This window comes from Acomys minous, assembly GCF_964271855.1.
Source record: "Acomys minous genome assembly, chromosome: 19".
NCBI lineage: Eukaryota > Metazoa > Chordata > Mammalia > Rodentia > Muridae > Acomys > Acomys minous.
The window spans coordinates 53,691,153-53,835,331 of NC_140499.1; the positions used below are offsets into that span (position 1 = coordinate 53,691,153).

Consider the following 144,179-nt stretch of genomic DNA (forward strand, 5'->3'; position numbering starts at 1 on the left):
ATACCTGAGAGATCCTATTCCTTTACACAAATAGCTTAGGTCTTGTTCATGTTCGTTGGCCAATATGCTTTATATTGTGGTCTGTTTTGCAGTGACTTTGATATTTAGCATATAAAATTCCCACACTGTTGTTTGCAGTATGGCCTTCCTTTATTAGTGGGAGTTATGTTTTATTCAACTCATCAGTTTGGACTCACACAGACTCTCAGCAAAATAAGGTATTTACACAATTATTGATTTAAAAATTATTTGAGGTGTAGCATGTAAGATTTGAGAAATTAAAAAAAATATTTAAAAGTGTAATATCTGTATTTTATATCCTTAAAATAATTTGAAACAAATGAAATTCAAATAGAATTTAGGAGCTTCTTCAATATTCTTGCTGGTGAAGGACACAATAAATTATAGATGTGTATGTGATATACACATAAATACCTATGGAGAAAAATGTATAAAAATATAAGGATCTAGTTTGTGCACATATCAGCACTAGGAACAGATGTAACCTTAACTTTGACTTGCATATAGTTCTCATTAATGTTCATCACACAAATATCTTAAAATGTTCCTATTCCTTTGGTGATGAGGCTGACATTTTCTAAGAGTTTGATTTTACTCCTGAGAAGGTTAAGATCATGTTTCTTGTAAAACAAAGAAAGCTAATGAATGCAAAATCATTGTTATACTGCATAAATATGCAATCAATTTGATAATATAATTTGAATAACCCTTACGCTCTAAAGCAAAGTAATGCTAAACATGAATGTATTTAATAAAGGTTATAGAAAAAGGTAGCAAGTTATTTGTCTTCTTAGGCCTGGTTGCTTAAATTTCACACCCATATACATATGAATGGAAATCTTCAGTAATATAAATAATGATAAATTGAGTGGTTTTTAAAGCAGCTTATTTTGAGCACTGCACTCCCTGAGGAAAATATTTTAACTTTGCTATTCACCAGGGAGGAAATTGTATGACGGAAACACAGTTACTTCTGAATGAAATACATATGACTTGAAAGGAGTGTTTGCAGACATGACATCCAAGGCTAGTCTACTTAAAAGAGACAGAACATTAAATTAACCTTTTCCCTAAAATTGGATGCCTGAATTTAACACTTCATTTAAGTCTAAACATGAGAGAAAATGGTTAAAATCAATTTGGTTGCATATTAAGGTATAAATAACTTTATGATAATTATATAAAGGAATGTTTTGTTTAGTTCACTGAGGCCCAACACAAGGCATTAAGTATATTTTAATGGATAGTGCCATAATCACTTTTAAAAAATATTTTATTTATGTATAGGTGCACATAATTTCCACATGGGTGGCTTGCAGAGGCCAGAAGAGGGTCAGATTCTTTGTAGCATGGGTTGGAGGTGTTACAAGCAGTTGTGGGCTGCTGCCCATGGATGCTAAGAACTGAGCAAGGATCCTCTTGCGAGATCAGCAAGCATTCTCAGCCACTAGCCACCTCTCCAGGCCCCAATAATGTTAAAAAAAAAACAAAAACAAATTGATGTCATGGCAATTAAATGATTGGTTCATGAAAGAAAGTAACAGAAAATAGAGAGGCAGCTTTAAGATTTAATAATTTTATCAATGCTAATTAACTGATGTGGACTTATCCTATCATTGTGGTCATGAAATGAAAGGTCCTTGCAACTTGGGAGACACATGCTAAAGTTTTATAGTTTAGAAGACATCATATCTACCCCTTAAAGTTTTAAAAAGCAGCTTCTGTGCACACAGAGTGATGGGAGAAAAATGTAGCACGCCTGAGAAAGGAGGAATATTTGGAGACTTTGGGTCAAGGATACACACAAATTCTTTGTAATTTTTCAAGTTTTTTGGAACATTCTGAAAAGCTGTCAAGTTAGAAAAAATAAAGAGATCTAGGACAACAACACTGTGAAAGCATGAGCCAGTCATAGTAAAAAAAATATGCATAAGTATCTTTTAGCAGAATCAGGAGGAAATATGCCAGAGTTTTAAATGTCTCAGTTTTTCAAGTCAGCAACTTGACTTTGGCATCCATCTCACATAAACAGGCACATCCATACATAAATAACTATTATAATATTAATTTGTATTAGGAAAAATAATTTCCATTTTTCTATATCCCAAGAGTAAGAGGAGGCAGAATTGAGATACATGAATTTAAGTATGTTATGTAATGTGAAAACTTCAAATAATGTTAGGTTAAATACCATTTATTCAATAAACTTTTATGTTAAATTATTTTTCATAATAAAATGTCAGACCGAAGTGAGAAATGCCTAATATCAGGTCTGCTTTGGTATCCCACCAAATGGAACTCTGGGAAGGGCAAGAAGAGACAAAGACATAAGGATGGCAATGCCAGGTGCAGATGTGTCCGGTTTAGAAACAATCTACATATTTAGCTCAAAACAAGTAGTGGAAAGAGACTGTAGATCAAGGATGTGGTCTGATATTAAAGTTATTATGTTTTATCACATGAAGGAAATCCTTTCCCACGATTTTTGACAATACATTTCTATATGACACTACATTAACTGTAAGACAACCAAAACCTTGGATCAAAGGCTGTAAGATGAAAACAAGTTATAAAAACCAATGTAAGAAAATATCACTAAGAACAGATTTTTTTAAAAATGATACCTGTTCAAGATAATTTTCTCACTGCCATCCCATTAACCTAATGTTTCTCTAGGTCTTGGTAGAATCCTGAAGTTCTTTAGCAGTTCTGCTTGTGACAATTTAAAATTATTTAGGTGGCCATGCTTTTATAACTGGATGATTCCAAAAGATTGCACAGAATTAGTGTACCATTTAACAATGTTCAGAAGCACTGAGGATATTTTTTAAGTTAAAAATCTTTAATGAATCAAATAGCAGCAAAATTCATATAGTAATTGCACAAATAATATTTTAATGCATTATATTTTGAGTTGGCCGTACAAACTATCAACAAGAACAAAAGTGCTTCAAATAATGTGAAATAGTTTCCTGGTCTACATTTACGTTACACTAGTTACTAACAGCTCCAATTTTAGTTGAGACAAAAAGAAACAGTTACACTATGACACTGTTGAACAATGAGAGTTAGGGGTTGTTGTCAGGTATGAACAAGGCAAAGCCAATCACCCCGCCCCCCGATGTCTAGACTTTTTGCAAGAAGAAAAAGTGAATCTAAAGTTTAAACAAAAGACATTATTTATAAATCACTGTTTTGTAACATATTCAAATACATTCAAATCAATTCACAAGAAAAACAAATTCCCAAAACAGTTTGAATATTACTTGAAATATAGAAACATTTTAGTAAAATAAACAAGCTAATTCCCTCAATTCTTATAATCTTTCCAGTTCAAGTTAAGACGGACAATTCCTCTTGGAGGGTAACAGTGATGTGGAATCACATGTCACGACTCCTTCATATCTGAAATGTGTGCAACTCTTCTTAAGGCTTATGCTTAATGCTGTCCATATCAACAAACAAAAGGCATGAAAATAGATTTTGATTTTAAGGTGGATTAAATAATTTATTTTATCCAAAATATTTCATTAATACATCTATCACTTGTTTGCATTTTGTCAGAAGCCAGATTTCACTATGCATTCATACTTGTCCAAATTTTTCTTCAAAAATGCTTACTGTTCTATTATCTGGCATTTCGACGACACAAGCACACTTAAAAATAAGCTGATTTTTATAAATGTATAATTTTGAATTTTTTCTCAATGAGCCTGCATAACTATTACTGTTCTATCTCTCTTTAAAACTTTAAACAATATGTCATACAGTCTTGCTTAATCTGTGATAATACTATTGAAAATGATTTAAGAACAAGATGGCTTTCTTTCTTACAAGGAAGGGAATATAAGATACTACATACATTAGACCGGTGAACGTAACAGGAGTCAGCGTGCACACCATGTTTTCATCAGGATTATCTGAAGTGTTTAGAGTTACAGAGTTACAGTGCCTGAATAGCACATTATGTATATTATGTACTATGCTTATTTTTCATTGATTCCTAAAGCACTATGCTCAATATACATACATCTATCTATCTATCTCATGGTTTGAGTGCAGACATTACAGGGTCATGCTGCCATTCAAAAGTAAGGTGCTATATTTTATTATAATCAAGTGGCATCCAAAATGCAATGTATTGCTATGAAAATGCAACATTTTCACAGATCAGCAATTATGAATTGCATTGATTACAATGAAATGGTATTGTATTTCATACAAATGGAAATGGCTTATCATAAATATATAGACCAGTATATAACATTGAAGAACAAGAAGCAAAAAGGAAATAATGCTCTTGCATAAAGGTCAATGCGCTTGGCTGCTGTTGGAATGACAGGCTTGGCAGGCGGAGGCTTCTTGTTGTTCTTAGCCTGTGATTTCCCAAGTCCGTTGTTGACTTCAATGGGTTTCCCATAGCAGTCATAATTGGATAATTCAAAATCTCTTGGTAAGCTTCCAACAATGCTGAAGTCATTGGATCTCAAATCGGACTTGGAGGTACAAACTTTTTTGCATCTGGTCTCACCAACCTGAGCATAAAAATGAAAGATGATGTAATAGAATTTTTAGAGCTATAAGTACTACATCTCTTCAAAAAAAAAAAAAGATACTTTAAATTGAATTTACAAATTGACAGTAATGATTGTCAACTGACTAATCCGCCAGATCAATTAAACATTTAAGAAGGCTCTGATAGTTTGCTCAAATAACAAGGCTCATTGCATTAAGTGGAGTTTTGTTGTTGTTGTTGTTGTTAATTTGTACTAAGAAATAAAGCAGGAAATGACATTAATTTAAGTTGCTATTGGAATTATAAAGACTTTTCTTAGTTTACATACTAAAATTTTTTTTAAAAATCTTCCTTAGCCCAATGTATGATGAGTGGATAGAAAATATTACTGTAAGTGCGAATGCAGAAACATCATCATTGCCAGTCGTGTTTCTGAACAGAATTTGTGGTTAATGACCGAGCCCCTGTGTCCTGCAGTAAGACTGTCAGCCACAAATATTCCAGATTAATTAAATATCTCAGCAGTAAGAAAAGAATAACTTTAATATTGTAAGAATCACATGGTAAAGAGTGCCCAGAAGCAGCCACCTTCCCACACTTATTCCACTGGAAACTGACATTTTTTGCTGAGTTCCCCGTGTTCAAAACAAGTGGCCTGGTGCATGTACGCCACATGTATGCTAGAAAGGGCATTCATGAGCATGCACCCGAAGAAGGAGTAACATTGCATTCCCTCCCAGGGAGGAGCCTCCAAGTTCTTCCAACAAGCCATGTCTTACTCACTACTTGGTGGGTCTCTTTTTGCTCCATTCATGAGAGACAATTATGCAAACTTTCTATGTTGTTTTGAACTCATTATTAAATAAAATGCATATAAGACAGGACAAAAGGTTTTATGATCAGCTGTCATCTTCAGCAGTTATAATTCCATAAGTAAGGACAGGAACCACCTAGGTAAGCGAGGACTCCTACTCAACACATTCCTCACTTGGCTGTTCATGCCCAAAATTCATCAGTTTTCCACTGTTCCTTTCCACTCATCCCATTTCCTCTCGTTGCATCCACTGTCATCTCTACAAGTGCCAATGACAGAAACAATGCAGTGTAATGACAGTGCTGCCAGGGACAACAACAAAACCAACAAAACTGTAATATATCTTAATTTACTCTCTAAAAAATTTTGTTTGTGGTTCCTGTAAAAGCAAATAATTTTTGCATAGAGTTTCTAGAACTAAAGGTAAGATGTCTTCTATGGATGATAAAAAAGATATTCAGAGGGAACAATATGGATAGATTTTACCGAATCTAAATCAATGCTAATTTTTTTTCAATGCTAATTTTTAAAACATATTTTACCACAGTGAAATAGCTCCTGTGATCAAACATCAGCTTTTGTTTATTAAAGTATTAAAAATTGTCAGCATGGGGGCTGTTTTGTCTTTTACTCATAAAATCATTGTGTATGACCAGTGTGAAATATTAGCAAAAGATGAGTAGTAACAACAGAAGGTGTCAAACTGCTTTTATGAATGAAATGTAAACCATGTAAGTAAAAAGTTACATTAGTTACCAAAATATTGAAAACTGGCTAACATGGTACCATCCCCTTGTTTTTATGGAAAGGAATCTGATAGCCAGATACATGGATAAAAACGTAATTTTACATGAGGACCAGTTATATTTTCTTTTTTTATTTTATTTTTTATTTTTTTTCAGTTATATTTTCTAAAACCTCCTCTACTGAGATCTTGATTATATTTTTGTGTTTTTTAGTCATACTTTTCCTTGGCAAGCACACCATTATTTTTTAATTGGCCTCTAGGCTTCCTGTAATTCAAATCTTATTATGCATCTGTTAGAAGACAGTTGCCTGAGTACAGCCACCTCAGGAACAATCTCCATCTTGTTGGCAAGGTCAAAATGAGTTCACGTTCCCAGGTCCTCGAACAATCCTTGCCCTGCTTCTTCAGGTGTTTCATGTTAACCAGTGAAGAGGGGAGTTCCCTAGTATCTAAACTCCACAAACTCCACAAACACAAACTTGTGTTGTCTGTCCTGACTGAATTGACCACACGCAGCTTGCCCTCTCTTTTGGTCCCTTATCATTTGGAATTCCAGGCCAGAAATCCAGGAGGGGCCCTGACTGCAAAAGCCGAGTCAAACCAGGTGACCTGGATAAAACCCAAACACCAAAGCTTCCTTCCTTGCTCAACCTCCTTCCGTCAAAACATGATTGGACAGTGCTACAGCCAGCTTTGATCCCCTCGGTTTGGGGTCACATGCCTTTAAAATGCTGTAGAATTTCTCTTCGGGGTTTCAGTTCAGCCCCTGAGTCTGCTCTGGACCCTGATAGATCAGTAGTGTCCTAAGTATAATAACACAGCCGATGGGTAGCTCAGGCTTCATGTGGGTCCCCTAATAAGGTGAGCAGAGGCCTGTCTCTGACATGGATTCTGTTGCCTACTTTTTGATCACTGCCACTAGGCCACAGGGGAAGAGGATACAGTTAGTCCTGATGTGACTTGATGCACTGTCGTGGGTTGGTAAGGGGGGAGGGTGGCTCCCCTTTCTGAGAAGTAAGGGGGAGGGGAGGGGAGGGGAAAGAGGGAGGGAGGGGAGGACTGGGAGGAGATGAGGGAGGGGGCTATGACTGGGATGTAAAGTAAATGAATATATGGACAATTTTTTAAATTTTTATTATAATTCATTCAGATTACATCCCAATTGTAATTCACTCACTTGTATCTTTCCATTCCCACCCTCCCTCTTTCATCCTTATTCCCCCCAAAAAGTATTTTGTCAGAGGCTTAAATGCTTATTAAGATGAACATTCAAAGACACAGTCAGTTCCCTAGTCTCTGCTATTATCCTTGATTGGTCAGTTTTTGCTGCCTAATTCAATAAAGATCTTGCTTTGCTGGACGCTTGTAACTGTGGGTTGTTTTAAATTTTTTTAAATTTCCAAACACTTCTATCAATATTTATACTAAAAATTAGTGACATAACACCTGATTGATTGAAATTGCTTGGAAATTTGTTGTGTTGAAATCTTGAAAAGCAAAATACATAGAAAAATGTGGATTATGAATCTAAAGCTGTAATTACATATGTATTTTTTCATAGAACTATTAGATTTAAAAATAATTATTCTTTTTCTCTTTTCATTTCATTCATGTGTTAATATGTATCTATTTTGTGAACTTACCAAATTATAGATTACTGTAAACTTGGTGGGTATACTAATAGTAAGTTATTTTGGATTTCGTGTTATGAGCAGAGGAAATGACAATGGAGTGACAGGAGGCTCAACTTAGATAGAGGAACAGCAACAGCAGGAGGTTCAGCACTGACAGAGAGATGACAAAAGAATGGCAGGTGCCTGCAGTTACAAAATGATATGTAAAAAATCTCCCCACAATGCAGGAGTCCCCAAGATTCCAGTCAGCACTTCCAGAGATGAGAAATACATGCATGCTGCAGGAGCGAAGAAGCTCTTTAGTCTGTCCGACAGAAATCTCAGTGTGCTGAAGCATACCCTCAACTCTGCTCAGCGCCAGCAGCTTCCGAGGCTTTGACAGCAACAGAGACTAAAATCAAATGCTGGGGAAGGGAACTACAATTTATCTAAAAATGGCTTTCCTGGTGCATGATAAAAGTTTGGAAAGTGTCTAGTGTCTTAAGCCTCTAATCATAGATAATGCTGGAAGCCTCACTAGAAAACACAGACCAATGGGCTCAGAAATAAAAGGTGGGGGAAAAAAAAGAAAGAAAGAAAAGAAGGGAAAAGAAGAGCAAAAAAAAAAAAAAGTAGGGCAGTGCATTGATGAGCATCTTTAATCATTAGAGTCAGATGTGGTGCAGAAATGGTAAAGAGTCTGAACGTCTGAAAAACATCATTGGCCTCTGCTTCAAGGAGGAGACAGCAGACTTGGTCCTCTTTTCCTCCCACTCTGTCCCATGAACACCCTATGTTGTATATCCAGAAGACTCTAGAAGAAGCTGCAGCAGGAAGCAAAGCAAAGAACAGTGAAGTGGAAAGGAGAGGACAATGTACTTAAGGAAGTACTAATGGGGGAAGAGGAAGGAAGAAGGGAGAGGCAGGAGGAACAGAAGAAGAGGAGGAGAAGAAAGAGACCAGTTTACAGACTACTATAAAGGTGCAGGGCAGCGGCCAGACCTTGGGCCTCTGAACCCATAGAGCCACACAGTGATGCATTCTTTCATGGTCTTTTGCCTTACATGTTTCTGAAATGGAGCTTAAGATGGTGGCATCTATAAATACCTACAGGTACAGACAAAAAATAATCCCAAGGGAGCCTACCTGGTCTAAACAAAGGACAAAGAAAAACAACCCAGCAATGCAAAAAAATGTTGAGCTGGTGACCTATTGTCTCGTCGATCTAAATATTACACACACACACACACACACACACACAAACACACACACACACAAACACACACACACAAACACACACACACACACACACACAAACACACACACACACACAAACACACACACACACACACACACACACACACACACACACACACTGGGTGGACTGGGCCCCCATATTTCAAGGCTGTAATAAGCAGGCTCACATCCCCACAGAAGGGCCTTCTGTGGTGAGAAGGTGTGAAACAAGGCCATTGACAACCAGGACACTCTTCTCTGAATAACCGAGGGCTACCTGTTCATGTTCTGACTAGGTAGGGAGCATACACCTCCATGGGACAAAAACTCCTCCTCCACACTGGGGTGACATCTTAGAAGCTTGCAGAGAATGGAAGCAAATCAGTCATAGGATTCCCATGTGCCGTGTCTGTGCAGACTACAGAATTGAGCCCTACCTCTCTGCCCAGTAGGAGAAAGGAGCCCTCTCTTCCTCACGTCGACCATGACTTCTACTTCTCCTGGGCAATATTGCATCAGTCCCCTCCTTGCATGACAGCACATGCAAAGCCACTAAAACACAGCTCTAAGCATCATTCACAGTCTCATACCCTGAAAATGCCTAGGACTTGGCAGCCATTCCAGGGAATATCTCAAATCGAATGAAAAATATCAAATCCAAGATGGCAAACCTTAAAAAATTAGATTACTAAATTATTTATGATAAAAAAAAACACTTCAGAGACCAATTACCAATATGCTTGTAAAAATGAAAACCTAGATGACCTCAGTAAGAAATACAAACTACCATGAGAAAACACATACATACTTACCAAGTAGAAGTTTGAATCGGAAAATAAGTAGCCAGTCATAAAAATTATGATCAATGGAAAACTGCTAGAGCAGAGGAAAAAATTGGCGAAGGGTGAATTCTAAAAAAGATATTATTTCCCAAGTTTAAAGGAAGCAGTCTTACTGAAATCTAGGCATGATTTCATTACATACAGAAAAAAGAACTGGAATGTTTGTTTTCCATAGGAAACCATAGAGGAAGAAAGAGGTCAGGTACTAAATGAAAATAACTGTTAGCTTTCAGTCCTATAATCAAAGAGAACAGTCACCAGGAATAAAGAAAATAAAGCACCCTCAGATGGCAGAAAGCAGAGTTCACAAGCATACCACTTGAAAGAGTGAATAAAGTAATTCTGTAACAAAAAGAAAATGATAAAGCATAAACTTGGAACACTGGGGTGTAAGAAAGACTTCTGTAAACACATACACACATACATGGGAAACTAATATTTTCTCATATAACACAAACTAGAAGGTGATGTCACTGTAGATCATAGTAAGTTGTTTCTTGATAATATAATATCTATAGCAGCCATTAAAGTAATAAATAGAGGGATATATATAAAATATAGAAAGTTCAAAATGGAATTCTATATATAACTTCTTAAGTATGAATGTGGGAAAAAGAAACAACAAAAAATCATAACAGGAAATAAAAACAAAGGAATATTGAGGTCTCAAAGTATCAGTTATGATAATACTACAACTGCTCAATACAACCAAGCAAAACACAAGTGGCAGAGTAGACTTTATACATCAGTTCTGCTGTCTCTATAAGGCTGTCAAATATAAATAGCATGTATATAATTCCTGGTTGTTTCATGGTTCTTCTTGCTATAAGTAGTTCATTGTATATACATGTAATAATATAAATGTGTATGTAAAAAAGTAAAAATATGGCTTATGCTTATGATAGCATTTAAATGAATAATAAATATTTTTAAATAGGAAAAAAGAAAACTTGCTTCACATGTGTTATAGACATGATTGATGGAGAAGAAGAGGGAGGTACAGCAGACGATGCCTTAAGTCATGACATTCTGCACAAAGGATGCACTTCTCCATCAGGAGCATAATAGAGCATAAAAAGGTCACATGATATAAAGAAGCTTCTCTCAATATGGGAGCTATAGAGAAGCAGAGGATTAGAGCTTTAATTTTTAAAAATGAGTGTGCTGATTCAAATAGTCAAAAAAAAGGTCAAAACAAAGCAGCCACAGCATATGCAATATAGAAAGAATTAGTTTGCTCTTCTGTCTAAAAATTACATGTATAGCATATTTTTCTAGAATTCCAGGTAAGAGGGTAGTCAGGGTCAATACATAGAGCACCACGGGGCCAGAACATGGTCAGAGTAAGCACAGCGTCCATGCCTTGTAGGTGGCTATATCTATTGACCTCCACATTAGCTCTGTGGAAATGGCCTTCTGGCTAACTTTTCTTCCCAAAAGAGTGAACATTGAGCAGGGCTCCACAGGTAAGTGCACAGTTACCATTAATCTGTTAAGTGGCAATTTTTCTGGAACCAATTACATAAGTCCATGTTTAAGTCAATGTCACATGACAAGGCAGGGCTAACAGGAGAAAGCCTTATTCAGTCCTTCCTTAGCTGTGATGAGTGGGCTAGAAAGATCCTTAACTGTGTGTAGAAAGTTCCTGTTGGCCAGTTGTCTAGACAGTAAGTGCTCCTCTGACAAACCATGGGAAGCTGTCTGACTCAGTAGGAATAGGAAAGTGACCAACAGCATGGCTATCCAAGCCTCAGAGCTGGATGGAGGTCTCTAAAGCTTATAAAATGAGAAGCAATAGTAAGGTATACACTCTGGAAACATCCATCCATTCAGTGATGAGCATCAAAATGAAGCCGTGGTTTTAAACTCAGTTGGAAAGGTTATTTTTTTTTAAATTATTAGAATTTCCTAGGTAGTCTTTGACATGTTTTATGTGTTCTCTGAGAATACTTTGCAAACCTGTGCTGGACTCAATTCCTTCCCACCTCTAAAAAATAAATGCCACTGCACCATCTTATTCACAAAGGGTCGCTTTCCTGGGCCAGAAGAGGGCAGCTGACTCACGTCCATGGTTCATTCTAGTCTTACCTGTAAAGTGCTGATATGAACAGGGGTCCCCGTGCCATTCACAGTATTCTTCTTAGCTGCGTTTCCGCCTTTCCCGTCTGCTTGCTCAGCCTTGGCGATTCTGGCCTTCTCAGCTTCAACCCTTTTGGGATTGTTCAGCATCACCTGGACGACAGCGTACTCCACGAGGGAGGCGAACCCAAAAAGCAGGCAGGCAATGAGCCACACATCCAGCGCCTTCACGTAAGACACCTTGGGAAGCTCGGCTGCAAGGGTGGTGCACTCGGAGGCCAAACTGAGCACGGAGAAGATGCCTAGCAACAGGAGAATCAGCTATGGTCATCCCTGTGAGGTGCTTTACAACCTTTGCTCATTCACCATTACTCTGTGATGACTGCCAATAAACCACAAGCAATCCTTAGGTTTCTTTAAAGATCAATGACTGGGAGAAATGTGTGAAGTAGTAATGTTATGCCCAAATTGCGAGAGACCCCCTGAACAGACCACCCAAGAGCAGAGTCCAAATGCAATCGCAAGGCAGTCGTTATTGTGGGCTTGAGCCCGGGCCACACCTCCTATGCACTGACACAGCAGATGCAGGAAAGTGGCCCTGAGTCTCAATTCAGAGGGGGCTTTATTAGTTTTAGACAAAGAAATGGGTTTTACAGTATATAATTGGATGGCATTTGAGCAGAAAAGTTGCAAGCAGGAAGGTTACAAGCCTTGGCGTTTGTGGTTGGGTAATAGGTGTAGGGGCAAGTTGACCTATATAAAAGATTGGTTGAAGTGGTTATGGGGGCATTAGGAACTTTGACCAGGCTTCTCATAATTCACTGTTTCTATGTGCCAGACCATCTGCTGGTCAGCTTGACCAGCAGAGAGTATATTTGGACTCTGGGTGCTGTCCCAAAGTGAGCTGATTGCGTTGCTAGGGGAATATTTCCTGTTTAGACTACTTTATGGTTTTTCCTGGAATCTGGGTTTAGCCGTTGGCCAGGTTTAACACAAAATAGAGTTTGTCTGGTCCTTACAGTACTTGTTGTTGGAAAATGTTTGTAAATATGCATCATTTAAAAAGAAATGGAACCAGGCACAGTGGTGCACACCTGTGATCTCAGTGCATGGAGAGCCAGAGACAGGTGGATCTCTGTGAGTTCAAGGCCAGCCTGGTCTTCAAAGTGAGTCCAGGAGAACCAAGGCTACACAGAGAAACTCTGTCTCAACAAAACAAAGCAAACAAATAATAAATAAATAAATAAATAAATAAATAAATAGATGATTGATAGACAGACAGACAGACGGATGGATGGATGGATTTAGACCAAGATATCAGGAACCATGCAACAGTGTTTCTGAGGGAACCACAGAGTTATGATTAGATTTTTTTTTATTTCTCAGCTTGTTTTATAGAGATATTTTTACCTATAGGAGGAATTTTCACCTATGAATAAGAATAGAGCACATACACTTTTGATAAGTTGTTTTGTTTGTTGGTTGCTGTTTTGTTTTGTTTACAATACAATGCCTAACAGAGAAGATAAAATACAAAGCATTCCTCTTCATTTTAGAAAAAAATCTCAGTCTTTTAAGAAAAGGAATACAATTCTACTATAGGAAATAGTAACTTTATATAGAAAACAAGCATTATATAAAGCACGTGTAATCAACATAAAGTAATTAGGTTTCTGTAATATATGACAATTTAAGCAAACATAAAATTCCAAAGATGAATTGTTGCAATGGCGGGTGTCCTTCTTATCTCTCTCACTACTTCCTTCTCTTCCTTCCTCGTTTCTTATCATCAGGAACATGGTGGTGAAGGGTGACTTGCTTGCACAGGCACAGCACACACTGTAACTAACAGAACATTCATAGATTATGTCCACAGAGAGATGCCGCCTGTCAAGACACTCAGTCTCAGCTTCTGTGTTTGTTTTCTGCTTAGATCCTCACCAGTTAAGAGAATGAGGACTTGATTGCTATCTAACTTTTCACGCATAGCATTTGTGAGTTGTACATTCAGAAGTAGACATAGGTCTCGATGGTTTTTAACCCGTCAGTGGAATGGTAGCATAAAGAGTCTATGACATTATCAATTATTGCCCTAAATGACTGCCAGTTGTAGTCATGAGCATCTTCTAAGTGTGCTCCTGGTTTCTACTTTTCCCTCATCAGTCAATCCACAATAAATTAAGCCAGGACTAAAGTTAAAATTAATCAAAATTGAAGTCTGATAATAAAAGTTCTTCAAAGAGCTTCCTGCTTGACTTGGGCAAGAACCTTAACAATAGAGTACATTAAGAGGTATCCAGTGGTCCAGACCTCACTATTACTAATGATGTACACTCAAGTCCTTGTTTTCTTCTATCCTAAATAATGACATGAATTACTTTCATTTTTTTTCACTCCCCTCCTTTAGTCAGAATTTGCTCTTCAACATGCTTTTCTGACAAGCATGTTGTTCTCTCTCATATAACTACCTTATATAGTATATATCATAGTTATTTGGTGTCTGCCTCTTTGCAAACATTAAAACTAAAATGTTTTTAATCCATCTTACTAACAATTGATGTAAATTTTTATGACTACACTCTTAGCTTCCTGATTAGTCACCAGCAAATAGTCACTACAAAACAAATAGGAAAAAAGAAAACTTGCTTCACATGTGTTATAGTCTTGTCAGCTATACGATAATATGTAAATGTAGAGCATATATATAGTTACATATGCAAAATACTTAGAATAAACTTATATATAGTGTTAGTTATTAATCTATAGACTTAGTGTGTACAGCGACTGCTATGTGAGCAGGAGGGCCTGAGCTAAGATCCCCAGCTCGTATGCTGGTATTGAGGCACATGCCTCTAATTCAGTGTGGAAGATAGAGACAAGCAATATAGCCAATCCATGGGCTCCATGTCAGTGGCTTAAAATTAGAGTGGAAAGTGATAAAAAAAAAAAAGAACATACCATATCCCAATGTCCACTCCTGGCTCCTGCATGTGTACACGCAAGCTTTCACAACTGTACCCAAACACAAATGCCACACAGAGGACAACAGGATAAAGCCATGGGTCTTATGGTTCCTTAATCCATTTTGATCAAAATGTCCATTTAAATATAATAGTCATTTTCATTGCTTCTCTGGTTTCTCATGCTTTAAAATTCATATTTTATTTAATAAATGAGATAGCTCGGTTGCTACAAAGGCAATTACAAAGACTTACTACCAGGTGAGCTTGTTCTCCAGAACTCACAACCCTTAACTTGTCCTCTGACCTCTGCTACACACACACACATAAACACACACACACACACACACACACACACACACACACACACACACACACACACACACTGTATTTCATTCATTCCCTTTAATACTTTCAGAATGAGATATACCCCAAACCTTTTAAGAGAAAGGAAAAAAACCCAAAGGTATTAGACTGTCACTAGATGGAAAGCCATGTATACCAGACTTTCACCTGTGTGAGGTTCTGGTGAGATTCAGGAAACACACAGAATGGAAATTTTCCAAACAGCCCCTAGTCAACTCTGATGGCACCAACATTTACATTTGGACATTTGCCCACTTTCTTCACAGAAAGAGTTCTTGCTTATTTTCTCATGCACCACTGCTCCGTGGAAGGGGAGGCAGGGGTTACTGTGCATCGAGGACCCAGGACTTCGCATACTCGTGGCATGCTCCTTACCACAGACCTCCATCTCCAGCCAAAGCAAATGCTAAAGAATATTTAAAGAAATACAATTTTCAAATAACTGGATGATGCTGTTTCTTTGTAACCAGCCTTAAAAAATAATAATTTGTGGCACATGAGCATTACGAGGAAAGACGGACAGCACTTAAATGGTACTAAGTAGTTTTTAAAAATAATAAATCATAGTATGGCATACATATTCCATTTAAATATGAAAATATGCTTGGAAATGTATCATTAAGTGACCTTATCATTGTGTCAACAACTGAGTGTACCCACACAAATGTAGGTGGGAACATGTAGGTTCTGTGGTACACACTATCATGCACGCAGGCAACACTGATAAAATATCAAGTAAGTAGTATATAATTTCATCTCCTGCGAGTCTGGGATACATATTATATAGAATGATTTCTGCCATGATTATTCATTTTGAACTTTAGCATTACTGAAGATTTTATATTTCAGAGATGCATGAATATATCCAATCAATAAGTATTTATCGGGAAAAAATATAATAAATCAACCACTGCAAAATTCTCAAAACAGGAAAAGAAAGAACTTCATCACCAACTGCTTGAACACTGAGAAAATATAGATTAGTGTCAAATATTTAAGGAAGCTTCCCTCTAAAGAGCAGGCAGCTCTCACTTCTAAAGCCCCTGCTTCAAGGGAGTTGCCGATGTGCTCAGCATAAATGGGCACAGTTCAGTGTCCCTTTTCTGAAATGCTTTGACCAGAAGTGTTTACAATTTCAGAGTTTTTAGGCTTTGAAATATTCACATATATTTTATGTGAAGTCTTAAGGATAGGACCCAAGTCCAATAAATACTCATTTATATTTCATATACATGGACACCTTAACACGAAATCTGAGGGTAGTTTTATACAGTATTTTTATTAACTCTCCCAAGAAGCAAAAGTGTAATTTTCCCCTTGTTGTGTTTAGAACAATTGGGGCCTCACATTTTCAGGATAGGATGCTCAACCAGGCCCCACAGTCATGGTGGCAGGGGAGCAGGCAGGCTTACCCAGGGGCACCCTGGCAGCACTGGCGTCAGGGTTGATCCAGAAAGAGAGCCAGGAGAGGACCACAATCAGGAGGGTTGGTGCGTATACACCCATCATGTAGAACCCAACCTGTCTCCGCAGGGTGAAGATGACCTCCACACAAGTATAGTAACCTGTCAAAGCCAGATAAGTGACAGTCGTGAGGGGCAAACCTACACAGGACCATAAGAGACGGGACACTTCTACACAATTTCATAAAGTTAAAACTGCAGAGGGTTTTCCTTTAGTTGGTGACACTTGAGAAAGAAGGTGGGTGGAGCCTGCTTGCCCTGAGCTTCACAACCTTTTCAGGATAAGGAGGACCAGAGCTCACATGCTGACCATTTGTCAGGTCCAGGCATTGAGTTTGTGTGAGATTCTGCAAGCCTTAAAATTTCCGTTGCCACAGCACTGGCACAGGAGATGAACCTGTGAGACCTGAGCCCCAAATTAAAGGAGCAGTTTAATTTTAAGATGAAACACACTGGTACTGTGTATGTCCCCCTGACTTTTAGCCATGTGAACAGCATCTGATGGGTAAGCGATGCCAGTCTCCTAGAGCTCACAGGCATAGTTAACCCTTAAGACTTCAAGGGAGAATCCAGGTAAACAGTATGGAGAGCAAGAACTGAAGTGTTACTGACCACACAAAGGCTGAGGATTGGGAAGACAGAACATTCCTGTCCACCCTCTTCTGTCCTCACTCCAAGGCTCTCAAACTTCTACAACTTTTATTCTCTCATGCTGAGACAAATGCAGAAACTGCTCTAGACTGCTTCCAAAACATCAACTACTCCCAAAATTAACTCATAAGTTCTGGCAGCCTGATGAAAGTTTTTGTTGTCTTGATGGAAGAATAAAATAAAATAAAAGACAAGCGACAGAAATGTTCTGACAAAACTCCGTTTGAGAACATATACTTCCAAGTTGTAGGTAGTTTTTCAAATATTTTGGTTCTTTTGGAGAGCAGATTATATTATATATTAAATTATATTATATTTAATATATTATATAACAATATATTATATGTAACAATACAATATATTATATGACAATATATAATGTCTTACACGTAGTATTATACAATATACTATATTATATACAATACTTATTGTTTAAAAGATTTCAGTGTTTACTAGTCACTCTATATAGGCAAGCTGACATCAATCTTGTGGTCTGTCTAGAATTACAAGCATGCATCACCACCCCCAATAAAAATAGTTAATTTAGAAGAAAATGGCATTTACCATTTAATAAAAGTAAGATTACATATAAACACCAAAAACCTGTTGTTTTCCGTTGACACTGTTCATAATTATTTTAAAATGTTGAAACAACCTAATGACTAATACATAAGTGAAATAATTATGGATGTAAGGATAACGCTATCTCCTACAACCTAATGGTGAAAAAAAAATACTTAACTAGTCATTCCAATTGGGAAAAACTAACACGTTTCAGATACTAAAGTAACCTTCATATCTATTCAGCAGGATTTTCACATAATAGAGTCTTACATTTTGACTTTAAAAGGGTATTCACAATCATTTTAAGTTAGTTGAGGACACTATCCTGCTCATACTATGAATTATACCCAGTACTGCCTCAGGGAGATTAGAAAGGTGATACCATCAATATGGAACAAAAACGATTAATGGATAGGAATGTTAGCAAATGCTCACTAATATGTCAGAACCAAACCATGCAGCATTGTAGTTTCAACTTCATTAAAAACAAAGCAATACAGTGTATTATTTACAGATTTTATAAGATGAGGGGTAGGTGAGTAAAAGCATTGCTTCTTTATCCCAGCACTCATTTTAACTTCCTCCCCTGATGGAAAAATTGTATGCTCTTGCCCAATGACCATGGGCAATATTTCAAAAGTATAACCTTTCATAAGATCGGGAAGCATTTTTTACTTCCAAGTGATAGATCTAAAAAGGCTCACAGTGCTTCCTAAAATATGGTGCTCAAAATACCTTGCTTTTTAACAATATCACTTAGGCAGGAACAGTATCACTTTGTAACAATATCACTATTCCTTCACCTACTGCATATGAAATGAAGAACACTGCATATGTACCTCTAAGCAAATTATATATATATACATATATAGATACATATACATATATACACAAATATGCATATATATGAAGCTTCTCCAGTCACTATATAAATATAGTATACCATGTATTAGTGTATGTACTATATATAGTAGCAGTAGTCATTGTAAGTACAATAATTTAAAACAAAAGTGTACACTTCTCTTCACTATGTTTAAAGATAGCCAGACTAAATGACATATGACATGTGTTTTAAAGCACAGTTCCACGGTATACTTTCATAAATTCCCTCACTAGGGGACTTCATGAGCTGTCGATGCACCTAGTAGTAAAATGCATGTTGGGTATTACAGTGGTTTGCTTCATAAACTTTTATGAGAAACATTTCTTGATCTTTTCTGATCTTTCTCTAGTCTGTTATATTTATGAGAGGCAGGTGGGCGGCTAATTGATATAAATGCGCATTGGGAAATTTCAATTTACTTTCTATTTCCTGTGTCATTTTCTTTCATTATTCACTCAGGCACCCAGTTTAAGTATTTTCATTTTGTGTTCCCACATTTGTCACTATCTGTTAGTCATGGAGCAGCATGATTCCAGTAAAGTTAGTGCATGAGTTTTTCCAATACTGCATGTATATATAAATATATGTCTATATAGTTTTAAACAACTGCATGTTTTGCTTCTGATTTATATAAATATTGATAAAGAATCTGCAGCATGGTAAATGCCCAAAGTATGTTAGCCACAACCTCACTGTCACTGTCTTCTGTAGCTAATGGGACTTTACTATCTTATTTATGATCAATCAAAAAATACCCCAGAGCACTTCACAGAACCTCTACAGCAATCTTCTAAATTGTTTCTTTGAAGCACATGCTCTTGTTTCCTTCTAAGAAATAAGGAACTTTCACTTTTTACCATTTATATTCAGTAACTATTTACTATTGTATTTGTGATGTATCTTATAATTTAGTATTAGGTCTACCCATAAAAGTATATAATCTCATCAATGTATTTGATAGTCAATAACAAATGCTTAAATTAAATTCACCACAACATTTCCTAATCTTGCATGTATTTATAAAAGGACTGTAAATCTGCGACTCTTCACCTTCACTCTCATTTTGATGTATTTTCCATTGATGACATCAAAATAGTAGACTTTTCCATACTATAAATGTTCCTAAAAGCATAAACTTAGCTCCTGCCTACTTTGGAATACCTTTGTCATAACTTGTTCTCCAATGCAGAATTGTAGGTCGCTTTCAAGTTGAACTATTCATAGCAAAAAATGCCATAATATCTCTCTGTAATATTTAACTTTATGTTGTTCAGTGAAATATATTGACACTATCGCACCTCCTCAGTGTCATACAGCTGACAGTTCAGATCCCAAGGCTGAACACTATATGTTGTGAGAGTAAATGAGTGACTTTTGTATTTTGTATTTTGTATTGTAATTTAATAACTGAGGTTGTTCTGCCTTTCAAATTGGAATTGCATGACCTAGACAAATAACAGGATACAGGGAATATTCCCATATGCCTCAATTACCTAAAACTCTTATTACTTCTCTTGTACAAAGATCAATGCTTTAAAAATTAACAAAATAGTGTAACTGCCATGTAAATAAAACTGCTCAGAAGACAACAGATGAACACAGGTAGATTATATTGCACTATATTAAATTCTTAGTGCCAGACAATCTTGTCAAAATGTGGCAACATCTAAGAAAATCATTACCCAAAAGAGTTTGTGTTGCCATAATGAAATATTGACAATCTTTTACTAACAGAATTACATGAAGAAAAACTCATCTATTCTATAATTAAAAGACCCAACATCTTAAGTGAATATGATTGTGTAAATGGGTTTTAACATGTGGTTATGTGATAAATTTCTTACACTTAGCTTATTCTTAATTATCTCTCTTCTCTCTTCTCTTCTCTCTATAGTCTATATTAAAGCCAAAACAAAACTTTGAAACTGAGTTAGTTTTATTTTCTAAAATGTTACTTACCAGTGCCTTTATAGTATTTTGTACAGTTGCCATATTCGATATCCTCCTTTTTAATATCAAATTGAGGTAAAGCAATTTTTTCCAACTGAACAGGATCTCCTGACTGCCAGATGAATCTCAGGTCATCAGTTGTATAACCAACTACAATAACCAAATAAACATGTTAGATTGAAATATGATTGTCAATGCTTTCTAGTTATTTTAATAATCTATATTAAACATAGAAAAGGTAAGAGAGCATGATGCTGTTATGGATTTGCAATTTAAAATTCACAGCAGTCGAATCAATGGTCATGAACAAAATATCAGCAAAAGAATAGCATGTCATCATCAATAAAAACAGTAAGCTAAATAATCACCAAAATCAAATACAATCCTAGGTCATCATGTATAGAAAATCTTTCAGCATTCCTAATCCCTATCAATAAAAAGGTGGTGAAAATAAGATGCAAGCTCTATCCATATTTTCATTTACAATCATGCACAGTGCACCTAAAGTTTTAAAACAGGTATTATTTAAACTAAGTTTTTAACTGCAATGTTCCTTGAAAGAATTCATTATGATAAAAAAAAAAGCAGTAAGACTGTACTCCAAGTGAACATCATTTACAGGATCATGAAAGCAACCAAGAGTTCATGACCTGGATTTATGATATGTGGCTAGAACTCATGACTACACCCTGCAATAACCTACGACAGTGTCACAAAGAGCATGGGTTTCTAAAATTAAGCATATTCTGATATATATGTATATTTAATGGTACTACATATATGGTGCCAAAACATTACCTAGACTTACAAAGACATAATCTCATTGTTAGAGAGCAGTAAATATCATTAAAAGTTAGGACCCATCTTAGCACATTTAAAAACAACAACTAAAAAACCTACTAGCTAACAAACACATACGGTATATTTTACAATGTTGTTATTATTCATAGAAATAGCTTAATATTTAAGCTTGTCATCAACCTAGTGTTAGCAGGAAGTAGCTGAAGACAATTGATTTCTTCACCCCTTATCCATTTATTATCAATAAAAGGCTGAAATGGTATGCTTCAGATCCAGGACAAACAGCTCCAGATTCTCCCAGCACTCCTTGGTCTCTATCTGGTGCAGGACATGTCTGTATACCCTGTCCTCTGTCCAGAACATTCCAGGGCAAGGGCTTTTCCTTCCCCTTCACAGTATAATTAAGGTATTTGTTGCTCTTGCATTTCTCTCTCTCTTTCCCCTCTTATATGGCAGCCAAGAACTGCTTCCAATAAACCTACATTTATATACTTTAACTTATCTTACATAAAAAGCAATCAAATGTCCTCATTTTTTAATTACAGGAAAAGGGAGGAATGTTCACATACATGTCCCCAGGTTGCTTAGTGACCTCTGATGTCGTCACCAGCCACCACCACCAGGGATAAAAAGGACAACCCACCATCAGTCGCTCTTACTCTTACTTTGTCTCTATAACTCTCTCTCTCTCTCTCTCTCTCTCTCTCTCTCTCTCTCTCTCTCTCTCTCTCTCTCTCTGTGTGTGTGTGTGTGTGTGTGTGTGTGTGTGTGTGTGTGTCTTTCTGTCCCCCTGGGCTGTGCCCCTTCCTTCTCTTCCCATGCTCCTACAATAAATTTTATACCATGCATGTCATGTGGTACATATTTAACAACCACATTAATGATTCCTTGTGACATCAGTCTTCATTTTTCTAAGTTTATGACTTATTATTTTCTAAAGATAATAATCATAGAAAATTAATGAATATAGTTTATAGAAACTTCAGTTAATAACATTTAGTACATCTTTTATAAACTGAAAAATACAATTAAAACATATAATTCATAAAAAATAATTTTCTGTTCTTCCATAGAAAATATACATTTGGCTGGGTTTATATATATTTCAATGTTCTCCATTTTTTACTAAGGGAATATTAACATTGGAGAACTTCTTTTTGAAGACCACAATTTTCTATATATTTTCCATATGGTCAAACCAAATAAGCCTAGCATTCAGATGAGGAGTACAAAGAGCAACATCAATATCTTAAAAAGCCAACTACAATAGAAGGCTCTGTCTTCTCCAAGATTATCCTAGTCAGTATGATGTTGGTATGGTCAAAAGCATTAAGGTTTCACAGTCACATAACACAATAATAGACTATATTATTTAGATATAAACATTTAATTCCAAAATCCTTTATGGCCTCATTTACATACAGCTCTCGAGTTGCATCTTGCAGCGTTGGGTGTCCATGGGAAACAGAGTTAAGTCCAAAGGGCATGAAAGAGTAATAGACAACCTGAAGCCAGAAGAGGAGAAATCGGAATCATTGAACATACATTTGTGGCCCACCGACTAGAACAGGAAAACACAAACTCACTGGAATTAAATATAACAGGGTACCTCATGCTCACAAGGACGTCTCCATCGCGAAAAATAAACAACAGAATGTTTTCTTGGGTCACGTCATGAAAATTGGCACTTTTTTCATTTGCAAAGAATAAATCAGGCTTCCACAAGCACTTGTACATTGTGGGGTCTACCGTGAGTGCATCTGAGCCTCTGAAGTCACTAGGGAGCTTGAGCCTGGGGTCGTTCCATTTCTGTCTCAAGAAAATGTTAACTCTATAGTCCTGGGGAGGGGAAAGTATGTTGTATGTTAATATTTTTAGTTGCTTAAAAATAAAGTAAATGCATGCATTGGACAATAAAGGTATTTTTACCGTTAGCAGCAAACAAGAAATTCCACATGGCTAGGTCAAAACACCATTTAAACACTGAGCACATCTAAGAATTCCAATCACTCTCCCTACTCCCAAAGTAGGGTGAAAATACATAGGGTGAGAATACATAGGAAACAGAGGGAAAAAACATTTCTATTTGCTTTTGTTAACTAGAAAAGTAAACAATATGACAAACGTATGTGAGTACATACATACACACACACATAACTCTACACACACCATTGTGCCTTGATACCTACTAGTAATTGGTTCTATGACTCCATGTGGATGCCAGAATCTTTATATAGAATGGCTTAAAATTTGCAAATAGCCTATGCAATCATATGTCCATTTAAACCATTAGTTGTAATACCTGATACTATGTAAATGTCATGTAAAGAGAATAGTTATAAACTATTGTTTATGGAACAGTGAAAAGAAACAGAAATCTGTATGTGTCCAGATCTCAGCACGTCCAGTGTAATATGCACTTTTTGTTCAAATATCCATCTGCACATGAATGAACACATCTACAGAACTCAGATTCAGAGGGCTGGCTATATTCTTGCAATATTTAGAGAAAATCTATTTGTAAGTATTCGAATATACGAGTTAAGATACAGTCTGAGGCAAATAGTAAAATTTGGACTATGCAAAACAGACCAAAGTGGATTAAACATTTCAAAAATGTCATGTTATACTTAATTTATGCAAACAGTGAGTAAATTTAGTGAGTTATTAGTTCATGCCCAGAAAATTTCACTTCACAAAGATACCACCAATTTGGGGGTCATTTTATCTAAAAATATATGAACAAATAAATGTGTGATTGCCTAAAATACTTTAAATTTGCCAGTGAATATGGATCTATGGCCAGACATGGTGATATACCTGTAATCCCAGAACTTGGGAGACAAAGGCAGGTGCCACAAACTAGATCACCAGTGCACACTACACTTCCAGGTTGATGACTTTCACTTTGTCCACTATACTCAAAATTGATAAAAAGTATTCAAGGCATAAATTATATTGGGTTTCAGGACCTTCTTTATAGTCAATAACCCAAAGTTCATGTATTATTCCCCCAAAGTCTTTTGGACAATGAATTAAACAGTAGTCTTGAACTGTAAATCCCATTAAAAACACAAAGAGCTGGCAGATGACTTGTATTAAAAACTAAAACCAATACCTCCCTAGGAGGTATAAATATATATGCTTTACATATGTATAAATATTTTAAAGTATGAGGTATACGGTTTTTTCCAGGGGAAAAAAATCAGGAAATTTATTCTCCATATTGTTTTGTTTTTATATTCTGATGCTGTTCAGTATTCAGAGAAGGTAAAACACTAAATAACTGTGCATTTACCTCAGTACAGCTGGGAAAGCACCACACTGCCTACTCATCCCTATCAGCAACCTGCACTGGATGTAGGGGAAAGAAACTGCAACACAGTGACACAATAGGCATATACCAAATGTGCACAAATGACCCCTCTATACTCTACAAACACACTGAAATATTACAGTGTTCCATATTAATATGAATGAATTAGCATGTCATATAACACTAAAAATGAATTTAAGATTCAACATATAAATTAAGCATTGAATATCATATGCCGAGTCTTTAGACGTGTCAACTTAAGTCATTTAAGGATTATCTGAGCACATCTGCGTACGCCTGAACACCTGCCTTTGCAGTAGCAGCATCTAGAAGAAAATGCTCTTTCTTAACCAAAAGAACTTGGACCCAGAGGAGTAAAGGAGCCTTGTCATTCAGAGTACAAAGAGCGGCAGTACACAGCCTATATCAATGTGCTACTGTATTATTGCATTAGCACACAGGAATCCTGGCACATGTGAGCACGCATGAGCGCGTACACACACACACACACACACACACACACACACACACACACACACACACACACACATTCTAATGGAGGTTAAGTGATTATTATTATGATAACTCCAACCTTCCGGGAAACCCAGTGATGCTTCTGGAAAACCATTGCAACTATACTCCAAACAGTCATTCGTGACTTCTACTTCAGGAGTAGCACACCTTAGGCTAAAGTTTTGATCTTAACGTTTTGATCATTGTACTTTACCTAAGCATATGGTGAGATTCAGCGTCAGATCATACTGAGTATTCAATGATGTTCCATTTCAAATCATGTACTGTCAAATTATGATCTGCCCAAATCATTGGCATTACAAAGTTACACATTCAAAGATGACTTTATCCCCTTCTCTATGTGCTGTGCCTTGCCAAGGGACACCGTCACGTCAATATATATGTAAACTGGTAAACTTAAATATGGATTCACTGTACACTTAAAGATGATCTATTCTCAATATGGATCAATATAAGTATACTACAGTTCCATGTTCAGTAAATGACACTATTTTGACATATTATGAAACCACCCCAGATGAGGTCTTTTCTTCATTATTTAGTAATTTATTTATTGGTCAATTACAGTCACATAATTTTATAGTTATTTATTGTGAAGAAAACCTATCATCAGAGTTTTTCAAGGGTTCCTTTTACAGGAAAATACTGTCTAAATGTCCGATTTTGTTTTGCTTTTTATCTGGAGACTAGGAAACTAAGAGTTAAGCTGGTAGCCACTTGCACTAACAACTTCCCTCTCTTTCCTTGGTACAATTATCATAGTGTGACATATACATATTCAATTGTTTTCCTCTATTTTATTACTATTTTACACCTCAAATGATTACCAGAAATAGGTATGAATGAAAAATAAATAACATTTAGAGAAAGCCATGTACTTAAAGAGCGTTTATCTTCATCTTCTGTGCCTAGCTCCCAGAAATTCCCTAGCATTTTTCCAGATTAAGGAAGCTGTAACTTTATTTTTAATATTAGATTTTCCTGTCTTAGTAGGCTAGCACTTACAAATAGAAAGAGAGAAATACTAAAGACTCATTAGCATTCTTTACACTAAAACAATTACCTTGTGAAATATGTCTGCCAATCTGCTTAGTGCTATATCAATATTTCATAATAACATTTGAGATAATATCTGGGAATGATTAAGGCAATGATAACCTTTAATTAATTTTAGAATACTTTGCATAATTATACAATATGCTGTCTCTAATATTTTGGGTTGATGTTCAGAAATTTATTATGCATTATATTGACTTTTCTACACATCAACTGGTACCTCTGGAAACACTTTTTATATTCTACCAAATTCCAAAATTGTAGGGCTAACTCATGCAAAATAATCTTTTAAGGAATAATTACAAGAGTTTTAAAAGTTTTCCTCCATGTTCTTTAATTCTTTTAAAAAATCTAATCACAAATTCTACACAATTCAAGAAACATTCATGATGCTCATTAGTACACTAAGTTCAAAGCATTTTCATCAGCAGACGCTGGTAGAGTTCACAGAAAATTCCCACTAAGCATGAGGAACCTTGAAAGAATACAACCCATCTGGAGAGAAAATAAGCCATCATGTAATGGTGTCTCTACCCAGATGACTTTTCAAAAATTACAGGAAGCAGAAGGTAGCACATGACTGAATCCGTGGAGTGAACTAAAGACAGTTAGAGACCAGTTAGCATACAAGATGAATGACAAAGATAAGCACTGTTTAAATATTAAAGAAAGACAGGAAGCTGTGAGCAGGAGAGCAATGTCCTTAAAGCACCATAGCCTGCAATGGGGTGGTAGACTGAATGCAAATGGAGATGGTTGGAAGGACATCTTGAAACAGAGAACAGCCTCCGAAAATTCAGATTTGACTCTCAGAACCAGACCACTCACAGAGGAAAGTGTCAGAGGCTAGTGAAAGGGACAAATCCCCATGGCATCCATGGTAACACGAAGAGGAGGTAAGAGCAAAGGAAAAACAATTTTTAAAAAAAGCAGAGAGACTCAGAACCACCACCAGCATTGGTTGGTCACTGAGCTGTCCTATGCTCAGGATAAGGACCTTAGTCCATCATTGAGCAATTTCATGCTCCGACAGGACTTTCGGTCCATCATTGGGAAGGCCTGCGCCTAAACAGGGATCTTGATGTCTGTATACCCTCTAAGTGATTGTGAGAATGAGTGTGTCTCTGACTCTATGTGTGCTTAGGACTCTTTTCCACTTGTTGGTTTATCAACCCCAACTTTGATATGATGGGTTTTGCTTCACTTTATTATATTTTACTTTGTCATGTTTTGTTATTTCTTAGAAGCCTGTTAATTTGTGATGAGAGACAGAAAGGGAGTAGATGTGGAGGGGAAGGGAGGTGGGGAGGAAGTGGGAGAACTAGAGGGAGAGAAAATTATCAGAATATATTGTATGAGACAAGCGGGAAACCTGCAACACAGCAGGATACGGGGGAGATACGGGGTGTCTATAGCTGAGCCTCTTAGAAGTGGGGAACACGAGCCTGAGGAGGCTACCTTCTTGCCTTGCCAGGCAGGACCTATAGTGGTGGGAGGGGAACACCAATCTACCTATGAGCCTTTGAACAAAAATTTGCCCTGTGCAGAGATAAAGATAGAGTAAAGACTGAAGGAATGTCTAACCAATGCCTGGCCCAACCTGGGACCGTCCCTATGGGAGAGAGCCAACCCCTGACACCATTAATGATACTCTGCTATGTTTACAGACAGGAGCTTAATTTAACTATTCTCTGAGAGGCCCCAACCAGCAGCTGATTGAATCAGATGCTATGACTCCTAGCCAAGCCTTAGGCAAAGCTCAGCTCATGGAGTCCTGTGTAAGAGTGAGACAGAAGGATAGAAGGACCAGGAGAGGACAAGAATGCTTCAAGAAGACCAACAGAGTCAACTAATCTAAACCCATGGGGGCTTACAGAGACAAAAGCAAGAACCAAAAGGCATGCATGGACTGGACCTAGGCCCTCTACACATATATAATTGATGGGCAGTTTCATCTTCGTGTGTGTCCCCTAGAAAGCTGAGTGGGTGCTGTCTATGATATGGGCTTTGTTGCCTGCTTTCCATCACTTCGCTCTAACTGGGCTGCCTTGCTCAGCCTCAGTGGATGAGAAGGAGCTCATCCCTCATTCAACTTGATGTGCTAGGGTGGACTGGTAGTGTTGGGGGTTGGGGCTCCCTTTTCTGAGGACAAGAGGAGGGAGCATAGAGGGAAGAGGGTTAGAGGGAGGGACCTGGATGAGAGGAGAGAGGGGACTCTGATGGGGATGTAAAGTGAGTATATAAATTAAAATAAATTAAAAAAAGAAGAAGTAGGTACTTAGCTCCAAAAATAATACATTATATGAGAAAAGAATCTATTTTCAATAAAAGAAAAATGAGAACAAAAAATAATTTAATTTTATGGATGGCTTTGTGCTGCCATCTTTTGTCTTTCTCTTTTTATTTAGTAGGTTTTCTACTGAGGACAAGAGAATAGAAATAATTTTGGGAGAAAAAGGGGGATAAAAGGAGGGGAGATAAGGGTAGGAATAGGGGTAAATACGGTCAAAAACACATGATATATTTGAATGAAAATGTCTTTATGAAATTTGTCACCACATACAATGAAGACACACCAGAAAAAAAATGACATTACTCTGATATATCAAGTACTAATGGCATCATTGACTTGTAAATGCAAGCGTCCTGACTCAGGTTTCCACTCTGCTTTTTAACCACTTTGACCATGAGCTAGCTTCCCAGTCTTTTAAGTTTAGCCTCCTTTGCTTCAGATAAAAAGTCTCGTGTCTAGTGGAACTAATTCAGTTTGTGCTAGAGTTCATTCACTGGTCTTAATGGCACCATACTTCTCAGTAACAAATGTCAACACACGGTGAACACATTTTTAGCACTTCCCGGCACTCTTTTTTCTTGAATACATCCTATGCTAAGTTCAATATATAACACATACTTCAGGTTTCTTTGATGATCCACTTTTAGTATCTGCATGTATGTGTAGGTTTTAGTGTGGCTGCATATGTAGTTGTGCGTGTGGGTACAGGTACACCTTTGTGCATATAGATAGATCAAAGATCAGGCATGAGCATTATTCCTCAGAGTCGTCACCCTGTTAGTATTTTTTTTTCATTTTTTTAAATACTGTTTCCCACAGGCCTGGAGCCCACCAATTAGACAAGACTGGCTGACTAGCAAACCCCAGGGATTCACCTGTTGCCACTTCCCCATGTTGCAGTTACAAATGCATGCAATTATGTCCAGCTTTTATAAACCTGGGTTTTGTGGGCCAAACTCAGGTATGAATGCTTCCAGAGCAAGCACATCACTAGCTAAACTATCCCTGGCCTACTTTACTATCTTTAGCAAATGTCCATTAAAATGATATTCCAATGAAGAACTCTCAAAACTAGAAGTTCTCTATTTCGTTGTCACAATGTATCATTTATTATTATTATGCTTTATTGCTCTTTTAAAAAGACTTCAAAGATACTTTTCTATTATGTAACTATATATTATTGTTTGGTACAAGCTGCAACACCATCATATATCTTCTAAGGAGATTTAAATTTTTTTATTCAAATTAATAGTTTTCTTCAACACTCATTAAAAGATAAGGAATCATCAGTTGATATACTTTGGTTAATGTTTAAGGCAAAACTCCAAATAATTACTAGTTATTGACATTTCAAATACTCTGTATTAAGACAACTATCTTTGAGATCTATTATTTTCCTTTCTAATTGCTCAATCACAGTAATTATAGTGCTATCATTTATTGTGTGATAAACAAATTTCCATCAGAAACAGACAAGTTTATCAGTGAGGAATGACTTGATTGTTTATAAAATGCTTGGTGACAAATTCTACTCATTGTTCATTCAAAATAACTCACTATTAGCCATTATTTGGAAAATGGATGTTATCCAAATATTCAGTACCAATTAACACTCAAACAATTTCTCCAAGGCAATAAAACAATTCACAATGAGACACGATAGCCAGTTATATCTCGTGAATGGTATTTTAATTGTGAGAACTATTTCTCTTTACTTCACAAAGTTATTAGGCAAAGTCTACTGTGACTCACTTTTACCTGGTTCTCATATAAGCAATTGTTAGCTCATTTGTTCCCTTTAAATTGGGAAAAAAATAAAATTAGTATGCAAGGAAGTAAGAAGACCAACTCTTAGCATCTGGCAGCATTATAATTAAATTTCTGTCAATGATTGCTTAGAAACATGGTCCAAAATGATGCCAACTATGGTCTTTTGTTAGACTAGAAGTTTCCCATGAGAGTTGTTGGGTTTATAAAATGCTAATTAGGAGCTCTTAGTTTTTATTTTAGTGACTTTTCTTTAAAATGCCTCTTTTTCTTAGTAAATCCTATTAAACATTATTTTAAATGGTGTTTATATTTTCCAGGCCTATACTAATTGGCCATTTGTATTAGAAGCTCTTCATGAAGGACTACGGACATCAGAATGTAAGTTCCATGAGGTTGGCATCTTAATCCATTTCTGTTGTAAGAGCAAGAGACTCTATGCAATTTCTAAGCAATAGAAATGTTTTGTTCACAGATGAAGGGCTATTCCCCCAAGCACCTTCTTGATTTCTCCTGCTCACAAGGTAGAGTGGGAACAAAACAAGCTCCTCCTGGATCCCTTTGCAGGGTATAAATTCCACTATCAAGGGCTCCACATTCGGGCTCTTTCAGTTCCCAAAGGCCCCACTTCTAAAGCCTATTGCATTGGTGTTCAGTTTGCAAATATGGGTTTTGGAAAGAACTGAAGACCAAGAAGACAGCAAGATGTAACCTGCTGAGACCGTGTGTTCAGAAGGTGCCCAGCCTATGTCTATTAAGTACAGGAGAGACTAGATGAAGTCTAACAGCTTGACAGTTTCTAAATGACATGTTTGAGGTTTCAAACTTAATTTCAACTCCTATGCAATCATAATCAGGAGTTACTAGGAAAATAAAAAATCAAACTTAAACTACTTTACACTTTCCTAATGGGCAATCAGTGCTATGACCTGTGAAGTTTAACCACCAATGTTATATGATATAGTTGGGGAAAAGAAGTAGAATAGAAATTATCCAAAACAAAAAACAAAACAAAAAACCAACGACAAATTTTTCTCTTTAAACCTTAATATACTAAAAGACATTAACTTTGACAAAGAGACGGAGCCAACAAATCTGGGTAGAGGAGGTGGGCACTGCAGAGACTGATGCACCAACCAACAACTCCACATGATGTAGACCTAGACCCCCCTGCTCAGATGCAGTAGATAGGCAGCACAGTCTCCTTGTGGGTCCCATAATATGGGGAGCAGGCACAACTTCTGACTTGGACTCTGGCCCTCATATGTGGATCACTTCCTCCTGGAGGAGCAGCCTTGCTAGGCCACAGAGGAAGAGGATACAGGCAGTCCAGATGAGAGTTGATGGGCTGAGGTCAGATGTTAAAAGAAGAGGGCTCCCTCTCTGAGGACTAGGGGCCGGTGGGAGGGAGAGGGCATAAGAGAGGGAGCGTGGGATCAGGAGGCGACGAGGGAGGGGGCTACAATTGGGATGTAAAGTGAACAAATTAAAAAACTTTTTAAAAGAGATACTATAATTTTAAATGTTGATCTTTAAACAGACCCTTTTACACTTCTTAGGAGGATTTACTTTAAAGAGATATTGTAGGATTCATAAATCTCATAAATCACATGAGATGCTTGGCACATGTAGAGTCAGACACCATCCGGTAAGCCTCTAGCAAAACGAGGAAGATGTTTTATTTAAGCACATATTCTTCCAGTGTGACTTACAGCTACAAAAGTATTACTTACAAATATGCAGAAGCATTTGTAGTATTGTCCTATATGCTGTCATAATAAAATAAACAAAAGCATGGTGGAGTAAAACACTAAGTCCCATATCGTAAAGATTTGCAGTTTAGACAGCAAAATAACCAGGTAAAACACAGCTTTCTGACCACATGTGAGAAACAGAAAAAATAGGAAAGCCATTTTATCATTTCTGATTTTATATCTAAGCTAGAAGACAAAATTTAGATGAAAAGTAATGAAAAATATGAACAAGTATGTCTAATATTTTAAATAAATAAAACAATGCTGGAAACCAGTAACAAAATGTAAAGTATAGTACAGTGAAATGCATTTTAAAATAGATCTTTAAATCTATATATACAAGGAAAAATAAAATCATTCTAAAATAACAAAGATGAGCAATTGGAAGGAATTAGAAATAAGCTCTTTAAGCTGATCCTAAACATGATTTTCCTTTTCTTGACAAGCACAGCTGTGTTGCCCGGAATGATTTGAAGTCTATTATTAAAACAACAAAAAGTCATGCAGCAGAGAAGCATAGAAAGCCTGACAGGATCATGAATTACAGCATAGCAATAATTCAGTATAATTAGAAAGCATGCCTAAAGAAAGAAATGGATGTATAAACAGACTTTTATTTCCATGAAGGAGTTCTTGCGTGTTTCCGATGAGACAGCGTGCTCATGCATAGACTATTACAGTCAACTATGATGCCCCAATTCTGCACAGTGGGTAATGGCTCACGTTTCATTTAAGAAAACCCACTGTCTTGAGTAAATAGCAGGGAACAAATGGAAAAACAACAACTACTAAAAGTGTGAGTGTAGAGGATATGTTCCCTACACATTCTTTTCATTGCCTCCAGGGCTCGGGCTCTTACTTCACTGGCCACAAAGAGGAGCACAGAAACTGGTAAAAGCGGAATTGCTCCTAGAAATTTCATAGTGGGGTGGTAATATTTAGTTTTTAATTCGTGTGACGTTGCTAATTCATGTCAGGAAATATCATGTATGGCATCGGTAATGACACCTTATACCAGTGGAAGGTAGTCAAAGGCAAGCAAACCACACAGCCCCCTGGAAGTGGGGACAACAGAGCCGCATAGTGAGACCACAGAACAGGCAGAAACCGCACAGGTTCACAGGGCTAAGGAACAACCTGGTGAAGAGTGAATGGATGCAGTGGTTCCTCCACTACACGACTATGATTTGCAAATCAGTTGAGATAGTTTTTAGTTTAGGCAGCAGCACCCCAAATAAAATTAAATGAATGAATAACCCAGGAGGGTCCCTCCCCTCCCCAAAGTGCAGAGAGATCTTCATGAGGGCTGCCATGCCAATTTCATGGCAACTGGAGAAAGGAGGTTCCCCTCCCCTTTCAGAAGCTGCCCCACATCTGTCTACCACCTGACTAGTGGCTATCAAGGTCCTTTTCCAGCGCTCAGCTCTGTGCCTAGCACTGTGATCTAAATAAACAACTGCCTGTCTGTCCTGAACAAAATCCTAAAGTGGAGGGAAATGCTGGATTTCCAAAATGTTAAGCTTTTCTTTGTTTCAGAAGATTCTCACGAGGAACTGTCTAGTCCATTAACTATCCAAACCAGAAGTGCACATCGAAGCTGTTGCACGCTCTTTAGCACTTTGCGACGCTCTATCCTTTTGTAAAAGGGGAACAAGAAAAAAGCTACCATCGCTGGGACTTCAGAATGCTTGCAAAAACGCTGTCGCTCTGTATTTTACTCTCTCCTCTTTGTAAGGTATTACAAGACAGGCATATGACAGGCTCAAGTTCGAGTCTATTAATGGCAACTCGCATTGTCAACACCACACTGTCTTGAATAGATAACCAACATGGTGATGGGCTGACCTTTATGCTTTCCCAACTTCTTCTTTGGGGGAGAGTTTTGTTTTTATTAGCTTGCTTTTAATAAGCAGCCTCTGATGCTATCACTCCTACCCCTATATGAACATGCCCTTGAAAAACCCCAGAGTCTGCTCTATCTTTCTGACCACTGTTTATAAAAAGGACTGAAGCACTGGTCTGCCTATGCTCTATTTATTTTCTTAGAAGATGTGTGTGTGTGTGTGTGTGTGTGTGTGTGTGTGTGTGTGTGTGTGTGTATGTGTGTGTGTGTGTGTGTGTGTGTGTGTGTGTGTGTGTTTCTGTTAAGCAACAAAATTTAACAGGTCTCCACAGTGAGTCTATAAAATAAGACATCATCTAAAAATGTGTAGGTACTTAAGAAGCAAACACTGCTGAGTGCAAAATATAACACTGGCAGAGACAAACAAATCTACTTCATAAACATGGTTCAGAGTCAGACATTTGAATTATGTCACCTTCTGAGGGATGGCACATGAAAAGAAAAATCAATGAAGAAAGGATGATCATTTACTTAGCTGCTACCCTCAGACTTTATAGATTTGTTTTTTAAAACAAAACCAAGAAGAGTCTGGGTATTTCCAGGAGACTGCGCACTATGGAGAGCAGTATTTTACAGTTCGCTCAGAGGGTTCTGAGGAAGAACTGTGAGGTACAGGATGAACTGCTCAGACCATGAAGACTGAGCAGAACCCTTCAATTTTCACTTAACAACCATGTCTTACTCTTGTGAAACGAGGAGCTCATGTAGATAAAACATATTTTAAATGAATGAACACTACTCCTTTCTCCTAAGTGACAAATGACAGTGTATTTCAGAGGAGTGTTTTAGTGATCTATACTGTATGTCTATGTCATTTACGTGTGAGACTTGGATTCGGTTCCCAAATCTTTTAAATAATTCTCTAAAAATAATCTATAACTATTCATGACTATCAAGTGCTCAGGAGCTTAACTAGGCTGAAACATGTACTTCTACAACAACAAATCCATCACAATTGTTAGTCTAAGTGTCAGAAAGTAAATACAACACATGTTGTTTTTATTATGCAAAAATATAATAGCTCTGCAGGTAAAAAATAAAGGAGTAACTACTTTAGATCACCCTTTCTGCAGCCTGGAATATTCTGGAAGGTTATATGATATTCTAGCAGTTCTACTAGCTTTACGATATAAACCTTCTGGCATCACTTTAAAAAATTAAGTAACTCAAAGGTGAAGCACCAGAGTATGTGAGAAAGTAATATCCCACTCTCCACTCTACTGTGGAGAGTGTTCTGTCCATTGGCTAGATCTGGGTAGGAGTTTAAGGTTTACCGCCTGTATTGTCCTTGGCTGGTGCCTTAGTTTGAGCAGGACCCCTGAGCCCAAATCTGCCTATCATAATGTTCTACTTGTAGGCTTCTAGGACCTTCTGGATCCTTCTACTTTGCCATTCCGCACCTTTGACCATGTCCCCTGGAGGGGGAGACCTGGTGGAACTCAGAGGAAGGACAGCAGGTTACCAAGAAGAGACTTGATACCCTATGAACATATACAGGGGGAGGTAATCCCCCTCAGGAAAAGTCATAGGGGAGGGGAATAAGGGGAAAATGGGAGGGAGGGAAGAATGGGAGGATACAAGGGATGGGATAACCATTGAGATGTAACAAGAATAAATTAATAAAGGAGAAAAAAATTAAAAAAAAAATAAATAAACTAAGTAACTCAAAAAATAAAATAATAATTAAAAACAAAGGAAAATGTTATTTCTCTTACCAAAGTATTATTTCAGTATTGTGTTTATTAAAAAAGGAAGACAGCACCTGATTATCTAAAACCATGAACACATAGTAAACATAGTTGAAGCTCTTTTTTTCCCTTTATTTCTTTGTTTGTTTTGGGAGGTTAGTTTTTCCAGAGATGGTTGTGCTGTGTAGCCTTGGCTATCCATGACTCACTTTGGCTTCTAACTCACAGAGAACCACCTGCCTCTGACTCCTCGAGTGCTGGGACAACAGGTGCCACTGCGCCTGGCTTGACGTACTTTTTAATAAGTGTAGGTGGATGTCAATTATATTACTCATTTTTCAGAGAATCTGAAGAAAACACATTTCTGTTTTCTTTAAAATCACAGGCACTTTCCCTCTTTGTCATTCTTTGTGCTACTCTACCAGGAATTCCAGATATGTTTTATGAAAATAAATTCTACCCTATGGTCATCCCAATTCTCTCAAAATTAGCATAAAAGAGAAGGCAAGAACCTTAAAACATCATCTGAAAATTCCTACATCTGAAAACTAAAAAGAGAAACTGTTTCTGGAGAGTTTTAGTTACTTCATACAGTCTGAGAGTATATAGTTACTTCATAAAGGAGGGCTTTTTTTGAAATGCTTCTTAGGAGCTGAAGACATGGCTCACTCCATAAAGTGTTTGCCATGAAAGAGACTTGACTTCAGTTCCTGAAAAACCAACACAGAAAGCCAGATATCTTGGTCCACATCTGTAATCCCGTGCTGGGGAGGTAGAGACAGAAGCATCCCTGGGTTTTCCCTTTCAGCCTCTCTAGCTGTATCAGTGAACTGCAGGTTCAGTGCAAGCCTGTCTCAAAAAATAAAGGATGAGTAACTGAAGAAGACAGCAGATGTTGACTCTAGCCCACAGGCACACACGCACGTGTACACACACACACACAGAAGAGAGAGAGAGAGAGAGAGAGAGAGAGAGAGAGAGAGAGAGACAGACAGACAGACAGACAGACAGACAGACAGACAGACAGACAGAGACAGACAGACAGACAGACAGACAGAGACACAGAGAGAGACAGAGACAGACAGAGAGACAGAGACACAGAGAAAGACAGACATAGACAAAGAGAGACAAAGACAGAGTGAGAGAGAGAGGGGGGGGAATTTAGGAATGTAAGTCATTTCCTATACAAACAGTTTTTCAGGGTGAATACATATTTCCTCAGCCTAAAAGTTTCAAGGCTGAATTTGAATTGCAAAATTACATAGGTGTTGAAAGCTCTTGCTTAACACAGCTTGGGAATTCAAATTTTTCCATGCTAAAGTGCATGCATTATGCTTCACAGTCACTCCTTATTTTTCAGTTTTGGTGATTTCCATTGTCCTCTGGCTGAAAGTTTGGGAATTATAAATATGAAATCATCATCTTACCATTGTTGTCTCTTGAATGGATCCAAAACTATTAATAAAAATGTTGACTACTACATCAACAGGAATGCCTATGAATAAAAATGAAGGGTAAATTTAGCAGCTGCAAAAACCTTGGTCAGAACTGTTGTATGGTTTACACATTTAATTTTTGTATTTTTACATGTACATTTAGATGGAAGGATCTTTGTTCTAAATATAACATTTCACAATTCCCTTCTATTTCATTTTCTGAATAGAAATCAGAATATAAGTAAAACCCAACCTCAGTTACATTTAATGGTATGCATTATTCAGAAATATTTCTGTTTCAAGCTGCACAAACTCTGTGATATATGTTTTAATTGCTAACTGCATAATTGAATTGGACTACTTACTAAAGTATTCTGTAAAATTCACTTTTAAAGTAGATTAATATTCTGCACTTTTCTAATCTTTTCAAATCTTTACATTAATTGCTATAGCAGTATTCACTGGATTTTACTGATAATTACTATATTTCCATTTTATTTCATGAAAGCACAAAGCTAATCAGACTTATAATAGAGCCATTATAAAGATTTCTGACCTGTTGGAAAATAATTTGAAAGTTCATGGAGTGAGAACCAAGGTATAATGTTGCAATTTTCTTTCTTTTCTACCTCATTGTGCCTATCAAAGGGAACATGTGAATTTAGCCTTTAGCCTCATAAGCACTGCTGATGAGAAACAGGTGTGAATCAATGCGCGCTGGGCATGTGACAACCCAGACTGCCACGGCTGTGGAGAATGGCTGAATGCGCTCTGGTAATCAACAAAATCCCTGGTTTTACAACATAGCTGTGGAACTCTAGTTGACTAGAAGCAGCTGCAAGACTTTTTTTCTTTTTTTCTGCAAAGAAGAAAAGAATACCGAGCCTTATAATGCTAATAAATATGTACACTAATGTTTGTCCTCTTCCAACAATAACAAACAGTCTTCCAGGGGACATGCTTCATGTAGAGTGTCTGAATTTGTGCAGAAGATTTTTTAAAAAAGCTTTGTAATAATAATGCAATTTGGTTATTTAATCATGGGTTCATTTTTCCTTAAAATTTGTGGCAACTGGTAATATCTTGCTGAAAGAATAACTTTTGTTCTGGACCTTTTATTCATAAAGTTAACATGTTTAAAAAAAAAAACAAATTGGCTTTTTTTCTAGCAAAATAACAGAAGAAGGGTATTTTTTAAATTATGAATTCTAATAAAAGAGAGAATTTATATACATTCAGAACTGTTCGTTTTCCCTGAGTAAATGGTTGTTCTACGAATTATTAACTGTTATGTCTATTAATGAATACCACAGCAATGCACAGAGCCTAAACTTTAAATCACTAAGATTAGGGACACTTAAGTACTTAGAAAATTCCTCTCAGAGGTCAGCCTATTAATTCACAACATACACCTTTTGACTTTTTTCAAGGTTACTACATAAAACTTTTAGAATAAATATTTTCAATAACAAAAATGTATTTTAAACATGAAATAGCTCTGACCCTAAAGCACAGTGCGGAACAGTTAAATGTTAACTTGAAATCACTTGAAATCCTATTCTTTAGTAAAGTAGAAATACAGTATTCTATAGGTAGAATTAAATATTAAACTATGAGGATTGGAGGGGATTTGTGGGGAGCAAAGTGCCAACAAACCTTTGAAGTTCGGTCTTATCCTAGGATCATAACTGACCAGCAGCCTGTTCAAGATATTGCTGGTGGAGTTGGGGGGCACACGGGCAAGGTCCTCTGGTGACTGCTGACTAAACAAGACAAGACAGAGAAAAAGCTGGTAAGTGTTAAGAAATAACAATCAACAGAAAGCAGTCATTTTCTTCAAGAGAATCTGGCTTGGCTCCCCTAAGAAAAAACACACAACCCCACCAGGACTTTTCCAAGTAGAAGTAAATAAAGAGTTACAAACAGTGTCAGAGCTTGAGTTAGCCATATAAAACTAAGAACAAACAAGAGTGTCTTAGCGTTTAATTTTACTAACTGCATGAAGCAGTGTTGTAAAAACACTATCCAGATTACCTCCTGCTCAGTAAAACTAAGCAGATTTTCTAGCTTGTCTTCAAGCAACACGATCTACAATCAAATGTGCACAAGTCAGTGAAATAGCAAATAATAGGTTTTGTTTGTTTGTTTGTTTGTTTGAACAATGCATATCATTAGTGTGTACAGAGGCAAAGGAGAATGAAAAAGCAAGATAATATGGCCAGAGAGATGGTTAAGGATCCATAAGATAATCAGGCTTTTTGTAAAATGTTATTCCCAGGAAACAATGTATTTTTCCCTTCAAAATTAAATAATTGCTGCCCAGAGTAGAAATGGGTTAAACATAGACTTACTACTGACAGATCAATGAGCCAAATCACCAGTGAAACCTATGGCATGTTTTCCACATATATTCGTCATAGGCTCCTTATATAGAAAAGAGGAGGCTGCCATGCTTTTCTAGCTTGCTGTTAGCTAATTACTAACTATATGCTATTCTGCTCTTACAAATGAACAGTGAGTCATGACTAAACTGACAGTTTAACAGCACATTTCATAAAAAAACAACTTCCTTGGTCACCAAGGAAAAACGTTATGTTATTTCTGTTGGTTTTGTTATACCACCCATGAAGTTTTATCATACAATCTTTTTAACCCAGTAACAAAATCAAAACACACATGGGGTGGGGGGGCTGGGGAGGAAGCTCTCCATAATGATCAGAGGGAAGGTGAAAAGAAGACAACATCTGGTATTGTCTAATATGTATCAGTGGGGTGATATATGACATTAATTTGTCTGATGCAAACTCTGATGCAATTGGTTTGACTTTTTACCACAACTAAAATACCCACTAGCCACCTCTGCTCTGATGCAAGGAGACCACTAGAGGAGAAACGTCAAGACAGCACAAGTTTAGACAGAGCTACAATGACTATGAATTGCCACAGACAATTCTTTCAGATAGAAATCATTCTGAATGTAGCACATTAAACAACAGATGAAAACCAATTAGTTAAATTTCCTGAAGTGCTGGAGATTGCATAGATTTTTTTTAAATTGCTTCCCATGGCCTTATCAACTTCAATATCCCACCTCCGGGGATCTGAGCATGGGTAATGAGATTTTCTATTCCACTTCAGGTAAAATTGTAACCTTCTTCGAGCCAATTGTCATCCCTTATCACAAGATCAGACACTCTAAAGAGAATGAAGGTATGAGGAGAAATTAGATATTAGGATGCAAATTAGTGTTCAATCCTATCTATAGATTTTCTCATTCAAGGAAGGAAAATGGAATTAATTATGAAATATACTTTTATTGAATCAATTAAGGACTGCTATTATTGTGTCTCTCGATATAAAATCCTTTACAATTACATTATTTCAGAGCAAAGAAAAGAGGGTATAAAGACAATTACTTCTAATTGTATAGTTTGGAGGTTTCAGCACATTTTGTTTTTCCTTTGCCAAAAACTTTGTCAATCAAATCCAAGTTACAGCCCTCTCACTGTCAATCTGTGCCCTTTCTCTGTCCATTCATACAGAATCCATCCCATTCATTCAACATTCTCTTTCCAGTTGTACCAATCTAAAGCTAAATTGTCTTTAAAATTACCTTAACATTAATCTTTTTAAAATTTTTGCCTCAGCCATATTCCAGGTAAGACAAAGTAATAAATGCATCATTTCATGACAACTTTGTGACTTTCTTCCATATCTATGTACAGAGTACCAACTAGATCCAACACAGAAACCATGATTACCAAGGGAATGGTGGCGTCTAACCTGAAGTTCCCGCTACTGACATTAGATGACATAGGATTTCATAATTTCCACTTGTCCTGATCAGCTCAGATCAATGTTTCTGTATGGAATGGGTAGTGGAAACTGACCCATGGATCCATTTCAGTTTTTCAACTGATCTATTATTACTTGATAAACAGAAAACATATTTATCTAAGCAGAAGACTATTTTTCAGTTTAGAGAGAGGAGAAAAAAAAAAGATTGGTGATGGGGCAAATTTGACAGGTAAACAAATTTGGTAGTTTATTAGGGGCTTCAGAAAAAATAATAACAATAATAGATAAATAGATAAATAGCCCAACCCAGGCACAGTGGCTCACACTTGTAATCGGAAGTTAAGGTACAAGGATCACCTTGAGACTAAAGTCAGCCTGAGCACCAAAGTCCCAAGTCAGATTAGGCTACAGATCCTGTTTTTAAACAAAACAAAACACCAACACAACAACAATGAACCAACCAACCAACAAACCAACCAAACTAAAACAATGAGAACTGGTCACCTAACCCAGTTACTTTCTTTGTAAGCGACATGAAAACAGAGACAGGAAAAACAATTTCTCACTAACAAGTTACTTTGGGTAGCCTTGCTATGTAAGGAGAAGGCAGGAGAAATCTCAACAGCATGCCAATTAAAACTGGTCATTGAAGGAGTTGGGCTTCTTCAATGACCTCTCTAAGCCTAACTTCTTCAAAGGCAAAACATGCTTCGGAGCTTTGCCTTGGCCTGTGAGTTTAGTCACCGTAACATCACTCTGAAGTTTTCACTGGTCCAAAGTGATACCCTGCAATAGTTTCTGTGAACACTATCCTATTCAGGGTACATATGCTACATCCAAGGCTTTATTGCTCTTCTTGAGCATTTTTGTAAATCAGTACTAAAAAGAAAAATGAGCTTCTTCTGAATTTTATTAGTGGCACATGGTAGCTATTCCTAAACAGTTTCATTTCTCCTTAAAGTTGATATGAATTGTTGTATTTTAACAAACAAAATCAATAGCTAAAGTATTATAGTAAAAAAATCACTTGAAAATCAACTAAACACACGTGTGTGTGCAGACACACACACACAAAGGAATGTACCAATCTTTTTCAACCTTCTTTTCCCCCTTATTTGTGTCAATACAACTTGACCTGAACACTTAATAATGAGTTCATCTTTCCTATGTTCAAAATGCAGAAACCTTTTAAAAAGAAATCACATTTAGTTTATATTCATAGGTAAGAATCCATGTTTTTTTATCCACATAAAATGGTCATTTTTTGTAGCTTTCTATTACTAAAATCACATAAAAATACTATCTATTAATTTGGGAAGATCAGATGGCTGTAGCTACTTTCACCATAAAGACAATATGCAATGTGTATGCAACATATTGTTTGTTTATATAATAACACACATATAAACATACACAAATAATCTGCAAAGTGTGTTATTAGTAATTTTAACTGGCATACAATTAGTATCTGCTACAGTAGAACAGTGTTCATAATTTGAGTGTTTTGTCCATTTGAATAATTTATTTAAGTCTATCAGCAATTCCAGTATCTCACAAAACAGGATTAATTTCTTAGAAATATGATATTAAGAAAATAACTCACTCAGACAAAGTGATCAAATGAGTGGGGAAAATTCTGCCTTATATAACAGGCCTTTTTATAACCATTCCTGTATTGTTCACTTGTCTAAACCTGAGCCAATATCATTACTAACACGGAAAGTTATGGAAAGAATGTGTCAGGCTATATGTCTGTATGATGTAATGTGTTCCAGCACTCAAAGAAAAATACTTTCTTTCTAAACAGAGGCTTGACTTTCCATTAAGTGTAGAATAATCTTATCATTACATGACAACCCTAAAACTGATCAGTCTGAAACAGGTATGCATGAGCACACCGTCTTGGTTTTTCTCAAACCGCAATTCTATGTCCAATGGAATGCCTACTTTTTTCACAGAGGAAAAAACACAGCAGCAATAGTTACTGGGATTCTTAGGCCTGAAAGCATTGTCAGAAGGAGAAACCTGGCACAGATGCTGCTCTGTACGTGAACTAACTCAAGCTCAAAGCTACGTATACAAAGGCTGTGCTGTTTCTACTCTTTGTTGGATGAAACCAAATATTCAAATGCCTGAGCTATGGAGGCATTTACCATTAAAAGTACCACATATCTCCTCCCCACACCACTCTCTCCTAACCCAATCCCCATAAAATTGGTTGGGGGACATCTCTTGGAAGGGGGGCTGCTGGAAGTCTATGGGGGTGATCTTATGTGAGACTCCTAGCAGCAAGGGACATGAAGCCTACAGTGGCCTCCCCCTATAGTTAGGTAGGATTTTCAGTGGAGTTAAGGGAATACCATCCCATCCAAAAAAAACCTTTCACCTCAAATTTGTCCTGCTTGCAAGAATTGTAGAGAGAAAGATGGAGCAGAGACTGAAGGAATAGCAAACCAATGTCTGGCTCAACTTGAGATCCATGTCATGAGAGGGAGCCAGCCTCTGTCACTTTTAATGATATTCTCCTATACTTGCAAGCAGGAGCCTAGCATTACTGTCTTCTGAGAGGCTTCACCCAGCAACAGATGGACACAGATGCAGAGACCCTCAGCCAAACAATAGGTGGAGTTTGGGGTGTTTTATGAAAGAGTAGGAGGGAGGACTTGAGGGAGCTGGGGTAGGGGGAGTGGTGGCGTCAAAAACACCACAAGAAGACTAAGAAAGGAAACTAACCTCGGCCTATGCGGGCTCACAGAGACTGAAGCATCTACCACAGAACATGCATGGACTAGACCTAGGACCCTACTCATGTGTAGCAGATATGCAACTTGGTCTTAATGTGGGTCTCCTAATAATTGAAGTGGGAGCTGTCATTGACTCTGTTGCCTGACTTTGGATCCTCTTCCCATAGCTAGGCTATCTTGTCTGGCCTCAGTGGGAGAGCTTAGTCCTAGTGTGACTTGATGTGCCGGAGTTGGTACCCTTCTCTGAGGAGGGCTGGGGGGATGGGGTGGACAGAGGGGTATTTGCTCAGGCTGTAAAGTGCTCAAATAAGTAAATTAATGAAGAAAAGATAAAGAATTAAAAAAGGGAAATAGCACTGCATATCTACATTGTGTTTAAGCAGCTGTAAAAATGACCTCAAGCTCCAGATTAAAGGGCAAACCTTTAGGTATTTAAGAGAGTGTTTAGTGTTTACTTAGAATCATGAAGCTAGGAAACTCAAGGGTTAAGAAATTTACAAGTGCCAGAGATGAAAAGCACCCACAGCAGCTGGTATTTGTTAAGAGAGAAGGCTTGGCTCTTACAGAGAGATGTCTCATTCAGTTATAGACCATCTGGGAAAATTTCATGCAGTTGCTGAAAGAGTAGCTGACGAAATTTCTGTATACCTAGAAACCACTGAAAACCAAGCATCATAACTTCACAATGATGACCTTTCTACAGAGACTGTATCAGGTCAGAAGGACAATAATCAGTCAGTAAATCTCTTGACATCATGTTCACCAGCTTTAGTCAGAGACAGGACAGGCCACCTATCATCAGTTGGACTCACAGGCTTCAATGGAGCAGCTTCTGATAAAGTATTGGCAAATTTAATTTCTGGCATCTTAGATGAAACCAGCAACCAACATCTTAAACTGTCAACATCGCATTGATATTCTGAGCCATATAAAGGAAATAACTGTTGTTGGTTATAAAAAAAAAAACAAAAACAAAAACCCTAAGGATAGCAGGCTACCAAGAAGAGACTTGATACTCTATGAGCATATACCCGGGAAGGAGGTCCCCCTCAGTCACAGTCATAGGGGAGGGGAGTAAGGGGAAAACGGGAGGGAGGGAGGAATGGGAGGCTACAAGGGATGGGATAACAATTTAGATGTAATATGAATAAATTAATAAAATATATTTTAAAAAAATTATTTTCTTGTAGTACCAGGATCAAGGGTGTTCATAATCTCCAAACATTTTCATCTAAAATATTTTTTTAAATTGTGCATTAAGTCAAAGATTTTAAAAAGAAGATCAGAGACTTACCTGATAGTCTTTTGAACAGGGTGCTAAGGAGGGAGGGACCCCCACATAATAAAGCTGTGACCATTACCACGCTCCACGGCATAATTCAGAGATGAGGACTGGGGACTTACAGTGTGTTGACCCCGGTAATCAGTACGTTTCTGAAATGTCTTCAAATGACAGTGAGTGTGAGTGTGAAGGTGCCTCTTCTGTGGGCTTCTGCTACACCAGAGCACTGAGAGATGCTGAGAAAGTGCCTAGGGACTACCATTCCACAGCAGCCTTGTCAACTTCACACTCTGAAAATATAGCTACAAGATGGCACACGTCCACAGGGAATGCAAGAACGAGAAACTGATGCAGATAGTTTTCTAAGTATGAGAACCACAAGCCTGAGAATGTGAGTTAAATTCCTGGAATCCCCACAGAGGTGGAAGAAGACAACTGATCTGACCAAACTGTCCTCTAACGCTCACACATGATGTGGCATGCATGCACGCACACACAAGCACAAAAAGCAAAACTTCAAATGAAAATGAGTGGAAAGTCTTCACTGGAGACTTCTCATTTCCTAAAACAATGTTAACCCATCCCCCACCCCATCTATTGCCCAAGGATAGTGACCAAGACATCTCTTCACAAATATTCAGGATAAAAATATGGTCTAAAAACATAACATAAGGGAAATATTTCAAGGGCAAGAAAGAATGAGCTGCCATGGCAGCTTTCACACATTAATCTTCTTTTCTTCAGAGCAAATCTAAGACACCCCTGTGAATCCAGTAGATAATTTATATCCCCTGGTAGGCAGCTGCCCTCCATGTCTCCTAGTGAACATCATGCTTAAATGCCAGTAGCTATTGTTACCCAGCTAGCCAAAATGATTATTCATACTATTTGATCATCAACTAAATGATGCTAACGAGAAAATAATCTTTCTGTGTAATATTTTTATGAAATACTTAAAGAGCGCTCAAAAGAACCCTTGACTTAGAAGTCCTAGACTGTGTGTTGTTGTTGTTGTTGTATGCATGTGTGTATACTCAATTTTCTTAACAAATATATTTTATTATGAACTTATTAACTGAGAGTACCTCACTTATGCCCCGACTAACCTAAACAATAGGAAAAGAAGATTAAAGAACACAATAATGAAACCATAAGGATATCAGTTCCAAGGAACGACTCTCCTGGTGTAATCAGCAGAATTTCTTCTGCTGGAATCTGGAGCAACCAGAACCTGGAACCTCAGATGGAGCCCAGAACCCCGAAGCCTTCCCTCAAGTGGGTCTCTCAAGGAGCATCTTGAAGTGGAGCAATGAACAGCCAAAACTATCCCAAGTCTCCAAAGGCCCCACCTCTTCTTTTTTGGCTCACATTTTTACCTCCTCCCAGAAGTTGTTCAAGGATGTTTTTCAGCTGGTTAATAGCCAATCTCCCCCACATGGTGGTTTGACTTCTAAGGGCATAAACATCACCTGCTCTCTCACAAGTCTTTTTCTCATCCTCCACTTGTGATGTAAACAAAAAAACCATGTTTATCTCTTCCTCATATGTGTGTGCAGATGCACATGCCCGTGCATGCATACCTGTGTGGTGCCCAGAGATTGACACTGTGTATCTCCCTGTGTCATTTTCCAACTATACAAACATACACACAGAGAAGGGGGGAGGGAGGGAGGAAGCGAGCGAGGAGACTGACTGATCGATTCTCACTGACTCTAAAGTTAAGGGCTAAACAATGGATTAGGGTGCATGGCAATGAAACCTCAAGATTGTCTTGTCTTTGCCTCCGAGCTTTGGTGTTACAGGTTCATGTTACCATACTTTTTTTTTTTAATGTGGGTGTTAGAGACTTGAACTTAGGTGGCTTTTCTTGCAGATTTCTACACTACACATAATCAGATTCAGGAAAAAAGAATTATTACACCTCTCAGATTAGTAGTTTCTTCAGCTCTCTGTAATTATTCACTAATATGTAATAACACAGAAATACGGGGTACATGGCTTCAGATATGGAAAACGGCAGATGGTTACAGGCAGCACATTTCACATACGTAAAACTGCTTATAGCAAGCACTTCTGCAAAAACAGTATTTATTTCACTTATTTGTCTAGCTATTTTTCATATCTTTCCAATAAAGGGAGTACCATGCTTTTTTAAAGCATGAAATAATTTTGTGGTGTATTTTATTGCCGTTGTTGTTGCTGCTGCTACTGTTGTTTTTTGTTTTTGAGAAGAGGATCTCCAGGTTAGCCTCAAGCTCACAAACCTTTCTTCCTTTGCCATCCAGTTAGTAGGATTGTAGGCATGCATGGACTGTGTTGACCTAATATGACATAGTAAGAAAGTTTGCTTTTTTCATCCCCCTGTGAAGACACAAGTTCATAGTAGGCTATGCATCTGGTTCTTTGTGTAAAACCTTGCTGCTAGTTGAGGTGCTCCTGCATCTTAGCCCACTGAGACATCATCCACAGTGTTAGCAGTAGGAAAACAAGAGAAATACTTTCCTGCCACAGTCCTTATCCTAGCACAGGACATATCAATAGGAAATTCCCAGTTCAGCCCCTCCCTGTGAAACAAAAGAATTAGATGAGGTATCTAGTGTCCTAATTTGTTCAGTGCTGCCTAAGAAAACTGATGGGTCTCTCTCTGCACAGGGTAGTTTCTTGTCAGACACAGAGGGAACAGGTTGAACTAGCACGCAAACTTGCCACAACCCAGAAGAGTACACGCAATGAAGCCCGCACTCAGCATTGCTCTCAGCAGGGAACAGCTGAACCACATATTTAACAGCATCATAATTTCTGGAGTTCCCAAAGGACTAGATTTTAAGTCATTTGCCTCAGAGCACTGACATGGACCAGCAGTCCTAAGCCACTGAAAGTTAAAGAGGACAAAGTGGTCATTTGAGCAAGAGTCCAGAGTAAATACAAGCTCTCTCCTAACGCAAAACAGAGCAAACAAATAAAACTATGAACTCAATTGTCCCCAAGTTGGGAAGGACTCAGATGTAGCTTTCCAACATGTCTAAGAACAAACAGACTCACTTCCAGCCTGCCTATCACAAGAAGCAAAGAGGATATAACTTACCTCTGCAATTGGGAACCAGTAAGGAAAAAAACTCTATGGTTTTGTAGTAACAGGAAGGTTAGGACACCTGCAGAGCAGTGGACAGGTAAACTGAGTACAGTCCTCTCTTGCATGAGGTCAGTAAACAAGTCAGGGAAAGATGGAAATAATGTCTACTACACAGATATCAATAAAGATGTGGGGTCCATTAAAAAGAACGTGATGAGTTCATGGAACAATCATTCTTGAAATACTCACATATCAACTACCTGATAAAGGAAAAAGAACAAAATAAGCCAAAAGTCAGCAAAAAAAAAAAAAAAAAAAGAAACAAGGAATAAAAAATAAGAAGACAGCGATCTGAAAAGACAATTAAAATGGACATATCTTTAGAATAACAGAGAAATAAATGACCAAAAATTAAATAAAATCAGACAGGAAAGAAGAGACAGTATAACTGATGTCAAGCCAGGGAGGAAGTAGATAGGGGATGATAAGCCACTAGGTGCCCACAGGTGGATTAACTTAGAACAAGTAGCAACATTCTAGACAAGGCCAGCTGATCTTTAACTAGTAAAGAGAATGCATTTGTTTTTAAAAGGCCCAGGAAGACATGACTTCACTGGCAAATGCTACTGAACAGCTAAAACAGATTTAAGTCAGTACTTGTCAAAATCTGCACAAACACTGAAAGAGGGAGCACTTCCAAGGACTTTATGAGGACACACTGACCCTGATACTAAAGCCAGACAGCACACCATTAGGGATTGCACGCCAATGCCCTTCATAAGCAAGAGTCCTTAACAAAGACTAGCAAAGCAAATTCATCGGCACCATCAGCGGTCACATGCCATGACCAAGGGGAGCTTATATGTGGGTGCAAGGATAGCTCAGCCTTTGAAAATTAGTATCAACATTCACTATCAAGAGAAATATAGAAAAATTCATAAGATCCGATCAATAGGCACATGACAGTCATCTGCTATAATTTATCATTCCTTCTTGATTACAAAAATCCAAGAAACTAGAGATAGAAGGGAAATCATCTCTATGTAATAGAGGCGATAGATCAGTGGTTCTCAACCTTCAAAATGCTGCCACACTTTGAGACAGTTCCTCATGGTGTGGTGATCCCAACCATAAAATTATTTTCATTGCTACTTTGTAACTGCAAGTTTAGTACTTTTAAGAGTTGTAATGTAGATGTCTGATATGCAAGATATCTAATATGCAACCCCTGGAAAAGGGTCATTTGACCCCAAAGGGTCGGAACCCACAGCTTGAGAACCACTTCCATAGATGAAAAGTTCATATCTAATATAATATAAAATTGGAAGCCATTATAGTAAGATCAAGAACAAAGCAAGATGTCCTCTCTTTCTACATCTACTCAACATATATCAGAAGTCCTAGCCAGTCATTTCATAAAAATGAATCCAAATTGCATACATATATGTCTCTGCAGTTAATACCATTTTATCCAAAGAATTGCTTAGCATCACTGCAGGAAACAGTAGTAACTGAAAAAAAGCAATATATATATATGTTCTGTGAAATGGAAATTTGGGTAATTATCCTAATTACAACTGCATCAAAATGAATTATATATTTAGGAATAACCTTAGACCTGATTAAGGTAACAAAATGTTTGTATATTAACAGTATAAAAAATTAATGAAAGAAACAAATAGAAAGATAACCAGGTTTATGGATTAGAAGACGATACTGTTAAAATGTCCACCCTACCCACAGAATGTAAGATGAAAAGCAATCACCTATCAAAATCCTCATGACAGAGGCCTGGGTGGTAGCTCACTTGATAGAATTGCCCTAGTAGGCAAGAGACCCTGCATGCAACTTTCGGTGCTGTATAACATCCATAATCTTCAATGTTGGGAACTAAAAGCAGGCTTTACATCCCAAGGTCATTCTTGGCTACACAGGACAGCATGGAATACATGAGACCCTACTCTAAAACTAACAAAGAAGCCAAAACCTGATGAAAATTTTATTATTGTTGTTACTATAATTATCATCATATCATCATCATCTTCTTCTTCATCATCATTATTATTACTATTATCATCATCATTATTATCATTATTATTATTATGGTTTTTCAAGTCAAGGTTTCTCTGTGTAGCCCTGGCTGTCCTGGACTCATTTTGTAGACCAGGCTGGCCTCAAACTGACAGAGATCTGCCTGCCTCTGTCTCCTGAGTCCTAGAATTACAGGTGTATGCCACTAAAACAAAACCACAACAATTCAATACTTCTTAAGAACCAACAAATACTCTTGTGCTGAGACAAACACCTAAAAAGATGCAGTTTAAGAAGGAAAAGTATTTCTGTGCTCATGGTTTCAAAGGATCTTGGCATGGAAAGTGTGCAGAACTGTCTAGAAAGTAGAGAAGGAGAAGACATCTGAAAATGAACCTTTTCTTTCCTCTACTTTACCAATTATTCCTTCAAGACCCCTGCTCTATAGGATGGTGTTGCCCACATACATGCTATAGCAGCCTCGTTTACAGACTCCTCTCTGAAAACTTTGAGGGCACAGGCATACCCAAAGATCTGCTTCATAAATCTAAGTAACTCATAATCTAAGTATATCTCAATATAGTTAGCAAGTAAGATTTAGCTTCATAGACAGAAAATAAGCAAACATTTTTTAGAAAGATCCTTTTGGAATAAAGTATAACACTTCCTAATTTGAAATACATTGCAAAGCACAAAGTGTATTAATGGAATAGATTATGGACAAGTGCATGGAGACAGCCTATAAGCTGTGGCTAATTTTCACTCTTATTAGCTCTAGTATGAACATCAGCATGGTGATTAATAGCTGTTTTTTTTATTTTTTGATGTCTGGTTCTCCTCAAAAATATTTTATATTTCACATCCATTTTACCCGATGGCTCTATTTTCGAAACTCTTCAATAATTTGATGTATACCAACCTAAACCATTTCTATACAGTATTCTCACGGTTATGGCTAGAGGGTGTTCTTTTGTGTGTCTCTGTGTTTCTCAAATAAATTCTCCTGAAATATATACCAAATTTTCAGGAGGTAAAATAGTATAGGGTGATGCAGCTGAAGAGAACCAGAAATAAGTACAAAATATATAGCCAACTGTTCTTCAGTAAGTGAGCCAAGAAGAATGCACAAGGAGCAGAAAACATTGCATTTAACCGATAGTACAAGGAAAGCCAGACATCTAGGAGAGAAAGAAACTGGATGTTTATCTTCTGGCTCACGCAAAAATCAACTCAAAATTCATTAAAGGCTTAAACCTAAGATCTCAGACTTCAAAAGAAAACAGAGGAGAAAGTCCTCATGGTATTGCTCTTGGCAATGACTTCACAGACAGACACCAAAAGTGCCGGCTGCATGAGTCAAAGCAGGCTTGAAGAAGGACCGCAGAGCCAATGTGTGCTGCGAACAACAAAGCTTCTAGAACACTAAACCAAAACAGACAGATCCTTCTGACCTAAGAGTAGAGGAAACTACAGTGCAGAATGGAAAGGCATTGACAGGGGAAGACACAGTAATAAATCATCCTTTAAAAAAAAAAAGCTGCTCTTCTGTGAAGGGATAAAGATAGAACAGATAGCACAGAGACTGAAGGAATGTCCAACCAATGCCTGGCCCAACCTAAGACCCACCTCATAGAGGAGAGCCAACCCCTGACACGATTAAAGATATTCTGCTTCGTTTGCAGACAGAAGCTTATCAGAGTTGTCCTCTGAGAGGACCTGCTCCACCCAGCAGCAGTTTGAAACAGATGTTGAGACTTATAGCCAAACATTTGCCTAAACATAGGGAGTCTAGTGGACAAGTTGTGGGGGGGGGAGCATAAAAGGAACTAGATGTAATAAGAGATCCACAGGAAGACCAACAGAGCCAATAAACCAGGATCCAGAGGAGCCTGTGGAGACTGAAGCACCAACCGAGGACAGTGCATAGGCTGGACCCTGTACATAGATGTGGCAGATGGGCAGCTCAGGCTTCATGTGGGTCTCTTAGAAAGTGGAGCAGAGGCTGTTTCTGACATGGACTCTGTTGCCTGCTTTCTTTTTTTTTAATCACTTTCCCCTAATGGGACTGCCTTGCCAGGCCACAGGGGAAGAGGACAACTTCAGTCCTGATGAGACCTGATGATCTGGGCTGGGTGGGTAAGAGATGCCCCAATGGGGGATGGAGGGTGGGACTGAGGGGAGAGGAGGGAGGGGCTATGACTGGGATATACAGTAAATAATTTAATTAATAAAACAAATAAATAATAAATAAGCTCTCCAGTGGATATGGTCAAAAAGACTATACTGAAATCCTTACAACAACATGGTTAACAGGGAATTCATACAGTTTTTTTCAAGGATGCCAGTATAGACACTCTGGAAAAGTGTTTAGAGATTCCTTTAAAAAATAAAAATATATTCAGCATATGGTCCACAATATATACTCAAGTGAAATAAAATCACTTTATCAAAGAGATACTGGCAGCCTCGTCTGTATACTGATGTACTCTATACAACAGCCAAGGTCCAGAATCCGTCAAAGTAACTGTCAATGGAAGAATAAAAAAAAGATGGCTCAGAGGATAGCGTGTTGAACAATCATGAAGACCTGAGTTGAAATCACCAGATTGCACATAAGCCAGGTACAAAAACACATATCTGTAACATCAACCTTCCTCTGGTAAGATGAGAGGGGGAGACAGGAGAATCACCAGAAAATGGGACATCTACATATCTCAATGTCACTGAACTGTATCCTAATTATCTGTATATGCTTTTCTGAATAGCATAACTAGTCTGTAAAAGAGCAAAAGATTAATCAGACAAATTTTGGCATCAAATTGTACCGTCCATCAAAATCTGGAGAGATAGCACTGTCTGCTCTTCCAGAGGACCCAGGTTCTGTTCCCAGTGCTCACAAGGTGGCTCACAATCATTTGCAATCCAGTTTCACAGGATCAGATTCCTTGCCTGGTCTCCTACATGTATACATGCACACACAGACCCACAGAGAAAAGGCTTGTACCCCTAAAACAAATATAAATAAATCTCTGAAAGAAGCACAAGTTACTAATCCTATAATTCGGAAGCTAGTGTCTGTAGCATACATGCAATGGGTATTGTACATTAAAGGGCATGGTAAGTTAGAGTCTGAAGCTCAGGGCCCAGCTCCCTGGGAGTCAGGACCAGCCCGTTTGCTACATGACCCCACAGAACGAGGTTCTCAAAATGGGCTTATGTCATCTATATTTTAGTCTCTATTTTATTATTACAGGGATGTCAACTTCCAGTCCTTAGGCCAGGTAACAGGGTTTTCTTGTTTTTTAAACTGCATGTGGTTATCTATCTCTGTATATGGTGCTATAGAGTATATCACTCTGAGATTCCCTACTGTACAACAAAGGCAAGCTTGTTCTTTCTTCTGGTAGAAAAGAAGCAAAGTAAATAAACCAGGAATGGTGACAGGCTTGAAATCCCAGTGCTTGAGAGTAAGAGGTGAGCTGATGGTGAGTCCAGCCCAACCTAGGCTGCTTAGCAGCATTGTCTCAACTACAAGGAGATCAACAAAGGACTGAATGCTCCAAAGACTCTCTGAACATTGTTCATTTCTCTGTAGGGGAGGGGAGGGGAGGACGAGAAGAATGGCAGGAAGGGGAGGAAGGGAGGAGAGGAGGGGAGGATTAAAAAATAGAAAATCAAAATATAGCTTCCCTTTCAGTGGGTTAAGCAGGTCTGGCTGGCTGGCTGGAGGCCTGACTTGTGGCTGACACAGACTGTAGCTCAGGGCAACTGCTATGTGCCCCTGTGAGCATCTCTATAAGCAGAGAAGATAACTGCAGGAAACCAATTCACAGAAGGCCTGTCTCTGGAATGAGCTGTGGCAGCATAAATAAAGAAGCTAGATTAGTAATGATGCTGTGAGATTGAAAATTCCCGGGGGCCTCTCTTGTGTCATGTGAAAAGGAAAAGAAAGCAACTACTGCTGAGAAATGATAGACATTCACAATTTACTCTCAACTACAAAAGTCATGAACAAGTGATTTATTTGGGCAAATAATGCTGAGTACTCCCTTTCTTATATAAATACATGCTGGATAGTCACGCTTCTCCTTTCCCCCAAACCCTGACTCTAATTCTTCTCTTTTCTAAAACTTGATGAGACTAAGTTTTGAAAGGAAATATTTTCTTTGCCACTACAAGCCAATTTTTTAAAAAGAAGTAAAAAGGGGAAATTGAGAAAGGAATAATTTAAACTTCAAAGCCCTTTGGGTAAGTTACTCTAGGGACCCCACAAGTCATTTAGATAAAGGGGCTTTTGTTGTTGTCAGGAACCCACTGGAGGAGCCCAAGGCCACCCCAACACCCAACCTGGTTCTGTCACTATAACCCTGTCACTTTTCCTTATGTCAGATCTATGTGCATACTAGAGACAGGAAGACAATTTCTTCTTAATTGCTATCTCCATTATAGCGCCACAGACTTACAAGACCAATGATGAGCAAACCCCATTATAGGGTGGGGGGCAAATGGATACAGATGATATTCTGAATACTGGGCTTCCTATCTCCTTTCAGTATAGAAAAAGAGAGCACTTTCTGCCTCTATGAATTACTGCTGAGAATCAATGTCACCTTAAACTGGATAAACTAAAATCTACAGGACTCCTTACAAAGATGCTCTACCTGCCCATACTAACAGCTCTTCCTAGCATACATGATGAAATGTCACCTTGAGGGTGTAAAAAAAAATACCTTCTGGAATATTCCTAACACTAGGAATTGTCAATGCATAGGTAACATGTCTAGTCTTGGTAACAAAACTAGATGCTTGATGAAAAACTCCAAACTCCCTCTGCCCCCATCCAGGCCCAAGACTGAGAGGCAGAAAAGAACACTGGCCCTGCTATGGCCAACTTTGCTGGCCTCTCACTAATCTATACTTTCTTTGTGGTTTTCTCAGATCCTCTTTTTGATAATTCTCTTTGTTTGCTTGCTTGCCTGTTTGTTTGTATTCTTATAGCAAGGTCCCACCATATAGCCCAGGCTGACGTCAATCTCACAGCAATTCTTTTTTTTTTTTTTTTTTTTTTTTTTTTTGACAGGGTTTCTCTGTGTAGCCTTGACTGTCCTGGACTCACTTTGTAGTCCAGGCTGGCCTCGAACTCACAGCAATCCACTTGGCACAGCAATGCTTATGTACCAACTGCCAAGAAAAGGCTTTGGCTCTGCTCCAGCTTCGGCTCATGCCTCCCCCAAGTCCACACCTTACATTGGCACTGCTCGACTCCAGCCACTTCCTAAGTTCTTGAGGACAAAATTGGTTTTGTTTTCTTCTCTAAACTGCCCCCTCCTTGCTCTTTCCAGCTCTCTTCATTCTCTCCTCCCTCCTATGTTCCACATCTGAGTAACAGTAAAGATTACATAGCCCCTTTCCCAGAAGACAATCTCCCCATCTGGCACAGCCCACATCTCTGTTCCATGAACCCCAGGCCTCAGCCACAGCTGCCTCTGAGCTCTCAGCAAGAACTGAGGAAAGACTTGTATGGTATATTAGCCAACATAGAACAAGCCTGGAGGATCTAGACACAGGGAAACCTGCACAAATTGTTGCACCAACCAAGGACAATGTACGCAGTAAACCTAGACTCCCCGTTCAGATCTAGCCAATGAACAGCTCTTTCTCCATGGTTGTGGGGAAAGCAGAGACAGCCTCTGACATGAACTCTGGTGCCCCCCCCCTTTGATCATTTCCTATTGGTGGGAAGGCCGAGTGGGCATAGAGAGGAAGGGGAAGCAGGCTATCCTAATGAGATCTGATAAGCTGTGGTCATATGGTGAGGGAGGAGGTTCCCTTCTGTCAGAGCTCTAGGGAAGGGGAATAGGGAGGAAGAGGAAAGGAGGGTGGGAATGGAAAGATACAGGCAAGATGATAACAATCTAACAATCCCGGTGTAATCTGAATAAATTATAATAAATTAAAATTTTAAAATGTTCCTATAATGTTCATTCAAATGCTGATTTCTCCACACCACTCTCTGGATCAATCCCAATATTGCATTGTGATGTTTCAAGTTTGTGTAAACATGTCACCATTTGTTCGCTGTGTTGTCAAAACAAACAAACAAACAAACAAACAAACCAGGCAATGCTGAATGTTAGCACAGGATAGGGTGGGACATCCTGATGGAGTGAGGGGAGGAGAAAGAAGAAGAAGAAGAAGGAGAGGATGGAGCCAGAAGGAGAATACGAGGAAACACCAGGAGAAAGGACCCAGTTTAGTACATGAGTAAAAAGCAAATATAAAGTGAGAAAACAGAATGGGAGAAAACTAGGCTAGAGTAGAGATTTAGGATGAGTAATTATTGCACAGCATTATGCTCTGAGCTAATTAAATAGATCCTGGTCTCTGTGTGGTTGTTTGGGTGTAAGGCGGGTTAAGGAATAACTGCTGATTTCACTAAAATAATAATTCAATGTTAAGTATTTAAATTCATTCAACAACAAAAGTACAGCACATAGAATTAAAAAAAAAAAGACCAAAAAAACTGATAACAGTCTACTATGAGCCTGCCAAACACCAGGGGCAGGCAGAGTTCTTCCTCTAGCTTTGTGTCCATGTGTCATACGAAGGGAATTCACTTTCCTTTCAGCTCCATTATCAGGGTGCAGATGTAGCACCCCTCAAGGCTTCCTCAAATGTTGTCTCCCTCTTTCTCCTCAGCCCCCACAAAGGCAAAAGGAGCAGATACTGAGCTCATGTCACCAAGCCATCCTCCCCATCCTTGTTCTCACGGCTCGCGAAAGAGTTCTGACTCCGCTGTTTGGGGTCTGAGATCTATTTTATTTTTACGGCTTTGGCCATAACTAGCATTCCCACTTTTTAATATAAACTTTTCGTTATTTTCATATGAACTCTTAACTGCCCACCATGGAATTTCTACAGAAAATACAATGGTCTTTCATGTTAAACACATAATTTATATTAATATCAATTAATTTAATTGATTTTAATTTAATTTTAATTAATTTAATCAAAATGAAATAAAAGTAGTTATATTAATGTATTTTTATATTATAATCATAGTTGCAAAGGCCACAATTAAGTTGTTTCTTAATATCAAATAACCAGCAACTATTCTTGCATGCTGAGCACTGGCAGGACACAACATGAGTCAAGATAAGTATAGTTAGGCAGAGATAATAAATCAAGAATTTAAGAATGTTCAAATCAACCAACATTTAAATAAATGATGTATATCAAAATATAATAACTTGTTAATTAAACTTCTTTGTCCAGATCAATATTTTAAACAAAAACTAGTCTCTTTACAAGAAGCTAAAAACAAAAACAAAAACCTCCTTCTATATCCAAACATATCCATCACAGCTAAGAATCAATGGTGTGGATACCCATTGATGCAAAAACCACTAAAGAAAATGCATGCATGAGTATGCCTGTGTGTGTGTGGATGTGTATGACATGTTCCCAGATGTCTACAGAGACCAGAATAGAATACTGCATCACCTGATTGTGTGGTGCCCAATGGGAGTGCTAAAAATTACACTTGCATCCTCTGCAAAGCAGCAACTGCTCTTAACCACTGAGCCATCTCTCCAGCCTATAGTAGCTGGTTTTCATGTAATACAACATACTTCTGAGAAAAGGAAGCCTGTAAAATTATGTACGCAGCAAGTAACCTTCTGTTATTCTTCTTAAAAAGTGCAGTGAACTTTAAAGTTCATGAAACACTTCAAGGAAACGCAGTAATAAATACACAAAACCTAAAGAGCAACAATGAAGAATTGTGTCCCCATCAGTAAATGCGGTGTTTAGTAAGTAAATCAGCACCAAAATGGATAATGAAAAAGCTCAGCCTGGCCTGGAGCACACTTTAGTCTAATGGTAGATCTGTCTTCAGCTGGTGAAGGCATAGCAAAGAGCTGTGCTCACCCCCTTAGGCCTGTTTTCTAGCCTTCCAAACAACCAGGATAGCCTCTGCTAAACATGGAATCATAAAAATGTTAGCCTGAACCAGCTTCACAAGAAACAACACAAATAACGCAACCAGCTTGCCTCTGCACACATTCCTCATGAAGCTTTAATGGCAACACACCAGCCACTCATCCTTCCCATAGGAAAATACACCATAAATCCCGCATCTAACCTTACCAGCAGCAGAGGTTACTGAGAAAGCTATGCCTACTAAAGTTATGCAGATATTTTCCTGCGATTATTTTTTTAAATTTTTTTCAAAATTAAATAAAAGTACAAGGAGGTTAAGGATAATATTAAAATACAAAAATAACCTTTGAACTCCGTCACTGAAGTTCTGGGAGCACAAGCTAGCATGATCCACTGTAGAACCTTTGCTCCGTGCAGCAGGTGAGGAAGGCTGTGCCCATTTCCAGAGGTGAAAAGAGGAGTTCGGAAGCCGTGTCTGCTCCATTCCAGACACGGATGTGTGAAGTGATCTGTCCTCCGACAGACCAAGGGCCTCTGGAGGAGACACTAATTTATTTCATATAAAAATTGCAAGAACATTTTAGTCCAGTTACCCTGAGAAATTCATTAATGCCTTTATTTTACAGATCTGGCCAGTGAGAGCACGTAAGTGAGATGAACTCATGTCACATGGAGTTCAGTGTTGTCTGTCCTCTGCCGAACTAACTCACCCAGCTGGGGACATATATTGGTTACATGGCCCCTGCTCAAGAATATGTGGCTTTTGGCTCAAAGTTGGAAAATGTGAAGGGGCAGGACAAGTTAAAGGGGAAAAGTAGGGCACGTGTCAGGAAGACGGTACAGAGAATAGCACAGTAAAGTGGAAGCTGAGTAGCTTATCCCCAAAGAAGTTGCTGGCAATGCAGAAAAAAGCTAGAAGGGGAAAAGGCTGGCCATTGCAGAGAAACGAAGAGCGGTCTCTATTCCAAACATCACCGATGCCCGCACACTAGAGCAACCGTTCTTAAAGACTGGCTTGTCTGCTTGCAGACTGTCCACACCGCAGACAAATCTACTCTCATAAAACCAGTAATTCATTAGTTACTTTGTTAAATATTGGCAGTGGGGCACTAGGGGCAATGGTAGATAAAACTGCTTGGGCCTTGGCACAAAGCAGGGAAATATTTAAATGTAATCCCAATGCATTCCTCACCGCCACACAATACCAAACTGTAAGATGACTCATCACCAAATCATAGAACCACATACCACCAAAATGTAACAGTATGCATCACCAAATCATAGCACTACATGCCAATGCATAATACTCCATATCACCAATATTTAACACTACACAACACCTCAACATGACACACAGTACCAATACCTAATGCCATACATCTCCCATGCACACCACCACACAGCACCAATACACAAACCCATGCAACCAACACACAACACCACCTATTATCAATGCATAACATTGCATGTCATCAAAACATACTACACACTAACCAACATATACAGCAGATAGCACAATCTAAGCCCCTACAAAAACAAAAATATACTACACACAATCAATATATAAACCTATACAACTTACTCATTATACCTCAAACCTTCAAAACATACCAAACATTAGCAACCTAACAGAAACTTATGCCAAAAAAATTTTAAAAATTAGGGTCCCTAAGAAATGTTTCTAAAGACATACTAAAATAAACATGACTTTACTGCATTTTAACACTTAAATCATCCAAACTGAAGTGTTTTAGGAATAAAAGCACTTGGGTGGTTTGACTTATGGACTAAATTGGACAGAACATCATTTGTGGAATAACACACAACATCATTTGTGGGATAACATACACACACACACACACACACACACACACACACACACACACTGCTATGTTACCCCCAAACATGGATGTATTAGTTGCTAATGACAAAATATAAATTTTAAAATACAAATCAGAATCTCAGAAAAACATTGTGTTCCTATGAGTCTGAGCACCTCCAAGTATTTATATATTCTCTCCAGTACCACGCAGAGTGATGCTAAATGGAAGTGCTGTTTGATGCTCTGTTGTGACAGGATCAGACTCTGGAAGACGTCCAAAGCAGCCATCCAAGTATCTCCTAGCTGTTACTGTAGGTTGTAATAAAGTCATTTCTGAGCAAAGGAGTCCAGTCAATGTTCATGTCAGACCAATGAATTGTAATGACACAGAACAAAACTTTCCCTGATCTGTCTTCAGATTTCCCATAAAAACTCCCTCTTAAGAAGATATCATTTGGTAATGTTGGCACAATATTAAAAAACATTCACGATTAGGAAAGGCACTCTTCCTTTTTCCAACTTGAAATCTGCGTATGGTCATCACTTCTTCACATACCTCAGCCAAATTAATATGTCACTGTAAACCTAGTTCAAATGCGCATGGAGGAGCACAAATATGGAGTCTTCCACGAAGTCAGCCCCTAAACTAACATATAGCAATGCAGACAAAATGCTATTTTCACTCATTTTTAAAACAATACGTATTATTGTAAAAATAATTTCATAGAGTAAGTTGTTCTTGCTAATATATAGTGCCTACATTTATATATAATTTATATTTTGCTTGTTTGTTTATTGTACTGGGGGATTAAAAGCAGGCCCTCAAACAAATAATACTTTACCACCAAGCTGTGTCCAAGGCATTTACAGTGCAGTATACTAAAGTACAGTGGGAAATGGAAAATGAATGGCTTGAAAGCACAAATACACCTATAAATCAAGACATACAATTGTTCCTGATGGCCGCCCACATAACCAGACATTGCCATGGATAAAACACTGGTGGGAAGGCCATGGAGGAACCAAGAATGACTGTTAGGAAAACCCAGTGGTTTAGGAGTCAGTGAAAGCAACTTATCGGTGTTAGTTGGGAGGGCAGGGAAAAGATTCAGAGGGGGAAATTCTAGAATCTAACAATAAAGCAAGAGGAAGCAGAGCTGTGCTGGGAGGGAGAGAAAAAGACACGGTTCTTACAAAGTAATAATGATTTCCATTAAGTGGCTAGATTTATTTAAGAAGAAGAAATTAATATCTGTGTCGAAAAGTAAGAGCTAGGTGAGCACATTAACAAATAAATGACCAAGAGTGCATCAAGATGGTACGTACTTTTCCTAATTAAAGGGAGCCAAACAAAGGAGAAAACAGCAAAATGGAGGTCAGAAAACAACTCCATTTAGTTCAGGAAACACAAAAATTCATAGAGGGAAATGTTATTAAGATTTGAATACACTCCATATCTTTTTCAGGCTGGAGCTCCTTCAGTGTGTATTTAAATCACTAAGGAATAAATAAATAAATAAATAAATAAATAAATAAATAAATAAAATGGAGAGCTGTTTCCAGAGTGGAAAAGGTGGGTCCCAGGGTCCCCTCACCAAGGGAGATATTTTTCTTCAAAGCCAGTAGCTGAGAAGAAAAAAGGTATGGTGCTATACAAAAGCCTCAGCGTACAAAAAAACAGATATGAGAGGGCCTGCTAAGGAGCTTCATTCCTTTCTTCTGTAGCAGTGCTTCTCAACCTTCCTAATGCTGCAATCCTTAAATACAGATTCTCAGGTTGTGGTGACCCCAACCGTAACATTAGTTTTGTTGTTACTTCATAATTGTAATTTTGCCACTGCTACGAACTGTGATGTAACTATCTGTGTTTCCTGGTAGTCTTAGGCAAACCCTGTGAAAGAAGCCATTGACCCCAAAGGGATCACAACCCACAGGTTGAGAATTGATGCTCTTGATAATTTTTATCAAATATTTTTATATATACATTTACATTATTACACATATATACAATAAACTACCTACATCAAGAAGAACCACAAAACAATCAGAAATTATATATAAATGTTACATTCACAGTGTTTTGGCTATATGTATTTGGCAGCCTTGAAGAAAACAACTCTCCTATCTTGGTGAGTCTAAAAGTCTGAATGTAAACCAATATCTATCATATCTGGTATTCACCAACTTAAAACATCTATCTAGGCCTAAAAACATCTTAACCCCCAAAGAACTAAGCTGAATTGTGCAGGTTAGCAGCTTTTTAATGAGAAGATGTCAGAGATGGTTGAGAGTAGATGTGCTTTAGTAAAAACAATTAAAATGTCACATTGGAACTGAATCCAAGAGGTGAGGGAAGAGATGAAATGCAGGAGAAAATGAGAAGCGAGGGCATCAGAGGACCACAGAGCCACACAGATGGCACCAGAGGACCACAGCGCCACACAGATGGCACCAGAGGACCATAGAGCCACACAGATGGCACCAGAGGACCACAGAACCACACAGATGGCACCAGGGGACCACAGAACCACACAGATGGCACCAGGGGACCACAGAACCACACAGATGGCACCAGGGGACCACAGAACCACACAGATGGCACCAGGGGACCACAGAACCACACAGATGGCACCAGGGGACCACAGAACCACACAGATGGCACCAGGGGACCACAGAACCACACAGATAGATAGCACAGCCCAAAACAGATCAACAGATCAGCAACACAGGGCATGCGGTCAGAGAAACTTCAACAAACCTCAGATGATATGTTATGCAGCATGTTCTATCAGCAATTTGTTACATAGCTCACTGTTATTCCAATGAAGGCTCTAGAAATTTCGCTTCATATGTACATCACTTCTCAAAGCGACAAGGTGTATGTGCATAAGCAGATTGCTCACTAAATCCTGAGTGTCAATTTCCATAAAACATAGCAGTGGCTGACTGTTTCTTTCAAGGGCTGGCATAGCAGCACAGGAGATGTGTGCAAACATACACTATTCTTTGCCACATTAAAGAAATTATATACTTGCAAAAGAAGAGGGCACATTTCTGAAAGTCAAGTCCCTTAGTTTTTGAAAATTCGTGAAGCTTCTTAGAAATGCTTGTAGCCTTTTTTTTTTCATGCTTCACTAGTTCAAAGCTGAGAAAAAAAATAATTGGAAAAGAACCTAAGTTAACCCTGAATAAGAAGTTACAAAACAATCACAGAAGATAATACCATAAGAGACCAAATTACCTCAAGTGAACTGATGGGTGCATGATTGAATAAAAACAAAAATTGGAACCCAAATGGACTGGCTTAGTGTTCTTCAGTGTGTGCCGTGCTCTTCATGCTATGACCTGATCGCCTGCCCAACATTTGTGAGATGTGCAAAGTGAATTCATCCTACCTATATCACTTCAAAATGCACTGTTGTTAAGCCAGGGGTATGTCAAAAGATTAACTCTCCTTTTCCTATGTAATCACTTACGTATTTGATTCAACTGTATTATCAAGCATAAATGGAGTTCTTAAGCACAAAGCTTTAAAATAGCCATGATCTAAACCTATATATGGCCACCTCCTCTCAACTGTTTGCGATGTAGATCGTTAACTAAAAGGCAAAAGACCTCATCATATGAAGGATTCAATTTAATCAACTGTCAAAAAATATGATGTGAAAGAAAAGGGATTCTGGAAGAGGAAAGAGTTTGACATTGGCCCTAATCGCAGGCTTATCAAAATATATTTAAACGCTATTAATATCCAAGTAACACTTGATTTTGATTGTATCTCTTCCGGTTAAAAATCAGTGTGGTGACTAAAAAAATTCTACTTTCTCTTTAGAGCCATCTACAGTATCTATAATTACATACATCTTCTGCATTTCTCTCACTAGTCTTGGTTCTATAATTTAGCATATACAGAAGAGGTCTAATTTATTTTATAAAACAAAACCTTAATTAGAAGTTATTCATTTTCCTATTCTTAAAGAAAACAAATTTCAGTAAAACTAATGCAGCGACAAACATTCAAGACCAAGCAAATGTCCACAGGAAACCTGTGAACAAACCCCCACATAATTTTAACCCCTGCAAAAGATAACAGCAGGCATTTAGCACAGTGTTACCGGCAAGATAAAATCAGAAGGTGAATTTTTTTTTCCTTTTCTATGCTGAATTTCAATCAATTTCCAAGATGTTAGCTGGTCACATTTCTACAGAGTGGTATTATTTCACAGAACTCACACTGCCAACTGAAATTGCTTACTAGTTAAAACAATTTTTAGGACAGGGCAACATTTTCTCAGCTAAGTCCTGAAGAACTGGTAAAACATATATAAAGAGAAAGCTGTGTTTCTAAATGTTAAAAAAAAAAAAAAAAAGCAAGGAAGGGTTAGAAAAGAGAGGCAGATCAACCTTTCTAAACTAGATTGTAGCTGCACCTAAAATCTGGAACATAAATTCGAGAGCCCCTTGAAATCTACGGTTAAAGGAAATGTGCTGCGTTATTGAGAAAGAACAAGAAATTGTGGGTTATTGACTGTAAGACTAGGAAGAAGAAAATGAAAACGATATGCTAAGATATATCACAATAAGGTGACTAACTGGGAAAAATACCATGACAGATCTGTTGACGACGACGGTAGGAGGAAATCCATTGAAAAGAACCCTGCATTTGATGATAGAGGAGAGAGATCATTTCAAAGGAGAGATGCACATTCCATTTCAGTTTCATGCCTGACCAACTCACGTAATGGGGATGTCAATTTAAAAACTGAAGAATTATTTGGAAAGACAAGATCATTAATTCACGTGATTGCAAAATAGCAGTATGCCAGCAAACAGAAATTGCAAAATAGATAGTATGAAAATACATAACCAAACACTCAAGGTTAAAAAAAAAAAAAAAGAAAAGAAAAACCTGGTCCAAGTGTACAATGATAACAATACCAGCAATCTCCGTGTGTATTCACTTTTTAAATTAGCCGTATCTTTTCCAATCAGCCCCTCATCTTTGGCCAACATTTTCATCTTGAATATTTCAACAAGGAAGCAAGAAACTGGAACTAAGTAAAGATCCGTCCAGTCTGCTAATGAAAACTAACTAAAAGAGACTATAGGCACAAATGACTACCATAGTGATTTGCCTAAACACAGTGGCTTTTGTTTTTCCTTGCAATTCTACCTCTCACCAATATACAAAACTGAAGTGCATATATTCTAGCATTAAAGGTTGAGAGAGACAAGAATTCTCAGAGACGATATCAAGTGCATTTATACTCATACATAATAATTCAGATTGTGAACACGTTTATAGAAATAACTCTCATTCTTACCCAGTGTGTGCACACACAAAATAAAAATAAAAAAACCTTGAGGGACTTCTGTCATGCTTTTAACACTAGCACTGTCAAGGGTTTGAGAACACTTATTGGAGGATAGGGCAAATTTAGGCTGATAGGATCCTACACTCAAACAAGAAGGACTAGCTCAATCACTAAAGGCTTCATGCGAAGCTCTTCAGAGTAAAGACATAGTATGGGCCAGGAAAGGGGAAAAAAAGGTTTTGTAGAAAACACTTAGATCAAAACCCTGAAGACAAAATGGAATGGTGACACTCCTGCTCAGTGTCTTGACACTAGAGCTTGCGGATTGCAGAAGTGAGCACTTGAGTGTACGCAGCAATGTCCTGGAAATGGGCAGGCTATGCCAGTCTTGTGCAGGAGCTAAAAGGTTTAAAAAAAACAAGTGGAGGCTCAGAAACTACACAGAAACCCAGACTCCAAACAGTTCAGTAGACACTGGGCTGCAAAATACCTCAACACACATGAGCTATGTACTCCAGCAACAAGGGACAGTTCCGGTGGTCATGTCCCCCTCCCACAAGGATCTCCTGCTGGGACTTTGGCTACCACTTGACCACTCATCATCCAGCAAGCTGACTGACCTGGAGAAGCACAACTAAGCCATGACTAGTTTAGCATCCAGTACTCTTAAAGAATACAGCTCTCAAGAATTTGCTGCAAAGCCAACACTAAACTTACCGTGCTTCCCCCAGCAGTGGACATGGGCATGGTGGCTTGCTATGTGGTGTGCAAGCTTATAGTTCATTCCTGCTGCCTCTCTCCGCTTTCTGGGAGTAAACTCTGCCTCCAGATTGATATTGGAGATGCCACAGAGACTAGATTTTTTTTTTCATTGTTAGGTTTGTTTGCTGTGAGTTGACCCATTCTTTTTTAAATATATCAATACTAAATCACGCATTCAAAAACCACAACCAGACTGCTTGCCTTTCTGTGATATACATCATGCTCAAGACAGTTCTTTAATGTATTTCATAAACACGCTAGCTCCACTTATGATGATCTGCTGCCAGATGCTTGAAATGCAGAGGCCTCAACATAAGAATGAGCAGCAGTAGCTCCAAAACGGCAAAAAACCAGTATGCATGCCAGGGCACTGCCCAGGCAAGCTCAGTGAAAATGAATTACCATGTCTCCCAAGAGTGCAAATTGAGATAGAAATTCATGTCCCTCTATGTTTTTTAAGTTCTATTTTTGTTATTCTTGGGATTATTAAGTATATTTCAGCTTGTTCTACTTTTTAAACTATGGAAATATGAACCCATATTCACTTGCTTTCTGAGTACAGAAGTGTTAATCATATACATTTGTCATCCTGCAGTCATTTCTTGAGAAGTATAGTGGACTGACTTATCTTTTCCTACTGGATTAAGTCAGTAAAGAAATATTCTTGGGTTTAAAAGAGATTTAAATAAAACTGATTATTTATGAAATTTCAGAGGAAAATTATAGTGTTTTGACTTCTGCATTTGTTTTCCTTTACTTGTCGTGTTTGTATTTTTTTTCAGATAGGGTCTTTCTGTATATTTCTCTCTGAATTGAAACTCCCTATGTAAATTTGACTGGCCATGAACTCACAAAGATCCTCCTGCCTCTTCCTCCTGAATACTGACATTAAAGGCATAACTAAGCCTGGCCTAAGTGGAAATTATGTTAGTGAAGGTCTTTAAATCCTTAAGAATTCAAGATCATGGCTTATGCATTTTATATCCTAGAACCTTCTAAGTCATTCCATCAAAAAATAAAGGCATATCTATCTCTCAGGAGTAAGATACAATTTGAATTTCCAAGACAGTGACTCTACTTCTTATAGTTATTACAGAAATTTTAAAACTCTCACAAATTAAAATGGCCTTAAACAACAGCATATGGTCCACCTAGCTATTCACTTCCAATCCCCTGCCAGAGAACTTTCCCGAGCCAGAGTGGCTCTAACAACAATATCTTCACCACTCCAGCTTCTGTCAATTATATCCCATCTGATCTCAAGTAGAAACTTCTTAAGTTGAAGCCAAAAGTCTCACTCCCTATAGCTTCCATTCATTAGCCTGGCTTTAAGCTGATGCCAAAGTCATAAAGTCTAAGTTTTTATTTACATCATAGACTTTCAAACATTTGGAAACAATCTTCAATTATCTCAGTTCCTGTAGCACTTCCTGACATGAAAAAGAAAAATCTTAATTGCTTCTACTATCATTTCTCTATCCTGTAAATATTGAGTAGAACAGTGCAGAAATTTCCATAAACCTCGCTTTAAATGTCTAAGGAAAACACTATACATACGTACATTCATACATATTCCTTTGTATCATGATGATGATATCATCAAGCATTTTCCAAATACTCTACCTAACCCACACATGCACAGGTAGTAGGTGAGCCAAACGGCAACTAATTTCCCTACCTCATTAGGCCTTTGTCCATCACTTTATTTTTATTTTGTTGTTATTATCATAAAAATAAATGAGTTTCATTATGACATTTTCCTATAAGTGTATCATTGTGCTTTGTTCATATTCACTCCAGTGCACGTTCTTGTCAGGCCCCTACTCCTCCTGGTTCCTATGCTCCTGAAAGATAGGTCCTCTTCCCTTGCCCTGCCATTCATATATATGTGTATGAATATATCTGTACATATGTATACATCTATATTTTGCATAAGGTATTCACTATATAATCCTTATGCTCTGAGTCTTAGTCTCTTAATTCAGATCCATATTGGATCCCAATTCTGTCTCACGTTACCTTTTCCAATGTTACACATTTCAACTTTTATGAGTTTGTTTTCTTTAACGACTCCTTTTAGCCACTGATAAAATGCTAAATATGCTGAAGTCAAAATTCTACTACAGTCAAACATAACCTAGGGTGAGAATGTTCCACTCGTTAGCCGAGTTGTGTGTACCCCTAGTTGTCCGTATGCTGAGACCATACCAACAGGTGTATGGTTCAGACACCACAGAGGCCATCAGAAGCAGACAGCAGCAGTTGCACTTCCCTTCACTTACTAAACAAATTTTCATTTGATGTGTATTTTGCGCCTGCATTCTGTTGTTCTCCGGTAATGAATCAAGGCATTGTTCTCTTGTGAGTTTACAAAGAGCTGCAGGAGGACACAATTATACACAATAAGCTCTAGGAAGAATTATGAACAAGGAGGTCAAGTAGAAAGCTGTGGAAATGGAGAAGGTGATTATTAAAATCAGAGGGTCTAAATGAGCAAAGACTGGGATCCCTCTCAGCAGCATCGTGCTAGCCTACACACACACACACACACACACACACACACACACACACACACACACGTTTCTCAGTAGAGGTCATAGTTTTACATTTGGGTTGATTTTGTTATCCTCATGGGACTGCAGTAGTGTTTGTAAAGGTCGAGGCACACAGACTGAGGATCAACAGTGAATAAGTGATAGTTACTGCTGTGGATTTTTTAGAAAGAGCATCAAGGCAAGAAATTAATTCACACAGAGGGAGAGCACTAGTGCCTCCACAATTGAGAAGGACCCTGGGAGAGATAGGGAGAAGAAAGTGTACACTGGCTGGTGCACATGCTGGGATGGAGAGTATAGTAACGAAGATGCTGGACTCTAGCCATCAAGGATCTTCTGTAGAGAGACAAGAAATGTCAGCCATACCCAGAAAGCCATGGAGTTCCTACAAGGCATCTCAATATTGTAATGACATAATTAGAACCAAGATCTGAGAGGAAAAAAGGGAAAATAGAAAACACCTCTAGAATTAGTGCCGAGCAGGAGTGGCCAAGAAAAAATAAGAAAAAAAGAAGAGAAGAAGAAGAGGAGGAGGAGGAAAAGAGGAAGTAGAAGGAAGAGGAGGAGAAGGAGGAGGAGGAGGAGAAGAAGAAGAAGAAGTAGAAGAAGAAGAAAAGAAGAGGAGGAGGAGGAAGAGAAGAAAAGATTAAAACAAGCTGTATTATGAATTGTAGGGAAAATAACTGAAACAATGTCTGTAAATAAGTGAAAGAAGACACTCCAAAGGAGGTAAAGAAATGCTGCTGAGTCTTGGTGACTGCTGATTTTGAGACACTAAGATAGAAAGGATAGGCCAAGAGTGATCTCAGGATGGCAAAGGGGTATTGTGGTCATTTGCTGGCAAAGAGGCACTGTGTTAAGAGTGCAAGTCCTACCATGTTGAGTGGAGCTTTGGAACAAGCTGGGATAGTTGGGATGTAGGGTGTCTCCCTCTACCCAGCCCTGAAGTACAGACCTGGAAAAATAACAGTGAGTGAGCTCAGCTATACACAGGGTTTGGGTGAGATCACACTTGCAGAGTAGCAATCACACTGACAATCTCTCCAGTCCATCTCCTGTACTTTAAGATGCGCATTCTCATAACAGATAAAAAAAACACAACTGTTTTAATGGAAAAACAGAAACATTTAACTCTTGTTCTCTACAAATATAATAGCTTGGCATACTTGCTGCCATTGCTTGCCAATGTCACTCCTAAATTGGTAAAGAAAACCTTACTAGGCAAGAATCTCACGATATTAAGAAGAATTCTTTCTATCCTCAATTTCTGAGATTTCTCTCTCTAACTCTGCTTATCAACAATCCTAATAAATTTACACAAAATAAACAGGTTTCTAAAAATACAAAGATCTATATAAGATTATTTTCCAGCATGTTATTATAGCTGAGATTCTAGTCTGAGTATTTAGAGAACTTTCTTAGAATGGACCACATTCTAGCCTGAAAAACTACTTCTGAATTCTTTACATTCTTAGTCTTAAGTCAGAATTGTGTTTATTTTACTTCAGTTGTTGTTGTTGGGTTTCTGCTTGGGTTTGGTTTTGGTTTTTTAGGCTAGGTCTCACTGCGTAAACTAGGATGGCTTTGAACTCCCAATTCTCTTGCCAGCTGCTGGAATTATGGGATTGTATTACTATGTCAGGAGACATTTACACACACACACACACACATACACACACACACACACACACACACACACACACACACACATATATATACATGTATGTATGTATGTATTTCAATCCCAAAATATCCAACTGTGGTCTATCAGGACACATTTACTAATAACATATTTAATTATTTACTTTAATGATCATGTGTGTATGAGCGTACGTGTGTATCACAACATGCATGTGGGTGTCTGGGGACCTTTTGGAAATTGATTGTCTCCTTCCATCATATGGGTTCCAGGGATCAGACTGGGGTTCTTAAGCTTAGCAAAACATACCTCTACCTGCTGAGTCATTGTCTCACCGTATTTACACCTTGATAAATTAGACGTTTGACAATCAATAAAATTTTACTTAGTCTCACGAAAATAAAATAAGTTCGAGGCTAGGGTAGAAACTAGCAAAGACAAATTTTCACCTCATTCTCTAATACATGAAGTACTATGACAAGGACTCAACAGGCATGCATGGCACCTTCTGAAACCTGGTAATTTTCACATTTCCCAAGGGAAAATGTACTGTGTCACCCTATTAAAAGGACAAATAATCTGTTTTAAATAACTATAGGCACCATATATATTGACCATTTATATGTGCTGAACAATTTAACAGTGTAATTCTTTAGAAAGAGCAAGTGTCCTCTAAATACTATTGCAGTGCTAACGGAGGCAACCAGACTTCTTGTCATCTTTCAACAATGTGACTTTTGATGCAGGAAGTTTGTCAGGGGCTTGATGGGGGATTAGTAACCAGAACATCACTTACTTTGAAACACATACACACACACACACACACACACACACACACACACACACACACACAACTGGTCCACAATAGCCTGACCCCCACCACAGCACCCCCAGCCACCATGATTACAAGGCATATACCAGCTTGTATAAACAACGACTATTCAGAACTAGAAAATGTGTCTTTTAGACAAGGCACAGAAGGCCCAACATCATCTAGTTCCTTCCAGGGCTGATCTCCTGATTAGGACACAGAAATTGTAACATTAGGAACCCTGATGTCAGCAAGGGGTGAGCATCTGCCCCTCACCCCTCAGCTGATGATACCCAAGGATGCAGAGGAGAAGGAGGTGCATACACATACTTCAGGGTTTTCCTACATCTGACCCTGACCTAACACTGCTAAATAGATGACATGTGAATGGTAAAGTTAGGAGGCGCCTCTGGACAGGTCACAAAACTTTCTACATGCTAGGTGGTAGTTTCCATGATGCTGCTTTCAGACTTTTGTCTCTCACATCTGTGCAAGTACCAGCTGCAAGATAGTAAGTCTAACATCCTTGATTTACAAAATTTGTCTTCCTAAAAGACACTTTGGTTTCTTGCAGGCATCTAGAAAACTTTTAGTGATCCACCTGTAAGTCATGATGCTGGAATACAATGTTGTCTGTGGTCGGCTTGACCTCTCAACAATCTTAAGGGAAAAGAAATGTTATGTATCATGCAAATTTACTTCCACCGTGTGTACCAATGTTTTTAAATACAATAGACCCGAAGACCTATATTTTATCTGGTTCTTTCTGAGTTTTCATTTCAGATTATTTTTAAATCTACCTTTTTCAACTGGTGGTTTGCTCAAAGCATCCAATGAAAGTTGCATATCTGGCATAAGAAAGCTATAGTAACCTGCTTTGCTTTTGTGAACGGTATGTAAAGATGCATGAACAGAGCCTCCTCCACCACTGGGAAGGGACCATCACATTCCTAAACTCTTGTCTTCTGGCATTTGGCTAGTTAGGAAGCAATGGGTTCGTGACTGGATCTGAAAAGTGTCGTGGGCGGGTGTTTGAGTAACCAGGCTGGTTCCCTAACAAAAGCAGCATCATTGCTCTTCAGAAGGATATAAGATGTGAAAAACGAACGTACGATGGGCACAAATACTGCTTCTTTTTCCCCTTCCCTTTCTTGGACGACTTTTCTTTAGAGCAAGCTTCTTCAAGCCACAAGGACATTAAAATCAAAAAGGAGATTGCCAATGAAAACTTCATCTTGAAAACGGAAGTCTCAGCAGCTCAATCTACAAGAGAAAAACAGGAAGACGTTCACCCTTAGAAGCCTGTGACTAGCCTGAAACTTCTCTTTAAGGAGCTTCTCCACAGCTACCCAACTGGCAGGTGAGGTGTGTTTGGATCCCAAATCTATGTCACTGAGCATGTACGCTCCGCGTCTATAGCAGGAAAGCCTCTTCAAAGTCATGGTAAAACTCAGCTCAGGTAAACATAGGGAGAAAACAAGATTCCAGTAAGATACAATTGGAGACTGAAGAATTTCTGACTCTGGGGTTATATGAAATTAAAAATTGGCATTAAATTAGAGAGCTTTCCAAAACAGGTTCACACTCCACGGATGGTTTAACACGGGGTGAAAATGGTTCTCTCTGGCAAGTATAATTTTTAACCACATCGTGTGGATTTTTGCATGAATATTTTTCAAAAACAACTAAAGTATTTAAGCAACTCACAGAGATAAAGGAAGAAGATTAGCATGAAAGAGTTTCACACTCTACTGTTTGTGTACTTACATCATTGAATCTGCATACTACTTTTTCCCCTGGAAACGCCATGCATTAACATAAGTTGCCTAGTTAGTTTTTCCCATTCATATGGGAACTAGTCTAACACCCTTCATGGAAAAGATAGTTCTGGGTAATAGTAAGGAAACAAAACTGCAAGTGTGCTTCAAATAATCTTCCGACCTCATATTAACATCACTGCCTATGCCCATAGGAGAATATATCAAAAAAGCAAACCATCAAGCATTTACTGACAGCAGAATAGTTAAAACCCCTTCTGTGTGTTTCATTTTCCTGACCACAAAATTATTTTCTGCAACCTAAGACCCAAACATCCAGTTCCCTTCCCACTCTTGTATCTACAATGCCAATGCCCCTTTTTAACGCGCCCCTCTTCCCAGGTTTACCCCATATTTATCCTCTACACCCCAAAGCAGGCCCACAGGACACATCACTAGGTCCTTCACCCACAGCCAACACCACCCCTGGGGAGGAGAGTCAGCACCGCGGTAAGGCTGTCCCCCTTTTGGTTCACAGCCCCCTGCCCTCCGGGAGCGGTGCTGGCCACTCCAACCAGGCTCCTGCGCCTCTTGTCCGCAACGCTCGGTGGCTTCCCAGAGCGGCTGCTGCTGCAGTGCCAGGTGAGCTTCCCCACAGCATCCCCAGGGCCCTCGCCACCTCACGTCCCCATCCTGGGCCCGGGCCCCGTTCCCCGCGGACATCGGACTCGGCATCAGACACCGAGCTCGCCTCGGCTCCGCCGCAGTGCGCAGACCGGGAGCCCGCGCCGCGCGGACCTTGCCGCCAGGCCTTACCGCACGCGCCCCGCAGCCCTCCGCCGAGGTGACGGCGGCGCCGGTGGCGGGCGCCAAGGCAGCTGCGATCCGCGAGTCCCGCCGCCGCCCGCGCCGCTGCCGCCGCCGCCGCCGCCACGGAGCTTGACGCGCCTGCTCCGCCCCCGAGCGTGCGCCGTGGCGCGCCGCGGACATCTGCGGGGACCGCGGGCGGAGGAGCGGGTCGTCCCCGCGAGGGACAAGACTCCGCACGGTGTGGGGGGGGGGGGGTTGAGGGATGGACGTTAGGGCTCTTGCTGGTGTGCAGTCGGAGGACCCAAGGGGTAGACTCCTGGGAGGAAAAGAGGTAAAAACAGAGCGTCGGGGCTCTGTGGAAAGCTTATAACACTAGCTTAATGAGGTGGGACAGCAGTTGACCTTTCTGAACCAAACTGGACCAGGCTCCTGTGGTTTCATCACCTGCTTCTCCTGATGGCTTCTCGCTTAATGTCAGAATGATAATTCCAGTTCTGAGGCCTGTCCTTTCTATGCTGCATTTATCTGGTCAGAATCGTTTCAGCAGAATAGCACACGTAACACTGCTCTTAACATTGTTTGCACAATAAACACTGTGCATAACAAGGCCCCTTCATTCTCTGGGCACACGTTGTCTCAGCGTACCTGGACAATTGTACATCCTTCTCAATTTTATAGAGGGTGAAATTGAAACTTAGGTCACAGATTTACGCCGGGGTTACAGATCTTAGAAGGGATTTAACAGAAACACACAGTGATTTTGCACAACTGTGCCAGTTAGTTTCTCCCCTTTGCAGCACCTTCCTCTTCACACAACATCCCTTCCTGTGGGGAAAGTTGATGCCCCTTGTCTGCCGAGGTCAGAATTTGCTCTCTTTCCTGCCTTTTGTTCCTTTATACTGCACTCCAAAAATCTAACAATTATAAAAGAGAAGGAGGCTGTTTATTAAAATGTACCCAGGAATTGTGCTGTATTTGTGGGGTTTGTGACAGAGCGTAGGGAAGGGAGTCAGTGATCTAAGTGAGCCTCTACTGAGCATTAGTACAGTTACATTCACAGTTTTGAATATTTTTCTATGAATACGATCAACTTATACTAACATGGCTGTTGAGTGTGATGTTGTGGAAGACGAAGCTTCTAAAATAGTGGCATGATTAGTTTATTTTCTGTAATTTGTCAGGTGTTGACTTCGTTTTCTAGATCTTTCTTTCTCCCTTCCTGGTTTACTGATCATCCATTCTCGTTCTTTTAAAGACCATGGTGATTAGTAATTTACACTGTTGGACTAGACTTCTTTCCAGAGCTGTAGACACTATATATCCAAATGTTTTCTCAGTATCAAAACTTTCCTATGTAATAGGAACATTGTTCTAATTGCTTTTATTATTACTGAGAATAAGTGTTCAACAAGAAGCAACTTAAGAGAAACAATTTATCGACCTACAGTTCTAGGGATGCAATCTGTCATGGTGGTGGGGAAGACATGGTGGCAGGAATGTGGGACAGTCACATTGCATCTAAAATCAAGAAGCAGAGGGTCATGAATGCTGGCCGCAAGCTTGCTCACTCCTGTGTACTCAGTTTAGTGGATAACTCAGCCCTCGGAACGGTGTCGCCCAAAATTCGAGTCCATTTTCTCACCTCAGTTTCCCTAGTATAAAAACACCCTCATGCATAAACACTCCCAGATAGTCATCTCCTAGGTAAGGATACAGCCTGTCAAGATGCCAGTCACTATTAACTATTGCACACGCCAGGCTCAACATGTTAAAAGCATTTTTAAATACATGTTCTCTCTAAAACTGGTCCACAAGCAGCTGTCCTCTCCTCCACTGATGGAAGCTCAGTGTCTGGGTTTGCAAGACCAAAAATTGGGAAGCTGTTTAAAGTTTCCTCCCCCGCCCCACCTTCGCATCTCCTATTAATGTACAAATCCTGGAAACCAAATACTTTTGATTATCTGTATGACAACCACCCTAGAATAAAGTCCCACCAGCTATCCCCAAACTGCACTACAACAGTAATATGCAAACTTTTCTTCCTGCACATCCCTTGTCCTCCTGTTTCAGAATCTCGTCAACAGAGTATCCAAAGTGACACCTTCGGGATGCATTTTATATTGTATTCTGTCATTCCTTAGCTCAAATCCCAGCATGTGACCCCTAGATATTATGGACAAAAGTGCATACATTCATCTACACACACACACACACACACACACACACACACACACACACACACACACACCATGTTTCCTCCCTCTCCCACTTTCTTGCTGTTTCTCAGCTGTTCTGGTTTTGCCCATCCTTGTCCCATCTTGTGTTCTTGTTTCCAGTTGTTCCCTGTGACCAAAATGACGTCCCACCAAAAGCCATGTATTAACGCCTTAATCCTATAGTATTCTTTCTCAGATACCAATACCTCAGAAAGACTCATTAAATGTTTATTTAGAAGCTCAAATTTTCTCTATCCAATAATGTTTGATCACTTTATACCTCATTTTTTTTTCTTTCCCATGGTGGTTATTACATTCTAATATACTATAGAATACACTGCTGTTCTTCAGTTCTCTCCTCTGGTGGAGGCATAAACGCATTAAAAGGTACTGATATTGCCCAAGCAAAAATGCAAATGACAACACTTAATTTGGAGATTTTCTCTAAGAACCAGATTAATGGTGGTTAAATTTTTGGAAAGGAGAGGAGGAGCCACAAATAATACATTTTCCCATTTATGCTTATTTCCCCTTAATTCATAGAATTATAGATTTGTGATTTAAGGAACCCAACTAGATATTACATTCTACTTTTTGACTTATTTATTTTACAACTACCTGGAGATGCCTTGTAGACCTATCTTTTAAAAAATCTCAATAGGAAACATATGCTCTGAATATATAGACCTGCCCTAAAATATGTCAATCTTATATTTCCTGACCATGTTACTTAAATATAGTCATAGGTATCTTAAATCAAATATTTGGAGAAGAGAAGTAATTATTACAGTGTAATGTGGTCTTTTGAGAAATACACTTTTTCCTCTTATTTTCACAAGTAGTCTCAAGACATAAAGTATTAGGTATAAATGTGTTTCTTTATTTATCAATTCCACCTGATCATTCTATAATGATAGCCAGAAATATAATCATCATTCTTGAAGTAATTCATCAATATTTCAGTCCTCCCGGCTTTGTAATCAACAAATATCAGGAAAAAGGCATATCTAGCTGCTTGAGATGTGTTTTTCATGAATCATCATTTTCTAAAATTTCTAAAACTAGAAGAAATAAATACAAAAGACAAGTTTACAACCGAAGACAGTGAGAGCAATGGGCCAGTTACCTTCTGTTAAGCACTATTCATGAACCATAAAAAAAATCAAGAGATTATGAGGAGCCACCCTTACTGCAACAGTGACAGTAATATTTGGTAATCCAAGATCACTTTCACATGTTTTCCTGACACAGCAGATTGTCCTTAAACTATTCTCCAATCGTGTAATTATTTTTGAAGCTCACTTTCAAATAAGAGGTTCACTTTCTGAATTCCATACTAATAACAAAAAAAAAAATCTTCACTCTTGTACATTAAGAATGTCAAGATTTACTAAGAAGTTATTTTCATTATTATATTTTTGTGACAAACCAGAGACCAGAAAGGGAAATTAAATTACCCAAAGTACTAAAGCAAGAAAGGAAGTCAGAGTTTTACTTCGGCTTTTAATGTCTGTTGAAATATGAAGACTGGTTCTTGGGACTGTAGCTGTCACACAGTGCTGGGTGCTGGTCCTTATGCTTCGTCTGATGGGGTCCTGTGTTTAATCTCTGAATGCTCCCCAAATTTGTTTGGTTCTAGTTACACATGGATAAAGCTAGGAAAGCATCTCAGTGTCTAGACATAAACATGTTTGCGTGCACCGGAAAAAAATAAAGCTAAGCAGGCTGTTACTGCAAGTTTCAGGTTGATCTTAAATTAGCGAGTATGTCAGCAATTTTTGGTTACTGAAATGTTTTGTGTTTGACATAGGAATGATAATAAAAATGACATAAGTTAAACAATTTTATATTGATTGACGTTGTATGTAACCTACTACTCTTCAATATTGTACAGTACTTTTAATTTATTATATCCTCAACAATTTTATAAGATCCACATTCATCTTATAATAATTTATAAATGAAGATCAGAGAATACCATGCATATTTTTTCCAAAGTCACTTTGCTGATAAGTTATTTAGAGCAAGATGTACCTACATTGTCTGACTCTGGAAACTGGGTCCTTAAAATATTTTATATCTGTCACCATCACATAGCACCAAGAATAGTAATCACATTCAATGAAAATTCCATATTAATTTTGATACTACAAGAATAAAATAAGTGAGATTGATTTATATGAATGAGGCCTACTTTTTTATTTTAATTTGTTATAATTAATTCAAATTACATCTCGATTGTTGTCCTCTCACTTGTATCTTCCCATTCCCACCCTCTCTCCCTTTTCTGCTTTATTCCCCGCCCCTGGACTTCTAACAGAAGGGGACCTCCTTCCCCACCATATGACCACAGACTATCAGGTCTCATCTGAATAGGATGCTTCCCTTTCCTCTGTGTGCCACCAGGCCGCCTCACTAAGGGGAAGTGATCAAACGGGGGGGGGGTGGGGGGAGGGGGGGGCACCAGTGCTCATGTCAGAGGCAGTACTTGCTTTCCCCACAACTGTGGAGAGTGAGCTACCCATTGGCTAGATCGAAACAGGGGTTTAGGTTTTCTGCAAGCATTATCCTTGGTTAGTGCAACAGTTTGTTTAGGCCCCCCTGGGTCCAGATCCTCCAGGATTGATGGTCTCCTTGTGGAGCTCCTGAACCCTCTGGGTCCTTCCGTCCCCCCTTTCTTACATACCACTTTGACTGGGAGGAGTCCAGCAGCTGCGTGAGGGAACCCAGACCCAGAAAGACACTCATGGTATATATTCACTCATAAGTGGATATTAGCCCAGCATAGATGTCTTCTGAGAGACTCCACCCAGTAGGGGATCGGGATAGATGCTGAGACCCATGTTTCAAAATGTGTAGTGTGCTCTATCTACATTGAGGGTACTGCTTGGAAGGATCACAGAGCCCACCTTACTATCTACCAATCTGGCTCATGGTCTACCCACTGGTAGGAGAAATCTATAATTTTCCTAAAATAATTTTCTAGGATGTAATATATTTATTGTTTGATTTCTCAGTGAAATAGCACTTTCATGATATGACGCAGCACATAGATAACTTAGAAATATGACCTAAATCCTTAGTAAAAATAAATTTTAAAAGTCACCTCCTATGTAAACATGATGTTGTGATTGTTTTTAAAATGAGTCTTATAAACAAATAAATATATTGAACATTCAGTTTTGGAAGTCTACTCACTCCAATATGTTTTTTGAAGTTTTTATTTATTTCTTATTTATTTTGCGTTTTGATTACAGTTTCTAGTCCTCCCTTTCCTCCCACACCCACTCCCTTCCTTCCCCTCCCCATCCGCTCCATCTCCATTTCTCTTCAGAAAGGGGCAGGTTTCCCGTTGATAACAACCAGCCATGGCATGTCAAGTTGCAGCAAACTAAGTACCTCCTCTCCTTTTATGGCTAGGCAGGGTAGGAAGAAAATGTCCCAAAGGCAGGTAACAGAGAGACAGCCCCTGATCCTACTATTAGGAGTCCCACAAGAAGACCAAGCTACACAACTGTAACAAATGTGCAAAGGGTATAGGTCAAAGCCATGCTTGCTCGCTGATTGTTGTTTCAGTCTCCATGAGCCTTTATGATCCTTACAGCTCCTGCAATCCTTCCTTCCCATCCTCTGCAGGATTCCCCACAGCAAGCATAAGGGCTAATATTGTGTTTTAAAAAATGCTTAAGTATTATATTCTATCTTAATATTTTACTCTGATCCATTTTTATCTGATAAAGAAATGTGTCATTAGCTTTAGTATGTCTATGTTCTCAAAACTATGTGTAATGAAATTCTAATTAACTGGAAATGAGGTCTTCAGAGAAAAGGACTTTGAATGGTAATTAGCTCAGGAGGGAGGACACTGATGTCTTGGGTATTACCCTGATGAAGAAATCCCAGACAACTCACCTGCCTCCTTCGACCATAGCAGCACAAAGCAAGAATACTGTTACCCGGCATGGGATTCTTCACACACAAAATCTGCCAATAGTTTAATATTGAATTTCTGATTCCAGAACTGTTAGGAAGAAATCTTTGTTTAAGTCATTTAGTCTATGGCATTTGTTGTTACAGCACCATGAGCAGTAAGACATAGTGTCTTTGATCAAGCTTGATCAAGCTATTTGATCCAGAAATAGCTTTTTGCATAGATAGATAGATAGATAGATACAGAGAGAGAGAGGGGTATAGGTATATATAGACAGAGAAATAGATAGATAGATAGATAGATAGATAGATAGATAGATAGATAGATACAGAGAGAGAGGGGTATAGGTATATATAGACAGAGAAAGAGATAGATAGATAGATAGATAGATAGATAGATAGATAGATAGATAGAGATAGAGAGATAGGTAGAGGGATACAGAGATATCCCATAAATCTAAGACTCCATGAAACATGATTAATATCATACAGAAAAATGTCTCTCTGGGAAAAAAAAACCAACCACCTGTAAGAACAGGTTGCTAGCAGAATAAAGAGTGGTGAAAACAATACATATATATTCTATGAGAGCTGGGATACGTAATCTGTGTCAGCATCTTACAACTACCCTGGTGTGGGAGAAAAGCAAAGTTAAATAGAGGCCTCAGAAGGAAATAGAAACTATTGATCTTCTGGAGAAAGAGTAAGAAGTACCTAGTGAGAAATAAATTGTATCATGAACCCCAATTACACTCACTTCTGAGTCATAGCAGATCTTCCCCACCATGTTTGTGACCTCCTCCAAACCAAAAAGAAAGAGGAGGAGGAGGAGGAGACAAAGGAACAGGAGGAGGAGGAGGAAGAGAAGAAGAAGAAGAAGAAGAAGAAGAAGAAGAAGAAGAAGAAGAAGAAGAAGAAGAAGAAGAAGAAGGAGCTGTTGTTGTTGTTGTTGTTGTTGTTGTTGTTGTTGTTGTTGTTCAATTTGTCTTGCCCTTATACTCATTGGATATGGTCAAACACCGGTGGCCAGCTCCTTAAAGAAAACTGAGCCCTTCACCATCCCATGTCACCCCATCCCAACCCACCTGCACTGGAAATTAAACACAGCTTCTTGAATTCCTGTGTAAGTGCTTATTCAAGGCGCCACTATAATAATGAGCTACAATCCAAAGTCTGAGAAAGGCATTCTTAAAAGAAGAGACAATGAGGATAAGGTGCGAGAGAACAAAGGAAAAAATTTCCCAATAATTTTAAAAGACTAGGTTTAAAGACAAATATTAGTGATTCTATAATGAACACACAAAAAATACCATAATCACATATTAAGGCTGAATGAACCAAACACAGTACTGTTTACTTCCTTACATACCTGCTCTCTGGTGAGATGCCACTACATACTATCTTGTACTATCATATTAACTATAATAATTACAACAGGCTCTTGTGTACCAAGTGTTCACAGCTCCTATAGCCCAGAGAGTGAGTTCTTAATCAGCTTCAGGGGGAGAGAAAGCCTTGCCACGCTTATGTTGCTCTTACAGGTCAGCAATCACAATGACCAAAGGGATAAAAGAGAAATTTTGACAGTTTCAAAAGCAAATATGAAGACAGGTGTAGAGTATCTGGTACATTGATATTTCTCTAAAGAGTTTTATTTTCAGAACATACATAATTAGTGATATAAGAAAAGGAAAGTGAAGATACAACTTGATACTTCAAAAATTCCAAAACAAGGCCTGGGAAATGATAGCACCAATAGACATGCTACAGTGGGAAAGGGAAATCTCCTTCAGCCCCAAACCTAGGCAAAGAACTACAGATAGCTAAGAAATGTTGAAAGAGGAAGACTTAGTTTTCCCTAAGGATGAGCCCCTAATTGTCTGTCCAAAACTCAGTGGTCAGAAAACATATCTATTCTAACAACACTAAGTGGACTCAGCAGGTTGTGTTTAAGTATTTATAGGCATATATATAACAATAATAATTAAAGAAAACGAGGCTGTTAATTTTAGAAGTTGAAGGGCATGGGAGAGGTTTCAGGGATAAAGGGAAGAGGGGAAAATGGCACAATAATATTTTAATTTTTAAAATAAAAAAATGAAAGTGATGAAAATTTTGTTGGAGGCATTAGTAGAGACTATCTTTAATATCGTCGTTCAAAATGCCATTTATTTTAATGATGAATATGTCAGAGAAAGGTCTTCAGAAGACTGGTTACATTTGTTTCCTTGACTGACCTGAGTGACATTCACCTGAGAATGTAGGTAGGTAGAGGAGAGAGAGCTAAGAACAAGAAGAACACTAATAGGGTTGAAGTAGTCTTCACAGAATAACATATGTCTGAGAACAGGCAGAGTGCTGGAGAGAAGAGAAAGGCCAAGAAAAAGCAGAGAGCACAGTGAGGCAGAATCTCCTGGGATTGGGTTGGTGGATAGCAAGGAAGAGACTAGAACCAAGCCAAACCTAAAACATGACAAGGTAGCTGCCATGAGCACATGTCTTTTGTTTAATTTCTTTTGCATCATCTCATTGGCACAGAAGGAAATATAAACTGCGGTCAGACAAAGGAAACTAAGCCTCGTTTCATATATTCTGCGGTTTTCCCCCACAAACTTCTGCACGCTGCTCTTCCTACTCTTCTCAGTAGAGGTGATAAAATAGAAGGTATGAGATTATAAATCTTAGGGTGTGTGCTCAGTAAGTCTGTTTGTCATATAAGCAACTTATTTGCTGCCGTACAATTAATATTCTCTGATTTCCTCCCCCGTATTGCAAATATCATCATGTCTCAGGCATTGAGAGGCATCACGTCTCTCCCTGACTTGACCTTCATCCCCACTCTTCCTAATCACATCATCATTTGGACACCGAGGCTGTCACCATTTAGAAGTAGAAATTTTGTTCTGCTTTTTCTCACTTTCATTTGTTTACTAGTCTGACTATATTTCCTAAATATATAAAATGATCAGTTGTCCTCCACTTCAGACTGATCCAACCAGCATGCCAGGGACTCAAATATCCTTTTTTCTCTTATTTCTTAACAATGTAAATTATTGCTCTTTATTTTTAATGTGTCATTATTGCTTAATCTGCCTTCCTTGGCTATTTGTTTTTCATTTCATTGATTACTTCTTTCAGCTCTTAAGAGCTGTGGGTCTTTCCTGTTTAAGGGTCTTCAGGGCACCTCTTGGTCATGTGAGTTGCCATATAGATGTAAGTGTCTTAGCTATGGTGTTGTAGCAAAATCTTATAGATTGGGTGTTTTAAACAATTTATTTTTTGACAGTTCTAAAGCTATGAAGCCCAAGGTCAGAGTTCTAGCTGATGTAATGTCTGATGAAGGCCTTTGTCCTGGTTTGCAAACAGTGCTGTCTTTTCACAGCATCCTTGAAGGACTGAAAAGAATATTGTCTCAGGCGTCTTTTTTCAGAGAAAAGTTTTACCATCAGGCCCTAGCCACCTTCCAAATGCCTGCTTTCTGATACCATCTCATGGGAATCATGATTACTATGGGGAATATATTTTGTTACTTCTTAAGACAGCAAAAATGTTATCCTGAAATGTCACCTGGAATATGTTTTCTGAGTCTCAGGCTCCCACACTTACATTGACGCTGTATGGCATTTCCCGTCTCAGAATACCGGATGCAGTCTTCTCTTTCACAGTCAGCAGCTATCTTCTTTGTTTTTTCATTTACTTTTTAAATCTCTTCTAAGGTAAGGGTCCTATTCACCAAAATGCCTTCTGTACTGTGAAATTAAAAACTATTCTCTGCTAAATGGAAGAAGGCTGACAGTTGGGCCAGGAAGAATATGCAAGCAGAAAATAGACCGTTGTGTAGTGCTTATAGTAGAGAATAATCCACAGAAATATTATATTCTGCAAAGAGGTCCTTTACTGGGGTGACTGCGTTCAACAAATAGATTCCCTTCTACAAATAGTAAAAAAATTCATTGGTTTCTAATGTCTTTTCTCTTTTTTCTTTTCTTTTTTTTCTTTTTCTTTTTCTTTTTTTCCCCCCATAGGGATAATTCAAAGAATCAAGAAAAGGGCACATTTTTATACACAGGTCATTTTATAACATTCATGTTTTCTAGTGTTTCGTTGTTGAAAATTAGCAAAATTAGTAGGTTCATTACTATTAACTTGAAGAGGAAAGGACTGGATAACAAGGCTTTAGACTTTCAAGAGCTATGCCTGATTCAGCTTCCTTTGTTAGTACTGGCTTCTCCATTCCTCTGTGAATAACTGGCACGCATAGGGGGAACAATACCAGCTACCAAAGGATTGGGCATTTTGATCCTAAATTAGTTTCCTCTTGCTGCTGTAACAAAATCTTTCAGTCTGGGTGATTTAGATGATATAATGCTGTTTTATCACAGTTGTAGCATATGGAATTAAAGAAAATGGGGCAATAGAATACGTGCTGCACTCTCCTTTCCTGCCTGCACCTGTCCTGGTGAATCCCACATATCTCCTCCTAAACAACCTCCCTCACTACTTGCTTTGTTCCAGTCCCCAACTCCAGCACACACTCCCTGAGACCCCACGGGCCACATCTGTCAATGAAACCCAGTGGGTTAACACCAGATATTCACCTCTTCCTCAACTCTTCTAAGTCCAGTCTCCCCCCAATCCTCATCCATGAGAGGCAGCTGGAAGGCATTTTCTAAATTAGTAATCAATGGGGGAAGGCCCAGCCCAAAGGGAGTGGTGCCATCCCTAGGTTCTATAAGAAAGCAGGTTGATCAGGTCATGTAGAGCAAGCAAGTAAGCAGCATCCCTCCATGGCCTCTGCCTCAGCTCCTGCCTCCAGGTTCCTGCCCTGTTTATATTCCTGTCCTAATACTGAACAGCAATATGGATGGTCAAACTAAATAAATTCTTTACTCCCTGGTTTGCTTTTTTCATTATAGCACTAGAAACCCTAAGACAACCCAGAAACACATTTTACCTGGAACCTCCAGTGAAAACACTTATTGGGACTTCAGAAGAGGTTCCCACCAGGCAAAGCACAACTACTACACACTCCTAAGAACCAGGGAGGAAATAGAAACCAATGACAAAATGTCTACACAACAAAAATAAACCAGATATTAGCATCTATAATTACAATCTTCCCAAACCTCAATGCCTTGATGCTAGCATAAAAGCACAATAACAATAAAATGCTATTAATATTAAAGACACAATTAATAACAGTCAGAACAAATGTCTCCACTACTGCCAAGCAATTATACCACAGCATGTTCTGAATATTCCACTATAGCTGAGGCATAGGGAAAAGACATTAAAGCAGCTTTTATGAATATGATAGATGTCCTTAAAGGGGAAATGGATATATCTCTTAAAGAAATCTACAAAAGCACAGTGGAAGAAGATAAGTAAGCCATTCAAGACCTGAAAGTAGAAACAGAACCAATAAGGAAAACTCAAACTGAGGGAAATCTGGAAATGAAAATTTTAAGAATTTGAACAGGAACCACAGAGTCAAGCATCAAAAACAGAAGAAAAGAGATGGAAAGGAGACTCAGGCATTGAAGACGTGATAGGAAGACAGATATATAGTCAAAGAAATGTTCAATCTAAATACCTCCTGGCAAAAAAAAATATCCAGGAAATCTGGGACACATAAAAAGACTAAATCCAAGTATAATAGAGTAGAAGAAAGAGAAGAAACACAAGTTAAAGCCACACACACAAAAAGATTTTCAACAAAATCATAGAAGAAAATTTCCTAACCTAAAAAAGTAGATGTTTTTCAAAGTATAAGGAACATGCAGAACACCAAATAGACAGGACCAGAAAAGAAAGCCCCCCTTAGTACATAATAATCAAAACACTAAGCATACAGAACAAGGAAAGAATGTTAAAAGCTGCAAAGGGAAAAAGCCAAGTAACACATAAAGACCAGACCTATTAGAATTATACCTGATAGTTGGAGACTTCAATACCCAGCCCTTGCCAATAGACAGATCGTCTAGACAAAAACCAAACAGCAATTCTGGAGCTAACTGAAGTTATAAAGCAAATGGGCCCAACAGATATGTACAGAACATTTTATCCAATCACTATACATCTGATCACCATGGATTAAAGCTTGATATCAACAACAACAGAAGGGGCAGAAAGCACCCCACTTGGCCCCCAGTTACACTAGAACTGCAGTACCCAGTCCATCGTTCTGGGATCATGTGGGGAAGGAAATACTGTCACTTTATGGTTGCCAAGAAGTTAAAAAGGCAAAAAGGACCATGATTTCAATATCCCGTAGAAAGCAAGCCCCACTGACTGCTCCACATACTCCACCCCTTCAGACTCCTCCCACCTCCCAGGAGCCCACAAACTGTCAACATAAACACAGGGACCTGTGGGGACGTTTCTTTTTTTCTTTTTTTTTTTCCTGAAACAAGATGGTTTTTTTTCCATTTTTTTATTAATTTATTCTTGTTACATCTCAATGGTTATCTCATCCCTTGTATCCTCCCATTCTTCCCTCCCTCCCATTTTCCCCTTATTTCCCTCCCCTATGACTGTTCCTGAGGAGGATTACCTCCCCCTGTATATGCTCATAGGGTATCAAGTCTCTTCTTGGTAACCTGCTATCCTTCCTCTGAGTGCCACCAGGTCTCCCCCTCCAGGGGACATGGTCAATTGTGAGGCACCAGAGTACGTGTGAAAGTCATACCCCACTCTCCACTCAACTGTGGAGAATGTTCTGCCCATTGGCTAGATCTGGGTAGGGGTTTAAAGTTTACCACCTATATTGTCCTTGGCTGGTGCCTTAGTTTGAGTGGGACATTTCAAATCCAAACTGCAGCACCATGAAAAAGAATATCTATGCTGGTTAACTAATCGATCAAAACTGACTTTATCCATCTAATTCCACAGTAAAGCTAGAAGTTATCTTTTTTTTAAATTTCATAAAGACAATGTATTTACTGTTTCTCTCCTAATTTGTAATATAATGGTGCATTTGGAGAATGGGTATAGTAAAAGAAGATTATACCTCACATGATTTTTTAAAAATTTTTGTTCATTTGGGTATGTTATAAACCAAAGGACTTTCCAAGAAGGACAAAAATTCTTTATCTGCTTCCATTCTGCTTTTGTTATGTGTAATTTCTAGTTAAAAAATGCAACTGATTGAGTTAAATGCATTTATTTGAAAAACAAATTAGAAAGTCCAGACTAGATGCAAGGTGCACTACAGTGTGGGTCAGGAAACAGCTAAAAGCAAAACAGGCATCATTAGGCTAGTGAAAGATTTACAGTTCATAGTGTAATACAGAACACATTCACTGACTTCCTTATGTGCATCAAAACTTGGCTGTAAAAAATTTCAACCCCAAATGGGGAGTGACCTAGGAGAAATTCAGAAAGACAAAATTCTAAAATAGTCAAATCAAACCAAGATGTGAGCATCTGAATAAAACTCAGGAGATTTAATATCATTTCCATGTTTGGGGAGTAATATATTTACCTCTTTATAGTGACAAATAGAAGTATGTTCAGGAAATAGACTTCTTCACTTTGCCAGTTTATCAAATAAGATTGTTTTATAAGTAAATGGGACTGTATTATGTATGAACTTTAGCTTAAGCATATAAAAATAACAACTGAGAGTTCTTTCAATACATAGACATACCCAGTGAAGATATGTTTCTTCACTTTAGCTAGTTCAAAAGAGAGGATCTCATTTACTTATAAAAGCAAAATATAAAACTGTCATAGATGCTGTAAGCTCTTCTGAGTTGGAGCAGAAGGAATCTTCCCTGGTCAAAGCCATTGCATTGTCGATAAAATGATCAGGGACACAGAATACTGTTGTGCCTCTGTTAAAAGAAAAAGAAAAAAGAAAAAGAAAAAAAAAGAACATTGCAAAATTACCCTTGAAATTAGTAAATAAATAAACAAGTTTCTGATTAACGTTCTAAGTATATTTTTAATTACATGACTTTTTATGCTGGATCCAAATCAAAATTTGCAGATTGTAGAAGTGAACCGCTGAAAAGCATAAGCTTGGGCCCCACACATGCAGGAGATAAAAGTACTGTGGATATAGTGATGGCCCTAAAAGGACCTATGTCTCGTTTGAGAAGTAATTGTGTAGAGCAATAAACACAGGTGAGAGCTGCCTTGTGAGAAGACCCACAAAACATTATGAAATGGGGTGGGCACGAACATCCATTCAGTAGACATTCAAGGATCCATTCAGGAAGTTCTGTTTTCTCAAGTAAGGAAGAGCATTGGCATACAGCCACTAGGATTGTTGTTTTTTCCTAATCTCCCTCTGTTCTATGCAATGATACATTGCTATATATTGTGGGCTTGTGCAAGAAGCTGCAGCTAGATTCCATAGGCACAGTGTACCTCCGAGCTATCCATGCATTTCAAAATTGATAGCATTTGGTCATCTTCGTGGGGGAGGAGTCATGATAAGCTTGTACTACTGTTCCTCAAGCTAGTCTTGGCAAGAAGACTCGTTTTTGGGTCAGGACGGCAAATCAATAAGAAGTAACAGTCTTTTTATCTCACTGCTCTGAAGGTCTCCACTGACTGGCCTGCACTGTGGGAGCTCCTAACGTGTCAGCTGGCAGTATCAGTTGGTGACCTGATGTGTCCTCAGGCAGAAGGATCTTGAGCTCTTACCAGAGCTCCTTTTTTTCTAGCTTCAATTACTAGACTGTGTGTGTGTGTGTGTGTGTGTGTGTGTGTGTGTGTGTGTGTGTCTGTGTTCATGAAAAGGAGATCCAACTTCGACAAAGCACTCGCCATTGCTGGTGGCCTGGAAAAGGAAGAGGCTGGTGTAGACTCAAATTTGCCTGCACAAGCTCCAGTGTGGACTTGCTGCCCTCCATTTTATGTCCGTTTTCCTTTCCAAATCGTTTGCTTTGCTAAGGTCAGATTCGGAATGAGATGGCAAAGTAATTGCTATACATGTAGTTGCTTTATAATAAATCCCATCTTTTACAGCACGTCCCCATGATTCTTTCTCCGATTAAACTCCAACTGAAGGTCAGTGTATTTAATCACAGGGAAAGTAGGGCATCTTCTTATACAGACAGGCAGATTTTCAGTCCCCCAGAGATATGCCCATCAAATCTATTTCTTCTTCCTGAGCACGTAGCTATGTGCATAACTTAGCTTTACCTGTCCAATTCCTAGATGAAGAGAAAGGAGGAAATCGAGAAGAATGAACAACATGAGGAGGAGGTTTGGGTAAGAGTCAGACATTCAGTGCAGCAGAAAGATGGGCCGTATGGCTGTGTCAGCATGTTGAACCAGAAGATGAAGACTCATCTAGACTCTTGAAGAGTAAAGCATTTCCTACATTACTTCCTAGGTTAGGAAGAGAAGAGAAGAAAAGAGGGGCACTGGAATACATCAAATAACTGCAAAAGTCCTTATAGATTAACTGGTTGACTAGAGTAAGAATAAACTATTAGGATTTGGATAAATCTCCCCTGAGAGGCCCCCATGTTGACAGCTTGATTAGCAGTCTGTGGCACTATAGGTAAGTAGAGGAGCCTGTGGGAAGATGGCCCTAGTGGAGGGAATTGCATCACTCAGAAGCGTCCCTTAAGGTGATAGTGGGGCCCTTGCACCTTCATCTCACTTTGCTTGTTATAAGTTGCTTTAATATATCCTCCTCAGCACGGGTGTAAAATCAATGGAGTCACTAACTGTGAATTCAAACTGTTTGGTAGTTACCTGGGCAGGGAGAGGCTTGCACCCAGTTGTGTAGCAGTTTCATTGGAGATGGAAACATTCCATTCCCCAAGGAAAAAATTTTTAAGACAGAAGATAAACAACTCAAGAATAGCTTCAGGAAGTCCCTGAAACCGATCAGGTTCTCTAGCCACCCCAGTCCCACCCCCGCTCCCACAGTGAACAGTAAAGATGGCTGAGAGTCTCCCTGGGACAAGACAAGGCACAAAGATGAGTCTGAGGCCAGAGTGGCTGCCTGGAAGACGCAGAAACCAGCTAAGAGGCCTTGAAGAGTTTTAGACCAACTGGGTCTCTGGGAAAGGATATTCTCCCACCTGGTGAGCTATGCAGTGTGATCCAGGGTTCCCAGCACTGGTGAGCTGCTACCTGTACTGCTTTGGTAATGCAGTCAGTAAGTCCGTTCTGCTTCTGTAAATAACCTCTCACCAAAGTCACTGTTTCACCAATCTGGTCTTTGGTGTTTGGTGGCTTCCATACCTTGGCCCTTTATGCGCTCCCTATCTGTGGTGAGTAAATATCTATTTTGCACATCCCTAGAAAAATCTTGAGATACAACAGACCCTTACCTCACAATTGGCTTTGTTCCCTATTAAGACATAAAATACATCCAGCTTCCTCCCTTTTGTGTGGTATGGGGTCTTTGTTGAGACCCATTAAGGGAGAGCTACTTCTTTCTTATCGGAATGTAATGTCTTTTCTACCTGTATCATTCTGAAATCCCAAAACATTACAAACTTCCATTTCAAAAAGAGAAAAGAGTCAAATCGGGCTTGTCTATCATCTGGCAAGGAGATGACCTCTGAGGGACCTTGATAAATCTGAATATATTATAAATAGATGGAAAGGGTAATTATGTCCTTAGTGGTATCTGGTTTTTGTTTTTACTTTTGTTTTGCAGGCTTTTGTTTGTTTGGAGAGACAATTTGATGTACCCCAATATACATTCAAATGTGCTACACTGTGGAGGACCTTACATTTCTGATCCTTGCCTCTACTTCACAAATTAATCAACATTCTTGGCTTGCATTCCAAGCCTTTTAAATATTCAAACATGAAAATTCCTAAAAATCAGGCAATCTATTCCTTAATTTCTTTACAGTATCACTACTGCCTATTGTATCCTACTTAGGGAAAACTTAGTAAAATGTGCCCTTGTATTTTCTCCTAAAGGTGTTTCTAAATTATGCTTAACTTCTTTCTATGAAGTCATTTGTGTAATATTTAAGTAAAGGACAAAACACTTTTTCTCAGTTGGCAACCATTTCAGTTAGTACCATCTGTTGAAAATGTTACCTACTACAAATACAGGTTTATCGTATAGACATTTCATCCCGTAGTAGAAGCTGATATAAGCTGTGTTTCCTGGGAAATAGACCATGAGGTGGAATTTAGTAGGTCAAGGGTTTGTTGTGGAATGGTGCTGAGATCAGTATCAGGGGAAATAATTAACTGGACAAAGAACTGAGATTGGCTATAGAGAGAGACGTGGAGATGCCATGAAGCACCAGTAACAGGATCAGTGAATCGTACTGGGCATTCTAGAGTTACAGTCTAGAGCTGGGGTCTTGAACATGCTCTTGACTTGTTTAGTCATTGGATACAGACCTAAAATAAATAAATAAATACATAAAGAATAAAAAGAAGAAGAAGAAGAAGCATAGCCTTATACAGAGATACTGCCTTTAGCTAAGAATATAATTTTCAATGAGGGCTGACAACTAAAAGCCATTTTCTAGCATTACTGATTCCAGAGGAGGAGGGAGAATCGGTTCTCAATTACTGAAGCAGGAGCCATGACCCTGAGTATAACTCTTACACAACACAGATCTACATCCTCCAGGACTCTAATGAGCCTCTCCTTCCAGGCTAATTTAGAAGAGGAATCTTAATGAGATACACTGTTGTCTTGGGTTTTGAAAATAGCTCTGGGCAGAAAACTGATATTCCTCATTTCATCCTCTAGAAATTATACAATCAGCTTGATCATTGGGAAAGGTTCCTTGATCATATTATGGACCTTCACACATAATAAAAAAAAAGTTATAACATTAAAGACCTGCCTCATAAGGTCTATTCAAGCTAAAAGAGACATATTTAAAGATACGCATTTACACTCCTTGTTTTTACTGGCATTATTAAGATTTAGCTATTTTTTTAAAGCTGAATCATAAAAGGGACTATTATGTTCTATAATGATATACCATGTAAGAGTCAAGAAAGTTCCTGATCTCTATATTTAATAATCTTATCTTGACACTGAAAGAGCTTCGATTCTAAATCATGATTTTTAAGGCTCAAAGGTAACAAGAATAGGCCCCATTTAGCCTCTTGTGTATGCTCTCAAGGTTAACCCTAGGGGAGCGACTAGAAACAAGCAAAGTTTGTATATTCACATAGATAGGTGGACTTCAGGCACTTTAGAGATCTGTTGAATATGGCATTTAAATGTTTAATGGAAAAGCTTACTTTGACAGGGACCCCAGCCCCTAGCTGTGACTCCAAGGTCTCCAGAGAAGATAGACAAGGCACTGACAACTGCAACGCCACCTGCATTATAATAATACGAACCACCGGGCAAGACCCAATGCCTCATCTATTGCTAGGGCACAGCCTGAACTATGGACAAACCGAGCACTAAAGATGCCTCACATTGCTTTAGGCAAAGTAGGACAGTCTCCCATGTTCCTCTTCCACAGGAAGTTCTCTCAGACTTGCAGGGCCTGGCAGCATAAGACTGATGCTTCCCTGGGACCCAGGCTACCAGCAAAGCCATTGACACCACAAGAGCCTAGCTGGGTGGCTGTATGGGTAATGGGTAAGTTTCTGTCATTGTAATTGATACATAGACCATTTGGATTATAATTCCTGAATTTATCCTTCTCAGGTCTCTGATGGTTTTGAAGACTAGACTAATGAAAGAAGTAACTTTTTACTGTTCCTTTATCTGAAGAAAATTGTTGTACAATGACTGTTCCCAGTAATCAATCATCTGTGTCTCATGGTAAATAATTAGAGAGAAAAAACATAACGTTTATATAAGGCCTGAGGATACCAAAGCTTAAATTATGAGGATCTATGAAAATATTTTAGGATCTAAGAAGATGTCTTAAGTTGATAAATAAAAATATGAAAATTAGAGGGTCTAAAGAGATGTTTTAAAATTGATAAATGCATATTATAAAAGTTAGAGAGCATGAAAGCCTAAATGATTTAAGATATATATATATGCAATAAAAATGCATCATATTTCTTCCCCTCACTATGCTGCTATTAGACTAAGACTTCAAGGTTCAGAGCTTTAACATTAATCAGTGGAATTCTGATAAGTTCTTAACCTAACTCTGATAAAATGTTTCACTATAGATCCACTGTTGTAGTCACAGACTCAAGATTTGACATTGTTTCCCAAGCTTCTACTATGACACAAAGATATGAGTCTATTGCCTTCTCTCCAACATTGATTTTAATAGAGATTACAAACAATGGTAATACTAACATAACTCCAATTTGTCTCTTCTTATAAACTTAAAAAGATTCTTATAAACTTCAAAGAGTGACTTGGATCCACTTGCCACAAGTCAAATGGACTCCAGATAAGTACCCCTCCCTGTTTCTCAAAACAGGAATTTTTCACCTAGTGTGGGGATTCTTCACCTTCCCCAATTACAAGGAAATTTTAATTCTGTCCCTAATCTGTATTTGTCTCAGAAGATTTTCACTTGGCTGACACATCCCATCCAGGGATCACCTGCGGATTGCAAGCTGCTGAGAGATCCTGGAAGCTGATGAAAACCAGCCCAGCCTATGTGACTGTTCCCTGCCTTTCAGCTGGATCAGCGTAGGTGATGTTTCTGATAAATGCCCATTGCCCAGCCTTTGCCCATCATTTCTGCCTTCTGGACTCTGATAGCAATGTCCTAATGTCAGCTGGAAGTACTTACAGAAAGAATAAGTTGTCCATTTTTCACTTAACAGGTTGAAAGGATAAGTTAAAAGAAGGTCCCTGGTGTAAGGGACAAATGGCTAAGTATAATGCCAATTGACTTGCCAAAAATGGGCCCTTAGTCCTGTTCTTTCTATTCTTTCTTCTAATCTATTCTTTCTTCTCTAAAGCACTGACAAGACATTTGCTGCCTACCAACCAGTCCTCCTGATTATGTTCCTTGCATGATAAATTTCATTGGATTTTTCCAAGACAGAATTAATGCTATCAAACTTGTGGCTTTGAGGGCATAATACACTCCCTCATATAATATTATTAATTTTTTTATTAAGGCACAAATACAAGGGGGAGATGTTGGGAACAAGCAAAAGAAACTTATTCTAACTACTTCCATTTTGTTTTCAGGCTCCATTTAACCATAGAGAGAAATAAATTCAAGGTCCCAGATCCTGGAGGAGATGGAGACCTCTCAATAGCTGAACAGCTTCTCTTATAAGGATACAGTTGTCTGAGTGCAGACATCTCAGGGACAACTTGTAAAGAGATATCTGAGTCCTGCCATTTCAAGGACAACTTCTCCATCTTGCTGGCAGAGCCAATTTAGTTCACGTTCCCAGGCCCTGGAACCTACCCCTATCCTCATTGATGGAAACTCCCTTGCTCAACCCCTTATGTCAAAATATGATTGGGCAATGCCACAGCCCATCCTTTTCTTGTCTCTTTATTATTTCATCCTTTAAATATGCTGCATCATATTTCAGCTCCATACTCTGGCCCTGATTGATCGGTAGTGACTTGATTCCAATAAATTTTTGTCATCTGCATTCTTAAATACAAGTGGACCCCACAACACCACCATCTCTGTGATAGATTGACTCACATGATCTACAGTAGTGTTAGAAAGGATCCTGTGCTACTGGACCAAATATTTTGTAAATGCACACCAATGGTGTTTGCTAATGCCGTACATACTGGAAAACTAAGCTATTGTCATGTAGTTTTCCTGTCAAAAGCACCATGGTCCTTTCCTCTTGACAGGTTCTCTATGCAGCCAACTTCAGTATAGTGACAGGTAGGACCTCCTCAAAGGAAAGAGGTCTAAAGATGATGAGTTTGGGTTCTGTTTCTTAAACATTAGGACTTTGATAGAGTGAGTCATTCTATCCTGATCAATGGAGCCCAAACCCACTAGGCAAAGGCATATTCAGTTCCAGCCTCCAGGACTGTTTCCTTTGTGAATACACTGTGCAACTCTGGATGTCACAGTGACAGAAGCTGGCCAGAGTTTACTGGATGGAGAACTGTGCCCATCTGCTTGTTTCCTCTTTCTTCATGGGTGCTCTCTGATGAAAACTCACATGAGGTACAGAGAGAGTTCACACATGGTGCCCCATCTATGTGGGTCCAGTTCAAATGCTACTCCAGAGCCTTTTCTGAATTCTATTCTTTCTTCTCTAAAGCACTGACAAGCTGGCCAAGACAGTCCACAGATTTCTCACTTTTAGCTATTTATTTATTTATTTATTTATTTATTTTTCTTTCTTTCTTTATTATGTATACAATGTTCTGCCTGCATGTATGCCTGCCCACCAGAAGAGGGCACCAGATCTCATTACAGATGGTTATGAACCACCATGTGGTTGCTGGGAATGGAACTCAGGACTTCTGGAAGAAGAGCCAGTGTTCTTAACCTCTGAGCCATAACTCCAGCCCCCTGCTATTTTTTCTCTTACAAAAAGTTAACAAGTGTGTACTTTCCCAAAGCTATGCCCACTAGAATGATTTTCCTTCACATTCCAGACCAGCCTGTCCCAGAATAAACCTTGAGACCTTTACTCCTCTAGACCACTGTTTTCGCAGTGAGTCAGAGGAGAGAGAGAGAATAACTGTAAAGAAGTTATGGATAACATGGGGTTTTGAGCTATATCATTGTTCTACTTTTATTCTACTTTTGGGTCAAACACCATCATCAAAGACAATCTACAGAAGGAAAGTATTTACTTGGCTTACACTTCCAGGTCATCATCCATTACCAAATGAAACTATGGAATAAACTGGAGCAGAAACTGGAAGTAGAACCCTCACAGAAATGCTGTTTTTCTGGCTCACTTACAGACCAATGTTTAGGACCACCTGCCTAGGAGGAAGGTCGTCTGGACTATGCTATATCAGTTAATATTAAGACAATCTCCAACATTCATGCCCAGAGACCAGTCTCATCAGGACAATCACCCAATTGAGACTCCCTTCTCAGGCCACTCCAGGCTGTGTCAAACTGACAATACAGGCTAAAACTGGGGTGTACTGTCAACTTGACACAACTGAGAGTCATTAGAGAGGAAGGAGGCTCAGTTGAAGAAATGCCCCCACGAGAGACAGCTGTAAGGCATTGTCACAATTAATGATCGATGGGGGAGGATTCAGCCCATGGTGGATGGTGCCATCTCTGGCCTGGTGGTCCTGAGTTCTGTAAGGAATCAGGCTGAGAAAGCCATGGGAAGCAAGCCAGTGATGGGCACCCCTCCATGGCCTTTGCATCAGCTCCTGCCTCCAGGTTCCTTCTCTCTTTGAATTCCTGTCCAGACTTCCTCCAGTGATGAACTATAGTCTGGAAGCGTAAGCCAAACAAACAAACAAACAAACAAACAAACCTGCCCTCCACAGCTTGCTTCCCTTCTGGTTATGGTGTTTTATCACGACAATAGAAACCCTAACTAAAACATAACGTAACCCTCACGTGCCAGCTTTGGCTTTTAGACATGCCCGTACAGACTTGGTCTGCAAGATGTACCAATTCTGATCCTTGGAAGGTTGTTAGTAGACTTCATTTCATGGTTGATTGGGGAGAACCTCGCTGATCGTGAGCAGTTCTTACCACATAACCTTTTTCAATTCTCCAGCACGTGTTTGCAATGCTAGAATATATTGACACACCAGGTCAGGGAGTGTTCTCCAAAGGCATAAAATAATCCAGAGAATATTTTATGCTTTGCTATAGAACCTTGTGGCTCCATGTATTATTGTCCCCTCTGAGGCTTAGAAACTCTTCTCTGTATTTTTTAACTACTTCTACATTAACTAGCTTAAGGGTGAAAAATCATTGACTACATCTAAAGAACATGGGATATTCTTAAGAACCCCTTTCTGCTGCAGGTCCTACTCATGGAATTGAAGATTTAAGAAACAATGGTAAAAATGGTAATCACCTTTTCCAGGCTTAACACATAGTATATCTTTAACACAAATGGATCTACCCATGATTGTCCTTCCTTTTTAATAGGAGATAAAGAAAACAGTCATCTTTCTATCACCTCTAAGCATAAAGGACCTTTTGAGCCTTGAAGATGTCAATTTTGGGATTGATTCTGATATTCTGTGAAGCTTTTTTGCAATATCTGAGTGGTGCCAAGACCACAAACCTTAAGTCACTTCTGATAGATGCATTTTACATAAAATTCAGGTAAGAAGATCAAAACAATTGCACAGTCTAATTTCTGTTCTGTTCTGTTCTGTTCTGTTCTGTTCTGTTCTGTACCTATCGGTGTTGATCCTCTCGAACTGTGTCATAAAATGGTTCAAAAGAGTTAACACTGTCCAACAACAAACCACAAATGTCTGTGAATGTTCTGATGATTCTAATTAATGGGAAGCCTTTCATGACCCTCCTAGTAGGTAAGAATGGGAAAGAATGCACCGATTAATCAAAGGCCACAAATCAAGCACCTGCCGCCTTACTGTGTTGAAGAGCATCACATCTGGCTCTACAGATGCAAGTGGAACTACTATGTGGCTGACCTTGCAGTTGCCTGCTGTCCTCCATCAGATAGCAGATGACTTGGCTCTGGAAACACATTCTAGCATCTGCTTCTTGCAGAGTCCTGGCACCAACAGCTGCAATTTTGCTTTTTATGTGAAGCAGTCTCTGAGACAAAGAGGAGCTTGCCAGGCATTGATAAAGTACCTTTGGGATTCCACAAGTATAAACAAGACTGACAAGAAGTGGCACTGGGCAGAGAAAGAAGTTATTCGGAAAGGCCGTCTTCACAAAGCTTCTTTGGATTCCATGAGTAGATTTGGAATCTTCCAGAGTTGTCTAGACTTGGTGAGAAGCTGTGTCTTTCTGTCCTTGTGATGGGTACAGGCTAACTTGGAAGTAAACTGAAATAATCCTCAAGGAGAATTTCGGATCAGCTTCAACCAACATTGTTTTAGGCAGGAGAATAAGCAAAATGGATGCTATATACTCCAGAACATTTATCATAGTTCGATAAGGTGAGGAAAGGGTATTTTTTTTTTTTAGATATTCTATCCTGTTCCAAGGTCCTGACTAGTGTATCTTTGCACAAGTATTACAGTAATTGATTTACTATCTCTTTAGAATGCTTTTTGGTGTCTAGTAGGGTCTAACTGCCTTGGTGATAATTGAACTCATCTGCACATGCCTTAGAATGGGTCATCTTTTCTTATTTTTTTTTCTTGAGATAAGGTCTGATAGTTCCAACTGTCTTGGAACTCACTACGGAGACCACCCTGCCCTCACAATCACTGAGATTTGCCTGCCTCAGCCTCCCATCTGCTGTAATTAAAGGTGTGCACCACAACACTCTGTCATCAATTTTAATTTAAGGTTGAAAATAGACCCTTTGGGATTTTTGTTGTGGTTTTATAGGATCTATGTACACTTTGGGGGATATTGATTTATTTTATTACTGTGCCTTCAAACTCTGTACCATCAGGTAAGTATACATCATGTCTGTACTTAGTGTATAGGTTTTGATACATTTGGTTACAGATATTTAACATTTATTGATTATGACATAATATTCCTTTTTTTTTCATTTTACTTCTGGTGTCTTGTTTCTGGAATTTGAATGATTTCTGTATACTGAATATCTATCCAGTACTTGAGAAATTCACTATTTGATTATAACAATAAGTTCTTTATGTTTTGGACATATGGTTATTATATTTATGAATAATGATTTTGCTTATTTCATTCCTTATGATTACTGTGCATTTTTCTTACATTATTTTACTTATTATAGTTACAGTAGTTCCAAGCAAAGTATTGAATGTACATTGAAATTGAATTTTAAAATTCCAATTAATTAATTAATTGTTACTCACTGGTAAAGAGGAAAGTTTTCCATTTTTTATAACTGTTAAATTTTTCTATATTTATAACATTCTCTCTATAAATCTTACAGGTTATTTTATGTAAATCTATTTGGCTGGAGTTTAATATGCTTTTCTTTCAAATATACTGAATATTTTGACATTTTTTTCATGGATAAATATTACATTTGTTAAAATAATTTTTCTAAGTCTTATCAAGGTAATCATGTCATTTTCCTCACCTCTTTTTTTTTCTTCCTCTTCATGTAGTAAATTGCAGTGATAACCTACTTTTGTAAATGTTAAACCAACGTTGCATATGGAAAGACCTCATCTGGTATTGGAGTTTATGTCATTGTAAAAACACACTGAATTACATTTATGCCCAAGAGTAGTCAGTAACTTCCTTTGTAATTTCCTTACTAGGATTTGGAATCAAGATTTGAATATTAACCTAATAAAAATAGGAACCATGCCTGCTGTGGTGACTATTCTTGGTTGTGAACTTGACTACATCTGGAATTAACTAAGACTCAAGCAGCTGGGCACACCAGGGAGGGATTTTTTTCCTTAATTAAATCACCTGAAGTGGTAAACCAAAGTGAGTATTTATTATTATTATTTTTTTTTGTAGAAAGATACACTTTTAATCCAGACTTTTTGAGATGGGACAATGCACCTTTAATCTGGGCCACACCTTCTGTGGGTCGCCTATATAAATAAGAAAGAAGACGGAAGCTTGCTCTTTTTGCTTCCTTGTTCTCACTCTTGGTGGCAAGTTTCATTGCTTCACAGGAATTAGAGCCTCATTTCCAGAATTCCGGCATATACCCAAGACCTGCTGAGACGCTCAGCCTTGTGGACTAAACAATTACTGAATTCTTCCACCTTCCATCAATAGACAGCCATTGCTGGACTAGCTGGACCACAGCCTGTAAGTCACTCCAGCAAAACCTCTTTGTAGACGTACCTATTCTATCATCTTTGATCCCCTAAAGAACCCTAAGATACCTCTTTTTTTTGTTTTGTTTTCATTTTTGTTTCCTAACAGAGCTGTGTCTAACCGGTGCTGGCTCTTATTTTTACTAATTCTTTGAAAGTTTATAACAATATGCTAGTAGCAATATCTGAGGGTACGTTTTCATAGATATAGGAATACTCTTTAAATTTTCCCATTAAATGGGATAAAGGCTGCCTTTCAGTCCCTGGACAAGGGTTGACTATGACTGAGTACCAAATGATGTGTCCAGCCTCTTTGGCCTCAATTTACAGCAAATGAACAAGGTGAGAAATGTGTACGCTTATGAAATTCATATTTTGGAGGGGAGACACACTTTCCAGCAATACAGCAATAAACACAGATTTTCTAATTAATTCTAAATAGAAGTTCCTAGTGCTGTGGGAGTTGAAAATGGGGAGATTTGATCTAATCTAGGCATATGAAGGGTACTGTTGTGAGTAATTTGTAGATTATTATGTGTTCAACCTGAATTTAATCCATTCCTTTGTCTTTAAGATGTACTCTGAAAACAGTGGTTCCTCTCCATGGCTACTGTACCTTGGGCTAAATGTACTCATACCTACATTTCAATACAAAATACCCCGATTACAAGAAAACCCCAATTTTTTGAGGCCACTGTGTGTACCAGACACAGGCAAGACAGCTGGTTTCACTGTCTTGGCTGCCATTGCTTTTCCCTACCACATGGTGTCTCTGTTGACAACTGGACAGCTATGACCATGGAACTCACTGAGCCCTGCACCTCCCAAGGATGGCATTTTGAAATCACCATTGCAAGGATTACACAGTCGAGCTACTTGTCATTATGTCCTTCAGCTGTTGGCAGCCATGACCCAGACTGGGCTAGTAGTACTTTCAAAATATTTACAGCAGTGTCTTAGCAGTAGTTTATAGGCCTTTGTAGACTTAGTTAGATCTTGTATTTCTTGAGACTCTGGGGGTCTTGGATATCTCTTCTTTCCAGTTCACTATTTACCCTGGTAAGAGATGACTAAGTATCTAGTTTCTAATACTAGCCAAACCCAGAAGATATCTGTGGAGTCCATCTGTTACGAGGAGAATACTCTTTTCAGACAGATCCAGGGAGCTGCTTTCCAATTTCTAGAGACTTGTGCTCCCAAGGATTACATAGATGACTTTTTAGCAATCCCATCACACGACAAAGAAAGGCAGACTCAAAAACAAATAAAAGGATCTTTTATTAAACTCCTTTTTTATTCCAGGTACCATTGCCAAGGGGGGAAGTATTAATTGACTCTAATATTAGAAAATGCTTCATGCATCCAATCATGGCAACCAGACTGTTCCTCGGGGCTTTTCTCTGTGTGTTAGATTCCAGGATTCTTTAAATTTCCTCCAGGCCTCCATTATCTAACCTGTACGTCACATTGCTCTCATGCTTCCCTGAGCAATTTCAGTTTGTCTACATCTCTTAAAATGTGCAGTGACCAAAAGTAGCCACAATATCCAAATAACTAGCTCGCGAATGCATAATGTAGCACACAGATTGCTTCCAAATGTTCCGTGCATTGTTCTGTTTAATAAATTCCAGAATCATAGTATTGGAGTTTAGTGTCTGCCTTAGGTCCTTTTGTTCTGTGTCCATAGTCACAACTTTGTTTCTTTTCTTCTTTTTTTTTTCTTTTTTCATAGTCACAACTTTCATTATTTTTATTCCTTTACCACATTTTATTTTGTTTCAGAAACTAGTATTTTGTTGTTGTTGTTGTTGTTGTTCATGTCACTTTGGGTCTTATTTGACCATTTTCGAGTAATGCCAGGGTTTCCAGATATTAGTGCACCCAATACTCAACCTCTATGTATGTGCTAGACTAATTATTCAGTAGTTTCAATACTGAGTTCTTTAATATCTATTGTGTGTTTTCCCAAATATATCAAAGCTATCATGGGGAAAAGCATTGTTAAGACAATACTTCAGAATGTTCTTCTTCTGACTCTGGGAAAACTAATTTTATTTTCTCCCACTTCAGTAAAAATGCAATAATTTTGTACAAGAAAAAGAAAATTCTACTTCTTCCTACATTCTCTATAAGAACAACTCTATGGAAAGGATTTCTTCCTACAATGCGCTATGACTAAAGAAAACCTTTCCTCTTAGTTTACCTGACTGGAAACAAGTGGATTGATCCAACTTTCCTTAATATCCTTGCCTGTTGTCTCAGCTTCTGTTTGTAAATTCTAAACCATAATACACTGTTCTAAAAACAAAATGTGTCCAATCCCTCATCTAAAAATCATGCAAATAAACCCACAAAGCTTAAATTATATTGGCAGTCGTTAAATAAAGCACTACAGTGAATAATGTAAAGTTTAAGAAAGTTTTAAAAGATTTGTCCAAAATCAATGATCAAAATTAAGTTAAAATTTGTTAATGGGCTGCAAGATACAAGGTGCTTTTTTCCCCATACAACACTGCCGCTACATTTCTCACATCAATTTGACATGAAATTTAAATAACACAATTAACACACATTGCCAATCACTGCTTCTTGAGGGTTTTAGACTCTTATTCAATGAGCTCTAAATTAACCCTTCAACAGTGGGCCCTGTGGAGCTGGTACTGAAATTCTGCACATTATTTAGCTTAATGACCTGGCCAGTAGCTTCCCGTTAAGTTCAGCCTAGGAAAGAATCTCGAGGGATTCTAAGAAGTAGAAAGAACTTCTGCTCCCCTGTTTTCTCCTCTGCCATCAACCTCCAGCGCTGCAGCTGGCTTCATCACTCAGCTTTTTCCACTTCCTGCTTTGGCTCAAGGATAGCAATGGCAGCCAAGCAGTGCCCCCACCTTACGGTCTGCTCCTTTTGGAGACTCTGGGTATCCTAATCTCTTCCACTTATTTTCAGGGCTGGGGATTGTAGCTAATTCGTGCTATTCCTTTCTTTTTTTAAATTAATTAATTTATTTATTCATTTTACATCCTGGTCTTAGCTCCGTCCCTTCTCTCCTCCCCCTTCCAGTCCCCTCTCCCAACGCCCCTCTTTTCCCCATCCCCTTCGCCTATTCCTCAGAAAAGGGGAGCCCCCCCTACCCACCCACCCCAGCTCGTCAAGTCTCATCAGGACTGAATTAGTCTTCTCCCCCTGTAGCCTGGGAAGGCAGCCCTGCTAGCGCATAGTGATCAAAAAGCAGGCAATGGAGAGTCCCTGTCAGAGATAGCCTCTGCTCCCGTTACTAGGGCACCACAGTAAAGTCTGAGCTGCCTATCTCTTACATCTGTGTAGGGGGCCTAAGTCCAGTCAATTTACACTCTTGGCTGGTACTTCAGTCTCTTCAAGCCCCTCTGTGCCCCGGTTAGTTGGCTTTGTTAGTCTTCTTACGGAGCTCCTGTCACCTTCAGGTCCTTCTATCCACCCCCACCCCCTTGCACTTTTTCCTAAGCATCACCCAATGTTTGGCTGTCAGTCTCCTCATCTGTTTGGATCAGCTTCTGCGAGGAGCCTCTCAGAGGACAGCGATGCTAGGCTACTGTCTGCAAACAAACTAGAGTATCACTAATAGTGTCAGGGGTTGGCTCTCTCCTTATGAGTTGGGTCTCAGGTTCAGGCAGGCATTGATTGGACGTTCCTTCAATCTCTGCTCTATATTTATTGCTGCACATCTTGTAGGCAGTGTAAATTTTGGGTTGAAGCTTTTGTGGGTGGGTTGATGTTCCTTTCCCTCCCCCTAAGAGTCCTGTCTAGTTAGAAGGTGCTCTCTTCAGTCTCCACAGTCCCTGCTTCTAGGAGTCTTAGCTATTAAATAATAAAGAATTTTGAGAGTTTTGACCATATATCTAACTATCACATGGGACTCCTAAGTCTATTAAGTTTCTGTATCTATGTGTCAACTAATACAAATTTTAAAAGGAAAAAAAAACACATAAATACATATGATACATACATATAATTGGCCATGTATTTTTAATAAATCCATGCAAAATATAATTTAAATATCATTACTGTGATTATTTCTCATTTTTCATTTTGAGCATTTACAGGTAAAATGGTGTACTTTACATTTAAAAGTGAATTCATACTGTGCATTACCTCACTAAGTCAGGCCATAATAGATTTGTGAGCAGCTGTAGACACTAAGATGTTATTTTCTTCCCTATAATTCAGGTTTGCCACCCAAGAGCCATAATATCGTCTAGCCATGTTTTAGTTTTCTAGAAATGGAAGATCATTAAAATGCTGATATAGGCCCATAAGTACTGAACTAATTAGATATGATTTAATGTGCTTTCTAAACACTTCTAATTCATAAGGGCTCTGGAAGTACTTAATAAGTAGAGAGGACTTAAGCACAAAATAAATACTGATCATTTCCTAGTCATTTTCAAACACTGCAAATAGAAACACTCAACAAAATACTCCTATAGAAAATAATTATCATGCCATTGTATATATGGAATCATAAAAATATAAGGAAAATGGTTTGATTTTGAAATGCAAGCTTCTATATTCAAGAATTTTTCTCCCAATCTTTTTTTTTAACGTTTGTCATTTTATTCTTTTATGCATCACATGTTCTTTTCTTTTTTTTCTTTTTTATTAATTTATTCTTGTTACATCTCAATGGTTATCCCATCCCTTGTATCCTCCCATTCTTCCCTCCCTCCCATTTTCCCCTTATTCCCCTCCCCTATGACTGTTCCTGAGGTGGATTACCTCCCCCTGTATATGTTCATAGGGTATCAAGTCTTAAGTTATCTTTTTACTCTTAGTTTTTTTATCTGAGTCAGTGGTTCTCAATTTTCCTAATTTTTTTGATCCTATAATACATTTTTCAAGTTGTTGTGACCCCCAACCATATAATTATTTCTGTTGCTATTCCATACAACTGTAATTTTGGTGTTTTTATGAATTGTGATGTAAATATTTTGGAGATAAAGTTTTGCCAAAGGAGTGGCGACCCACAGGTTGAGAACCGCTGGTCTAGGTGAATTATTGTCATTTTTGTGACTGCCCTGTTTTTCAGGCTCCAATGGGTTGGTGGCCTGGGTCCCACGTCCTGCAGGCCATTCCAGGCACTGCTTGCCTCTGGACAAGATTAAAAGTCTCAAGGGCCAGTTTCTTGCTCAGAGGCACCTAGGGCACTTTAGGGTGAGGCCCATCACCTGGGCATTAGGCCAGGTTCTCAATCTCACTGAGGGTCAGCACCCAGCTATTGGAGGTGGTGGAGCAGGTAGTTTTGCTATTGCCGCCTGGCCATTTGGGTGTCCAGCAGTGGGTGTCCCACCCCACCCCACCCCCACTTCCAAATGAATGGAGTCTCAGACTGTCATGGTGGAGAAATGGAGAGCAAGAGAGCAAGCAAGCACTCAGCCAGCCTTTATTTATATACCTTGGGCAGTGGGGAGGGGTTTTGAGGGTGAATGTGTCTCATTCACTAGGGCTAAGGGTACCAGGATACTTATTCTACATACAGCAGGGCAGTAACATAGGGCTCCTATCACTAGAAGGAGAAAACAGTGCTTAATTATCCTATGTGTGAGGGTATGACTTCTAGGTACAATTAAAGGTGATTTGCTGCAGGCTAGGATCTCCTCAGCTTAAGGTGGGGGTACTGCCAGGAATTCCCTGTGCTTCTGAAAGAAGTTCCTAATCAGGAAATGGTGAGGCTTGCCATCTTACCTGAGGGCTATGTGACACTCTTTACAAGATCTGGGGTTACTAGATCAGGTGGAGTGAGAACCCTGATGAGAAAGGGAGTCTGTTTTCATTGACTGAGCACAAAATGGCTGCCTGGAGAAGTCAGATTTCAACCTTATCTAGCAGGGTCCCAAAATGCCCCACCATGAAGTTTCTTATAGGGACAAATTTGGTTTAGATCACATGTTGGTTTTACATATTCACTTTATGTGACTAGCTACATCTCGAGAAATGTTTTTTTCTGTTTATTTTTAAGTGATAATTCGAATAATTAAGATTACATACAATTATAAACAGAAGAACTATAGCATTCTATCTCTGGCCAGAAACTGTGAGCCTAAGGTGATTATCAAGAAAATCTCAGTAGATAGTTCATAGTGAAATTATTTTTCATTGGTATCAAAACTATTATAAATAGCCGTTATTTGGATTCTTTTATTATTCTATGGGAAATCTTTGTTTTGTTCTATGTTTCATATGGCACAGCTTTTAAGTCAATATATTGTTTTATTAATAACATATGGTATCCTTGAAGTATCCTAATCTCCTGACTTTTTGTCTGGGGTTCTTGTTCAGAATGGAAAGTGCTACTGCTGGGCTTGAAGGAATGTTTAGACATGGAATGCTTGCTAGTCTGGGAATAAGGAGGCTTAGAATTGGTTCCCAGATTTCTCAGCCCCCAATTTAAAAAAAAAGTAAAATATAGAAACTCCACTACAACTAATATTCTTCAAATACTTCAGGAACTAGAAATCTGGGTAACAGAGAAGATTAGTTAATTCCCTCTCCTTTTCTCTAATACCTGCTGTTTTCTTGGCCCAGTCAGAGCGTCAGAAAGCTCACAATGTCCTATAGCACACTGGCAAAGCCTGCCATCCACAGGAGTGCCCTACAGGTCGTCCTTTTCCTAATCCTTTCTTTCTTTCCCCATCTTATTCCTTAAAGACCCTACACTTGGCCTGAGCTGGAAGGAAGTAATTGATGAAGAGTAAGGACAGTAAAATGTCATATTTGAAACAAGAATGAGAGAGGGAGAGAGAGGGAGAAGAGAGAGAGACAGAGACAGAGACAGAGACAGAGAGACAGAGAGAGACAGAGAGACAGAGACAGAGATAGAGAGACAGAGACAGAGAGACAGAGACAGAGAGAATAGGCCAGTAGATGTCTCAATATGCTCTTGCCACCAAGCCTGATGACTACGTTCAAATCCCTGGCATCCACATGGTGGAAGGAGAAAGCTGACCCTTCAAGTTTTCCTCATGTGCACCATGGCATGCCCACATAATAAGTAAATGTAAAACCAGTTAAGTAATATACTTGTTACTTTTACTGTCCCTGACGAAGCTCTTAAGACGAACAACTTAAAGCAGGAAATGTCTATTCTGGTTCATGATTTAAGAGTTTATCGGCTCATCATGGCTGAAGTGACATGTTTAAGTCCGTGGTTGTAGGAGCACGTGGCAAAGGCGTGATAGAGAGGCAAGAGGGGGCAAAGTGTCACTGAGCCAGGGGCCAAGCTTCCTCATGCATGACCTATTTCTGGAAGGGAGGTCCCACCCACCTCCTGAAGGTTTCACAGCCTCCTAAAATGGCACTGTCAGGTGGAGTTCAAACACATAAGCCAGTGGGATGTTTCAGATTCAGATCATAGTAAATATATATTTGGGGAAAACACCTCAGGCTTTATAGCTTATGCGTTGCTGTTTAAAAGGCGCACGCTATAGATAAAGTATTACATTCTCAGAGGTCAAATCTTAGTCTAGTTGACTATGTGAGCCAATGGGGCAGGTTAGGCTTCTTTCTTATGTATGTGCCAACCTCTTGTTATTGGTCTCTGTGAATATTATCAAATAGAGCAAATGGGAAAGGCAAATCAGTGCAAGTGAGTGGAGGGGGGGAGGTTTGTGAATTTAGAACACTGAAAAAAAAAACGTTGAACAAGTTCTCGATTATTTAGGTTTGCAAATTGTAATCCTTTAGAGGGAATTTAGCCAGAAGAAAAATAAAATTAATCTCACTTCAGAGAAAGACATGGACCATTGTTCTCATTAGAAAATAATGTGATTGTGTTTTTTCCTTTGGCCACTAAAAAGTATATGTATTTTTAAAACAGTTAAAGATGGAACTTTGGCATGATGTTATAAATCTTGAGCCAGATTATCTTATTTTATTTGGATCCCTATTTCATCTCAAGAGTTGGAATTCAGGGCCAGCTCACGTATGGAACATTCTAATTATTTTCAGTCTGAACTAAACCTTCTGCATCTTTAAAATAACTGCTTAGCTGATATGCTTGGATTTATGAAAAAAAATAACATTTCCCACTCAAGGAAATACATATGTAGAGCTTAATTGAGTTTTAATGTCCTAGATATCTACTTCTCCCCATTCACGGTTCCATCTTTGGAGGTGTTGGTCTTTTTGCATTGAACAAAGTAAGTATCTCACCATGCACCTTGTGATGAGAAGTTTCTGATTTTCTCCAGTGTTTTCTTTAATTTCTGAGGCTCTTGAAATGATAGGCATGGTTTCAGAATATAAACTTTACAGACAACAACTAAGCTATTTAGTTGTAGGAGACAATTTACAAAATCATAAATACATGACTCTCATTAGAATAAATGTATAAAGACTTATACTACCATGAAATAAAAAATAAAAGATTAAAAGGGGTTCTGATCTTTGGGATGTAAAACACAAAGCTTAGGTACGTTTTAACATTGTACACAGGTGCAGGGAGGTTATTTAAGAACACCCTTTATAGCACAACCTCTTCCTGTATGTCTTCCTGGGATGGATCCTTGTGTTCCACCTCAGGTGTCTCCTGAGAGGGGCAGGTTATGATTCAGAAAGTCTGGCTTGGAAACTCTCCATCTGTTTGTCTCATAAAGTCTGAATGACTGGCCTGCTGAATTGCACTGGCTGCGAGAACACCAGCAGCTGTACAGTCTGCTCATGGCATTGAAAGGAGCAAGAGAGGTCCTGCATCTCTGTGAGGATGCTGCTTTTGCCCCATCCGCACTGGCTGGATTTAGGTAACCTTTTAAATGACAGCATCTTCCTAACTGTGGCCTTTAGCAGTAGAACATTTTAAAGTAGTCACATTACGAATAAGGAACGCAATAATCCAGTTGGGGTCGGAGAAAGTGCAATTTATCCTCCACAGATTACTGCCATTATATTCTAGGTCACATCAAACACAAACATGGCTCAGGGACATGCTAGGAAGAATTTCATTACAAGTTGTCTGGGGTGATGAGTTTCATGGTTTCTCCTGTTTGCCTGTTTTCAGAAAATACTCCCATCCCACTGTGGCTTACAGATACCTCCTCCATGACCTGACTATGGACTTGGGAAGAGGTGTATGAACGTGTCAACTGCTACAACATTTTCACTGCACAAGAAGAAACAAGTTACTTCTTCTTCTTCTTCTTCTTCTTCTTCTTCTTCTTCTTCTTCTTCTTCTTCTTCTTCATCTTCCTCTTTTTCTTCTTCTTCTTCTTCTTCTTCTTCTTCTTCTTCTTCTTCTTCTTCTCCTTCTCCTTCTCCTCCTCCTCCTCCTCCTCCTTCTTCTTTTTTTTGGATGAACTCTTTTTTAAATATATATTTTATTAATTTATTCATATTACATCTCAATTGTTATCCCACCCCTGTATCTTCCCATTCCTCCCTACTTCCCATTTTCCTCTTACTCCTTTCCCCTATGACTGTGACTGAGGGGGACCTCCTTCCTCTGTAAATGCTCATAGGGTATCAGGTCTCTTCTTGGTAGCCTGCTATCCTTCCTCTCAGTGCCACTAGGCCTTCCCACCCAAGGGACATAGTCAAATATCGGACACCAGAGTTCATGTGAAAGTCAGACATCCTATTGGGACTCTAGATGAGAGAAGCATGGGAGAATAGGGAAATAGAGGGATCCAGAGGGTCCTAGAAACCTACAAGAAGAACATAATGACGGGCAGATCTGGGCCCAGGGGTCCTGCTCAAACTATGGCATCAGCCAAGGACAATACATGCAGTAAATTTCAAACCCCTACCCAGATCTACCCAATGGACAGGACATTCTTCACAGAAATAAGTTACTTCTAAGTGGATAATGAAAAGAAGGGAACAATAAAAATAGGTGAATTTAAATTAGTTGTTACATTTTAACAACTGTTTTAAACAAATTAGTTATTATGTTTTAATTTGTTTGAGAGGTGTGTGTGCGTATGTTTGTGTGCGTGTGTGTTGTGTATATGAGATCTCTTTGCTGCTCACCCCTGCCTTCAGTGTACACCAAGTATCTTGCCTATGAGTTTTCCAATCTCCACTTCCTACCTCACTACTAGGAATCCGTAGATTACAGATGTGCTACAGAACCAGGCTTTGTGTGAGGTCAAGGAATTTGTACTCAGGTCCTCAGACGTGAACAGTAAGTGTTTTATTGACTTTAATTGTAATTTTCAATGTAATATTTTAATAAATGGATCAGCTAAGCATCTGGCTCACACACAAAAAAAAAGCCTTAAAATGTAGCCATCACCTCTCAGAAGCAGACAGCAGTAAACTGCAGCACACAGCACCTTGGTGACAACAAAGAAACAAGCAGGGAATAGGGGGCACCAAGGCATCTGCAGGTGCCCTGTCCTTTTAAGACCTGTTGGTGTTTTCTTAAAGTAAAAGGCTATTTACCACCTTCATAACTTAGTGGATTTACTGGCTAAAAGTTATTGGATTTCCCTCACAGACATAACTTGATTCTCTTGGTGTTTTATTTCTACTTGTAGGAACATGAAAATAACATGCTGTTGCATCCTCGTCTTTTCTCAGATACTTCAGGGTATTTACACCTGTGTTTCTTCCTGTGTTCACACTCAGAAGTCTTTTTCCGTGTAACCTGGGTTGGCACAAAGCAACGTCTCGCCCCATTCTTCCAGGTAGCTGAGACTCTGGAAATCCATTATTTTACCTCATAGTTTAGTACATATTTGTTCAGTGTTTCCCACTTACTAGAAAATATATCTTATTAAAAAATCACAAATTATGTTGTTGATATTGTCAGGCTGGTAAATAAATGATGTATCTTAATTGTTCTACTATTTAAGAGTCGTGAGGGCCATAAAGTTTAGGTCAAAAGTATTTACTCACATATTGATACCGGAAAGGACAGAAGTCCTTTTTTCCCCTTTGCATTGAATTTTCTTTTCATAGACTATAATCTGCTTATGATTTCCCCTCCCCCAACTACTCCAAGACTTCCTCACCTGTCTCTCATTAAAAAACAAATGGGCATCTAAGAATAATAATAACATCAAATAGTATAAAATAAAACCAAGTTGCAACAAGACAAAACGAACAAACAAACAAAAAAGCTGAAGAAAATCATTAAAAATGCATATAGACACAAAGGAATATAAAAACCAGAAGCCATAAAATATAAGCAGAGGATTTGTAAAGTTAAGAAAAAAAAGATCTGACTAACCATGAGATAAGCAACCTCCAAAGATGCCATTGAGTTTGTTTTGTGTTGGCCATCTACTGCTAGACATGGAACCTGTCTTTAAAAGTTGTTTGTATCCCTGGTGAGATTGTTTCACAAAAACTTCCCAGTTAAAAAATGGGGCACAGACCTAAACAGAGAATTCTCAACAGAAGAACATTGAATGACAGAGAAGCACTTAAAGAAATGTTCAGTGTCCTTAGTCATCAGGGAGAAATGCAAATCAAAACAACTGAGATTCCAGCTTACACCTGTCAGAATGGCTAAGATCAAAAATTTAAGTGGCAGCACTAGCTGCCTATGATTTGGAGAAAGGGGAATACTCCTTCATTGCTACTGTGAGTGCAAACTTGTACAACCACTTTCGAAATCAATCTGGCACTTCCTCAGAAAATTGGGAGTAGCTCTACCAAAAAACACAGCTATACCACTACTGGGTATATATCCAAAAGATTCCTCATCATACAAAGACACTTGCTCAAAAATGTTCATAGCAGCTTTAATTGTAATAGCCAAAACCTGGAAACAACCTAGATGTCCTTAACCAAAGAACCAAAGATAATGAAACTGTGGGACATTTACACAGTGGAATACTACTCAGCTATTAAAAACAATAAATCATGAAATTTGCATACAAATAGATGGGACTAGAAAGGATTATCCTACGTGAGGTAATCAAGTCACAGAAGGATACACATGGTATGTACTCACTTATAAGTGGATTTTAGCCATATAGTACAGGATTAGCATACTACAATGCACAGACCCAAAGAAGATAACATAGAGGATGCAACAGAGGATGCTGAAATCTCACTCAGTAGGAAAATTAGAATAGATAGAGGTAGTGGTTGAAGAAAGGGAACAAGAGAGGAAGAATAGAGAGATGTGAAGGTGGAGATCAGACCTTGGGAGAACAGGGATGGGAAGACCTGTAAAGAAAAGAGACATTATGGGCAGGGGCATCTCTGTAATGAGCTGGAGATGTAAGTCTGGGTAGTTTCCTGGGAGGAGATGAAGAAGACTCTTGCAGAGACTCCTATTAACAGGGGCCATAGAGACTGAAGAGGACTTGCCCCACCTAGATAAGACTCCTAGTAGAGGGAGGAGAACACCAACCCACCACAAAAAAAAAAACTTTGACTGAAAGTTTGTCCTGCCTACAAGATTGCGGGGATAATGATAGAGCAGACAGAACAGAGATGGAAGGAATGTCCAACCAATGCTGGACCCAACCCAAGACCCACCCAATGAGAGGGAGCCCCCGATACTATTGACAATACTCTGCTATGCTTGCAGACAGGAGCCTAGCAAAGTTGTCCTCTGAGAAGCTTCACCTAGCAGTGCTTCAACAAATACTGAGACTCACAGTAAAACATTGGGTGATACAGAGGAAGTCCTGTTGAAGAACGGGGGCAAAGAGAAAAGGGTCTGGAGGTAATAGGATCTCCACTAGAAGACCAACAGAGCCAACTAACCAGGGCCCAGAGGAGTTTGCTGAGACTGAAGCACCAATCAAAATCCACACATGAGCTTGACCTAGGCCCCCTACACAGATGTAGCCAATGGGCAGCTCAGGCTTCATGTAGGTCCTCTAATAATGGGAGCAGGGATATCTTTAACATGGACTTGATTGCCAGGTTTTTGATCATTGCCCCTGGAGGGACTGCCTTGCCAGGCCACTAGAGGACACCCTCAATCCTGATGTGACTTGGTGAGCTGGGGTGGGTGAGTATGGGGAGGTTCCTCTTTCCGGAGGAGTAGAGGAGGAGGAATGGGAGAGAGGAAGGAAGGGTGGGACTTGGAGGTGTGAATGGATGGATCCACCAGGATGTAAAGTGAATAAACAAATTTAGGAAAAAAAAAAAAACACCAAGTGGTTATCAATTGGAGAAAGCTTTTTGATTAGGACTATGTCCACTTCTGCTAACTGCTGAGTTCATATGACTGCTATTGGCCCTGCTGTGTTTAGAAGGCCTCATTTCCTTGGTGTCCTCCATCTCTTCTGGCTCTTACAATCTTTCTCCCTCCTTTTCTGCAGGGTCCCCTGAGACCTGAAGAGAAGAATTTAATCCATTTAGGACTAAAGATCCCAAGGTCAAGGTCACCCACTCTCTGCACAGTGTCCAGCTGTGAACCTCGGTATTTGTTCACAGAAGAATTTTTTTCTAGGTATTGGTAGCTAACACTAAGAAATGATGATGGCAGTGCTCAGGGAGGCAGAGACAGGTGATAACTGTGAGTTCGAGTCCAGCCTGGTCTGCAAAGTGAGTCCAGGGCAGAGAAGGCTACACAGAGAAACCCTGTGACGGACTAGAAGTGGGAACATTTGTCATCATGATCTGTACAGACCCTTAGGTATAGGAGCAGAAAAGAGTGAGAGGCCACAGCAGATGGTCTGTTACAAAGCTGGGGTAAGCCTACAGGCTAGGGATGGGAGTAAATGAAGGAGAGTGAAGACTGCCTACCTGACTCGCCTTCCGGAGTGGTCAACAGTTTCCCTGGGAACGCCTGTGTGAGTTGGTGGCTGAGCCAAAGGGATGGAGTGGTGGAGGAAGCCTGTAGATCTGCTAGATCATCAGGTATGTGGGGCATAGCAGAAGGCTGAGAGGCGAAGTTATAATCTCTTTCTGATGCTCTACCATGTGATGAGGGGTTATATATTATTACTCTAGGAGTTATGAAAGCAGTCCAATGCAAACGAAAGACCAGCTAGACTCATGAAATGAAGAGATCTCTAAGAATTAAAAAAAAAATTTAAATCAATGTCTTGGTATGGTAAAAAAAAGTATAGAATACTAATGAAGCTTGAAAATTGGAATTGGAGCAAAAATCTATCTCTTTTCAGGACTTTGAAAAATAGAACCTGCACTTGGCTGTCTATATTCCTCTCAAGTCTCTAATGGGGTTGAAGAACAGATAGTTTTGTTTTACAATTCAGCTTAGTTGTTTAGGGGTTAAGATGTTTTTAGGTCTAGATAGATGTTTTTAGTTGATAGAGATGAGATATGATAGATTTTGATTTACATTCAGAATGTTAGATGCGCCAAGATAGGAAAGATATTTTCTTCAAGTCGGCCAAATACAAATAGCCAAAACACTATGAATGTAACATTTATATAATTCCTGATTGTTTCATGGTTCTTCTTGCTGTGGGCAGTTTTATATGTTTAATAATATAATTGTATATGTAAAAAAGAATAATGTAAGGAAAAAGAAAAATAGAATCCAATAAGGAGTTTTCTTAGGCCTTGGCTGTTTTTCAATAGAACTCTCTATATCTTTGAATTTTATTAAGGCCTGGATATTTTTTTGTCCTGTCCTGTTTTGTTTAGCCTTGTTTTGTTTTGTTTTGCTTCTGAAGCTGAGGACCAAATCCAGGGCCCTGCGCTTGCTAGGCAAGTGCTTTACCACTGAGCTGAAACCCAGTCCCCCCTTCCCAGATCTTTTTTCTAAAGACTTATCTCCCACAGCTTCGTGGAAGCTTAGAGGAAGGAACATCCTTATTTATAACACGTGATGTTTAGGTTTCACAGGTTTATTTTATTTTGTCAGTCATGCTTCTCGAACAGTAGAACTGACCCCATTTTAATGCTTCCAACCTGTAAAATACTAACTTTGAATAATTATCATTAAAATAATGCTCACTGCTCTTCTGGAGAATCCTTCTCAAGTGGCTTACAACTGCTGTAACACTAACTCCAGGGGATCTGACCTCCCATTCTGGCTTCTGTTGGCACCTGCACTCATATGCACATACTCAAATTTAAATACGCATAATCAAAGATAAAATAAAATCTTTTAAAAGGAAATCTTCATCTGTTTCAATAATGGCTTATAAAAAGAAAAGAAACTTAGAATGGTAAGAATTTTGCAGTATTGAAAATACAATACCTTAAGATGCTTGTATTCTTATAAAAATGTGCATTTTTTTGTATTTTTATATCAACTGGTAGCCCAACATTTTTTATTCCCCCCCCCTTTTCACTCTTCATATAGAATAGATCCCTCGGAAGAAAGGCCACACTGCTGACAGAATCGCTTAAGTTTTAGAGCATACTTCAGCAGTATGCTGAAGTTTTTTTTTTTTTTGACCTAGACATCTTTTTATACCTTTCTGCTTTCATAATTCACCTCGCATTTCACGACTGCCTACAAGAGATCTGCAGCCTTTGCCATTGCTTCATTGACCTCAGCCAGCTCCTGCTCACAATATGAAGTTGCTGAAAGCTATGAGGAACAAAGGCATTGTTCAGACTGGAAACAACCCATGGCCAAGAAAAGCAGTGGCTTCTCTCTGGTGCCATTCCTCTCATCAGTTTCTGGCAACTCAACATGAGCATTCAAGGATTGTATTTAACAAAGAAAAAAATGCAATTAATGGGCCAACAAAAATGATCAGCATCAAAGACTGGAGGTCGGTGGAAAATAAGCAAAGGAGTAAATGCGTCCAATGTGAGGGCCGTGAATGGTTATTTTAAAGGATGTCACCTATCAACCTTTTGATAAACAAAACTATGTCAAGAGCTGGTGCACAGTCCCTTCCAAGGAGTGATTTGGACTTGATCCCAGGAAACATATCATCAGGTATAATGAAGAATTGTCCCTAGTTTGAAACATCATAAGCATTAAGCCACTCAACCGGGCTCTGAAAGCCTCCGAACACATATTTAAGTCATTGATGCTTATTGTTATGGTTATGCATACAAAGCAAACATTCTGTAGCAGCAAAAAGAAAACATGTTAAAAACATGGAGGACATTTCAACACTGGTGTCTGTATTTGAACTATAACTCTAGTATTAGGCATGTCCTCCAGTGAAGTAAAAGGCAAAATATATATATTTTTGAGAATAGAAATATCACCTGAGGGAAAGAGCGTAACAGAAGACAAGCATGTTGAAGATTTCTGGTTAACTTGTCTGCCTTAGGAGATGGAATTTGTTCTGAGCGGATAACATATATAAATGTACCCTAGAGACTTCAGTCCTGCTTGTAACCTAATGTAGAAAACTTCCGAATATGGATCTTAATATAAAATGCTCTTAAACTGTTATACCTGGGTCAGTTGCCATCTTCAAATTGAGCTCCAAGACATTTTGGGGATATGGCCTACCTTGGCCAAATGAATGTTTGTCCCTATTCTGTTCCTTGCTTGACACACAGCTGTTGCGGGAAAGAGCAGTGGAAGAAATCTAGGCCACCTAGAAATAAATGTTTTCAGCCAGATTGTAGGAACATGGAATTCCAGTGCTAGCCTTCCTGCAGGGGTGGGGGGAATAAAACAAGTAACAAATATAGACAGATGATGTGTTTTAATAAAATGTAACAGTCTTTTCTCTCATTTTGAAGTGTGTGTGTGTGTGTGTGTGTGTGTGTGTAGAGCGATAGAAAAGCAGATAGGAAATAGCAAGAGTTATGAGTAGTTCAGGGCATATTTCCACTTTCTGCCTTAAGTCACTTTCGCAAATAGAGGAGGGGCGTCAATGAATCCGGGGTGTTGTTGACTGTGGCCAATATCTTTTGCACCATGAAGCTGATTAGCACACACCTGAAGTTCTCTCCTGAGGAAGAAGCCATTCTTGTAGAAAAACAGCAGTATCCTAGCAGAATTATACGCTCTGGTGCAGAATGCCAGTGTGACATTCCAGGAAGGCTGTCAGCAAGGTTCTCTAAATGAGAATCCTGTACAATGACAAAGTGATGATGTGGAAATAAAACATTGTTCTATATTATCTTTTGTTCAACTTTAGCTAATTGCATTAAAATGTATAGGATTTTTGAAAATAAAATACATACAGATAGGTAATGGCTCCATCATTGGCCAATGCCAATATTTTTATTTGGAGACTGTATTTTTATAATATTAACTTTAAAAACCTTTCCAAATGATGTATCTCAAAATGTAAATTTTATTTATTAAATGTGAGTTTCTTTAAGTCTGGTTCGTTTTTCAGTTGAATTATTTCATGTTAAATTTATGCTCCTTTTCTTTCAGAATTTTAGGATCTAGGACACGTTCTTATAGTCTTTCCAATGCTGTTAAATTTACTATTATCTAGTTCATATCAAATATCTCAAAGAATGACAAGTGCAAACAAGCACTTAAAAACTTCACTTGATTTTGGCACAGCACTCTACAGGCAGAACTGGAGAGTTTGTTCCAAGAAAAACTCTACCTTGTCTCCTGTCATCCCCCAACCTTGCCTGTGCTGCCACTCATTGCTTTTCTGATTATAATGATCAAATTTATTATTTGATGAATGTCCTTTTTAATTAAAAAAATTTAAATATTGATTCTTAGGCTAAGGCCAGAGAAGAACATGTTTGAGGCCAGGCTTGCTTATGAGGTCATGAGTTCCAGGCCAGCCTAGGATACAGTAAGAAAATAAAACACAAACGAGAAAGAAGAAATATCTGAGGATAGGCAGCAGCATAGGCAGACTTTTCAAGACACGATGAAACATGGCTTGTATTTAACAGTTTTACACTACCAGTTTTTAGGTAAATGTAGTCTTAAAAATGTGATAGTTTTAGAGGAAATATTTTAGCTGATGTTTTAAATTGCTGTCAGAATAATCTTACTTTACGCTCTTAGAACCCTCTGCCCCATTGCTGGAACATGTATAGTCTAGATAGCGTGCGAAACACAGGGAAAACTGAAAGGTGTGCATCTCTCCTAACCTTTACCACCCAGCAGTTATGAGTGAACATACAACTGGGATAATAAAGAGTGAGCATTAGTGTAGATGTCCACTTAGAACAAGACATACCTATTGTTTACAAAAAATGTAATTTGTGAGCTTGCATGTGTTCAAGGAGCATTATTTAGGGAGTGACTGATAGGAGAAATACAAATGTCTCCCAACACACACACACACACACACACACACACACACACACACACACACACAAATCTTCGAGGTCTATTTACACAATGCAATGCAACTGAGTTAAGGTTAAGACATTTTTAAGTCCAGAGTATAGAATGACTTTCAGGTTCAGCTGTGGCTATCCCAGATCACTCACTATTGAAAAACTCATTGCCTATTGGGTTTTTATTGATGTATAGTAGGAGACTGGTACCACATGGAGAAGGCATATGTGCATGTGCTGAACAAGAGCTTCAACCAAGTTCCTAAGTGAAATGCAGTACCAAGTACCAGCTTATAGGAAAAGATGTAGTGGATGCCAGGCACAAGAGTAAAATGTGTAGTGGACCAGGGAGCCTGCTGTTGTCTGTCTTAAGCTCCACTAGATGTCAAGTGAGTAAAAAGAATATGTAAATATATAACACAATCAATTGTTCAAGCAAGTATTTATAAAGACTTTTGTAAACATTTTTTTTCCTGAATGTTGAGTCACCATTAAGAATTATGTTCCAGCCAGGCATGGTGGCACAGGCCTTTAATCCCAGCACTCCAGGAAGCAGAGGCAGGTGGATCTCTGAGTTTGAGGCCAGCCTGGTCTACAAAGCCAGTCCAGGACAGCCAGGGCTACACAGAGAAATCCTATCTTGGAAAAAAACTACCTTCCAATGAAGGTCACATGGGCCCATCATGTTAAAATATAGTGTAGAGTTCCTGTGGGTATGAAATTGTGCTTATTTAGTAATCATAGGATATACTTTTCATAAGCAATAGGTGTTTGCTCCATTGGATTTCAGAGGAATCCAAGTTGACGTGTGTGTGTGTGTGTGTGTGTGTGTGTGTGTGTGTGTGTGTGTATGTGTGTGTGTGTGTGTCATATGTCACATATGACTTATATATGACACCACACATGTATGTATGTATGTATGTATGTATGTATGTATGTATGTATCCCTACCAAATTGCTTTTTGCCCGGAATAAAAGTTCTCTGTGTGTGCTGAGATAAGAAAAGAAGAGACTGGAAGATTATGTGTGCAAATCTCTTCCTTTCACTTTCACTCCTTTGTAACTGGTCACAACGAGTCACATGCCTCTCCTAGTTACATAAGCCCATGCAGATAATGATGAAAAGTGGAACCTTTGACACACTCATAAGCTTGGGTTTCAATCAGGAACTTCATGAAGTATCCGAGTTGCACTTCAGCATTAAGTATGGCAGGTACATCTGGTGAAGACATAGCAGCTTAAAAAGTGAATGCAGTTATGGTCAATAATGGAAATAATGATGGTATAAAGATGGTAAACAAGAAATGGCCTTTATTTTGGATTTATTTATGTCAGACATGTTCTAAGAACTTGTATTATTTCCCTTAATATAGACAACAACCATTTTAACCAAGTAATAAAAACAATATATACTATACAGCTAGGAAAACTGTAAGTTTGGACCTGGAGAGAAGGTCAGTGGGTAAATTACTTCCCTTGCAAGCATAAGTACAATCTCAATCTCAAGGTCCCACAGAAGACAAAAATCCAGGTATTGAAACACATTTGCAATCCCAGAACTTGAGGTATGAGGATAGGAGGATCCATAGAGCTTGCTGGCAAGCCAACCAAGCCTACTTGGTGAGCCTCTGACCAGGGAGAGATCTAGTTTCAACAAAAATATGGAGAGGAGTAACACCAAATTAGATCCAAGGCACAAATTTGATGGTGTTACCAAGATTTGGATCTAGGCATTCTTCTCTCCTCTGTTACTAAAATTATAAAAGAGTCAGAAAGTAGTCTCTGGAGCAAGTTCACTGTTCATCAGTGTCCATGAAGCCTAAGAGGTTCTTCGATTACCATGTTATAAAGGCAGCAGTCAAGAATTGAAGTCTTTGCCATATAAACTAAGAAATATTCTTCATCTTTCTACCCATGAACTCTCTGGCATATTCTGCAAGGGACTCAATATTGTCATATTATTTTTATTAAAAATCCAGAATACAAAAAAAAAGAAAAAGAAAAAGAAAAAGAAAAAAAAAAGGAAAAAAAAGGAAAAAAAAATCCAGAATACTGTGAGAGGTGATAAGAAAGACACTTGAGTACTAAATTCGTAATTAATAGCACAGCTCTGACATGCTCTAACCATCCATGTTCTAATATGCAAGATTCTTTGATCTGGAGAATTGTTGGAGATTAACTATGAACAGAGTCACAGACAGGTGAATCCATTGCAGAAATCAGAGAACATAATGGTCTGATCTTCACAATAAGATTTTCTCCTCCAGCATGGATGTGATGTGGTCTGTGTTCAATGGACTTCTACCATCAACCTTACTCAGGCTAGACCACAGACTCCCAAAATTTATAAGTCCATGGTGTCTTTAGTTGCTGTGTTTCCCCAATGCTTACCAGATAAAAGAATTATCTAGAAGTTCATTCTATTCAATTGCAAGTGGCAAACTCTGTCCTCATAATTTGGTATGTTATTTACTTGTCTCATTAACTGTGACAACATACCTGACAAAAATAACCTAAGGAAGGAAGAGTTTGTTTTTGTTTACATTTTGGGGGGACACAATCCATCATGGCAGGGAAGGTATGGCCACAGGGACAGGAAGGTGGCTGGTCAAGTTTGGTCCCAAGTGAGGAAGGAAGCAATTAGTATTCAAGAAAAGTAAGCTTAGCTGGTTTTTCTCTCCTATATTCATACCAGAACCCCTTTCATAGGGAAAAGTGCCTTCCATATGTACAGTGATTCTCCAGACCTCAGTTAAACTAACTTAGGTAATTCTTCACAAGTCTATCCTGAGATTTATTGCCATGGTGATCCTAAATTCCATCAAGCTGATTGTTACGATTAACTCTTACATCTCCTAACCAGGTAGACTAAAAAAGTGCACATAAACAGCTTAAAACAGTGGTTCTCAATGTTCCTAATTCTGTGAGCCTTTAATGCAGTGTCTTATGTTGTTGTGACCACCAACCACAAAGTAATTTTGTTGCTACTTCATAACTGTAATTTCGTTATGAACCATAGTGTAAAATCTGTGTTTTCAAATGGCCCTAGGTGATAGATGTGAAAGGGTTGTGACCTTTGTTGTGATTGAGAAGGGCTGGTTTAAAATATAATATTTATATTTAATTCCCAAATACCTTCAATTTCTTACTAATGTGCATCTGTTGTTGAACCTAGACAACTTCTGAAATCTTGAAATACAATCAGGCAATACAATCTCTTTTTTTGTACCATGTCAATTATTGTGTAGCATTTGCTTTAACCACAGAAACTGCTGAAAACCCAGATTCTCAGTGTATGATGTTATTGGGAGGATTAGACTACAACTCAATAATTAAACCTAGTTAGCTACCTAATCAGCTATGAAGGACCAAGCAGATTCCGAGACCTGAACTTTGCTTGATCATTTGTAATGTAATGCCACTCCCCAGTGGAAATTAGGGGACTCTGGACAATGTTTGGGCAGAATGGTCAACATTCTCTTGTGAGGTTTTGTGGATGTGACTTTGGAGAAGCACCTTTCTTAGACTTGGTACCCTCTCTTCAGGCATGTCATGATGCTCTTATTGATTCTCTTGGCCAAGATTCAGCACTTCATTTTTTTCCAAAATGTTATTATTTATTACTTATGTATATGGTGTTTTGTCAGCATGAATGTATGTGTACCAGGCCCAGAGAGGCCAGAAGAATTCCCTGGGACTGGTGTTACACACAGTTGTAAGCCACCACGTGGGTATTAGTATTAAGCTGGAGTCCTCTAGAAGAGCAGTCAGTGGTCTTAGCCACTTAGCCATCTCCTCTGCCTAGGCTTAGTGTTCAAGAGTCTGCCAACCATATACATTCTGAGGCTGCCACTGTGGCTTAATTTTTGGATGGCAATTTCTTTTTCTTTTCCTCCACTACTTAAAAAATTACTTACATATAGGTGTCATTATAACAAAAACTACTCAGAACCATTCAGGAAGTTTATATTAAGCTGACAACTGTGATGGCCAGATGTTTAACCTAAAAAGATTTGGGTTTGCCATCATCCATTTGTTGTAGTGTTTTCTGTTTGGCTTTGGTTTTGAAATGGAGTCTGATTTCATAGCCCAGTCTAGCTCTAAATTCATGATCTGGCTATTTCTGCCTCTACAATGGTGGGACTACAGGTATGTATAATCAAATGGAACTCATCCTAATTTCCCCATCAATCCGCTCCTGAGTGGACTGTGTGTATTAGGCTATGAGGCTCCCTAGCACCTCCCTTTTAGCATCCAGACTTGCTTTATAAACTCAGCAATTGAACAGCAGAGTGGAGACCCAGAATAGTGAAAACATCTGCCAGCTTCCAACACAAGCTCCTTCCTTCATTCACCAATTCAGCAAAATGTATTCTATTGCTTCTGTAGCAAGGAAATAATAAAATCACAGTTATATAAACAAATAAAAGCAATATCCTTTCAAAGCATTGCTCAGCCACCCAGCCATTCATCTTGGCTTCTGAGAATCCAGCTAACAGTAGAGACCTTCAGAAGCACAATGCAACATAAGTTCCTGAAAGTGCTTTCGCCGGGTGAGGGGGTCTAATTAATAGATCTCAGAGATTTGGGCAGGAGTGGAAGGAGAGTTTAAACTGGCTGTTTTATTTTTCTTTTTTTTCAATGTTGTCATTTCTCACAATTAAAAAAGTACAGAAACTCAGTGTAGAATATATGCCTTTGCTTTTTCAACAAAAGCAATAAAATTCCTCCAGCCTAAAAGATGAAAGTTTCATACCATTATGAAGCATACTGCTTTTGTGTCCTCGGATGATCATGTGAGAAGAAGTGAAATGGTTTGGCTTGCTTTGGTTAAGCTTGAGATTTAAGCTGTTGGTTTGGAAATATTAGGGATGCCTGAAGTGCTTTCTAGACCTTTTTTCTTACTCATACAACTGGTAGCACAAGTGTCCATTCATGTTTCAGTAGTCTCTTGAACAGTAGCACCACTAACTTACCTTTGAGATTTGTTTTTATTTTCTGGAATCCTAGTCATGGCAAATTCTTTTTGAGTCATGTTTCTTTAGACTTACTCACCAATGTTGGGGCAATTCCCAGGGACCCAGGACCTGCTTACTTTTTCTCAGTCTTAAATCCAACTGAAAGAAAATATTGAAATATCAAAGTTTACAGGACTCTAAGGAAATGCCTGGTTAGCCTGTGTTGGGTTCGGGTTAGCTCTGAAGATGTATCGTAATTGTTATCAACATTTACGGCCCAAGAAATTTCTCTTCCATCAAGTTTACGACCGACTAAATACAGAAAGCCTCCTTTATGATCCTACAAATTTCCCAAGACTCCGTATGTTTTACTCCACTTATGAGTAGTTTGGCTCTTGTCTGAACTTGTTCATTCTTTTCCTATCTTCACATTTCTAGCAAATGACAACAAACTCCAAATACAAAATACACTGAGTTCCAAATACACAAAGGACTTAGTGCAGTGAACTGCATATTTCCTTACTACAAAGCATGGCTTGTTGTCTTGATGGATTCTCTTCAGTTTCATTACCACACACAAACCAGCCAATTTCAGCCATTTCTTTTCTTTCTTATCATTGTGAAAAGTCTTGCTTCTATCTTTCAGTATCTCTATTAGCTTTAACAAGATTATTTTTTCATAACCAGAGATGTGTTTTAAAGTGTTCAAGCCTCAGGGACGTATTTTGCTACTACCTGCAGCTTGATCACATTGAAAGTAGTGCGATACAGCTGTGACCAGGATGTAACTCTAAGTCAAGTGTGCCTCGAGGGTTGGTGGATGCTAGTACATAGTGTTGTTTAAACTGCACTGTTGTCAAAAAAAAAGTGTTACTTTTGCCCACATGCCATTGGTCAGATTGAGTCAAATGATCCATCCTGACATTGTTCAGGCAGTAATATAATTTCTCTTGGTGGAGGAAGAAAAAATCATATAGTGTCTGTTGAAGGATAGTAATTTATGCACCTGGCTAAGCTGTTATAGTCTCACATGTTGTTATGGTGTGGATCACTGAAGATAATGGAAGAATAGAAGTAAGAATTATTTATTAGGATGCATGGTGTTTTGGGGGTAACTGGCTTTAATAACATCCCACTTATTACCATCATTATTTTGGATAAAAAGAAAAGAAACCTTTCTACTTCTTTGTCCTTTTTAGATGCCCCTATTGGAATTGTGGGCTCATCTTCCTAGTGTTAATACACATCCTGGAGTATATAGCACGGAGAAATGACAGTTAGGTCTGGTACTACACCAGTTACAGGTGACATAGGATTAGATTAGCACAGACAAGGGGCAGTACCTTTTCACATAAACCCCAAATGTATCAGTATGCATTTATTTCTGCTCCTGGACAAATGCCCATCTTAGTAACTGCACAGCTACACTGGATTATGACTATATATGAACACTGACTGTAACATGTTAAAGAAACACTCAGCCTGACTTTTCACTTGAAAAAACAAAAGCAATCAAACACAACAACAACAACAAAAAAGCTTGCCTCCAATATTAATGAGATACAAAGTAAAACTTCTCCCGCTTCCTGCCCGCCAGCCCTTTCTTCTGTCACCAGTAGTGAAGAGTTTGGAATTCTTTTGAATTATATGAGATTGTAGCTTTCATCCTTCAGATAATATTTATGTTCGAGGGTCAGGCTTAGAGCAATCACCTTGAAGCTCACTGCCAAGAGGGAAGTGTGAACAAAGGCAGGTTGTATTTCTCTGATGAAGAATCCAGATTATCCATTCTCAGACCCTCTAGAGACTGTGCATGGCAGCTGACAGTCATTTCTACATGCTAACAGATTTCTGGCACTCCGGGGGGGTGGGGGGGGAGAAAAAGCCATTCCTTTGGAGCAGGCACCCCATGCATGCATCCTCATCCCCAACCATTCCTGTGCCTGGTGTGTCATCTGTCTTTCAGATTTCACAGCTGTGGGGATAAGGGTGGGAGAGTCAATGCTTCTGAAAGAATCGTAGACCAGCTGCTGATGTCAGTGTTCAGTCTGTTTATCCTATAATGAGTTACGGTTTTATATGGAGACGGAGCAGCGTTGAAGTGACGGCCGGGACAAGGAGGTAGTCCCCTGGCCCTTTGGGGGCATGCCAATCACTCATTCTAGCTACTCATCACCATTGTCTGCCCTGCATATGGATGACGTCAGCCGGAAACTATGGAGTGAGTTAAGGGTAGAGTTGGTTGCAAGAGGGTTATGACTTTCAGCCACAAGTTCTTCACCTGAAGTCTCTGTACAGGTACGTGAAGCTGGATCTCAGACTCAAAAGGCGATGCAAAATATCGATCCATTAAACCTGATTCAGAGGTGAATCTCAGTTCTTTACCAGCATCTTCCAGTTTTTACACACCCAGGAAGGGGAACATCTGTCTGAAAACAAGTGACAGAATAAAATGCCATAAGACCCAACTTTGGCCTTTCTGTGCTGCCCAGGGATCTGTCCATAACGTGTTGTTCTTGATTCATGTCACAACTTAAAAGGAACCTTACACAATGTCCAGAGCCCTTGGTGTCCTGCGGATGAAGGAGGAGGATGTCCTCAAATTCCTTGCTGCAGGAACCCACTTAGGTGGCACCAACCTTGACTTTTAGACGGAGCAGTACATCTACAAAAGGAAGAGTGATGGTGTCTACACCATAAATCTGAGGAGGACTGGAAGAAGCTGTTGCTTGCAGCTCAGAGCTGTTGTTGCCATTGAAAACTCTGTTGATGTCAGTGTCATTTCGAGGAACACTGGCCAGGGAGCTGGGCTAAGGTTAGCTGCTGCCACTGGAGCCACTCCCATTGCTGGCTGCTTCACACCTGGGACTTTCACCAATCAGATCCAAGCAGCCTTCAGGGAGCTACGGCTTCTAATGGTGACTGCCCCCAGGGCTGACCACCAGCCCCTCACAGAGGCCTCTTATGTCAACCTGCTCACTGTCACTCTGAGAAATATGGATTCTCCTCTGTGCTATGTGCAAATTGCCACCCTATGCAACAACAAAGGAGCTCAGGGTATGATGCTGGCCCAGGAAGTACTCCGCATGAGTGGCACTATCTCCCAGGAGCACCCATGGGAGGTTATGCCTGAATTTTATTTCTACAGAAACCCAGAGGAGATTGAGAAGGAGGAGCAGGCTGCTGCTGAGAAGGCTGTGACCAAGAGGAATTCCAGGGCGAATGGACTGCGCCAACTCCTGAGTTCACCGCTGCTCAGCCAGAAGTGGCAGACTGGTCTGAGGGTGTGCAGGTGCCCTCTGTACCCATCCAGCAGTTCCCTACTGAGGACGGGAGCACACAGCCAGCCACTGGGGACTGGTCAGCAGCTCTCACAGTGCAAGCCACGGAGTGGTTTGGGGTCACCACTGAGTGGTCCTGAGTGCTTCTGCAGATACCTGAGCAAAGGAAAAACTGGAAGGAAAATAAAGTTTTTAAAAGCTGAAAGAAAAAAAAGCAACTTTAAGAAAAATTACTCTTACCTTGAGATCAGAATGGCACAAATCCAAAGTGCTGACAAAACTGACTGCAGATCAGAGTGTGGAGCAAAGAGAAGTCTCATTTCTGCTGGGAAGGCCAGAAATGGATCAGTCATACTTGAAGAGATTTTGACAGTTTAAGATGAAACAAAACATTCATATGATGTGATCATATCATATTCCTATTATGTGATACTCCTTAATACTTCACAAAGTCTTTAGAGTCTATATCCACATAAGCACATAGTATTTACCACAGCTTTACTCATTTGCAGAAATGTGGAAGCAGCTGAGATACCCTTTAGTAGAGGGATTGGTATGGTACACGTATTCAATGGGATAGTATGCAGAAATAAGAAAAGAGATGGAGCTGGAGAGAAGTCTCAGAGGTCAAGGGCACTGACTTCTCTTTCAGAGGTCCTGAGTTCAATTCTCAGCACCCACAAGGTGGCTCACAACCTTGTATTCTGATGCCCACTTCTGGCATGTAGATGTACATACAGGCAGGACACTGTATACATAATAATAATAGATTAATTTAAAAAAGAGATGTGTTGCCAGAATATGGAATAAACTAAGGGGACTTAAGTATCTATAACTAAGTGAAAGTAGCCAATTTAAAAATGCTACATCTGACATTCAGTTCTTTTTCATTATACGGAAGGCAAAAGTGTGGATACAGTAAAGGGTCGGTGGATGCCTGGACTTAATGTGAAGGGGAAAATCACTTGGTATTGTTAGGCATCATTATTGTAATTATGGTGTGCTGATGTTTAACAAAGTTTATATAAAATGTATCTGTACTAAAGTGACAGATATAATATATACACAGAGGACCTGGTGTAGACTCCTGTAGGTTCTGTGTTTGCTGTTTCATTCTCTGTGATTGCATATGAGATTTTCCTCATTTGATTTAAAGAGTCTTGATCTCTTGGTGTCCTCCCTTCCCTCTGACTTGCATGCTCCCTCCACCGCCTCTTCTGCAGGGTTCCTGAACTCTGCAGGGAGGAATTTGGTGGAGACATGTCATTTGGAGCTGTGTGTCTCAATCTCTGTCTTTGTCTCTGTCTCTGTCTCTGTCTCTGTCTCTGTCTCTCTGTCTCTCTGTCTCTCTGTCTCTCTGTCTCTCTCTCTCTCTCTCTCTCTCTCTCTCTCTCTCTCTCTCTCTCTCTCTATGTCTCTATGTCTCTCTGTCTCTCTCTCTCTCCCACCCCCACTCTGTGTGTGTGTTTGTGTGTGTGTGTGTGTGTGTGTGTGTGTGTGTGTGTGTGTGTGTGTGATGTCTTGCTGTGGGTCTCTGTATTTGTTCCTATCTGCTGCAGGAGAAAGCTTTCATGATGATGGCTTGAATAAGGGTCCAACGTAGGGCTTGTGAGATTTTTGAGTGCAATACAATTATTCTGTATGTAAGAAGTGAAAACTTATCGTCATATAGCACAAGCTAAACAATATACACAGTGAACTCGAATGTAAGCAGTGAAGTTTAGATAGTAATAATGTATGTGTTCATTTTTGTTCAATTAAATGGTATTTGTTCATTAGCTACAACATGTAGTACACTGACAGAATATTCTAACAAGAAGGAATGCTTAGAGGATAGGAACATCTCCTGGTCGCAATGTAAAATGTCCCTTATAGTGCCACGTGAGCATGAGGTTCCCAGTTGATGGCACTATTGTATGTAGTGATTGAACCTGCATAATTAGTGTCTTAGCTAGCAGAAGTCAGCTGTCAGGGACAAGACTTAAAATTATACCGACTTCTGTTTCTGGCCCAAGCCTTCTATTTAATGACTTGCCAAGGTGTGAACAAACCTTAACCACGTGATGCTGCCACAACGGAGCTGCCTTGCCATACCCCCCCAATATAATGGATTGATGTTCCTGAAACCGTGCGTCAAAACAAACCACCCTCCTTAAAATAGTTCTTTACAGATACGCTGGTCACTATAACCAGAAATGTAATTGACACAGGAGGAATACGTGAAATTTTTTATGCTCAATTCATTTTATATAAATTTAAAACTTCTCAAGCGCCTAGTTCCATTAGTGTAAGAGAGAGTTTTAAAAAGATATATTGTGTAGGTAATTGGGATAAAATTTATGTTGTCATTAATTATAATTAATTGGGCTGATTCTGTAAGCTATACATGAAAATATCTTTCATTATGCGTAATATTTTTTCATGATAATCCTAGGTAAATTTAGGGGAAAGTATTTTAAAGTTGTATAAATGCTGACATATATTTACTATCAGTTTAAAAGCTTTGCATTTAAATTTTTTATTATATTACTATATTTATGTGTATGAGTTTTTTTTTATATATGCTTGTATGTATACCACATATGTACCTGGCATCCATTAAGGTCAGAAGAGGGCATCTAACTTGACCCCCTAGGACTATAGTTATAGAACGCAGGTCCTCTGTAAGAACAAGTGCTCTTAACAGCTACCGTAACAGACCAATCCCAAAAGCTTTATATTTTAAAAAATATGTTGTGCTGGGTTTGGTGACGCACGCCTTTAATCCCAGTACTCAGGAGGCAGAGGAAGGTGGATCAGTGTGAGTTCGAGGCCAGCCTGGTCTACAAAGCGAGTCCAGGGCAGCCAAGGCTACACAGAGAAACCCTGTCTCGACAAACAAAACAAAACAAACAAAATGTTGTAGTCTGTAAACAATATTAAGTACAGAGTCATTAAAAGATCAACATACCATAAAATATTTATAAGTTCAAATACTAAAAAGTAAATATTCTCTTCCAAAATAATGTTTAAGTTGAAGAAACTTTTATTGTTCTTTTCTTTTTTTCTGGACCAATTGATCAGACATAGGAGCCTGGATAAACCAGGCAAATCCAGGTCCTGAAAACTTCTTTAAGCAATTATTTTTACATTGATGTATGCCATTGCTTTAGTAATAGTGTCTATCATCTCTTGTCTAGAATATTCATTCACTTGTTGTATAGCCTTTAAGTCTGATTAATTTTGGTGTGTGATGCTTTTATTTATTAGTGTGTTTTTTCTTTAAAACTTTGTTAAAATGTTTTGAACTATGTTAATTAAGCCACATACAATCAACTTTACATAAAATTATACTAAATTTGCATTTCCCTTTTACAATAAGTTACAAGACAGTCTGTGAGAATTGCTCTGTCCTTAGCTATCTTTACCTCTTTTCCTATGCTGTACATGAAAATTGTAAATAAAAAGCCATAATTTTGTAGTGAGCAATAAAAAAAGCCTTATGCACTGTCACCCAGAAGAAAAAGCCAAACCAATATTTTAAGCACAATTTGATATAACAATGCATATTTGAAGGATTCTCTCTCTCTCTCTCTCTCTCTCTCTCTCTCTCTCTCTCTCTCTCTCTCTGTGTGTGTGTGTGTGTGTGTGTATGTGTGTGTGTGTGTGTGCACGGAGATGTCAGGTGTCCTGGAGCTGGACTTGGAGTTCTATAGCAGTTATAAACCACCTAAAATGGGAACTGGGAACTGAGCTTAAGTGCTCTCTGAAGAGCAGAAAGTACTCTTAACAGCTGAACCATCTCTGCAACCTCCCACATTGCAATGTACTGAATGAAAGAAAACTCTTTGAGATGGACAGTGTTTGAGATAAACAGAACTGAAAGTTTCTACAACGTTTGCGTAGTTTGTTCTTTCACATATGTTTCCTACTATTCTTTGTCCTTGGTACCAATGTGCTTAGTAATTATTCAATTCTTGATTATGAGACATGAACACATAGGCATGAATGCGTGTGGTGTATGTGTATGTGTGTGTGTGCGCGTTGTATTATGTTTGTCCACTTGCTTTTGAGCATCTTGTTTCACCACAGTTTAGTGTGATAAGTATGTTGTAGAAGCAGAAAAGCACATGTTGACGAACAGATTAGACAGGCTGGAGGGGCAAGGATTGTGGGATTGAGGAGGCCCAGGACAACCTTCCCCAGGTGGGGAATTACTTCAGTAATTACTTCAACTGCCTGAATCTGTAGTAGTTGCAGCAGTAGGAAGTCTCACAACTACATTAAATTCTGACATCTATGTGGCATTGTTAAAATAGCAACAACAGCTGGGCATGGCAGTGCCTGTCTATAAATACAGCACCGGGGAGGCTGAGGAAGAGGGGCTGTGGTTCGTTTCAAGGACAGAATAAGCTACACAGCAAGATTATCTCAAACAGATGAGAAAGGTGCCCCGGGGGTGGGGTTTCTCACCACATACTTGAATTTTCCCACCAATTCTAATTACCATAAACTTCTTTTGCTTCTAGTGTAAAGTTATTAGAAATTTTATAAGATTTTTTTGTACCCTCTATTGTGGTTCCAGAATTCAAGAAAGAGAGTACGCAGAACGGCTTGGATTCTGAACAGGGTCGTATTAAAGTTGTTCACAGTAGCCCCGCCCCAAGTCTGACTCCTCCCTTCCTCCACTAGCATAATAGAACTGTTATGATGAGCTGGTAGACTTTCAGAAAACAGGTCTGTATGCCCCCTAACCTTATTTATATATTTCTTTTTCTTCACAAAGCTGAGAAATGTTTGTCGAAGTAGTAAATGAATAGGTGAAGTCACAAACAGCTCTTAATTTTTAAAATTTAGATGAAATTTCAGTTCACATGCCACTTTTTATTTGGGATCATCAGAGAAAATTGAGCCTTCCAGACATGTTTTTGTGTATGTGAAAATCTTATGTAAATGATCATCTTAAACCACCGATTTTGAAGTGATTCCAAGGACTTTATGAAATCATTGGGGAAAATGGGTAAGTGTACAAAGGTTCCTCTGTGAGAATTTCCAACTGTACATCATGTATATCATATTGTAGGTTCTTAAGATCTTTTTGGTCAAATCGGGTTCTTTTCTAGTCATTTGCCTTACTAGGGGTTTAGCATAAGTCTAAAAGCAGAGTGGTACTGAAGAGTAATTGGCCTAAGGTCCTGTTTTCCAATTTTGTTTTGCTATTATTTTTCAAGGCAGGGTTTCTGTGTGTAGCCTTGCCTGTCCTTGGACTCGCTTTGTAGACCAGGCGGGCCTGGAACTCACAGAGATCTGCCTGCCTCTGTCTCCAAGTTTGTTTTTGTTTTTGTTTTTAAAATATATTTTATTAATTTATTCATATTACATCTCAATTGTTATCCTATCCCTTTCATCCTCCCATTCCTTCCTCCCTCCCATTTTCCCCTTACTCCTCCCATATGACTGTGACTGAGGGGGACCTCCTCCCCTTGTATATGCTCATAGGGTATCAAGCCTCTTCTTGGTAGCCTGCTATCTCAAGTTTGTTTTTGAAAGGAACTGAAAGTAATACATTGTATAGTCCGTGGGCTCCTCTGAGAGCACTCTGAACACACAGACAAGGGGAAAACCGGTTAGTCCCAGCACTTCCCAGCGGGAACCATCTGCTCCCTTCCTGTTCCTCCCCCCTAGGGGGCGTGGCTTCATGGTGTCTATTAAGCCCTCTCTCCATTTAAAACTCCTGACAACTTTGAGCTCCTCTATTCGCTCAGCCTCACAGGGTTGCTTGCCCGAGGCCGGCCTGTTATGATTATCTTCCAGTGCTAGCTCTCTTTATTCTTTCACCTGCTATCTGGTATCACTTTCCACAGAAACTGCTCCCGTTTGAATGTATCCATCAAAGTGCTCTTCACCCAGCCATTGTAGCTATGTTGGTGGACATGGAAGCTTCAGGAGGTGGAGCATGAACTGTGAGAATAGATTGCTAGGGGTGTGTATTTGTTACTTTTTTGTTGCTGTGATATTGGGGCATGGACTAATGTATTTTGATGCTAATTACTGTTTGCTGTCTATGTGACCCAGGTTTTAATTAATGAAATGGCATCCCACCTAGGTAGGGCAGAGAGAGAGAGAGAGAGAGAGAGAGAGAGAGAGAGAGAGAGAGAGAGAGAGAGAGAGAGAGAGAGAGAGAGAGAGAGAGAGAGGAGAATCCTGGGAAGAAGAAGAAAGATCACCATGAAGAGGAAGGAGCGAGACCCCAGAGGAGGGAGGAAAAGAAGGCCGTCATGGGTTAGATGGAGGAGAAACGCATGACCGCATGACCAGCGTGGATGGAGAATCCGGTCCAGATGAAGAACATTAACAAGTATTTGGGATTATGGATGGGGGGTAGCTCAATAGAAGTTATTGAAAGCAGATGGCATGGGATTAAGGCAGGGATCCCATGCCTGCCCCATTATGAGAGGTAGTTTAGAGGATTGATATCTGTCCTGCCCTAGGTTAACTAAGGGTGTATTAAAATATAACAAGTGTCTGTGTCTTCACTGATTGCTAGCCGGGTTTGCTGAAGTAATAATACTGAGAATAAAATTATTAGGCCCTACTGACAATATAGATAATTTAACAGCAATACTGTGATACAATAACAAGACCAAAAGCAACTTAAGGTGGAAAGGATAATTTGGCTTCTGATTCCAGAGTCGGAAATGGTGGCAATTACATAGCAGCAGGAACAGAATCTACCTGAAGACATGAACGTATTAGTATCTACATATAGGATAAATAATGTAGATCTGCTGTTGCCTCCTATCCTTGTAGGTATGCCCTTGGAAGAGACATTGGGGACCTATCTATCTCCTTCTTGCCCCCTTTTCTTCCCACTTCAAAGAAGTGAGAAGCTTAGGCCTAAGATATGTTCCTAACAGATGTTGCTGCTTTACCAGTGCTCCCAAGGAAAAAAAAAACAAACTGACTGTGGACTTATAAGATTATGACCTCAAATAATTAATGACGTCTGCTTAAAAGTCGATTATCTCAGGTGTGTTGTCACAGTGACAGAAAGAAAGCTGACGAACATACACGCAATAGCAATAACCTGGACATCATCATTTTCTTAGTCCAGTTTTATGACTTTACCTGTCAAACAGCAACAACATAACTAGGCCAGAAGAAGCCCGTGCACAGTGAATTGGGGGAAAGGAAAAGTGCCCTAGTAATTTATGACTAAAGCAAACTTGTACACAGCCTGAACTTGTGGGAGAGTAACAGTCTTAATTATGTTCATGGATAGCACATAAACCTCCTCAGAGGAAGGAATGGTGTGGGGCCTCAGCTTGTGAGAAACACTGAAGCATGGGAAGATGAGAACTTTCCCTCCTCAGTAACTTCTCTTTCATACCAAGGAGGAATTATCTTCTTCGTAATTCATAGAAGCAAATGACAAGTTCAATTAAGTTTTACATGTCTGGTGGCAATATAAACTTACTCACTGTTTCCTTTATAAATTGATAACAAATTACAATTATGCCCTGATTCCCTTGGTATCAGGATGTTATTTTGTTAATCAATAGAAAAACACAATTTTTCATTGAATATTTATTCCTGCTCAAATACACATTTTAGGTCATAATGTACCAACATTACAAAGTGATTTTTAAAATGATTGGAAAACCAAAGTTCGGAAAATATATACATGTATTTATGCACAGACGCTGGATGAAGTCAAGAGTCAGAAGAAGCAGTAGTAACAGTGACAGTGAAATCATCACAAATGGTAACTTAAGAATTAAGAAAAATAACTAGTCAAGGCAAATCAGTAGGTTCCAGTAGTAGAAGCGACATTCGATATGAATTAGTTATTCACTCAAAAGGTTAGAAAAAGAACAATGAGGAAGCCCTGAAGGAAAAGGAAGCTAGAAAACGTTAAAAATAGCAAAAACAAAACAAAACAACCTAATGAAACACAAAATAAGAACCACTGGGTAATGCTGTGTTAAGTGTCAAATGCAAGGCATAAAATTTGAACAAGAGTAATGACATAGAAGCAGGATCCACAGTGAGGGAAGGAAAGTAGAGAAAGTGTCACTTAATAGTTAATAGCTGAAGTTTAATCCTGTAAGTTTGATACCAGATAAAATACATAGTTCTATGTGGAATTCATGGAGAACATGAATTACTTTATGATGTTTTGAGGTGTGTGTGTGTGTGTGTGTGTGTGTGTGTGTGTGTGTGTGTGTGTGTGTGTGTGTGTTTGACTTTTCAAGACAGGGTTTCTCTATGTAGCTTTGGCTGTCCTGGATTCTCTTTGTAGACCAGGCTGGCCTCGAACTCACAGAGATCTGCCTGCTTCTGCCTCCCCTAGTGCTTAGCGTTTATGATGGCCTTCATTTGAGGTTTTGGATTTTGATTTTTGTTATTAATCAACACAGAAAGTAGCATGTTTTCTTCTGGCATCTTTATGCAGACCTTCATCTTGGTGACTCTCATCTCTGGCTCCTTTCTGTATCTTCCTGACTCTCTTCCTCACTTGTACCCGCTCTCCCCTCACATTCCTCTTTGTATTTTCGCTTCACATGTGTCCTATTCATCACCCATAGCCCTCCCTTTAAGCCTGCTTTTAATCTCATGATTCCCATTTTAGTTTAAAAACCTATATTCACACTCATTCCTGTATTAATAAACAGATATAATAGAAGTTAGGATCTGTATATTAGAGATAACACACAGTACTTTACTGTCTTTAACCTTTCTGCATCTCAGATGTGTTTCAAAGACCTTTTAAGTGACAGATGTCTCACTTATTTTTCAAAATGTCCCAAGTAATACAGAGAGCGTGCCAAGGCTTATAATGAGACTGTTGTCTAGATTTAAGAAGCAAACAACTCAGCGTAAAATAAATATGCAGATGAAGTTTGGATGTCTATAATACTAAAATCTCTAAAAGTTTTATGATATTGCTCATGGCAAAACATATCTTTTTCAAGAATCCAAGAAAAATTTGTATTATAACATATATTATTAGTATTTTTCTTTTAAAAATTTTTTCATGTAGTTTATCCTGACTGTGTTTTTTCCTCTCTCTACTCCTCTTAGTTTCTCACCATCTTCCCTCCTATTTAGATTCACACCATTTCTGTCTCTCATTACAAAACAAACAGTCTTCAAAGGGATGAAAAAATAAGATTTTTAAAGAAACATTAGAATAGGACAAAAACAAAACAAATGAAAAAAATGAAAAGAGCCTAAGAAAAGCCACAAGAAATAGATGATAGATATGAACATAGTGATCTACTAGTTCTACACTCAAGAAACCCATATAAACACAAACCAGAAACAATAATGTATACAAAAAGGACCTACAATGTTAAAAAAGATAATAATAATAATAATAATAATAATAATAATAATAATAATATAGGTGGATGATAGATAGATTAAATAGATGACTTTTAAATACATAGAGACAATGGAAAAGCTCTGACACAACACTATGAAACAAAGAAACTGCAAAGGTACTAGTGAGTTTGTTTTCTGTTGGCCATCTACTGTTGGACATGCAGCCTACCCTTTAGAGCACGTGTGTCCCACATGGGAGAAATTAAATTTCATTTTCAAGTGGTTATCAATTGGAGACAGTTTTTGGGTTAGGGATGAAGGTGTGAATCCACTTCTTCTCTTACCGCTAGGTTCTTCTCTGGTGCAGCCCCAGGGGCAGGCCCTGTGCGTGCTGCCTCAGTCTCTGTGAGTTCATGTGTGATGATCCTGTTGAGCCGGGAGGGCTCGTTTCCTTGCTGTCACCCATTCCCTCTGGCTCTTACATTCTTTCCTCCTCCTCTTCCATAGGGTTCCCTGAGCCCTGAGGAGGGGTATATGATAGAAACACCCTACATAGGGCTGAGTGTTCCAAGGTCTCTCAGTCTACATATTGCCCGGCTATGGGTCCCTGCATTTGTTTCCTTCTGCTACAGGAGGAAGCTTCTCTGATAATGGCCACGGATAGGTGTATAGCAGAAAGTCAAGAGGAGCCATTTTATTACTACATTCCTTTAATAGATTAGTAATATATGGTTTTATCCTAGGTTCCTGGGCTATCTAGTCTCAAGTTCTTGGTCACCCTGGCAATTTCAGGTATGGGTTCCATCTTATGCAGGGGGCATCTGAAGTCAAATCAGGTATTGGCTGGTTACTCCCACTAGGTTACTGCCACCATTGCAGGAGCATATGTTTCAGTCAAGATATTGTGAAACATGGAAGGGTTTGTAGATTAACTGATTTTTATGTTTCCTCTTTGATAGCAGACAGAGTACCTTCCAGTACCAAGAACATAGGCTTGTAATGGTGAAGGCTATTATGGAGGCACCAGCTTCTTACTCTGTGTTTAATGAGTTGTGGTCATGCTATCTTCAGCAATAGTACCTTTCTGTCAGTTTGTGAAGAACAACCTATAACCTGGGCAACAACAGCCTGGGTTGTTTGGTGATTTTCATAGGGTCCCTTTGTCCAACATCTCAATTATGTGCAACCTGATTTTTGGTACTGGATACTTCATTTGATGAAAGGAAATGCTCGGTTGGGTCTCTGTTGGGATATTTGGAACAATCATGTGTGTTGCCTTCATGCATGTATATGTTTTAGGAAGTTTCTATTGTGGTCTCTTTCCATAGTATTTCCCTCATCCTCTCTTCATATCCCTTCCCTGCTTGATCTTGTACTCTCAGCCCCCACCCCATCCATCCACAATCATCTATTTGCTTTTCCTTTCCTAGGAAAAAAAACTATCTATCTGCCCCCTGTTCCCCACTCCCTTACTTTATACTTAACCTCTGTGGTCCTATGGATTGTATCTTGCTTACTATCACCCTAAAGCTAGTATCCACTTATCATGAATACATAACATATATCTTTTTGAGTCTGGGTTATCTCATTTGAGATGATTTTTTTCTAGCTCTATTCATTTTCCTGTGAATTTCCATGGTTTTATTTTTTAATGGCTGAGTAATATTCCATTGTATAAATGTTATACATTTTCTTTATCCATCCATCTGTTGCAGGACATCCGAGTTGTTTCCAAGTTTGGGTTATTATAAATAGTGAAGCAATGAACATGATTAAGCAAGTATCTATATGGTAGCATGAAGAATCCTTTGAGTTTATGACCAAGAACAGTATAGCTAGATTTTGAGTTAGACCAATTCCTATCTTCCCAAGGAACTTCCACACTGATTTCTATCACAACTATACAACTTTGCAGTATCACCAGCAACGGATGAGTACTCCCCTTATTCCACATGCATGCCAACATGAGCTGTCATTTGTTTGTTGATCTTAGCCATTTTGATGGTGTAAGATGAAATCTCAAAATAATTTTGATTTGTAGCCCTCTGATGACTAAGGATGTTGAATATTTTGTTAAGTGTTACTCAGCTCTTCTACTTTTCTCTTTTGAGAATTCCCTTTTAAAATATGTACCTCGTTTTAATTGTGCTTTTTGTTTTCTTGATATTCAGTTTTATACATATACATATATATATATATATATATATATATATGCTCTTTATATAGTTTAGATACTAACCTTCTATTGGATGTACAGTTGATAAAACTGTTTTTATATTTGTAGGCTGCCACTTTGTCCAAATAATAGTGTCCTTTGCCATGCAGCTTTTCAGGCTCATGAGATCCAATTTATTAATATTCCCTTATATTGGGAAAGGTGACTATAGACCTAAAGTGACAACAAATGTACCTGAAGTTCATCTAAGGGTTATAAATAGATTAGTTCTGATAAAGTTTGTTATAGGATGTTTGCCACTATTATATAATGAATAAATCTGTTCTAGGAAAGTCTTACATATTGGCAGTTTATCTATCTACTAAGAAGTCTTGAAGCCTACTAGACAAAGTATATGATTCATAAGCAAATATTTATTAGAATATTATTGGGTAGTCAATTGCTGTGTTCGGCTGTGATTAGCTTCATGCAGGAAGGGTTCAATTGCATGGAGCCAGTGAGTGTGTCAGAGCACTCAGAGTAATTAGAGAATGAGTAAGAATAAAAATTAGTGAGTGTGCATGTCATGTTTAACTTGTACTACATCACACAAGGTTCTCTTTATGTTGGATACTGTCCAAGGATGGTGATAGGGCTTGGGGGATAGCTCAGTGGTTTAAGTGCTTGCTATGTAAGCCTGGGGACCTGTGTTCAAATCCCAAAACCTATATAAAAGCAGAACACAGTAGCATATGCATCTTTAATCTCAGTGTTCCACCAGGAAGATGAAGATAAAAAGATCCCAAGAAATTCATAAGCCCTGAGTCACCTAGTCCCACCTAGCCCAACATATATAGCAGTGAACAAAATAGAAGTCAAGCAAACTTGAAGTCAAAGACAGACACTCAAAGTTGTCCTTTAAGCCACATACACTCACAGCAGCAAGCACACACAGGCGCGCTCACGCACGGACACACACACACACACACACACACACACACACCATATCCACAGACCTGTGTTTTAAGTGGTGACAATTTAGTGATTGTTTACTGAGTGTCATGGGAAACAAGACAGATTTAAAATTCAAGAGGTTTTCTGGGAGGTTCTTTTCCAGGGTGTGCACTGTGGTCTCTGTGAAAACAGCTTCGTAATAGGGACTTGTGTCAGGGCCAAGGCAGACACCTAGAAGCAGTGGTTGTTCAACCAGCTCTGTAACTTACAGTGTGGGTATTTGGCAAACGTATGTTTTCTACTTCTGCTTGATGATCACCATATCTGTGTATCTATTCCTGGGTAACAGAAGATAAAGTCATTTTGTAATGATTTTTTCAGTGCCCTTTCCATAGTGGAATTGTTTGTTCTGTGGGTATGAGCACATGAATTACAGCACACCCCCACGTCTGAAATATAGCCTTGCATCTCTCTCTCTCTCTCCCATTTTTCTATCTTGAAACTTTTAGGACTTTTCTTTCCAGGCCCTGGTCAGGTGACTGCGACATCAGCTCCCATCTCAAGCTTGTGAACCAACTCCCCTATGCCTTCAGGGATCTCAGCCCTACTGATGGGAAGTCTCTCCGTATCTCTGTTCACACAAAAGCATCTGACACAATCCTTTTAATTAGCAGAGTTACTGCTCTGGCATGAGGATTTCCTGGCACCAGAACATCTTCCCAGGCCTTTGCTGGGAACCCTCAGCAGTTGGGCTGCCAGCTTATTCCAGAAATTCTTTCTGGCCCTTGTGCCATCAGCGGAAGTGAAGGGTACAACCCACCAACCCCCTTTACCATCATACTGAAGTCCATTGGCAATATCAGCTATACCAGGGTTGGACCCCTCAGAAGCTGACATCAATTTATTACTAGAAATGCAAGGTTATTACTAGGGAAAAAATGCACACACAGAAAAAAGAGAAAAGAAGGAAGAAGTAAGCAGAAGAGCCAACTGACCATGATGTTACTCTATAGCCTGTGAGAGAAGGGTCTGGGGCTAGGCAGTGGCTGCTATGATGCTATGAGATCATCTAGACTTGGCCATTGGGTTGTAGCTACTCCATAGGAAGAGCTCTGACTCCCCAGACCCCAACCCTCCAGCCCCCTACTAGGCAAGCAGTAATCTTCACAAAGCATTTGTTGCCTTATGTCAACTTTGTGATCTAATAGGTGGATACGTAGCTTATCTTACAGAAAGTGGTCTTCCACAACTACTTATCAATGCCCATCCCTCTCTCCTAGTATAACCACATGCTTCTGATCAGATCACTTCATGTTATGATCAACTGGATGCCTCACAGGAGCCAGACTGTGTCTCTGCCCAAACTCATTCACAGGTCTGCAATCGTCTTGCTCCTGTGCTATTCAGGATATTTACTGTTTGGGATCTGAGAGTTGATTTACTATGAAACACTAATATCAGTCATATTGATATGAGTCATATACACATCACATGTACACGTGAAGTTGCCACAAGGTTACTGGTACCACAGGGGATGGCCTTAACATTCTGGCTCAGATGAATCCTGGAACAACAATAGCAGCAACAAAAGCTTGAAATGTCCTGTAAGCACCTACTACTTCACATTTGAATGAAACCAAATGGAAGTTTACTTAAGTATAACCCCTGTCCTAAAGGGATAAACCACACTGTCAAGAAAGAGTTGGAGTTTGAAATCATCATTTATAAAGTATCCATAACAAGAAAGAAATATGCCTTACAATGCCATAAAAATATCTTTCTGTCCTACCAGTTGATGTTAAAAATATTGAAAATGGATTAGAATATATATTGACATTCCATAGGAAGAATAATACAAGGACATATTTGGAACTTAATATATTAAAATACTGTATCAATTTCCTCAGTCACGTTTGTAAAATGTATCATAATCTTGTCATGCTAATTAAGGAATGAATTGTTTCACCTATGACTTCTTTAATTTTGTTTGATTTACCCTAAAAAAATGTTGCAACTGGTAAGAGCCACATCTGCACAGAATTTAAAACCACTTTTGTAGATTTCTACAAGGCTACAAATTTTATTCTAATTTAGTTATTACATATACAAAAGTGAAGACACTTAAAATTTTAGAATGCGGTATTGTCTTTTAATATTCTAATATAAGAATGCAGATTGAATGCAGATTGTAAATTGAAATAAACTTGTTGGAAAAAAGTTAAAATTCAAGATGGCTCTCAGTATTTTTATGAGAAATTGTTAAGCTTTTCAACTTCTATCAAACAGTAGTTTGTCCAGCAGGCAGTTCCCCACCTGGGAATGCTGACATCAGAGCAGTGTAGAACACACCACACTGAAAGTCAGCACAGTTATAGGGCTAGTTTCATTTCTACAACAAATTAGAGAGTTCTTTAAATTCTCTCTCAGTTTTGTCAATCCTTATATTAGCCTTTTTCTCTGAATTTTAGAAAATTAGGCTAGATTTCTCCAGACTATTTTTTTTTTTCAAGACAGGGTTTCTCTGTGTAGTCTTGGCTGTCCTGAATTCACTTTGTAGATCAGGCTGGCCAGGAACTCACAGGGATATACCTGCTTCTGACTCCCTAGTGCTGGGACTAAAGGCTTGTGCCAACATGCCCAGCTATGATTTCTCACTATTTTTAAATTATATGACAATATTAATTCAACAGGCTAGACTGAAGCCATCATTACAGTATATACCAATTCTGTTTTTAAAGTGACCCAGAGCCAATGGGAAATTTCAAGTGTTATAACAGGCTAGTCAGTGCTTGGTTTTCTCGGTTAGTAACAATACTTATCAAGTTCCCATCTAAATATATATAATTCTTAAAATAATATTTACTCATAGGGTATCAAGTCTCTTCTTGGTAACCTGCTGTCCTTCCTCTGAGTGCCACCAAGTCTCCCCCTCCAGGGGACATGGTCAAATGTGAGGCATCAGAGTATGTGAGAAAGTCATATCCCACTTTCCACTCCACTGTGGAGAATGTTCTGACCATTGGCTAGATCTGCGTAGCATATACAGGGGCAGGTAATCCACCTCAGGAACAGTCATAGGGGAGGGGAATAAGGGGAAAATTGGAGGGAGGAAAGAATGGGAGGATACAAGGGATGGGATAACCATTGATGTAACAAGAATTAATTAATAAAAAATAATATTTACTATTACCTGTTTCTTAGCAAGAATTTAAAGGATAACTGTGAATTCTTAGGACAGATGGACTCTACTATAGTAAAGACATTAAGCCAAATACTGGTAGCTTGGAAAGAATGGCAGTTTTTACTCATAAAGAAGAGAAGTGAACAGTTAGTGCAAAAGTCTCATGAAGTCCTTATAGACCCCTGGATCATACATATTATCTAGTCTACTTGTTCTAGGATGACACTAAAAACCAAGAATAGCTACAGGATCACCAGTAATTCACCTGGAATAAACACACATAATTTATAAATAATAACATACTGTCTGCCCAGCATATGTTCTTTAAAATGTATTTCCTAGGAATATCCTTAAGTACTTTGTTGGCACATAGTTTCCTGGCCATAACTAGCTAGAGAAGATATGGGGGAAGGACTTCTTTCTTTCCTGGAATGCAGTATGTCTCCTGAGCATCCAAGCTGCTGTCTCTGGGTCAGTAAGTGTTCGTGGGTAGCAGGACGTTGGGATCTTTCTGCACCACAGTGTGTTTCTCTTGCCTTCTAAGAATTTGTTACCATCATGATGATATTTTCAAGGATTTGTTTATGTTTCACTCTCTGACCTTAGCTCTTGTGTCTTTTTTTTTCCTGGTTTCTGTCCCATGGTGTGAATCTAATTTTCTGTTTCCAAGGAGAACAGCTGGAGACGTATTTGTACATCAGTCTTACTTCCCTATTTGACTTCTTTCCCAAAATATCTCTCTAGTCATTCCGCCAACATGGAAGGTGATTTAAGCTTTAGTCAAAAGCCTCAGAAGCCTTCTCTGGTAGCCTCTCGGTCAGCGCAGACAAGAACCTAACAGCTTGCTCCTTCTTTCCAGGAGAGTTTGTCCATTAATACCCCGAACTTATGGTGAAGATAAGAATCCTGGGCAAAACATTTACTTAAACTCTGCTACCTAATAGCTTTGCATTGTCTCCACCTGTGGCCTCATTCTTGTACTCATTCTCATATTACTCAAAATGTGTAGAACACCCTCCTTGCACTTTGCTTTGAGAAGTAGAAGGCTCCTTTTCCTTCACGCTGACATAACCTCACAAACATTCTCAAGACCCAGCAATGAAAGTGGACTCAGAGATAACTTCTTTCCCTCCAGAACGTTTGTCAAATGTAACAGGGAGATCACTGTGTGCTCTCACGATGCCTCCCCAGTCTAATATTTCACGATGTTAAGACAATTATAGCACATTTCCTTATTTATCTCTGACTTTCAACTGCCGGGTTTCGCTTCTTGGCAGGTGTTCTTTGGCACTCTCCAGCGGATCGTCTATACACCTTCCAACAGGGATGGCTTCCAAGAATTATTCTATTTACTGTTACTGATTATGCAACACACCATTATGACAGCTATAACACGACTTCCTGGAATGAGAAGAACACATTGTTCTTAGCTGGCAATCTGTGGAAGAAATTTAAAAACAAATTCCCAAGAAAATAGTCTATGATGAATTTAAAAGCCATTAAAACTATTCCTTGTATCAAATGCTATCGTTTAGATAAAGGATAAAACAATAGAGAATATTTGTTGCACAGAATAAAAGTGAGCCAATGTACTCTTTAGCTTCAGGAGATCAAATCTGTGGTAATGAGGTCAAGTTCATCTCAAGTCTCCAAACAAGCAAATTCTGTTGAGTTTCCAATCAAACTCAGAGATACCGAGGCAATGAGTGGCATTAGCTAAGAAACAGGATTAAATGTATTATCCAAAAATGTAAGAAGCCACTTTGGAATAAATTAATCTTGCTCTTCATTTCAGAACATTAAATAGTAGGCTATCAAAAAATATTTCATTGAGGGTTGAAAATTCTACTCATTCCTTTTTTTTTTCTCTCCATTATAATTCTGCCAAGCAATAATCTGTATTTTTTTTGTTTGGTTTCTTTGCCATGTGGTTTCTTTTGCTCTAACAGCTTATTATATGGTATTATCACAAGTATTGGAATGACTATGTTGTGGGTGAAATTCTGAAAGTTCAGTGGTTTCACAGATCTATGTGTGCATAAATATGTGCAGGTACACACACACACACACACACACACACACACATACACACACACACTTCCCACCTGTGGGAATTCTGTAAGCAGCTCCCTTCAACACCAGATAGTCCCCTACTCTATTGGTATTTGTGACTACAGAATATCTTCCTCTTTAGCCAACAGGATCACAGCAATGGGAAGAGAACATGCTAGAAAAGTGTGTAGGAAATTTTCTTTATAAATTTGCTAGTTGTAGATAGAGGCTAGCGATGTAAACCTATTGTCATGTGTGTGTGTGTGCACACAGGCATAAAAATTTCCCTGTCCATTTGGAGTTCTATGGATAGCTCCTATCATGACGCAAAGTTGTCTCTGTGTCCATTCTTTGGATTAACTTTGAACCAGTAGTCATATCTGCCTGGCTTCTTTCCAATAATAAAAAATACATAAATATCAAATAATGTAAAAAGAGGATACAAATAAGAGTATTAACACCAGTCTCTGTATTGTGGTGTGGTTATCCTGTGTTATGTGGCTAATATCCACTTATAAGTGAGTATACACCATACATTGTCTTTATGGGTCTGGGTTACCTCACTCAGGATGATCTTTTCTAGTTCCATCCATTTGCCTGCACATTTCAAGATTTCCATGTTTTGCACCAACCAAGGACAATGTATAATGTGGATCTAAGCCCTCTGCTCAAATGTAGTAGATAGGCAGCACAGTCTCTTTGTGGGTCCCACAATATGGGGAATAGGAACTA

The 144,179-nt window shown here is 38.8% G+C and overlaps 1 protein-coding gene across 1 annotated transcript; it reads right to left on the reverse strand.

Moving 5' to 3' along the window:
* Positions 1-2,842: 2,842 nt before the first annotated feature.
* GLRB (glycine receptor beta) lies at positions 2,843-73,725 on the reverse strand. The gene is made up of 10 exons (XM_084769761.1): positions 73,601-73,725; positions 72,140-72,290; positions 38,911-39,017; positions 37,246-37,313; positions 23,117-23,346; positions 22,930-23,012; positions 20,716-20,856; positions 16,608-16,760; positions 11,879-12,171; positions 2,843-4,556 (listed from the first exon to the last, which is right to left on the reverse strand). Exons 2-10 carry the CDS (start codon positions 72,259-72,261, stop codon positions 4,260-4,262), a joined length of 1,494 nt encoding a protein of 497 aa, XP_084625887.1. The 5' UTR covers positions 72,262-72,290; positions 73,601-73,725; the 3' UTR covers positions 2,843-4,259.
* Between the last annotated feature and the right edge of the window lie 70,454 nt (positions 73,726-144,179).

What these genes read in the sequence shown, in the direction of transcription:
- GLRB (XM_084769761.1), bottom strand. Translation starts at nt 72,261, where the DNA reads ATGAAGTTTTCATTGGCAATCTCCTTTTTGATTTTAATGTCCTTGTGG. An exon ending in CCATTCAAGAGACAACAATG is followed by an intron (nt 23,347 to 37,245) that starts GTAAGATGATGA and finishes TCCCCTCCCCAG; the next exon opens with GACTATAGAGTTAACATTTT. An exon ending in GACGTCCTTGTGAGCATGAG is followed by an intron (nt 23,013 to 23,116) that starts GTACCCTGTTAT and finishes TTCTGGCTTCAG; the next exon opens with GTTGTCTATTACTCTTTCAT.